Below are 128,443 nucleotides of genomic sequence, written 5' to 3'. Positions count from 1 at the left end.
TGTTCACACTAGAAGAAATCCAGATTTACTCCGGGTGCCGGTGGGTTCCATTTGTTAGCCTCTCCCTATCACTTGTGGGAGAGAGTCTAAGGACTAATGGTCTAAAGCGCATGGTGCAGGTGCATTTAGGGCGTGTCTAACTCCCTTGCATTGATATGAGACAGTGGTACTCCTCATCGCTGTGCTACAAGGATGTGGTGCTTGGCTGCTATCAAAAAATGCACTGATATTCAACTGAGAAAAAGTCACTTTACAAAACCAACCAGATCACATGTTATTTACCAGGAAGAAAAGGAGTCTAACTTCACAGTAGGTCTCTGATGGTAACTCAAACAACAGAGGCCATTAAATTTAAAACATAGTTTCTTTGAGAGTCCACATTTGTTGGGTCTCCTTTCATCAGAGATATACTTATGTTTAATTCTGATATTCATCGCATTACCAGGCATAGAATACCCCATCTTTTACTGATAAAATTACAGACATCAAATAGCAATGGTTATGAATTATTGCTACTTGCCAAACCTTGAAGCTAGTTACAACACTGTGTCCTCACACTGTGGGTTTTTCAGACTGATTAAATATTTATCTTTTGTTCCAAAAATAAAGCTGAAAATCCATCTCTGAACTGGGAGGAACAGACACCAGGGCTTTTGTATCATTATTAGCTCCGAAACACATTCTCATCTTGCCTTTGTTTCATGTCCGTATGACATTACATTCCACTAGAACACAGTCTCCAGGCTTTCCTTACAGATTTTGTCAATAACTATATTCAAGTTTGATATGGGCTTCATATGAGCTGTTTCTGTTTTTCACTTCACACATGGTCTTCAAGAACTACAACCACTTTTAAGAATCTTGCTGTAAAATTGGCATAGTGAGCAATAGACTGACTTTCAATCTGTGTAAAATCCTCTCTTGTGCCCCCATTGACCAACCTCAGATCTTACTTTCTTTGAGAAGAGCCTTTTGAATTTAAGATTAACATCCTGACTTTCTCTATTGCATTATGTGCAGCTGGGTTGCTGTGTGCCCACAGTTAGTAATGGAGCGGTCATTAAATTGCACTTTAGTATAGCACTTCCATAAAGTTGTGGGACTCAAGAGAGAAAAGTTAAAAGTAAAAGTTAATTCATAGTCATTTTACAACACTGGGGTTGTAAAGTGAAACTAAGTTTAGTCTTCATACTGCATAACAGGAAAAAATAAAAACAAATGATTTTATACAGTGGGGTGTGGAGGATGAGTTGAGGAGTCTCACAGCCAGAGGAAAGAAACTGCAGTGGCAACGGATACTTCTGTATCTTTTTTGCGTATCTTTTGGTGGGTTATGCAAGAACCATGTCAGTTTGTGATGTTTCCAGTCCATAGCTCCTCTTCAAACGTTGTCAAGAATCTGGCTCTGGAATTGAGCCTTCTTAAGTTTCCTTAGGAAGTAGAGCCTTTTCTGTGCCTTTTTAACCAGGGTGGTGATGTGCAGCGATCATGATAGGTTCATGCCTGTAGCATCTTTTCCTTTCCCCATCTCTTCTCTACTCTCATTGAATAGCTAAAGTAATGAGATATTTCCTCACCATTCAGCAGTCAATTAAGTGGGTAACTGTACATTAAAGTGTATTTCGGCACCTCTGTGGCTCATTACGGCAGGCGAGAGTGAAGATACTATATATCCATTTTTTAATCCCAAAAGTTTAAACAGATGGTCACCACGTCCAGACAAGCAATCAAGGTGGCATAAATTGTTGCCGTGTCTTGGTCAGAAATTGGCAACGCTACAAGTATGACCCCGACCAATCATCTGTCTTTTCGGACAAGCAAGTTACTCACCGGGGTGCTGAAGTGCCTCCGCTATTTCCCACCAACATTTTTCTTTTTTGACTCCGTCAAGGTAGTCCCTCGAGAAAACACCAAAAAGGTAGGGTATTGTTGCCACAGCTCAATAAACCGTTCCTCTACTTTACTATTCCACCTGACAGCAGCGTCCCATCTTCCTCTTTGCCATGTTTACATATACACGTCAGAGCACTCTGTCTATTGGTCAACATCAAGGAACACGTCGTAGGAGATGTCAAACTAGGCAGGAAGATACAAACATTTCTGACATGCTAGACTTTTCGTCGGGGTGTCGTGGATCATCACTGTCCTTCAATTATGTTACACTACACATCTGTTCGTCGTTCCCGACATTCATAATCGGACCCGACACTGGAAAATTTGTCGGCCACGATCCAAATGTGTGGAAATCGGCCTAAATTTGTGTTGTCTGATCCTGGCGTTAGTCCAATTAACCACACAGAAAGTCATATTATTTGTCTGATATCTGCATTAAAAACACTATGAATGCAGCCAAGAGATCAAGTTCACTGACTGAAATTACCTGAGCTGAAGCCGAGCAGCCAGCTCGTGGGTACCTCTCACTTAAAGGAGCAACGCCCCTAATTATGTTCAACTAATATAGTTCTAATGAGTTAAATAAAGATTCATCCCCCTACAGTTGTCATGACGGGATACATTTTTTATACCAGGCTGCAAACATGTTTATTTCTGCTGCAAAGTTGGGCATTTTAACTGGCTCTTATGGGGATTGACTCACTTTTGGAAGCAGCCTCAAGTGGCCATTCAAGTAACGGTTTTTGTTACTCCTGCATTGGCTTCAATTCTCAGAATGGGAGAGTGAGAGTCTTACCTCAGCCGAGTGTTTTCGCTGATAAAAGGCTTTTCAACTCCAGCAGTGCAAAAAAAAGCTTAATTCGGAGCAAACGTTGACCATAGTTTCGCCTCTTCCTCTGTTGATTTCAACATCAAAGGCTCTTTAGAGTATTCCTCAGCTTCAACAGTACCGGGGAGCAATACCTTGAGGAATAGTTCAACTGCTCATAAACTGAAAACCTGTGCAATATCCTGTGTTTCAACCTCAATGAAAATCAAGAAATCAACTACCAGCACCTGACCACAGTTGTATCCACCCTTCAAATGGAAGGTGCTCTGGACATGGATGAGCTCTAGAATGAGACCTGTGTTCTGAAAGAGGTCTGCCTCACCTTGAGACACACAGGAGGTGAGCGTTGGGCCCAAGCTTTAAAGAACAGGTCTGCTTTCCCCCAGTACAGTATGCCAAGCTCCTGTCCTTTGTGCCAAGTATCCCTGTTAGCAGTGCTTACTCTAAGTGGGTGTTTTCCACCATGAAAGGTGCCTGGAGTGATGTGAGAAACGGGCTCATTTAACTTGGTCGAAATCAAAGTTGAGATGAATTTACGGATGAGCTGTGAGGACCATTAATTCATCCTTGGAAAGAAGAACATCTGGGTGTGCCAGCCCTCCGCAGTCTAGTCTTCCTACAAGGTAGGCTAAGTGGATCTAAATTATTGATGTTGTAATGTTATATGCCCAATATAAATAACACGAATAGATGTTGAACATAGTGGAAGTTGCAGTTATGAGGACAGGGAAAGTGCAGGCAGCGTAGAGAAGGAGTGGTAGGGGACTGCACTGATGATATGAATGAAAACATACTCATTTAATTAATTTTTGTTATGGAAGTTAACTAGACCTCGGTATCAACAAAAAGGGCTTTGTATACACCACTCTGTTCATACTGTATGAAGTTTGTATATGTGCGTCCTAGACAGCCCATTCTTATCAGAAAACAATCACATAGCTTGACTGTCAAGGCAGCTTATTATCATCCATATTGATGTTTGTTGTTAGGTGGCAACCTCTAGTGGCTGTAGTAATTATGACAGCAGCAAAGGAGGAATTCAGGTGAAGTAGTATGAAGTCAGCAAAGGGAGGAGGATGGAGTGGATGGTCCAGTTAAACTGTCACTGGGATTTTATCCTGGAGACCACTGTTTGTTTTCAGTATGACGCCAAAAGTCAACAGTTAGTTGTTTTAACATACTATGTAGTGTAGTTAAGTGTACTGTAGTTAAGTTACGTCACGTACATAACTTGAAGAAAAGTATAATTGGAGCTTTGCTTGATTTACAGAAATAAACTCATCACCTCATTCCTTCTACAAACTGCTCCTAGCAGCGCTACGTTGGTTTCTGTATCGACTGAAAGTGAAAACAGTGGGGACAGATACATCCGTTTCTGCTTGGTGAGAGCAAATTGACCCTTCTTTAACAGAAAGACACTGTCACACTTTACTTTAAAGGGATGTGTTGCTTTAGCCACAAGCAACCTGCCAGGATCATTTGAGACCATCATATCATCATGTCCACTATTGTTTTTGTATTCATTGTCATGTTTACATGATTCAGAATTTGCCCTACAAATATGCCCCTACGCTGATTCAAACAAACATGTTGATCCCTGAAAGCCAATAGTCATTTCAGGGATGAGAGGTTTATCTTTAAAAACTCACAGGCTTGTCATTTTGAAGATTGCCTTGCTACAGGTGAGATTTTTAACAATTGCAGCGGCATTATTTGTTTTCTGTCAGTAAGAAGCTGCTGTCTGGGCAAGCTAAATCTTATTTTAAATAAACCAGGGAATTCACACATGTTTTGTTTCCAATCTGCTGCCGTCACATTTCTCTGGTGCGTAGATTTTCATTGGGGATCCTTTTCACACATAACACATGGAACAACATTTCATGCTTGTATGCTGCAGGGCAGGCAAGGCTCTAAGGAGACAGATGTCATGTCCTGACTAATTTGTACAACATACAAACTGATTATAAACAGTCGGCCGCAAGGCATTCTCTCTCCCTCTCTGTTTTCAATTTCCAATGCTCAATCACAGCATGAGAGCACGTAGCAAGTCCCCTCAGAGCGCAAAGAGTGATCAATACCAAGAAAGACATCCACAGACTGACATTAGCCATTCCAGTGTTTTGTTTAGGCCCCTAGTCAAAGTGGGCTGTTCTCCTGATTTTATTGATCGCAGTCGGCTTGAAAATGCTGAGCAGGGATGCCTGTATAATTAACCACAACAGTGAAGTGGCCTTAAACAAAAAAAGAGCATATAACTTACCTTAGAGGTCATAGAACATATTAAAATACAGTGAACAGTTTAAGATCAGTACTCATTAGCGATATTCAGACTAGATGTCTCTTCCATCATGTTTACATTTTGCCCATTTGATTCCTTCTGAAGTACTGAGGTAGTTCAGAATGATTTCATTAAGTCACTCTGGATTTAGTTATAGCATACACACATTCCAGTTATCCTCAATGTAAAACATCAGAAAGAGGATCGTAATTAAGAGCGGTCATATGACCAAGTTGACACCAATGGCATCCATTTGAAAGGCCTGGAAAAGGCTAATAAGCAGATCTTGATGAGTTTCTTGTTAAATATACAGCTGCAGTCAAATGTTTACATACACAAAGAACATGTATATCATGGCAGGCAGGAACAGGCAACGCTAAACCAAGAACAAAAAAACTATAAAAATACAAATGTTATGCTCGGTTGGTGGAGTGTAGACCCAAAAGCGGACAATGAGGCTGGAAGTAGATTATAAAAAGGTAATTTATTGATTTCACAACGGTTTAGTAAGTGAAGGTGTTGAGCGTCCCAGGCGGAGTCCCCACTCACGATGGCGCTGGTGGTAGCGTGGCGAGTTGAGACTCAGGTGAGCACAGAGTCAGGCCGCTGGTGGAGTGCGGAGAGCTAGCGCCAGAAACACGAAGTCGGCGTGCTGGTGAACACTGGTCATAGAGAGAACATGTGAAAGTGTTAGATTTCTAAGAGAGCAAAACGAAACAACTAGAAGTCATAGAAAACGACGATCTAACTGGAGCCATGTACCACATCGAATTGATGAAATTATCTGGCAGCAGGCTGCGTGGAGAGCAGGGCTTTATCAGCAGGCGCTGACTGCCAACCTGCTGCAGGTGAGCGTGTGACAGCAGCTCTGTATTGGGAAGCTCCGCCCGGCCTCTCAATGCACCTCTGCAAGCACAACAGAAAAAGAACCCACACCAAGCACCAAAATATCCACCACAGAATATGACAGAACATAAAATAAAAGTACAAACCAAAGCTCTTGAAATGCAGGCAGGAATAGAAGGACACAGGACTAAACAGGATTGAGACGCATGACAACAGATCAATCAAACTGACAGGGAGAGGGGAAGTAAAGGACCTAAATACACAGGGGGTGATTAACTGATGAGACACAGGTGAACAGAAAGAGGGTGAGAAGACAAAGGGAGGTAATGAAAATGAAAAGCAAAACATGACACATGACAGAACTGAACCACCAACTCGAATCATGACAAGATGACAACTGAGAATTTCTTATCTCAGTTCTTATTATCAGCTGATGTGACTGAGCTGAACATCAGCCTTCCAAAATACCAGATCTTTCACTTGGTGGAGTAACTTACAGCCCTCTTTACCACTTTGGTACTGGTAGGCTTCAGTGCTCTTGTAATGTTTCATATTGGCACCATCTACTCTAAGGGGCAGCACAGAATAAATGGATATTCCTGTCAGTTGTTTCTGGCCCCTTTCTCATGTCATCCTCCCAGTCGCTAGTAGCAACCATTAAAGGTTGCACTACATTTACACCATTGGACCATTAGGAGAAGTATTGGTTTTATCTGTTCCTTGCTCCCATAACAAATAAAATTTGTGCTACATACCCATCTGCTTAAGCTTGAAATACATGAAAACCATGCAACATAAAAGCAGGGCTGCCAAGTTTCACCAAAGGTTTGGAGTGAGACTTTGAAGCAAGGGAATTTCAGTCGCTGGCAAAAGAAATGGGGCCGTTTGAAGCCAGATTTACAGGAATATCTCATCTTAAATTAACATTAGGATTAGACTTTTATCAATATTTGCTCAGTTTCTCACTCACCTCCATGCCAGCTGCTGCCTCTGTAACAATCAGGCAAGGAGTGAGTGAACTGGAGGAGCTCTGGCTTGATTGCAGATGAGCTGCAGCTGAGAGTCCAGGTGAGGTGAGTCAGGTGACGAGGTGGGTGTGGCTGGCTGGCAGGTAGGAGCAGCCTCTCTGTCTTTACTCTGAGTATACCAGTGAACATGCAAGAAATATTGTCAGTAAATTAGTGACTAGAAAGATGTTCATACACAGTCTACATTAAGAACACTCACACAAAATGCATTAAAGCTATTTACCACATTGTCCATATTATAATTTTCATTATCATTATCAATAAAATATTGAGGATAACTTATTTGTCCTGAACCATTTCTTAATATATTCCATATTCCTTTAACATTATTTTTAATATCATCTAATGTTGATGAATTCTTCAGTATTTTTTTGGTTATTTGGATTCAACAGATCAACATTGAAATCCCTACAGATGAAAAAGTACAAGTAAAAACATTTCCTCCACCCAGTCCCTGAAAGATTCAATACTAGACCCTGGTGCCCTATATGTACACAACTAATTATTATATTTCTGTTTTTCTCTATGCAGATTTCAGTTGTTATACTCTCTAATAAGTTGTACACCACAGTTGTCGTACATTCTAACACTATATAATTCAGGTTTTTGTCTACATCCATAGCCACTCCTCCTCCACTCTTTCTTTTTCTATTTATATAACTGAATTCATATCCGTCTAATCAAAAGTTTCTTCCTTTATCAGAGTTGATCCAAGCTTCAGATATGATATGATATGACAGTCCTTGATGTTGTTGAAGTTTGCATACAGGCTTCTGCAGTTGAAGTTGATTACTGATAATCTGTTAACTGTCTTAATGATTTGATTATACTGTTCCTCTGTGTAGTAGCAGCTATTATTATTTATGTTACAGAAGAAATTATTTTCCGGATCGATATTATTTCCCATGGACTGTAAATTGTGGTGACTATTTACAATGCATTTTATTAATCCAGAAAAATAACATAATTCATATCAAAATTAGATGGTTACCTACTGTTTGACCTTCCACTTCAGCTGAAAGGCGGTCATTACCCGCCCTACTCTGCCTCTGATTGGTTGGTACTTGTTGCCTTTCATTGGGTTGGTTAGAGTTGGGCATGAGGAGTGATGATTGGTTAGGGTTAATATCTGGGTAAGCCAATCAGAGGCAGAATAGGGCCCTAAGTACAGCAAGCAGCAAGTGAGGAAATATATTAGAGGGGAAAGAAATAAAAAGGGGCAATTTATGATTCTCAATGTGTGACATAGGAGGATTAGCATGTGACTGTGTGAAGAAGCTCAATTGCATCTTGAGTCACATGGTCAATGTGTGAGACTTGGCAGCTCTGATAAAAGCCTGATAACGACCCATTCATTTGAATCAGGTGTGTTGGGGCAAGGAAACATCTGAAACATGCAGGGCATGAAACAGATAAACATACCGAACATACATACAAAAGATTACAGCATTTGTCATCTGAAAGAGGGAGAGAGTGGGATAACACAAGTTACATTACGACTGTCATGAGCCTAAATTAAGAATACAATATTCCATCGTCATAAACCACGTTGTCACAAAAATGCACCTGAATATTCCCGGCCGACTATGCACGTTCCTGTTTTGCACAGCAAATTTCATTGTACAACTGTGTGCAACAACAATAAAGGCATTCTATGCCTTCACTTCTATTCTTCTATTCTCTAGTTTGACGTCAACCTGAATTTCAAAATGCAACATGTTTGTGTTTGGACAATGTACCGGCATACAGTGTTAGAACTGAAGAAGCCTCTTGGGTGAAGTCTGAAACATGTCCAGTTGGCTATGATACAGCACTTAGAAACCTGAATTTATGTTACTTTTGTCAGCCTAGTGTTTATAAGAGAGGAGAAAGTCAGCAAGGCTTGGTAGTGTGACAATAACTATGTTTGTACCAAAAGCCAAATTCTAGTAGACGTCTCTTGTATTTATTCCTCAGCTAAAGTCTAATCTAATGAGTATATTTTTAGATGCGGTTCAAGAGTCATCACATAGCTTTGACATTGCTCTGTCAGAGCAGAACAGCCTCTCTCGGGCGCACTGAGCAGAATGCAGATGCCCTTTCTCTCACTTATTTCTATTCCCCTGTGAATCTGACCTGAAAAGGTTAGGCCACTATTCCGTAAAAGTCAAGCCGCCGCTCAGCGTTGTAGTTTTCTTTAAAAAATGACATTTGGCTTGACATGTTTTTTTCTTTACTCTCGCAGTTTATATACAGTACTAGCATTTCTATACTGTTTCTGTGTGTCAGTGGGGTTGATACAAATATAAAACTGAGTTTTTCCTTCACTCTGATCGAGAAACCTTGTTGTTAACCGCAGAACGGTTTGTGACATATTCTGTGTGTGGGAGATTTTCTCTTTAATTAGCTGTCACATCATCGTGTTTAAAGTAAAGTTATAACAGCAACAACTGTTCAGTGTAATATGGACTGCATGGCTTATAATAATTCATAGAGGCAAAAAAAGGCCACAGAGTTAGGTATAATTGGTTTCACTTTTGTCTGTTTACTAGATGTGAAAGCTTATTTTGTGTTTGTTATTTGTGTTTGTTTTGTGAGGGCCTTATTCAGGATTAAATTGCTCTCTATAAAGTACTGCAAATGAAAACTGTTAACAACAGTTCTGTAGATCTAAGTATCCAAGTAAAAACTAATGTTTAATACAACTTGGGTTGATATTATTTCTGTTAGTTCTGAACATTGCACTCACCAAAGTAAATGCTCAAATCAAAGATGGCCAAAGCTTTTAAAATGATACACAAATTATGAATGCAAAGCAAACTTTAGTGACTAAATAAACTCAAGACACAAGTAGGTGCAAATAGATGCTAATGAGCCCTAAAATTCACAGTTATGCTGAGGCTTTATTATTCTACTTCTTTTTATACCAAGATGATTTGAGAGAGAAAGATGTGAGGAAACTAATTGGAGTTTCTGATGACTTCCATCAGAATAGGGTGACCAGATGTCCCCGTTTTCCAGAGACAATCTTCATTTTTTGGTGGCCTGTACCCAGCTTGAGCTGTCCCCATTTCTAACTATGTGTCAAAAACAGACTGCAAAGTGAAATAATTTTTAAAACACTGAAAGGGGCTTTCAACTGGTTATTAAACCAGTTAAAGTCTCAATCTAATACTGGTGCCTCTATTTGACCTTAAGCAAACAAGACCATCAGTGAGAAGACTGACTTTTACCTATATACAGTACATAGTACAGGACAGTAGTATATGTGCATTTTAAATTCCTGGCACTGGGTTGGATTCTTTCTTATCTGGGTAGGATGAGTGAAAATTAAAACTTTTTTGTGACGGTAAAGGAAATAAGAACCTTTTTTGTCGTATAGGTTGGAGATGTTGTGAATTTTTCAATGCTGCTAGCACCACAAACACAATCCCATTGACCTCTACTGTAACAGCAGCAGCAGCAGAAGACATTTTGACTCTTCATAGAAAGCATGGGTGTTACCAATGACATCAACAATGGCTCTGTTCTATTCTATTGTCCCAGTAAGGTCTGACAGTGTGACAGGTACCAGAGCTCTGAAACTGAATTAGCTAAAAAGGAATTCAGCCCTCATTGACTTTATTAATTACACTCGTGCTTTACTACTGTCACATGTCAAAATGTCTGCAGGTGAAGAGGCCTATTTGGTGGCCACAGATCTTTGAAGACGCATGTCTCAAAACCTCTGCAAATGAAACCAAAACTGTGAGAGAAAAATACCTTAAGGGATACAAGTAAATATATTTCTTTATGATTTAGGGTGAACTGACTCTTTAAATGCAGTGTTGGTTAAGTTACTTCCTAAATGTACTTATTACTATCATTAGAAAGTAATGTACTATCATTCAAGACAAAAAAATCATTTGTCTTCTGTTCTGCTTCCAGCTGCATTTAGAAAACAACTGGAAAAGTGGCCTCTCACTGCAGAACTGCGCTCTGTCTGACTGGGCCCTAAAACCGCCTGTGAGGTGGGAGGTGGGACCACAACGCATGGAAATAGCTTGGCTCCCCTGCAACCCAACTTCCCATCAATACACCACTGGAAAGGGAAAATCATTTGCTACCATCGTGATTGATATGTTGATAGCCATTAACAGCTGCTTCTGTCATGGCGGTGAAGATACATGAAAGAGCCAGTTGGCCTTCCAAACTGGGAGTGCTTGCTATACTCCAGTGGCTGCCCTGTTGTGCAATTAAATAAAAAACGGTGGGGACACTGTCATGTTGTAGCAACATAATGAAAACAGTCATACCCAACTACATTGAGCAGGAATAATAGAAAATATATCTTCTGTCAAAAGAAATTGTGTTTTTGATTGACAAATGAAGTTGGCAGTGAGCGATGGACTTCATTGGACAATATTCAACTTGGTTTAAAAATATATAACTTGGTTTAATTTGATGAAAGAAAGAAGAGGTTTTTGTGGTGATATTCACTGTAGAAGTGCAGCTAACTGGGAGCTAAAAGCACTGGCATCGCTGACTGGAGACACAAAGAGTGTTGCTGGCTTTGACCTGTGTGAGCTGAACAGTCAGACTGATGGCCTTAAAGAGGACGGGGCTACAGCGAAGCGTTTCAGACAGAGGGTTGATACAATCTTGCAACATTGGACAGTATAATGGAAATGTCGTCTTGTTTCTCAGACAGTAAAGCATGTTAACCTATTCTAGTAGATAGTTGTAAAAATATTAACCTGAAAATGAGCATATCTCCCCTTTTAGTTTCCTTAAGAAAAACACCTGTGTCTGAGATTTGTTTACCAAAGTGTGGATATGTGATGTCAGGTTCCCTGTTTCCCCTTTCCACCTATATGGAACAGGTGTTATTCCAGTAATTTTTGTTTTGTTTTTTACAGTTTTGGGCATTTCAACCGAGGATTCACAGAGTGCAGCTTTTGCACACCTTAAGATCGACAGGTGCGTAGGAGAAGACTGAAGGGGGACAAAATCAGGAAAAAGACTCCCGCACACTGTCCACTTCACTTGCAATTAAGTTTAATGACAACGACGTTTCGGTACTTAGACCTTCATCAGGTTATCTTACAAGACAATGGGGGAGGCAGCTCTAAGTAGGGTTGTGGACTCACGTGGACCAATCAGGCTACACTGCAGACAGACATCCCTCAAAATCCCATCAAACACACCTGGGCCAATAAATCTATGCCACTGAATGGAAATCATTTTTTTTTAAAAAAACATCATAACAGGAAAAGTTCATATATCAATCAATGCGTGTATGTTCACAATAGAAATAGTATAACAGTATAAATGTGATACAAAAGCAGGTTAGAGCTTAATGTGTCTTCAAGAGCCTGTCCTTGAACAAAAAGGACACACAATTAGACTAATATATATATATATATATATATATATATATATATATATATATATATATATATATATATATATATATATATATATATATATATTTATATATATATACAACCATATGATGAAGAATTACTTATGGGGAAAAAAATGAAAGAAATAAATCTCATCAAAGATTACAGAACAGGCCACCTCATGATGTCACATTGAGGATTTAGTCATCCAGACCACTAGGAAGCATGGTCTAATATTTCAAAGGGTACATCTTAACAATAAATTTCACAAACAACAGGACTTTCCTCATACAGATGGGATTTTGAAGGATGTCTGTCTACAGTCCACAACCCTACTTAAGACAGCCTCCCCCATTGTATTGTAAGATAACCTGATGAAGGTCTAAGTACCGAAACGTCATTGTCATTAAACTTCATTGCAAGTGAAGTGGACAGTGTGCGGGAGTCTTTTTCCTGAGCATTTCAAACAAAAGTAAATTGATTCAGAAGTCGAGCCGAGAGGAAGCTGAAAGGCTGGTTCCCAGCTGGAACCAAAAAATAGAAAATTTTCCTTGGACTGAATTGCAAACAGAAGTAGGAGTGTCACATTCTACAGGCCGTTGTGCATTGTGCAGCACAGATGGGATCACACCAACTGCATGTCAGGTAGTGTGTGTATGGTGCAAAGGAAGAGCTGACATGAGAGGAGTGAGTTTGGTGAAACAGGTGAACTGCAGGCTTACCAAGTTTAATATGTACAACCCTTCTAGCAAACAAGCCCTTCTGGCACATTATCGGTGTATTGTTGTATAGGTAGCACTTCATTATTAGACCTTGTGTTATAAAATACTTCATAAATTAACTTTGTACTGTGAACATTTTGTCTGTCAGAACAATTATTATATCTACAGAGATTTTTAGACATACAATTGAAGGACTTTAATTGTCATTGGTCCAGAAAGTGATTTGATTCTATGAAATCTCTCCCTCACATCGGCTGATTCTAAGAAGCTTTTTGAACACAGGCCATGGTAGCAACATCTATTCAGCCAGCCAGTTTGCTGACAATGGCTGGTACTTCATCCTTAAAAGGGGCCACAAAAGGCAGTCATTAGAAACTGGAGGATGGGGAGAAGAAAGGCTGCTTTTTTTAAGTTGTGGTGTCTTTTTTTTAAACATTGCTGTGGACATGAATAAGGTGCATACATTTGTCTGTGTGGGGGAGTGTTTGTGTTTGTGCAGGTTAGCTGTTTCTCTCAGTGTGTGTCTGTGGGGGTACATGGTGCAGTGTGTGTGTGAGCGCGCTGAATTACATCTGATGCGTAGGTGTGTCCTCTGAGACAACAAGCAGTTCTTCAGGGGGAGCTTGAAGGCAGGAGACTTGTAGTACCACCTGCTGTCATTTGGGGGAGCAGTTGCTCTACAGCTGCTGGATCTGCTGCTCCTGGATCTGCTTGTTATTCAGCTCTCTAACACAATCCAAAGAACCTTGCTCTGAAATAGATGTGCTTTAGTTCCGTCAACCGCTGTAATACAATCACTTACCTAAGAGATGTTACCGATATCCATCTATGCAGTGGATAGGGGGCTGATTTTGCAGCCAACATAAAACATCCCATAGTCGCTGTTGCTATAGTGATCCTCCACAACTCGAGTCGGACCCCTGCATGCTCGCAGAGCACACTTTATCAAGGTGGATGGATTTGCAAACAACAAAACGGATGATGTGGATGTAAAAGGGCGAGTATGTCACAGCTGGTAGAGGGAAGGTTGGGGGTTATCGGGGGGGAAGGCTGCTGCTGCATCGTTCTCATGATCGTGTAAAAGAGGTCATCCGTCTTTTTTTGTTTTCTGCCTCTATTTTCAGCCTTTCCCTCCATGCCGATCATGGTAGTTATCACACAGGGATTATACAGCAGCTTGATCCATTATTCATGACTCAGCAAAAGTAATAACACTTCCTCCTAGGGCAAAGCAACCAGTTCCTCTTTTTAGGGTGTTTATATTCCCAGAGGTCTCCATTAGGAGTTATGAACCATAATGTACTGTTAAGTGTAAAGGTGGGAGCTCTGTATGCCTTGATAAAGCGTTCACCGCTGGTCTGGAGTGGTGAGCATTCTGGTTAGCAATCAGTTCAGGCACAACTCACCACTGCCAGAGTGCCTATTTGTTGTGCACTGTGGTGTGAAACAAGCTTTTACACCTTCAGCAGTGATGCCCTTCTCCATTTTAAATGTCCCCCAGGAATTTTATTAGGGAAAGAAGGAATCTCAGGACACTCAGTTTGACCCTCAAAAAGGTTTCTTATCAGATAAGACTGATTTGTCGGGGTGCTGCAGTGTTTTTGACTGCATATTTATTGAAAGAGATATTAACTCTTTCTACCCTGGTAATGTTACAGGGATCTGACTTCAGCTCTGGTTTGGAAACTGTGTAACCATCTGGAGGTTAAGAGGCTTATCAACATGGGCAGGGATGGTCTAATTAATTAATAGTAATTATAACTGCTATTGGTTCCCTTTACTTGATTGTTCATTTATTTAATTCTTTGTAAGTACATCAAGTTTATCGAAGCGTAATACTAATAGCTGTATTGTCTCTTTAACCTGCATTGATGAGTATGGAATTATGCTATCAACATTATTAAAATTCTGGGGTCAATTCTCCTTTAAAGGTGCAATGCAGGGGGCGGGTTCATATATAGTGATGTGGGGATCGCAGTTTTCTGCAGGATGATCTGAGGATCAGGACGCCTGGTCATAAAAATCAACATTGTGATTAATGACGGATGGGGTGCAGGTTGGTTAAATAATAATACAGAGACAAATATTGATGACATTACATGTAGCGATCCCCCAGCAGCAGAAACATTAAATGCGTCCTCTGTGTGCATTTAAGCACGAGGCACAGCGGCTTAACTCCATTGATTATTTAAATCTATCGACAAGGAATGGTCAGAATCTAACATTAATTATTGTTCTTCTGCACATCAAAAAGGTTCAGGTTCATGAAGTAGTCATCCTCCTGATGATTCCTGAGCTCCATCAGAGCTACAGTATCTACAAATATTTATTTGAGAAACTGAATTCTGTGTCCTCTGGAGAGTTTCCTCTGTCCTCTATCTATAAGTACAGCTTTAACTTTTACTGTTTAAATATGCCACAATATCTGTTGCAGTGACATAACTGCATGCTCGGAAACATTTAAAATAGAAATGGAGCAGAGGACTTGGTTAGCCTGCTTGCTTTTCGTAGTTGTAAATAGGCCTTTTGGGTATGGTAGTAATCCACAGAAAGAAGGGGCACAACAGCAAAGTGAGAGAGAGAGGAGATGGAGAACGCTGTAAACCTCAGCTGTTTCTATGTGACTGCCCTGTTGATTTTGATGGTTGTTGTGAATTGTCTGATTAAACTTTGACTGATTTAAATGATCTTTGGTTAGTTTGTGGTTAAGGTTAAAATTAAGTTCTTAAGGTTGGGGGACCTTCAATATCATGGTTGCTATAATAACCACATGATTAAACTTTGTCAATGTTAAAGAAACCAAGTTGGAAATGGTAAAGGAACTAGTTCTCTGTCACTTCTGTGTCAATTTACAGTAAAAACATCACTCGACTTTCTTCTTTGCTGCCATCATAATTAGTACGGCTGCTGGAGGGCTTTGACAATGAACGTAAACTGTTTTAGGGCATGTGCTTAAATGACTTGGGAGAACAGTCTAGAACACGCATATGAGTGACGCTGCAGACAATGGGTGAAGAGGTACAGTCAAGCTTACATGTGTTGCAGCTAAGGCCTGCATCTGGTCATGTGAAAATGACACCTAAGGCATTCAGGTTATGGCCTGTTAGCTGGTACGGCCATAAGGCTTAGTAACCAGGTCCCTGAGACCTAACACAAATCATTTTATCGATACTGCCTGTGCCATGACGATACCAGAAGGGCACTTGGAGAGCACAGACCTCCGCCAAGGCCAATAGTCCACTCCAATATGCAAATCTGCAAGTGCAACCACTATATATGCCTTGGCACTATATATGATGTATGGCATTTAATCCACCAAGGCCAGAAGCGCTATCTCGCATGGTTAGTAAAAGTTATGTATCCCCTGTGTCATTCGGATCTGCTCCAAACTTCAACTGGTTCTTCCTTGAAAAAGAAACAAACAAATTAAATGGAAAACATAACCTCCTTGGCAGAGGCAATAATTAATGTATAGGCCAATAAACAACAGATGAAGAGCACTATTTGTGAAGAAAGTTACATAAAGCCATTTGTGTCTCCAGAGGGAGCTGTGTGAATGTGTGATAAATGTCCTCAGGTGGTCACTTACTTTCCAGACCTCCATAGCTCGCTCCTCATCTCTGCTTCAGGCTAGAAGCTTGAGTTACATTACCCTCTGCTAGCATAACACCCCAGAATCTCTGAACTGCCAGTTGGCAGTCAAGTTGCATTGTGGGTGAAGAACTAAAGGAGATTGTGGAAAAAAAAACAACTTTTTTTCCTTCATTTTCATCATCGATTTTTTACTCTGTAAACTCATGTAGATTTTATTTTTTTATAGCATTCTATTTTATGGACTTTATGGACAATAAATAAATTAATAAGTAAAAACTTTGTTGGTTTGCAAGCCGTGTTGTTAACCTACATTAACCTGTTACGACCGAGCGGAGCCCAGTTGGGCTATTTTTTGAGCATCTATGGTAACATATAGGTGAAATATATAGTTTGGTACCTGAGAAATTTTAAATGGCACAAATGGTGCCAAAATGTGCCAAAATCAGCCAAAAGGGCACATTTGTAGATTCTGCCTCAGTATTCTGTACTAAAACCTCTCTAATATTGTTCTGATTCACTTTATCAGCATACAAGTTGGCAGAGGAAATGTTCAGATGTATTGCTATGGTTTGTTCGAGATTTGGAGCTGCAACTGCATCATTCCTCAGGAAGATTCATTCTAACATTGTATTTCAAAAGAAAAATCTTCAATATATGTTGTGTGCCAACTTAATTCACTCGGACCCAGTGACAATTATACTTACACTTACACATCTGAACAAATATTTCAAGTGTTTACGATACCTTTATTATGATTATTCAAATAGACCTTGTAGTTGCAGTGATACACTCTGTTAATTATTGAGCAGAGAACCTGCGTCTTCATGCAGGCCAACCACAGGACCAATTAGAAACAGGAGATGTTATGCATCACAGCAGCGGCTGGAGAAATGTGGGTGAAGGTGATGAGTAATACTACTGCTTCTGTCAGCAGCTCCCATCCCCGAGCTCTTGAGTGATGCTTTTAAAGACAGCTCCCAGGTGTTGATGCGCAGGACAGGGAGAGAGCAGGATATAGCTGGAAAACAGCAGCGAGCTCAGCAGCTCTCTCTGGATAAACATGGCTCTGAAAACACACACCTCTGCTGATGTTCTTGGAACGAGAAAGCGGAGGTATGAGCTGCATCCTGGTGTGAGGTGTGGAGAGACTGAAGGTGGCCTCCATCTTTCTACCTCCGGCTAAAAGCCAGTCTACGGGCATAATGAGCCACATTAACAGCGACTGCAGATAAAACAGACAGCAGAGGAGAATTTAAGATTCTTATCTCTTTGAGACGGTCCGGTTGAAGTGTTGAGCTGCCGATCTGTGGCGATACAAAATAAAGCCCCAGGCTTTTGTGAGAGGTGTGTGTCTATGTGTGCGTGTGTGTGAGGGCAGTCTCTTATCATTTCTAATGAAGTTAGATCATCTCTGCAGACAGTGCTGATCATGAGAGCCTTGATCCAACAGCTCTGATTATCACTGAAATAAAGATGGCATACCAAAGTGGACTTCCTTCCATATGGGCCAAGCGCCTAAAATAGTTAATACTGTACATTTTATTTAAAGGTACCCTGAGGTGTTTTTGACCACTTGTACTGGTATGAAGCAATGTCTGAACATTAGAAAGCACATGCACATGGATGTCTTGATACGTATTCTTACCAGTCGTTTCACACTATTCCACTGATTTACGCCAAGCAGTAATGCCAAGTTCAGACCAAATGTGATGAGAGTTATTTGTATGACTAGATTACATACAAAGTCAAGCGTGCAGTTGCGTGAGTTGAAAATATTGAACTCAAGCGGAATTTTCACGTGACGCTGCCTATCGCCGTTGATGTTCACAGTGACGTCGTGACGTTCACGCCGCTTATGTCGGGACATTGAACATGAACAACAACGGAGGAGAGGATAATCATCACTAATCATGACCGTTTGCGGACAGCTAGAGCTGTATGATAACACATCTACTTGTACCGAGACAGGACAAATAAGAAGCTGCCGTGGCGGGAAGTGAGCGAGAAAGTCAGACTACCTGGTAAGTTTTGGAAATATATCTCAGCACAGCATAGCTCTTATCGATCCAAACTCCATTCAGGGAACAAGCATTTTAAAAGTTGTTTGCTAGTCGTCTAGCTGACAGACCTGACGAAGCATGAGTTCAGGCTTTTTACGAGACGGCATTATGATGTTGTTATTTTGGAATCCTTACCAATTACCAAGTTTTGAGCTCATACCAATGTGGTACGATGGATTAATTCAGTCTACTTGCTGGTCACATTTACTATTTATTGATTTTAAAACACCAATTAAGAAGCTGCCACTCACAGATGGACAGGCGGTCAGCCTCAGGTAGTGCTGGAAGCTGCAGTCATCCAGACGCTTATGTAATACTCTGATAAATATCAGTGGTATTTATTTCATTATTTCCATGGGAATAAGTTAAGTATAAAATGCCAGTTCATGGTGAAGTTAAAATCTACATAAATAACTATTTCTATAAACGAGGTATTAAAATGTATAAATAATTAATGTTTAAAATGAGTAACTTTAAAAACATCATTTCATGAGATGTGTGTGCCTTTAAAAGAAGTTAAAAGTGATTCTATTACGTTACATTATGTGCGTGAGTTCATGCGTGAGGTCATGACCTGAATGTTTACACTTCCGGGAAGAGACTCGAGCGAGGAAGAAGAAGGAGCAACGTGTTAATGGCGTAGAGCGGAGACTTCGGGACTGTGTGTGTCGCCAGTGTGGAGTTTTATGAGTGAGTGACTGTGAACTTTAGTTGAGCGACGTGTTTGGAGTGTGTTCAGTCCGACTCTCCACCACTGCTTGTGTTTTGTGAACACGAAGACGAGTTCGGTTCTGTTAGCTAGCGGGAGCTAGGCTAACACCACGGGCCTCGCTGAGGGGAAACGCCGTCTGCACGGACGGGAGGAGCTTCGGTGAGTCGTCTCGGGAGAGAGTCGTCGACGGAGGTCGCTTCGCTGCTGCCGAGGGACACAGAGGACGTTTCGCTGCTGCCGTGGGAGACGGAGGTTCGCCGCTGCGAGCTGCTGCGAGCGGAGACGGTCGTTACCGCAACGAGCGAGCGATTCATCAGCTGCGGCCTGGTCTGGCTGACTTCACAGACACACGGGAGTACAGGTATCAAAAGGTTTCCATCATGAGCTCCAACTAAGCGCGCCAACGAAAGTAGAAAAGAGTGCACTCAAAATAAAATTAGACAGTTTGAGAAAAGATAAAAACTCTAAAACCCCGGGGTTCTATTTTTTTATTTTCTATATCTCTCTTCCAAAGAGAAATGTTTGGATGTGTGTTTTCCCTGCATCATTAATACATTTCCTGAAACTGAGATTATTGTGTTTGGTTTTATTAAATTGTGTTTCATTATTGAAGTATTAAGATACATACAGGTCAAGTGTATTCCCTACAGTCTCCAACGTTATTTAAGAGTGAGAATCATACATTACCCTAGACTGTATACTATTTGAGATGTGACTTTTACCATAATACATTTGATAAGCGTTAAAGCTTCACCTTCATAACATAAGGTGGGTTTTAATACACGAGCCGGTGGTAAAAGGGTTACACTTAAATTCACCAAGCTGGGTGCCGCACGTTCGTGGTTAGCGCGTGAGTAGATGCGATTAAAAATTAACCCCATGATCAAACTCGAGTAATGTGATTCGAATATTCGCTGTGTTACAGTCGACATTGCGGAGTTCTTGTGCTACCTGAGAACTGAACACAAACTTCTTCACCAAGATGGCACAGCAGAGGATACACGTTCTGTGACAGCGTAAGTTCAACCTACAAAAGTCAGTGATGGTGCACTTCTACACAGCCAGCACTGAGTCGTCCTCATCTGCTCCATCAATCCTTCAGTAGTCTGAAGCAGCAGGAAAGATTCTAGCTGACCCCTTCCACTGCTGGATAAACTTTTTTGAAACACTGCCCACAGCTGTGGACCTAAACCTTATTGAAACGGATAGATTTTAGATAGATAAAGTTTGATTTTTTCCCCTATTTTGTAGTAATGCATCTTTACTATTTTAGTTATTGTTATTTTTATTTTTTTCCCTTTGTATCTACCATGTTTATTGTCTTGCACTAAAATAACAAGGCAAATTCCTTCTATTTGAAAAAACCCTCTTGGCACCAGGTTCTGATAATACAGGCACCAATTATGTTGCCAAACAAATTTGTAGTATACAAATATATTTTCTATCAGACATGGTTAGCTGTGATTGTCTTAAAAAACAAATCAATATAAATTACTTGGTCAAGAATATTAACTAATGAAAGTTGGACAATTGCTACAACTAGTTTCGATGTTTGATCCGGTTTTGGAGAAACGTTTATCTTTTCAGTGAGCATGGAATGCAAAAAAAAAGCTCAACATTTCCATGAGTTTCTTGTCTGAAGTTGAGTGAGGAATTCCTCCCTTTTCTGCTCTACATGTGTGTGACAGAGGACAGACACCATGGCAGTCTGCGGGAATAAAATGTCTCCAAGCTCTGGTCAAGTGCCTGAATATACATTACCCATTAACCTTATTAATTTATCTCCACACTAACTTCATATACTGCCTGACTGGTCAACAAGGTCACAGTCAGCAGCATATGGTTCAACTGTGCGCTCCATAATGACACATTAACTACTGTGGTCACAGTTTTAATCAGCTGTGGGCTGTGAAGATATTATACAATTATGTATGGATTGGGCTTCTGACCAGATCTGGAGTTAATAATTGCGATGCCTAATGCTGTCATTAGCAGAGCGCTTCACACCCACACATGATCTGTATGCACACAGTCACGTTATTGAGTTGGAGAAAAGGTGACACCGCATGCTAATTAGCAAGGGGAATGTGCTCTTTAACTATTATTGATGTTTTAGTAATCGTTAGTGTGCTTTGATTTTGGCCCTTGTCAAAAAATGCTGCCGAGGAAGTTTTGCCTTCCCTCCCGTTGAACACGGACAAATCCTGTTGAGCGATGAGGGAAACTCTAATTTATGCAAACTACACAAATGGCCTCCTCTAATTACCGTAATTTCAACAGTCAACGGACTTCTATTTGCCATCACATCATTTTTTGCTCATTGTTACACTAACAAGTCTGTGAACAGAGAGACAGAGTGTGATATTCCAGCAGCAGAAGACAAGTGCGACGCTCGTGTTTTCCCCTTCAGGGATTGTATCCCTGGTGTATCATGCAAATAGCAGACATAAAGAAAAACTGACAGTGAGGAATCACAGGGCGGTGTGAATAGAAGGCCTACAGGGCCTTCTACATATCAATAATGAGGGATGAGCTGCAACTCTCACATGTTCAGGCTCCATCTCAGGGGGATTCATTCAGAGGGTGGATGCCGATGCCCTCAGCAGGCCTCGCACAAAGCCTCAGGTTTCATATGTGATACCAGGGCTTAGAATCCACTATGTTTCTCTCCCCTCCTGACATCTGACAGAAGCTGACACACAGTACAGACCGATAAAATGAACAAAAATGTATGGGCCAAGGATTTTCCTTGTATGTTAAGGATTACAGAGTGCATATGAAGGAGGTAAGAGCATATGAATTGAACTTTTTTCTGCCTTTGTTATGGGTGATATGATTCTCTATTTGTGTATGTATTTTTGTTTCCCATGCACTGGTGAGCTGTCCAAGGTGTACACAGCTTCTCATCCAATCCCAGTGAGCAAAAACAAGTCAACGTCTTCGTCAATGTTGAAAAGATGTTCAGACTGAATGCTTTTGTGATATCTTTTTTAGATGTCTTTCAGCTTTCATTATTGAAGTGACATCCTTACAGGGCTCAAAATTAAAGTTTTTAAAATGTAATTGTAGACATCTTTTCAACCTCACTTACAGACGTCTAAAGAACTTATTTTTATTCAAAATTAAAGTTTTCATGATGGCCAAATTTTACCTCATGCTGCAATAGCTACAGGGTGGATTCAAAGCCCGGCTTCCAGGATAAATGGCTGGGTGGATTGACAGTATTATGTCTCCGGAATATGACTGATTACAGGTGCCGGCTGAGGTTGTTGGATGGTCATACAGTGGACTTTTCCTCAGGAGGATGGGGTTTGCCTCCTGTTTGTGACCAAGAGTCAAGAGGGATTTGTCTTGAATTTATGTTATGTATGTAGTTAACGTACGTAACTGATGTCACTTACGCGAGTAATGTTACATTCCTTACGTTTCCTTGTCCCCCTTTCTCCGCTCTACTAGCCCACACGTACAAACACCTACGCTCATCCACACACACCTCTGGTGAACAGATCACATGGCGTTAACTCTGTCTCCAAGCCATTGTTCACCCAGACCTGTGTATTAGTATCACACACACCAGAGTTCAGCTCTGTCAAAAACCAATGTGTTAGGTCGGCAGGCGCCATTTCGCCATTATTTTGTTCACAGTCACCTCCACTGACAAGCCCTGGCGTGACATATCCAGGTCCGGCACATGGCGTTAGCTCCCATTAGATCATGTCCGCCATCTTGAGCTCTCGCGTGACATGATCTTCTCAAGATCATCACTCTGCCACACGCACGCACGCACATACGCGCGCGCGCACACACACACACACACACACACACACACCACATGCTTGTTTGCTTGTTGCTTGAGTTGCTTTAGTGTTTAGTTTCATAGTCACTGTAGTTTCAGTTGGCTACTTATTAATAGAAGTATTATTATTTATTCATCAATTTTGCTTGTGATAAATAAGTTATATTATCATGTGTATTGTGGTAACAGCAGTCACGGTCAGTGCTCAGATCAATTCCCTTCACTGTTCCTTTCATTTTAAATATTTTACAAATATTTGGTTGGTTTGGTTTGGTTTGGTTATTGGTCCCTGATTCCAGGGTGGTGCCCCGTGATTATTCATTTATATTTACAATTGTATTATTATTATTATTAATAATAATTACTGTGGGTATTATTAATTGCTAATAACCAAACCTGTTCTACCATTGTAACCAACAGGAGTGAGAATGTGTTTCACATACTATATTATAAAAGATTCATTTTATGTTCTACATTATATTTATATTAAATCTCTGTATTAACACGGACATACACTAAGTGCTATTACTTATTCCTATATGTTAGTCTGGTGCTATAAATGGGTTCCTGTTATAAAGAAGTGTGAACAAAGTTAATCCACTTTTGATTTTGTGGGACTGAGCAGTCAGACACTACCATCATACCCTGAACCTCCCCTGTAGCATGTGACAGAGGGATGGCACATCTATGGTCAGCTCTTCAGTTCCATTGTGCGGGACCATTAGTTTAGTCAACATAAGGTCAGTATGCTACAACAACAGCATTTGCCATTATAAGCCACAGCAAAAAACCTAAGCTCATTAATGTTTCACAGAGATAATACACAAATTGTGGCTTGTATGCACAAATTGGCTTTGAATTGGGCTTATTTCTCCCATCCAGAACCTTTGCTGTCTCAACCCCAATGGGAAATTCTGTAACCACTGGCAGTCTCTCCCTCCATGTCGCTCTACTGACACTGAAAGCCAGACCTGACATATGACATGCTGTGCTGAAATAGAAAAACAGGGATTGTTTGTGTAAGTATGATGGCATCAGTGTCTGGGCTTGACAGACATAATGCTTTTTTTCTGCAGGAAACAGAGCAGGCAGAGTGAACTTGTCACAGGGATCAGATGCTGCTGTGATGGCAGCACAGGTCCGTAGACATGGAGCACATAGACATGGAGCCCATTCTGTTTTTGCAACACACTGCTGACTTCATCACTTCTGTCTCGCCAGAGCATTTTCTTCATCCAGCCTATCTGCACCTGTGGTTTTGTGAACTTCGACTGCTCAATAACAAAAACTCAACAAACATGAGAAAAACTCAGCTGCTGGTTGTGTCTTTGTCTGACGAGGTGTATGCCCTGTTCTTCTTTGCAAACAGGAGCGAAGCAACAAAGTAAATATACACAAGCTCTGTATTTTGAGCATTTTCAAAAATGTGAACAAAAGGAAATGGCTTCAGGAAGAGTTGGTAAAAGTAGAAATGTAAAAAACATTTACCTGAGTCGAGAAAAACTTTCATACCTTAAAATTGTTGGTTGTGTTCCGAAGTCGCATCACATTTCTTGTTAGCAAGCAGCAATTTAGCTTTTTATCTTGAATTCTTAGAGCAAAAATAGAGTAGTGCCACTGTCCTCCAAACATTTGACATTGCCTTCCAAAAGAACTGATATAAGTGATGTCTGGCCTGTTGTTCCTGTCAGCAGGACAACAGCGCCTTCTAAAACCATTACAAATGATCCTGTGAGTGCCAGTGATGATTTAGTTCCTGTAAGTAGATAGTGTATTGGCTGTATGTGTTACAATATGTGAAAGCTTTGAAATTGTGTTCCGATTTTTCCACTGTAACACAATCCTGTTTGTACTGCCCTGCTGACAGCTTTTAGGAGATTTAGAAAGTAAAAACTGGGTCGGTGCCTGTTTTCTTTTTCTGTTGAAAGTCTTTCTGAATAGTATAAAGTGAATAGTGTAGAGTTTCCCAAACTTTTCAGACCATGTACTATTTACGAAACTACATTTCCCAAGTATCACCAACTGCAAATACCAACATAAACAATAAAAGAGCCACCTCGCGAATGACAACACACAAAATATACACATATAATAGACAAACCATTTCAGTGAGGCGGATGAGCCTGTTTGCTTTGGCATTAGTCCTGACAGTAAATCCCAGATTGGGATGGCTAGCCTGGTAACATCTTGAGGCTTTCTACCAAGAAGAGGCGGTGCCTGGCTTCGGGCTGGCGGCTAGGCAGCTGACTCAGAATCCTCTTTGGCAGCAAGTTCATCTGACCTGTCAGGTCCAGTGTTCTCACTTGCCTCTCTACAGTTTTGACTTTGTGGCCATTTCAATATTCCACTCAGCTGCTTTTTAATCAGAGACCAAGGAGTCCAAATCTCACTGTGATGGCTTACTAGGTCATGTAGGCCGCCAGGTCACGCCACGTCACATTCACCCATACGGTTGATGGTTTGACGGTTTATAGTCTTTGGGCCAGTTTAGAGTGCAATTTTAGACAGGCAAGTGCCACTGGTCCAGTTAGCAATAATATGTAAAATACAAATTTATATGCACCTTCTGGTTACACTTTACAAAAAAAGGCTCCACAGTCAAGTTAGCAACAACACATAATATACAATGTCTGGTTAGACTGTCAAACTAAAGTGTGCTGAGAAACAGCTCACATATCTGATATTTTGTGGGAATCAATAAAGCCTCCGGTTCAAATCGATTAGAAACCAACTTTAACTGAGCCCAAATTTAACTTTCATTTGACACTACCACCATTGTCAATGTAATTCTTGAATTCAAATTTGAATTATTTCTGGATTAGCCCCCTCAATACCTGCCTAGGTCATTGGCCTCTGCTGGTCTCTCAATCTTTCGAAAAATGCAAATATTTAATTTTCAAAAGTCCTTTTGAATGATCTGTTTTAAGTCTAAGTCAAGTTTCAAGTCAAAGTCACGCTGAGTCTTTCATGGATGTTAGTCAAGCAAACCCAAAATCCTGAAATTTGCGACTCAAGTCATATGACTCGAGTCCCCTGCCTTTGATGTCAGTGACTGTAATACCAGTAAATGCAGATTTAACAACCACGAGCCCGTGGAGGTCTTGACCCATTGTTACACTTTACAGACACTTAGTCAATGTGTTATAAATGAGATCCATGAGTCCAATAAACAACACGATGAACAGCTCATCAGTCTTAGCCCACTGCTACTTTAGATAACAGCAGTGAGGGGAAGTGATGTGCGGTGACTCACTGTTATATTAGACAGTGTCTTTGATGATGACGGCTGTCTAATGCCGCATTAGACAGACTGGCAGCTCAGGGTTAAATGTTGGAAACGGAAAATGAGGGCAGAATCTTGCTGTTCCTCTGAAAACTCTGGATATACAAGCCAGTCAGTCCTTATCATGAGCTCTCATTAAATATTTCTGCAGGCTCTCTTAGAAAACACTGTTGCTACGCTTTCTGCCCTGTCGCTGGCTCTGTTTTTTTTTTCGTTCTTTTTTTTTAATCAGAAATCCACTTTCTTTTATGTAATATATGTAAATTGTAGGCCATGCAGAAGAAACTTGTTAAACTGCTGAATTCTTGTAATAAATGTCATATCTGTTTGGACCTGAAGTTAAATGTCTGGGGTGAGGGAAAGTATTTCTTTTAAAGCACTATAGTGGCCAAATTCATTTAGAATTTTTATATTAAAGAGCCCATATTTCACTGTAAGCCATTGTGTTTCCTAATTCATTAATAAATAGACTTCCTGTGTTCCTGGCACAGCTAATATGGAATATTTCTCCTGCCTTCCATATCTAAACTCTCCATGAAAATGAGAATTCTGGAGATATGGACTCAGTAATTCAGCTCCAGCTGTTAATTACAATGTGTGTAATGACTTCCTCTAGCTTCCTTCACTTCAGTGCTGCCATTTCCACAGAGCTGCAGTGTCCAAGGAGGCTTTGTCCTAGATTTTTCCAAATCAAACTAAACCGCCACAGGACCACAATGTAATGACAGTGAGAACACTGTGGGGGAGGGCTCATAGCCATTAGACGGGCCAGTCTAAACACTGGTAATGACTGTTAATATAAAGGCAGGTGAATTATGACCTGTAACTGCTGACTAGAATCTTCACAGGGATCCTCATCACAAATGTTTCTTCATTATATACAGTGATGTCATGACAGTATATTTTAGTGTGCAAATAAACTCCAGCGATTTTCACACGCCAAAGTCTGTTTCAAGGGGCCAAATGTATAAACCATGTGTACACACGAAAAATGTACTTGCGCCACTTTCCACGCAGGTTTCCCGATGTATAAAAATCCACAGGCAGTGAGACTGGGTACTGGTACACATCTTTAACACCATGCACACAGTCTTTTCAGTCAGATTAGGGTGATGTTGCGAGTTGGCAAAAAAGTGAAGAAAAGTGAATTTCTGTAACATTTTATTGAGAGCAGTTCTTTTCACTCAATTGTGTGAGGATTACACCTATAGTTTTAAAAAACCTTCACTATGATCACAGTGATGCTCCAGTTGTTAACCTTGTTTTACTGTCTTTTGTTAATACGTTCATCAGTATGCGTTAATAATGATGATACTGTATTACTGGGGAGTATTATCTATTATCAGCACCATATAAGGGCTGTAGCCATGTGTAATGGCTGTGCCACATGATACAATGGCTGCTTTGGAGTTGCTAGAGCATATTGCCAATGCACAATTTAGGCCAGAGTGTGTTTTTCAGGGACTGAACTGATTTTCTGGCCCATGGTGATGACCGCTCATCAAGCCGAGGGAGCACAGGGATCCCCTCTTTTCCTCCAGCAGCTCACACATGATCACTGTGCGCAGAGATGCGCGTCATGGTCTCTCTCTTGAAATCAGACCACTTTTTTCCTCCAAAGTCTGCAGATCTGCACTCACTGTGTTCACCATTTCTGTCACTTTCTGCCATTTCGCTTGCTTCATTTTGTCGCTGATGCCAGAACTTAGGCCTCCAAATAATACTTGTTTTCATCTGTCAGTTTGATGAATCGTTACTTCAAGTTCACAGTCCATAAAATTACGCATCTTCTTCTTCAACTGCTCTTTGCTTCGAGCATTTCTCCTCAAAATGTAACTATATTCTGGCCCTTTATAGCTGTAGCTGTATGGGGGAAAGACGCATGTGAACAGACGTACCTGTTTTTTTTTATAAATCTGACAGCATATGTATGTTACCTGTTTTGTGTGTACTGATCGGACCTATCTATTGTTTCTGCTGTGCATATTTTATGTAGCTACTGTGTTGCTTTGCTTGCATCTTTGATATCTAACCAACAGTTACATTTCGGAACAACTGCTAGATTAAACTCAAGCTGTCATTTTCTTTAGTCTGTGAATCAACAAAGAAATTCTCCCAAACCAACTAACGTTAGTAAAGGGGTTGTTATTAATGAGATATGAAAACATCAAACACCCATTTCAGAGGAATGAGATGAATACACTTTGAAATAATATTATGACAGAAGACATAGAAATTGTATGTAAGGTTATGTGTGATGTAGGAGTTTTCTACCCATAAGTTATTTCAAACATTGTGATTCGGTCTATTATTCCAATTTTCAGCGGTTGTTGATTATTGGAATCAGTGTTTATTTTCACTGATTGCCAATAAAAATAAAAATAAAAAGTGCTACAATGGTTCTGATGTTGCATGCAAATCTGCAAAAGTAACCAGTAACTGAAGTTATGAAAAAAAACTAAGTGAGTGAAAAGTACAATAGTACACTCCAAAATGTAGTGGAGAGGAAGTATAAAGTAGCGGAAAAAGGAAATACTCAAGTAAAGTACAAGTACGTCAAAATTATTAAGGTCCTACGTGTAAGAAAAGTTGATTTTTGAGTCGTTACTCAAAAATCAACTTTTCTTACAAAAAGGACCTTTAAGTACATTTCTTGAGTGAATGTTACATTTCAGCACTGCAATATTTTGCCTTCAAAACTCAATCCAAATGAGTGAAGCTTTGCATGTCACGGCTGAAGTGCGCAGTACTGTGCTAACGGTGAAGCACCACTTACCTCTGGTATACACATCGCTCGCTGCTGCCCTGAAAGAGTCTGGAACGTGTTTAACATCACAAAGCTGCGGCAGCTAATTTTCAGAGCTGCAGCAGAAATTGCTGTGGTGGAGACGGGTCATTCTATCTGCAGTGCTCTATCACTCAAATTGGTTCAGTGGAGGTAGAGGCATTTTAGAAAAAGACCCGGGCCTCTCAAATGAAACGAGAACCCTGTGTCAAGTTTAAGTGGGCCGGTTTAAAGTTAAGGTCGATGCAGCACATTGCAAAATTACCTCCCCTCTCTACAGACAGCGCACACTGCTATGTCACTTACAAGTTAGCAGGAGGAGAAGCTGCTAGAAGATCTCCCCGGTCCAGGTAATGAAGGGTTGTGACATTCAGCACTTCCAAGGCCAGGAGCACATGAGAGCTCTTTCACTAAAGTGGAAGATAGATTGAATGCCTGGACAGTCGCAGAGAGAAAGGGCCGAGTCAGTCATGGAGGACTGCTGGGAGGGAAGATGTATTGATTTCGCCTGCCCTCCCACACGACTGGAATGAACCGCAAAGAATTCGTTTGTATGTCAGTGATATGTCCAGGACTTAAAGAACTATAAATATTGTGACTGGAGGGAGGAAGAGCTACCCTTTTAACATGGTAACATTTGGACATTAATCCCCCTCTGCATTTTCTCAAACACACTGGTACATGAACATGACATTTTCTGAAATCATCAGTGTTCAAGGTTTTACAGCTTGTCTCAATCTGATTCAACAAAGAGAAAACATTCATCAACCCAGAGGGATGTTTCTGTTTGACACAAACCCTGATTTGTGCTGGAAATGTAGACATAAGAGATTCAAAAGAAAATGGAAAGCTATCAAACTGCAAAAATGAATTTGTCTCTGTCGTCAAATGAAATGTTGAAGTCTGAATATAACAGCTGGGTCACGATTAATTATTATTTATCATCATATCTCTAAATTATGGAACAGCCATCTTTCTCAGAAATTAGATTTACAGGAGACTCTACTAATTATCGTCAGCAAATATATACAGCACCCGCAAAGCCATAAAAAGTTCAATAATAAAAAATGTCATTTGTTTTCCTACAATATACTGTTCGTGCACTCATGGCAACTAAAACATGATTGCCATTTTTATAAATCTGCCTTGGAAACTAAAGCACCAGGTTAATGTTAGACAAAGATACTGGCCTTGGTGTAATACAGAAAAAGTCAACAGTGACTTGAAGATTGCAACCATCGTCTTTCACTACTTAGAAACATGCTTTTGCTGCCTAAACACAGGACTGAGGTTGTGAACCATGGTCTCTGGTGTCCCTACAACTCACATACAGTACCAAAACATAGCACCTCCATCACTAGAGAAATGGTCGACACTGAATGGAATTCAGGCTGCAAGTTCAGCAGTTCACCATGTCACAATGTAATGGGGATAACAAATTAGTATTAGATGAACATCATGTCATGGTATTATATCAGTAAAACAGTTAAGGTTTAGGGAGAAATCTGGTAACTGACCCACTGCATTCATCAGCTCATTTTCCTCTTCAGCACGTCAAATACAGCAGCCTGGTCAGTGGCCATATATGCTTAGGTTTGACGCTGTAGTTACGCCTCTAGCATCACCACATTTTTGTTTTTTTGACCATCATTTTTTCCGCTTCATTGCTGAACCACATACTGCCCATGGCAGAGGTACTGTCATCATCAGTGGAGAAGAAAGCAGGTGTTTTGGATGAAGAGCAGCAGACTTTGAGACCATCACAGCCCATGGCGTCTTACGACCATCCAACTGACTGTTTGGACCACCCCAGGGAGGAAGACAGTCAGAAAGAGCCATGCTAATCCTGCCTGGTTTAAGGCTGCTCCTGGCTAATGTCTGGTCACAGGAAAGGAAATGGACAAAATGGGCAAAATGATGTGAAATCAAAGACTGTTGTGCCCACAGAGACCTGTCTCCACCACAACATCTCGGATCAAGCTGTTGCACTCGACGGGCGGACCGTGTTCTGAGCCGACAGAGCGCAGGACTACAGCTGGATGAGGAGAGGCTGACTGTGTGTTTATAACATCAATGCTTGGTGCTCACACAGTCAGAGCTGATGGACAGCGTTTCCCAGATGTCAAACTTTTGATATGAAGATGCCGACCACATTATCATCACCATCTTGTTGCTGCTGTTTCCATACACCCTGATGCACATTCAAAAGATGCACCATGTGTTTATGTGTTTATATTTGTATATAAATAACTCTATGCATGTTCTGTAATTTGTGTAGCATGAAGGAGTTTACAAACTTTCATTATGCAACCCTGTGTTTTGTAATGACGAATAAATTCAGATTAGGAATGGTTGGACGGGTCATACAATGGACTTTCCCTCTGGAGACTGTTCGTGTCCTGTTTGTGACCAAGAGTGATGTGACGTTTGGCAAAAATATAGAGGACCCAAAAGCAAAACACTCAGGACAAGGAACAAAAAACAAGCTTTTTAATAACGAGCCGAAAAGTAATAGTAACCAAAAAACCAAGATGTGCAAATTATAAAATATAAAGTAGCAACACAAAAGCTAAAACAAAGTACCACCCAAGAAGAGCAAAGTACAAATCAGGGAAAACATGAGGAATAAATACGGAAACAAAAATCAGACACAAACCACAGGGAGACACAGGAAGACACAGGAACAGGCTCAGGGGAACAGAACAGATGAACTGACAAAGACAGCAGGGAGCACACAGAATACATACACCGGGGCTAATCAACTAACAGGACACAGGTGAACACAGAAAAAGGGTGGGAAATCACAGTGGGAAAAGGAGGAAATGAAAAGCAAAACATGACACATGAGGGCAAAACTTCAAAATAAAACAGGAATAAGAAAACCACAAACTGAAACATGACAGAGTTGTTTTTAAGTAATGTTACCTAAGTAAGTTAAAACATGTAAGTGACGTATGTAGGTCATGAGAATGAACATAGTCATTTCAAGCCAAAGTAGGATCTTACATAAACCTTACCAAACTGCAACCTCTCACAATGTGAATAACAAACCAAAAGTCATAATATGTGATGTTTTTTGTCACCAAGCTTTATTTAACTTGACTGTGGAGCCCTTCACAAGCAAAACTGATGCAAGAGGGGTAGATGGAGCATCATAGTGAGAAGGTGAAGGTCAATGACTAAGCTGCCATATTTGATGATTTGGAAATGAGAAAGTGTTGAATATGTTTGTGCATCAACATGATGAAACTGACTGTCTTCAATAGCACATTTATTGATGGCAGACGGCAGATATGTGCTTTAAAGTTTGTAGGCATGAGATATTCAAGAGACAATGGAACAATATTGATGGAAGGAAAACCTTCAGCAAGTTAATTCATCTTTCTTGATAAATTACTTTTAAAAAACAATTTAGTTGAGGATGAAACAAGCTGTGTAATTACTGATATTTGTCAGGTCCAAACAAAAAGGGACCCAAACAAAAGACACACAGGCAGGCAACTGAAGAAAAAGCAAGCTTTATAACATGAAGCTGAAGTCCAGACTCAAACAATACAAAATACAAAAGTCATAACGCAAGAAACAAAGAGCGGAGAACTAAAGAACTACAAAAACTAGAAGAGAAAAGGTGCAAACCAAAGAAACACTGGGAACACCAGGAACACAGGAGACACAGGACTGATGTATGGATACAGAACAGGAGTGCAGGAGACGCATGACAACAATGAACAAACTGACAGAGTTAAAAGGAAACACAGGCTTAAATAGACAGGGAATCATTAACAAATGCAACACAGTGGAACAGGAAAAAAGGCGGGAAAAGGAAAAAGGGAGGAAGTGAAAAGCAAACATGACAAATGAGAAGAGAACTTCAAAATAAAACAGGAAATAACAAAACCAAAAACTCAAACCATGGTAATATTCTGTTCTCTCAACCCTTTCACCGATAACAATGACAATATTTTGTAACTTTTAACAATGTTTTAATTTTTTGTTGTTTTCATTTCTACAGTACAGTATTTGACACTTTACTTCCTGCATGAGCACTGAACACTGCAAATCTCCATTTCCAGCCCAGTCGCCAGGATAGAATGTTGGCAGTAAACGTTCTGCAAACCACTGATACGTTCATGTATGTGTTATAGGTTACATACCATAGTGATATTTACACAAAACATGTTATATTATGTTCACATTACATGATTATGACCTGACGATCATATATGGAGGTGTGATGGAGGGTGGTGGAGTTGCAGGCCAAGCCGGTGACTGCTGTTTGCATCTGTGTGAAACCACCATTTGACAGAGGGACCACAGCATTCAAAGATTTGTAAATGTGACTCTGACATTTACAGGAAGTCCTTGACAATTTCCAGCTGTGTTTGTGGCAACATAAATGGGGTGTTTTTAATGTGACCCTGGGACATTTGTGGCAGTGTTTGTGGTGACAAAAGCTGAATGTTTTTGAAGGGAAGTCAGGCCATCTGTAGCCATGTTTGTGCCGACCAAAGCACGTATTTTTAAGCCGAAACAGGATTCTTTCCTGTGTCTTGAACAGTTTTAAGCATAGACTCATTAGATTATGATTTACCTCATCAGAGGTCATATACCATATCATTTGTGACATTAGTCCTTGTTTGTTCTTATTGTGGTTACACCTTTAGTCAGGGAGGCAGTGGTACATTTCTCCTCCCCAGACAGGAGCTTAGGGCCACTTCCCCAAAAACCTCTTCATTCCATGTGTGGATCTTGAAAACCTAGGGGAGTTTTGTCGATTATCCAAATAAAAAAACAAAAAACAAATTAATTGATAAATGATGCAATGAGAGAAGAGAAAGCTTTGCAAATAAAATAAAAAGCTGTAGAAATTTGTGGGCAATACACTTTTCAGAAAATATAATTTAACAGTTAATTGAAAAAAAAAAAGACTTCAAAAAATAAAACATGTTTACAGTTTTTAATGTTTTTATAACCCTTACTATGGCTCTGGCCTTATGTTTTAAGGTCTTTTTTTCATGCTACTGAAGTTTTAATTTTTAATTTTTTCTTTGATGTTAATGCAAACTAAGCAGCGTCTTCCACTGGTGGACCTCTTCGAGGTGCAGCTGCAGGAAACGTTGAGAGATTAATGATTCATTCATTGCTTGAAAGAAAGTGGAATACATCTAGATGTGAATTTAGGCACATTTGTGACAGCTGATTGATTTTAAATATTGCAATAGAGAAAAAGAAAAATGGCACCACATGTAAGCAAAAGCTGCCTTCTGCAGTTCGTGCAGAGTCTTTTCAAACTTTAGTGCCTTGCGAGAATCACACATTGGGATTTTTTCGGATTTTGGTGACATTGCTTTGTCTGATTTAAATGCACCATTATTTACCCAGACAGCTGTTCTGTATGCACTGTTCCCTGTAGTCTGTCCAGTCTTCTATGTTTTAATTGATATATAAAGGACCATGCAGCATGTTCAAAATATAATTTATCAGAAGTAAATGCAGCACTGAAAGCTTGTATTGTGCTGAATTATTCCTGAAGGGATAAGCACTGTAATCACAGTGCTTGTGGTACTTGTTCTAGTGGGCAAGACTCCGAACACTTAATGCATTCCAATTTCTCCAGAATACATGAATATTGTCCTCTAGTTCTCCCATGGTGACAGTGGAAATTATACATTTTTATGAGGAGATCACAGGAGAAGCAGAGCATGGAACATGCAGTATTACAGTGCGATGAATTTTCACACCACTCCAGATTAAAAGTTAATGGGAAGAGCTGAAGATGGGATGTGATGCAGCCGTGCTTGCCCCCAGTCCTCTCCACCATAGAGGCTATTCTGACTCCACTCTTCAAATCTATGATTCACAGATTATGACTGCAGCCTCCAGTACCTCTTTGATCATCCAGCAGCAGAATCAGGCCCTGACAGAGCTAATCAGAGATATTTTCCTGGGAAGAACTGTCCACAAGCAGCTGCGCTAATAACCGCTTTGCACACACACTGTGTTTTATTGCCTTGGTAAAATACCTAGGCAATAAAACAGGTGAACGCTTTCACAGGCCACATTTGAATTTTCTTTAAGGCAGTCCTGGCATTAATGTTCAGAAACAAGTAGGGCTGCAGCTAAAGATGATTATTAATCGATTTATCTATCTATCGATTATTTTTTCGGTTAATATAATTTTTTCATTTTTTATTACTCGATGAATATAACAATGAAAAAATGGCAGAAAAGTTGAAGCCGACTCAACTTTTGGAGAAATGCAGCCCAACGTCACGTTGCGGTGGCCAATCAAATAAACTGGCAACCAGGAGGGCATGTTATTTAGCATGGATAAATACTACAGAGGAAACACCACAGACATTTCTCTGTGTAGCGTTAAGTTTCACTTTCACTTCGGTTTGGTCTTGTCCCCCAGTTTAAAACACAACAATGATCTGCCTCATCCTGGTTGTTTACTGTTATTTTTACCCCGGCGATGAGAATGAACGATCACTAGCAGGACCAGCATGCCAGTAGCATAACAACATAGCAGCTTCAACTTGTGGTAAAATGATCAGCAGGGGGATCCCAACAAGTCACACCCACGGACCATGGAGTGACCACCACACCAACCTGCTGTGTTTCGCTGCACCGCCGGATCCAATGTGAATCCAGCTTCAGTTTCAAGTGCTCGAGCATGCCGGTTGTACTGCTTACATCCTCCTTGTGGACGCACGTTACGTGAATCAACGTATTTACATAATTGATTACGTTGGCGTGTCGCACCAGCCCTAGAAACAAGGCTATCACTTAATGTTACTGGCCAGAACACTTAATTTTACAGGTCTGCACATTTCATGGTGACTAGGTGGTAATAACCAAGCAACATATTTGCAATTTCCTTGAAATTACCTTCCAAATTACTAAAATAAATACCTCAAAATTAATTGTTAATTACCCCAATATTAATTAATAATATTCTGCTATTTTTCAATGAGCAGTGAATTAGAAGTTGGTAATATCTTTAATACATTACCAAGAAGCGTCCAACTACTTTCTACCCAACTTCTGCAGGTCAGGAAATTTTAGTACATTTTTAACTTCATATTTAACTAATTAACTTATTTCACCTTAGACCTTTTTGATATATTTTTGCTGAGTTGTGTACTTATGTTATCCCAAAGAACACCACTTTTTTACTCAAGGTAATGGTGATGGTATGGAGGAAGGAAGTCAGCGAATAAGAATAAACTTAACATGAAAAATCAAACATTACCTCATCCATGAACATTTGTGCCTGAGTCACGTCAGATAGTTTTCATCAGCAATGGTGGTTGTTTAATGGTGAGGTAACCAGCAGCGAATTACACCTTGCATTACCCGTGTGAGGTAAGTTTAAACTTGTGTTTAGTTTTGATGGAGAAACCCCTAGCGGCTGAAACTGCATATTGTGTGTTCAGTTGTTTTGCCTAAAAATGGTCACATTCACAGATATTGACTCCAGCAGTATCAGTAGCAGGTCAGTTTTCAAATTTAAAACTTAAAACGAAAGTAAATTCCTATTCAGATCATGAAAAACTTCAAATTCCCAGAACAGTTACAGAGGACATGACCTCAGTGTGCTCAAGGTGCTGCCCTGTTCAGAATAACTTTTTATAATAATTCTCAGAGCTCATTTTTGGGGTCCTTGTCTTCTTCCTGGAATTTGAGTCTCAAACTAAAACCATTTTTATCTTTTAAGTGTATGGTCAGCAGTTAGTGAGTTTGTCGTCATTCAGTTTATCGATGTCAGACAGTAAATGGCTGCAGGAAGCTGAAAGAAATGGAGGAATAAAGCCTCTCTAATGGCCCTAACACTAACACAGTGCACACAGCTTTATTTATAACTGACTGGCTGCAATCAGCTGCCTCCTCAAAACCTGCAGTGGCTTTCACCTCCAACACAGGCTGTTAGACAGCTCATCAACATGACTGACAGCTGCTGGGGCGGAAGCCAGACCAACTGAGGGGGAGGAGGGCGGGACAAACAATGCACTGCTTTAATGCTACGAGCTGTACATTAACAGCTTCAAATGAAAGTGTTTTTTTTTTTTATTATTATATCATAATGGAAAGTAGCGAAGGGTAAGTTAAGGAGCCTTTAAGTATAAGTGTTAAATACACACTGTATATTTCACACTCAGAGTGTGAAGTATAATGTTGATTTATCTTTCAGTCTGTTCAGTGTAATTGGATCTATTAGTGAGAAGCAAGATATTGCATTCATAGCTGTGGTGTAAGAACAAAAAATAATTATTCAAATAATCAAAACATGATCATAAGCAAATAATGGGAGATTTAGCAATTCAATTACAGATACTCACTTTTTCTCCCTGACATTTTTTACAAAAACATCCACTAAAACATTTTTGCTCCCCTCTGAAGAAACATGTATGCTTCAGTTTTGGCTGTTTTGCCTCAGGTGTGAAATCTGGTCTGCTCTGCTGATCTCAAATTCTGTGTGAGCTCCACAAACAGAGAGATGACACTGTGCAGGATATTTCCTTCTCTCCCCATTTTAATGTAACGGCTTGAGTAATTTATGAGCTCTGAAAATAAAAAAAAACCCTTTTTGTTAGCATCATTCAGCAAAGTCACGATCTAGCTGATCCAAATCAGCCATGTGTCTCGAGGGATAGCAATGTTGGTCATTCCACATCTTTGGTGTAGATAGTTTGCCATAACATTTGACATGGACATTCATATTCCCCATTGGCTGGATTAATATTGTAAATATTAAAATTCTGAGTTTGAATTTCTTCTTCAAACTACATAGTGCCCCTTTAACAATGGTTAGCATGTTAACTTAAGATTGTGAACATGGCATGCTAACTGGCATGTAAACAGTTTCAATGTGATTATGTTAATGTTAGCACTGAGCTCAAAGCACTGCTATGCTGTTGTATGTTATTGCCAGACATGATTGAATACAATTGTTTTTTAAAGTTGGGTTCTATACTACAAACATAAAATAAAGATATACAGTTTGTATACCTTAATGAGGTTGGCAGGTGCACTAATAGTCTGTGCTCAGACAACTTATGAACACATCCACCACAGAACAGTTCGTAACTACTGTACAGTCAACAGTGTATAATAAAGGCAGCATTGATGCTTTACATTTAATGACCTGAGATTATGTTGAACTGTCCAGGGTCACATTTAGAATGAAGCATCAAGGATTCACTGAATAAACATTTTATATCGATGAGTGTGTTACAAAGGAAGAAAGAGCTCCTTAAAGTCTGTACACTCTCTGAAGCACATTATCTTCATACACTATAGTGCTACACTGCTTCGAGAGCAGAATACTTATGGAATAAACCTATTCAAATGTGTTTTTATGATACATTGTGCTAAATATAAAGCACATACACTCTGTAATTCCAAACTACAGGTGGAGTGTACCTCACCACACTGGAGCAATGTTGTGTTTTGAAGTTCACACTTTGCAAGTTCAGTTTATACAGATTTAAATGAGCTAGTTCATGTTCATATTTCACAATTTTACATTTTCAACCCACATTCCAAAAAAGGGAACAAGTTCACATTGATTTCTTTTTTTAATGAGCTGCTCTGAGCTATAGAACCTCCTACTACCCATCAATTTTTTTCTTCATAACCACAGGCACACTCAGCTCACCATGCACCGAACCATGGGCACGTTAATGAACATGCATGCACTTCACTGTGTGGAATCTGGCTGCATATTGTGCTTCAACCATTTCTGATGTGTGTTCAGGCTCCAGAGTGAACATTGGTGCCTGGTAAGAAAACTTAGTTAATGTTCAGGTTTATTCTCACACATACAAGTACAGTGGAACGCCTTTGGCCTGGCTCTTATATTATTTGTGTACATGAATAAATCCATGCCATCTCACAGACCACCAATACAATACGTTTTTGTACTGCGTTGGGTGTTATGATGCACAGAATGGGACCCAAATGCAAGACACGGCCAGACAAGAACTGAACAAAAAGCAAGCTTTTAATAGCGAAAGCTGTAAACCAAGAACTGAAATAATACAAAATACAAAAATACTAAGCCGAAACACAAAAGCTAAACAAAGTACTAACCAAAAAAAGCAAAGTACAAATCAAAAGGCAAAGTACAAACCAGGAAAAAAATGAGGCATAAAAGCCAAAAAACAAACCATGGGACACGAAGACACAGGGACAGGCTCAGGGGAACAAAACAGACGAACTGACTAAGACAGCAAGGAACACACAGACATACACAAGGGCTGATTGACTAATAACACAGGTGAACACAGAAAAAGGGTGTGAATTTACACAAAGGAAGAAAATGAAAAGCAAAACATGACACATGAGGGCAGAACAGGAAACAACAGAACCACAAACTCAAAACATGACATTGGGGGACTGTTATGTCTGACTGTAATTTGTGTTGAGACATGAGAATGTGATAATTTGCTAAGCCTTTTGACATTTACTGTGTTGAAAACAGTACAAAGACAATATATTTTGATAATAATAATAATAATAATAATAATAATTTGATGGCAGCAACACTTGTCACAGCTGCAGGACTTTTAGACAGAGCACAAATTTATCTGTGAGAGATACTGAGTTAAGCTAATGTTAAAAACACAAACTGTACTTTTAACCCCTGAAGAAGCACAACCTCTTTGTGCAGAAGCCCAAAAACAAAAGAGGTATTCATAACAGTTTTATATAGAGCATGGTGTCAAGAGTGTCCCAGTTATATATACCTTTCCCATCACACTTGTCGTGGGTTCACAACCAGGCACTGAGCTTGTGTAAAAACTGGCTTTTCTTGCTTGCAAGTCAATGAAACAGCTACAAAAAATACAAAATGACTATAAAGGTATACAACATACCACAAAGTGATGCAAAACGACCACAGAAATACGCATTTGAAAAGAAATAGCATTAAAATTATATAAAGATACACTAAATGATCTGTAAAGTGTAACAATCTGCATCAAGTGAAGAAAAAACAACTGAGATTGCTGAAGCTACTAAAATTGGGTTAAGAACTGTCCAATGCATTAATACCTTGCATTAAACCTGGAATGATAGTGGTGAATCATCACCTTCGTGGAAGAAATGTGTTCAGAAAAAAATCCTGAATGATTGTGATCGGAGATTAGTTAAAGGTTTGGTGAAATCAGCTCGTGAAAAATCAACAGTAGAACAGTAGAAAGAGCATTTCTACATGCACAATGTGAAGAGAACTCCAGGGATTGGGACTGTGTAGCCTTAAGAAAAACACTTATCAGTGCCTATAAAAAGTATTAATCCCCTTAATTGTTTTGGCTGGACCTTAGGTCAGTCACTTTATAGGGGATGAGTATTTATGCAATCACTTATATATTTTTAATTAATTGACTTTGTAGAAATCTGTTTTCACTTTGACATTAAAGAGGTTTTGTTTGTAAATTATTGTTTTGTATATTTTTTGTATATTGACCATGATTGCATTTATAGACCGATAAAAGGGTAAAACAATTGATGGGGTGAATACTTTTTATAGGCACTTTATCAGTGAGGCTAATCAGAAAAAAGGCTTCAGTTTGCTAAGGAGCATAAAGATTGGACTCTGGAGCAATGGAAAAAGGTCATGTGGTCTGATGAGTCCAGATTCACCCTGTTCCAGAATGATGGGCGCATCAGGGTAAGAAGAGAAGTGTGCCTACCGTACAAGCCTGTGGGGGCAGTGTTATGATCTGGGGTTGATTCAGTTGGTCAGGTCTAGGTTCAGCAACGTTATGTGCCCAAAAAATGAGGTCAGCTGAATATACTGAATGACCAGGTTTTTCCATTAGAGTCCAGACCTGAACCCCATTAAGAATCTTTGGGATGTGCTGGAGAAGACTTTACGCAGCGGCCCGACTCTCCCATCATCAGTACAAGATCTTGGCAAAAAATGAATGCAACTCTGGATGGAGTGTTGTGACATTGCATAAGCTAATCAAAATGATACCTTGGTGAATTCATGCCATAATCAAAGCTAAAGGACGTCCAACTTAATATTACAGTGTGTGACTTTTTTTTTGGGCCAGGCAGTGTATAATCATATGCTGGCTTGCCATGGCTATGCATGCTGAACTTGACGTGTCCCGTTTAAAAAAATCTTACCATTAGATAATTGAGTCAAATGAATACAATGGTTTAATTGAATTGCTTTACTCACCTCTTTTATTTTCCATCCTCATGGTCCTACCCACTTAGCCAATAAAATTATGCACTTGTGACAAGACAATTAATCTCACTGATATAAGATGCAGCGATGAGGATCTGACTTTGTAATTTCTAATTACTGGTGTGTAAATATGTGAAGTAATGTTACAAGACTGATCCATTTCTCTCTGGGAAGCCTAATGAGGCAGATGTACATCAGGCAGACTTTGACTGTTAATCACTACAGTATCCTGGTAAGCGGTGGGAATCAAAGACAACGAGCCCCTCATCAACATGCCTGCAGATAAACAGTATCCTTTTCTGATCAGCAAACTGGCATCCAGAGAATAGTCAACCCAAAATGTTCTCTTTGTCTGGCAATGTGTGAATAGATTGCTTTACATAACACTCTGTTATCACTAAAATGGAATTCACACGCAGCAAAATGTAATTTGCGAATATCAACAAGTCTCCTCCAAGGCAAAAAATAAGAGAGCCAAGACTGAGCGCTGCCACCAAGCAACACTTTTGGAGCTGTTCCACTGCCAGTGAATGAGTTGGCACTCACAGTATCCAAGGTGATTTTCTGGGATATGTGCACATTTTCTGCTTCACAACTACCAACAACAATGAAATGAAGCTCATTTGGATGTGATAACTCAGACAAATATCCACAGTTTACACAATTAGTCCCCCATTTGTTTCAGTGGATCAGCTCCAGGCAGGGGGCTTGGTTGCAACATGGATTGAAGAAATAGTTTACCATTCCTGGAAATATGGTGACTCACATGCTTTCCCTGTGAGATTTTCGATGAATATTAATATGTCTGCGTTTTAAAGATGGGGTGAGCCATTCTGGAGAAAGATGGTTGATCTTTGGGTCTTGTTCCCAGGTTGTTTGTATTTGACTACCTGGAAATGAGACTCAACCATTGTGATCCACCCAGAGAGGGAAGAGAGTCATGGATAAAAGTTAAGCTAACACAGCTTGGAGCTCAGGGTACAACCTCCCATATTAAGCTATTGCACTCGATGGGCTGACTGTTTCAAACTGACAGAACACAAGACTCTGGTACAACGAGAGGAGACAGACTCTGATGCTTGGTGTACAAATGTGGTTAGGGTTGTGGTTTGGTGTGGATGGACAGTGTTTCCAAACTGTCACATTTTTAATTGTAGCCTTGGTGATGTAGGTTTCCCTGATCGGTCAATGCTGCAGAATGTGATGGTGTTCACAATGGAGCCACTGAATGTCCAAACACGATATGTGCTAGCACTGAAAAGCTGAGGAAATCCACTCTACATGAGTTTGAAAGCAAATGGCTAGGATTAGCCGTTTAAAGGTTACTAAACAGTTTAGAACAATAGCTATTTTTGGCCACAGTTAGCTGTCTAGGTGTCGAAGGGTTACATAGATAAACCAAAATACTGCATAACATGAAACTGATTGAATTTGTTATCCATCTGACTGTCTCTCTCTTTAAAGACAGCAGATATATCCCAAAAAACATTGAAATATTCTCGGTTGACTGTAGACCTCTGGTTTATGGTGGAGTATCCCTTTAAAAGTATAACAGTAACATCTATTTTTTCTACTTCCCTCGTGGACTCTCTTGACTTTTAAAGGGGTTCCTCTGTTTTTTTTCTTTCTGTACACACAATGCACACTTGCCTTGAGGCCTTGTTAGTCGCACCCAATTAGGCACACATTATTTCCAGCTCTCACCAGGGTTCAATTTACACAACTGATTATAGTTTGTCCAAAACCCAGAGGTTGTAGTGATTTCCAACCACACAACTCTCTGGCACTTTATAGGACGCCGCTTATATTTACTTTGAAGCAGTGGAGAAGGTAAATAGCACGGAGGATGTGGAGGGCTGCAGCGTGTCCCGCATAGATATGAATATTTTATTGGGCTGCTCAGGGGTCACTGCACGTCAGCCATGACAGCCACATAAATCAAGAGCCATATCAAGCAGGAAGATGTTCCTGAGGTGCAGCAGACTGTTAATGCGGGGCAACTGTGACCCTTTCTTCTGGTGACAAACAAACACGCAACAGGAATGCAGATAATGGGCCTCATTTATCAACAGATTTGTGTGTTTATTTCTACATAAAATAAATGAAATAAAACACTGAACACATCTCCAACTGGGAGCCAGGATGCGTGACTCAGTTTGAACTATAAAGGTGAATTCTTATACAGCACTAACAACCGTCAAGAAACATATATATACACAGTACGTTGGTCTCATTTAAACCCACACTGTTTTGTTTTTTTTACAAGCTGGTTTCTCGTTTTTACAGGTCAGAGGCAGAGTTCATCAGACAGTTTAATCATTTTATAAATATCTAAACAACTGAAGCCGACTGTCCTGTTTGTTAGAACTACACCACAATACTATGCACAGCAAAAGATTATTGAAAGGGCTCATGGGATGTGATCACTTTTGTTTTTACTTCCAAATAAGGGGTTGAGACAACTAACTGTGGACTTCATTAAAATATATTAAAATCGTTCTATTAATTTGTGTTGCAGATGTATCTTGTTGTACAATGCGTTCCCAGATGGAAGATGAAATAAACTGGCTTGTGAACTGTATTCAAAACAAAATAATGATGGTCATTATGATCTATTTTCCTGCAAGCCATTTGGATTTTCCGAATCTTCTATCTATAATTCAGTCTTCACATTCTTCACAAGCTACTCAAAGATGATCCATGCAGTTATTGATTTCCTTTATTTATGTCAGCTTAACAATATTCAGAAACCTCAATGCCAGTCAGTGTTGACAGATGCGGACAGATTAGAGCTTTTGAAAAAACACATTAACAACATGACAACAAGACTGCATTTCTCCTCTGCATATCGCCAAGATCTGTTCAATCCTTTTCATGGCTGATATTGAAACACTTGCTTATGCATTTGTCTCATCAATTGTAACACCCTTTTCACTGGCTTACCGAAATCAGCTGTTAGCAAATTACAACCTGTTCAAAATACTGCTGTTAGGATATTAACCAAGCCTCAAAATGTGATCTCCTTTATGTTGGCTCCCGTAGCATGCTAGATCTGACTTCAAGATTAACTCATTCAAAATTAGGCAAACTTACACCATCTTACTTATCACTTCTAGTCCCTCCTCATATATTTGCTAGGGCTCAACGATCACAAAATGCTGTTCACAAAACATGATAGGTGGCAGGGCTTTGTCTTACCAAGTCGCCCATCTTTGCAATCGTCGGCCTATCCACATGCCAAACACATTGCACCAACCTTCAACATCGTTTAGTCTGCCCTTAGTACTAAACTACATTCTTTTGTTTCAGATTTGCAATTCAAGTCATCTACTTTGAGAATTTCAGCGTATTTCCCTGTTCCTTTTGTTGCAACAAATAACAAAAAGTCCCTGACCTCGATGCTCTTGCACTGTTTCTGTTTCTCTCCTGCTTCTTGGCAGGCAGTACGCAGCCACTTGAGGATGTGTAAGTATGGTTGTGTTGTTTCCATGAGCAGGTGTAACATAGAAAGGAATGTGGTCAGAGCAGAGAGGTCAGCTTCTGTTTCATTAGTCACATGTTGAAACATGATGCACTGGAGGCTATATGAGCCTGCACCTTCTTGTTTTCATAGAAGCAGCTGTTAAAACTGTCTTGGCTGGATTTGCTGTGTGATCATTAGCAGGTACCTTTGGTTTCTCTTTACTTTCGTGTACTTATATAAAATTAATTCAACCTGTTTCAATGCAGTTGAATTGCAAAAACATGACATGTTGTATGAACTTCTTAGGCTTTATGAGCCTGTACTGACTGGATCTCATGTTTTGTAATGAAATATTTAATTCAAGGTTAATTGAGAGCCGTGAAGGGAATATTGCATCTGTCATTCCTGTTATTATTAGTCTGCAGAGTTAAGGATTATGGGTCGTAGAATATGCTGTTTGCACATCATTATGTATATGTTCTGAATGTAAATGTATGTATATATAGTGTATGTTACACATTTTTGTATGTGTGTTTTTAGCTGTATCAAGGTACAGCAGTGTGCATATTGTATATTGTTGTATTTTACCTCACTTTTTATATATTTGTTAATATTGCAAATATTTTGTTGTACGTGTATATTGTATATGTAGTTTTCTCACTTTTATATATTTTCATATATTTTGCTAATGTTGCTCATTATGTTTTTAATTTATGTTCAGCCCTTTAAGACATTCTTTGTAATATGAAGCCGCAATAAACTTTTGCTTCACCTCACTTGACCTGAACACTGAGCTTGATATTGTAGAAGTGAGAGAAACAGTTCAGCTGATTAGAGTTCAGAGCATCTCAGATTGAGCTGATTTGTGAGTCCCACAGAGGGTAACCTCAGCTGCTTTATGCTCCTTTTGATTCTCTATTTCCTGCAGTGCAGCTCCTGACTCCAGTCGACACCAGCAGACTTAAAATGTGTCTCGCTGCTCAGAAGGGTTATCCTTCTGTTGTAAGAAGAGCTGCACTGAAAATTTTAAAATGCAAGTTTACTTCAGTTTATTTATTTACTAAAAAAAAAATCACATCATCCAATGTTGTTGGACAGTTTTGATGTCATCCTGCATCATTAGTGCTACATGTGCCTGCAGGGGGACTCTCAGATTCTGGTGATCGACAGCAGGTCATGCAGCACTGTATTAAGCCTGATGTGTTTGTTTATATTCTTTGCTGTCACTAATTGCTCACCAAGAAATAACTGATTTAGATTTCTATTAACCCATAATGCAACTGTCATATGTCATATGTAATGAAGTTAGAAAGAGAAAAAGAAGCACATACAGTATGATTAAGAGAGGATAGTTATTGTGTGGTTGCTATGACTCACTGACTATTTAATGACGTACAGTTAAAAGGATGCATACAGAATGTGTTCCTATGGTTACCAAGAGGTCAATAGGACACTGCATCCTTGTCAATTCCCAGGACCAGCAGATAGATTTAATAGTAAAGTATGTTTTGAATTCATGATCAAACCATATAATAAAATCTTGTCTGCTTTGCGCTGTAGGGGTCAAAGTAATTCATTTGTCATTATACAACACAACCACTTTAACTGTGTTTGAGCACCTAGCATCAATGATGTAAACAAAGAGTCTACCTCTCCTTGTCCCTCAAACAGTCCTGCGCTCTTTCAGCTCAGTACACAGTCTGCCTGATGAATTCACCAGTTTGATCAAGGATGTTCTGTGTTATTGTGAGTCCCATTTGTCCATTTAATCTGCCTGTGACAAGACATTAGCCGGGAGCTGTTAAATTCAAGCCGTATCAGCATGGCTCCAATCCTGGCTGGTCAGGTTGGATGGTCAAAAGACATTGTGGGCAGTGATCATCTCAAAGTCTGCTGCTCTTAATCAAAAACCCACGTTGTCTTCTCCATTGCTGATGAATGTGTTTCCGTCACTTTATATGTGTTTCAGCAGAAAGGCTAACAGTTAAAAACCAGAAATCTACGGACATTTGAAGGAGCTACTGCATCTCGATGCACTGCCGTTGCCATTTGACACCACAAATAAACTGAACCAGATCAGAGTTGTGTAGGAGCCATATCTACAATTGTGGTTATTTCATAATCTGAATCCAATATTTTTAGACACAAGATGTTTAGGCCAGCAAAAAAATAAATAAATAAATGCTTCAGCATTTCCCCATACAAGTGTATTCCAACAGACAGCATCTTCCACTGTGTAGCCTGACGTCAGTTTGGAGATTGGGGAACCTACAGCCAACTTTAGAGTGCTTCTCACTGTCTTCATGACCTGGTCTCTTAAAATAATAATGATGAGCTTTGTGTAGCCGTAGCATACTGAACATGGGGCTGATAGTTGACTGCTACCTTTTAGAAGTCTGTCCTACGGAGACCTGTTGTTGCGCTCTGACTGACACTTGCACAAAATTGTTCCTACAAGCATGACAGACCGTACTACACATCTGAAGAATAGAACATTTTAACTAAATTAGAAGACAAGGTTTTTTTTTTTAATTTGGCTTTGTGGTAAAAAAAATATTTCTGACATTTCACCTGAATCTAACTTTACAGCTGAGATGTGGAAGCACCTTTCGGCATACCAGCATGGATATTAAAATATTAAAATGTTTGCTGTTCATGAATGTTGTTGTCCTACAACAACATGTAAACAAAAACTGGTGGCTTTCAAGACCAATATGTTACTAACACTTTTGAAACTGAGACGACCAGCACAGAAAACAAACATATGAGACATTCACTGCAAGTTATGTACACTTAAAAAAAACATCCCAACATCACTGAAAAGTAATTTCAGGAAGAATGAGGAGTAAAGTGAGAACACACGCACATCATAGAAGAGGCAGGCTGGGTACTAAGAGGTAACTGTGTTCATTTCTTGCCATTTTAATGTGGAAAAATGTAGATGTAGAATTTAAAGCATGAATATTGCAGCTTTGAACCAGGGCATCGACAAAAAAAGACACAAGTCAAGTTGTTGGGAGATGAAGTGAAGCAAAAGCACTGATATATTTTTCCTTTTAACTGCTCAACGGTGGAACAACAAACCTGTCAAAGCACAGCTTCAAAGTGCCTTCAGTAAACACGCCAAGCCTTTGTGCATACTGTATGTCTCTAAATGGATCTCTGCATCCAAACTTGAAGCTCAGAACTGGGTCTACTCAGGTTACGTTTCTTAAGGACTTGAACAAAATCAAAATATCATTTAGTTCACCTCAACTCAATTTCATAGATGCTCTAAGTGTAATCATGTACAGCCCACTGCAAATAACAGCAGAGGAGAAAAAAGTTAATGAAGGTTAGGACTTAAAATGATGAGTTTCACAGCATATCTAAGAGATAAGAGAGATATTATTATCATGCATATATATACAGTGCAGTCCAGCACATAGAAAAAAACAGCACTATTTTTCCTGGTCCCAGAGGCAAACAGAAAGAATAAATGATACAGCATTTAGTGGGAGTGAAGCCAAACATTCAGAGTACAAAAAGATAAAAATGCAATATAAGGAACAACCTGTATACGAGTACAAAAATAGAAAAATGAAAAAGTGAGTGTAAAGCGTAAGATGGAAAGAAGTGCAGTAGCAGCAATGCAAACAGTTTGTGGTGAGGATGAGGATATTTCTGTATGTATGTAACAAGGCAAAAAGGTAAATTATTTGACAACACAGGGTTGCATAATGAAATGTTGTAGCTCCTTCATGCTACACAAATTATTTATATACATATATACATAAACATGTACGCCCCAAGAAATAATTCTGCAGTGCATTTCGTGAATTTACATCTGGGTGAATGTGAACAGCAGCAACAACACAGTGATGATAATAGTTTCGCCATCTTCACATTAAAAGTTCGACGCCAGGTCAACAGTGTTCAACAATTTTGAGCGCCAAGCATCAGTGGCGTCAAAATCACCATACATATAAGGTCCCTAATGGGGCCCTTTTTAACGTCTTTACACCAATTACCCATGCTGTGTCACTGTCAGCAGGCAGCTATGGACACAACTTGGGTAAGGCAGTAATGGCAGCGATGCAAGATGGTGGAACACACAAATCGTCGTCCACTATCTACAGAGTGGACTTCAAAACATTCACCCACTGTGAATGAAGCAATTCAGCTGCTTCATTCATGCTTTACAATCACCGGCTTGTTTGCAGTTGCTTGGAAACGCTACACTGTAAAAAGGGACCAGCCCAATAAGTTATCCTGCCTTGTTTCTATAATTTAAATCAAATCAATATAATGAGTTGAGGAATTTAAACTTAATTTAATGAGTTATTGGTATCCCAACTTAAGGGCTTAAGCTAGTTCAATGAAATGGAAATTTCAATGTGTCAACCTAACTTGACAACATGAGTTTTACCAACAGTAACTGAATCTCTCATGAACTGAGCGTGACCCTTAATGAGTTAGCAATATTAATGCGCCGTAAAAAACAGTGCTTGAAATTTCGTCTTGATCTGATAAAGATTAATAATTATCATGTAAGATCTTTTAAAATACTTCGGGAGTTCCTGCCAATTGCAGCTGCCAATTAACAGAAGAAGAGGAACACTTGTTGTCGAGCAGATAGAGGATGGTTAAAGAGAAGTGGCGGAGGACTACTTTTTATCAGCAAGATCAGGGCGCGACCGGCTGCTTGGATCTCGTTTCTCAACGAGCTGCAGGTGGCAGAAATCGGCGGGGAGCAGGCGAGCGTCGAACCCTAACCCTAAGCCTAACCCTTGTTCAATAAATGTATTTGAACTGTAAGTCTATTCAGTGTGATCTTTAGTAAACTGTTTAACTTGCCATTATGAGTCAAGACAAAATTAGTTATTTAAAAACATTAGTTTGCTCAATTTGCAACTTTAAGTTCAAAAGCTGCCTTAAAAACATGAGTTAAAGTAACTTGAAATGCAATATAGTAAGTAGTTTGAACTCAAATTATCAAGTTTAAATGGTACAAAATCACGAGTTAAATAACTAGTATTACTGAACTTTATGAGTTGAAACAACATATAATCATAAGTTAAGTTAACAAGAGAAAGTAAGTTTTATTTAATGCACAATGTAATATTGTAAGTAATTTCAACTCAGAGTATCAAGTTCAAACAATAAATGGTCATTAATTAAGCAATTTATATAACTTACCTTCCTTAGTTGAAATAAAGCTTTTCTCTAAGTTGAGTTAACTCATGTTTTTAAGGCAGCTTTTGAACTTAAGTTTATAAGTTAAACCAGCCTGAAATTTATTACAGTGTATGTTTGTGGTATTATTGATTTAAAAATAGAATGTTCCTGTAAGTGTTTATTATGTGGCATTTCCTATACATTTGCTAGAAATGCTAAGTGCCCTAGCCACTGTAAGTGATTCTGCGTTAAAGCTCCAAAGAAATGTTTTACATCAGCAGCAGTCAAATATTAGTCAAGTTGAGTCACCAACAACTGATTTGGAAAGATATGAAGTATGAAATTTGCTATCCTCAGTTGCCAGTTTATTAGGTACATCTTGGTAAAACTAAAGGACAAACAAATCAATCCCACCTTCAATTTTGCATTGCGTGGGGTTAAAGATTAAGCTGTCAGTCAGGAAATATTCAGAGCAGAACTTTGCCTCTCTGAGTTCAAATCATGTCCTGCCAGAGCTCAGAATCAACTCTGGGTTTAATAGCTAGTTAGCATGAGATGGTTACTCAGACAGCAGATGTCCAATAAAAGATTCAAAGTTTTCCTCAGTTTTTTTTAGGATGGTGCGCCCCTGACTCGTTCAACACACGGAGGCACACACACAAACCTGCAGTGCTTCAGAGTAACTTGGCTCTGTAACGTTCACTGGCAGAATAGAACCCAAAAGCATGGCAACAAGACAATCAAAGTTGGAGGGAAAGTTTAGTTTACTTAACAACAATCAGGGAGGGTCACAACCAGGAGATCAGTCACTCAGGCAAACAAATCTGAAGAGGGGCAAACAGGATATCTGAGGTCAAAAAGACGGTGAGCAGGGTCGGAACAGATCAGGCAAATACAGAACTTGGAATGCAGACGAGCTTGGTGAAAAGGCGGCGTCAAATTTACACTGTGAGCTTTTTAGCCTCTTTTAGCTCATTGTTTTGGTTAACCTTACAAAAACTCGACTTTCATCAACTTGATTTTCAACAACAGACAGCTGAAAGTTATGTTACATCGCAGAGCACTTAACTGTGAGAGCCAGCCCCCCTCATACCCATTTTTTATGTTATTTTCTCAAATCAAATATTCTGAAATTGACCTCTGTATTTCTTAATATTTCACAAAGTCATCCATCACTGTGTTACTTTCCCTCGTGTCTTACCTGTTATGTCTTGTTTCAAAATAAAATACTGATATGATAAGAAATGTTGGGCTACTTGATGAATAACCACCTCAGCACTCTAGGCCCATTATTTGATTTCACAGGACAGCTCTGTCCTCCACAAGTCCAGAACAATGAAGGAGCATCTTGTACAGGACAGTCGGGGTGCTATGAGAGTTAAAATCAGCAGTGAGAATAATAATGACCAGGCGGTACTTTGGACTCCTCACATCATATTTTTTCAGATTCCACTCAGTTACACAAGTATATTATACTGCGAGCACGATGACTCAGCTAATCATTAAAATCATTGTTAAGATAAACCACCACTGACTGTTCGTACAGCATGCAAGCAAGCAACGCTCTGCAGTGTCAAAGTCACGCACTTTGTGATAACAATGTCACACTCCATACACCTCTGCTTCTCAGAGACAGGACTCATTATTCACAAGGTCACAAGAGGTTGCCTGTCAGGAAAATGTAAACAGCTTGTTTCAAGAGTTTGAACAAAGAGATGACCTGTCATCTTGACGGTGAGAACAGTCCTGATTAGCATAAAAACAACAAGAAAATCGTATAGAAGTGTAGTGTATAATCATAAAAAGACAGATACAGAACCATGGAGTGAAGGTTTTCATTTCACCATGACCTTGCAGGTCACTTCTTGTACCATATGTGAGACTTTCTTATTCACCAGCCCAGTAGCAGACTTCTGCTGTAGATTTTAATGAGTTGTTGTATGGAAAATAAAAAGCTTTTATTTTTCACTATTTCACAAGTGATAATACACAACCACAGAAAAGTTCTGGATCACTTAATGTCCTTATTATTGAAACAAAGGCACAATTTTATTCAATTAAAAAAACATTAAATTGATCCCAGATACAGTCTTAACATTATTAATGTGGTAAATGACTATGTTAGCTGGAAACAGCTGACTTCAATAGAATATCTCCACAGGCGTACAGAGGACTGTGTTCAGCAGCCATCACTCCTGTGGTGGAGTGCATTGTGTTAGCTAATCCAAGTTTGTCATGTTAAAAGGCTAATTGATCATTAGAAAACCCTTGTGCAACCATGTCAGCACAGCTGAAAACTATTGTGCTGATTAAAGAAGCAATAAAATTGGCCTTCCTTTGGCTAGTGGAGTGTCTGGAGCATCAGCATTTGTGGGTTTGACTTTAGTCTCAAAATGGCCAGAAAAAAACAACATTTTTCTGAAACTCATCATTAAAAAGTGTTGTGGACAAACCAACCGAGAAGAACATTTGTGAGACACAGGGCAAATGAAGCCAAGCCAACCTGTGGGCGGTGCTTCAGGAAGAATGAAGTGAAATTTCTTCAGATTTCCTCAACAAATTCACAGCTAGAATGCCAAAGATCTGCCAAAGGCTGCAGCTGCTGCAAATTGAGGCTTCATTGATGAAAGTTTCAAGATATTTTTTTCAAGTAAAAGTCATTATTTCTAGCCTTGGATGCCTTGACTGTACTGTTTATTCATTTTGCAACTCAGTTGATGAATTAAAGTGTAAGTTTTCATAAAAACATTACCTTTTTTAGGCAATTTTGAGGATGGCTGACCACAATGACAAGAAATCACACAGCTGAATATGACGTCTCTTCTGTTTCTGTAGTTCAACAAACTTGTAGTAGTCAGGAAAATGGTTTTTGAGGAACATGAAATTGGCAAAAGAAAATAAATAAAAGGTGAAAATTTAAGAAAATGATTTTTTAACCCAAACCATTGGATTTATTCTCTTTTTAACCTAACTTGTGTATTTTAAATGTGATCCAATTTCTAGTCCTGTACACAAAATGCTAAATGGACTTAACAATTCATGCCATACTCACCCATTCATACACAGAGTCATGCAAGGTGCTGATCAGCTAGTATATAAAATACAAAACTGTCTACCCAATATTTGTTCCCCACAGTATTTCTACGCTCACCCATTCACACCTGGCCCGTCCAGACCTAAAGACAAGTCACCTCCAGTGCCACAACACGCCTTACTTACTTATAAAGATCAAAATACTCAACTCCCTCATATTAACGCACTCTTTCTGTAATCAACCTTATAATTGAAAGTGGAGATGCCTCTAAATGAGCACTGCAATTACCGTTATCATCAGTGAGGGGAAGCTGCTTCATAAACACTTCAATCTCAAGAGCTTACAGCCTCCCCCTGGGTAATTTGGTTCGACGCAATAAAAGGAGGGTGGTGGGATTTTAGAACTATATACGGTATAATGCAGCCCAGTCGCACACCAAAGTGTGTAATAGACCCGTCGATCCAGTAGAGGACAGCGTGTGAGTGTGACGGTTGCCTCACCTAGGCGCCAAAAGTACACACATGTAAGAGGGCGCAGTACCAGCAGGGGCAGTAATGACGGAACCAAAGGACAAATATAGGAGGAAGAGCCAAAAAGGAGGTGTGGATGGGTGGGTAAGTCACAGGACTTTCAACCAAGACACCACGGTTGGAATCCAATGTGGAGCCAATGTTAATTATTTTAAGGATGTGGTTATTTTTAGCCTAACCGTGATCTTTTCCTAAACCCAACCAAGTACTTCTGTTTGAAAGTGTAACTGTTGCAACATTACGTGTCTGTCACCAACAGCTTGATGACGGGATGAGACGATGTTGCGAGAGCAAGCGCAAAAGTGATACAGTTGTCTGTTACATGTATTGAGGGTCTGTTCTTTTCGATTTTTTCTGAAAGCTTACAGGCCCAAGCAAAAAAAAGCAACACCACCAGAAATGGTGGGGGCAGTGTGGCCAGTAGTTAAACTGAGAATGCAATGTACCTGTTTTAGCCGGGGCTCTTTGTTGCATGTCGTGCCCTCTCACTTTCCACTTGTTTCCTGTCTATCTCTTACACTGTATCCATCCAGTTAAGGTGCAGTTCTTGTCTCATGGCCTTTTGGTGGTTTAAGTGCTCTTGAGTGGGAGCAGTTCGTTGAAGCACCATTTGAGCACAGAAGGATGGTCTGGTGCATGAAACAGATGTAGCAGCTCTGGCCATCTAAAAAGGGTTTTGTCCTTCAGTTGGAGCTCTATAAAATCTGTAAAGTTCCACCACATCCCAAACTCGAGGTTTGCTGAGTCATTGGACACCTGCCAGCCAATCAGAAAAGCTCTGTTCAGTCACATGTAATGGAAGTTTCTTTCTGAAATTTGTAGTGAAATGTCATGTCTTTCATTGTGGGCTCAAGGACAGCTGTGTATACCAGGTACTCCGCTTTACTTTATCCCCTTCAGTGAACAGTATTGATCTTTGTTGCTGAATTTGCATTTCATATCACCTTTCCTCATTTAAAATGGTGATTGCTGATATCTCACCCAGGACAAATGGTTGGCTGGGGAATTGCAGCTGAGGGCGATACCGATCAGCCACTGAGAGTTAACGAGCTTATCATCACAATGTAAATAGCGGTGTGTGTGCGTGTGTGTGTGTGTGTGGGTGTGTGGGTGTGTTGATTGCTTTAGGGCCCGTCCCTCCAGTGGAAGTGTCATGGTTAGTAATCAAAGGATAAACTGGAGGAGAATTACAAATGACTGTATCATCTGTGGATGTGACAGTGTCGGCTTTAAAGGATGATCATCATTGGCTGTCTGTCATACTGTAAGAAGACTGGATTTATCAACTGGGCCCCTGCTAGTGTTTTAATAACATAGAATGCAGTTATTGATCCCCCCACCAAATCAGGCTGAAATAATTTACCAAGCAGATCTTCTGGTCGATGAGTCTATGTACATCCTGACGGAGACTGGAGCTTCATAAATAACTACAATTAATAGCGTTTCCAAAATTAAGGTTTTTGTTAGGCTTATACTTTTATAAAAAATATTTAAAAAAACATATACTTATATCCAATTGTTATTAACAATAATTAACAACAATTTGAGAGTGTTTTCACAACAGCAGACATTAAACTTGAATACCAACACACTGTGAGTCAAAGCAGCCTCTTCAGCTGCAGTCAACAGCAGGTGGATGAAGAGGGAGAGAAATTCCCCAGACTAAAAGTCATCATGTCCGTTTGTCCGTACGTGTTTCTTTGCATATAGAGCAGGGGAAGTGAGATCCGATCAAAATGCATATCGAGACGCCTAATACTAGGTGTGAACTGACGAACTGTCCCCTTGTGATTGGACCACCAACGACTCTGCCATGTTGTAGAGTGAGAAAGGGCCCAGCCAGTCCTTTTTGCTGTGAGTCTCCATACTGTAATGTTGTGTGCAACCCAAGTAACCAAAAAGTTGGGAGGTTGTGCAAAACGTAAATAAAAGCAGAATGCAAACATTTGCAAGTGATCTATGAGGTGATATGCTTTATATAGTCATGTGATTGACAAATTGATGTTCTCCGCCCCCTCCTTGCTTCTGCTATGATACGAGCGTGTTACTGGCATCAATCAGAACAAGCATATATTTATAAAAATCTCTGAAGTTGAGGTAAAACTTTAAATATATTCTCTAATGTTTACTGTTTTCAAATGAATATACTGTATGTCAAAAAGGATTAGCAAAATATCACATTCTGTCTGATTAATAATGAAGTAAGACATACATTGAGTTTTTTACTTAAATCAGTGTCTGTATCGTTTCCACATTAAATCAAGTAAAATGTATCTTAACCATCACACAAAAGCTGCACCACCCCAACTGTTAGAAACGTGTTTATATGTGGATCTCAGTGTAACAATTAGGCAGCAAACATGAAGCATCTCCCGGTCTAATGGCAGCAGTGTCTCTGCAGCAGTCCCGTTCCAGAGGGAGATATGAAAACTAACTAACTGTGTTTCTGGCTGTGATTTTACCACTCCACTATTTATATCTACAGACAGACTGTTTCAGTCAGACAGCAAAGTGTCGCTCCGGGCTAGCTTCATAGCAATCTCCTGCTACTTCTTCCAGACTGTCATCTTTTTTCTGTTGCATTGATTTGTGGGATTGGAAGCATCATCAGGCTGATACTCTTTTTTTTCTTTTTTTTTTACTGCTGTTTCCTCTGCACTCAACATACTGCTGGAACAGAATTAAAATACTCAACTATTTCATCTTGTCTGAGTTGCTGTTTGCACAAAACAAACGTGTCACCAGGAAATTGCACTTTTCCGTAGTATTCCTCCAGAAAGTCACAGGGTGGCTGCTCCTTCTCAGTGTTCCGGGCGCTCAGTCACTCTGAGCAAGTCCCTAAACTATGCAATTTGACACAAAGCACACTCGACGGGACTCAAAGCCTCCATTTCACTCTCACCGTCCCCCAATTAAACCTGAAATCCATAGGCTCATTAGATCGTCCAGGTTACGGGGTTCTCTCATTCCCCTGACGTCTCTTTCACACTAACAAGACAAACTCTTTTAACACGGAGCTTCCAATTATTCAGAAAAATGTGGCAGCGCTGGTTGCGATGCAGTGAACAGCCGTTTGTCAGTAATTTGCTGTGGCCCGTCTCCGTGACACACTGAACAATGGAGATGTAAGACACTGAATTTCAACTAAACTGTCTTGTGATCTTGTGATGGGATCAGACCAGCCGCGTCAGCATGTTCACGTTGCGACCCACGACTACTCAGTAGTCATTACTACATTATTACTTGACACCACACCAATCTTTAAACTATTCCTTCCATTTGATCTCAGCTCCACACCTGTAAAGTTTGTTAATGAATCTTGCACTGTTGTGCCGCAATGGTGTGAACAAAATCTGTTCATAGACGGACAGTCTTGTGACAATGTTTCACCATGACAATGACACATACAAGACTCACAATTTGAAAATGTTACCAACCGACACTGTCGGGGCCATTCACAAATGTAAATATGTTGCTGAGACTTGGGAGAGCAATTTTCAAAAGGCCACTAACCTTGTTCACTATTGAATTCTGTGAAATTCAGTCATATAATTATTTACACATTCCCGTGACAACACTGCAGCTTATACTGTATACAGCATATCCAACACTCTACACACATCATACCTTTCTGAAATCCCTGAGAAGAAAGAATGTAGATATCATACCCAGAGGAGACATGTCATACATATTATTGTTCTTTGTGCAAAAAATACAATTCTGCCAAAATGTGACAATCTGAGACAGGTCCCTTTGTGATCTGGGACACTTGTATTAGGCTTGAAAAAAGCCTTAATCACCTTACTTTATGCATGCTGAGCTCATTGTCACCGTTTGTTTAAAAGCATTAAATGACAAGGACAGAAAGCTGAATTAGAAAAATGTATAATTCAACTTAATGAATTCACATAAACATATACATTTAAAACAGTATTTTTTTCATTAAGGACAAGATAGAGTACATATAACAATCATCAAGCGTACTTTATTTAAATTCATTTAGAACATGAATTTAACATTTCACAACATTTCAAAATATATCTATCAACCAATAGCAAGCAACAGTTAGAAGAACTGATTATTAATTAAATTATTCATTAAATTCTCCATTCTGTTGAAGTTGTACACCCTTTTGAAAGAATAAAACAGCATGATTAATTAGTTTTTTTCATTTAAACTCTCTCATTATGTATTTTCTTTTACACAATAAGACAATCAACTGTAATTTTCCTCAAATAATAACTCTCAGTTTGATTTGATGACAATAATTACACTGCTAATAATGTTTGGAGAGGAAATAAGAGTTTGGCTCTTTTGGGCTCCAAAGTAGTCCATGTATGTGATATGTGTGTAGAATGAGGGCTGAATGAACCATGCTGTCCCACATTGTTAGACTAAAACACATTTTCAACATTTCAATGAATATTTTTTCACAAACATAATTTGATGAAAAAAAAGGAAACATTTTCTTATTTAATACAGATGTATTTTCTTAACATTAATCTTACCCTTGTAATGTTTGAGAAGAGAATATAAATGCTACAGGAACAAGCGCGGACTTCATTTCCCAGCAGCCATTGCGCTTGGACGACTAAAATGCATCCCTGAACAGGGTGAAGCTCCATTTCCGACTAAAACATGTAACTTATCCTGTGGGTGGCTTTTAACCGAGCCAGTTGGAGAGAATTCTGTGTGAACGCGTGTTGTCGGAGGTTGTCGCAGCGCTACGTGTTGTCTTCAGCGTCGTGTTTTAAGCTAGCTCAGCTCAGTGCTAGGTCCTGACCGGCCCCTGCCTCCATCCTCCCGCTGGACGCGGAACTGAACCTCTGAGTGAAACATGTCTGTGTCGAGCGGCTCCTACAAACCTGTGAGCCATGTCATTTTCGACATGGATGGATTGCTTTTAGGTCTTGACATTACTTTTGTGTGTTCTGCCTGTTTTCTTTCATTGTCTCATACGAGGTTGCACCCATGCTAAAGCTACGTTGATACAGAATCTCATTCATTCACTCCGTGGGCTAGTCGTGCACAGTTAGAAGGTGGCATGACGAACTCCATGGGAAAAAATAAATAAATTATGATTTCTTTGCACACAACTACAATTTCGAATCACGTCGAGCATCAACTAATATAGTTCTTATAACGGTATCATCTGGAGGTGAATTCGGCTTATATTTAAAATGGCTATCGGTGCATTTAATGTCAGAAATCAGATGTTTAGTGTGTTAAGTTACTTTACGAATTTTCAAGCCAAAAGTTTCACTGACAACTTATTTATTAATCAGGTGTGCACAATTAAAGGGTTGAACAGCATAAAAATGAATTATATTTTACTGATGATAAGCTTGATACTAATGCACCATTAGGACTGACTTGTCTGTGAAATGATACAACTTGGCTATCATTTAATGTATAAATGAATTTTGAATACTGCTGTCTATATATGAAGATGCTGCACTTTTGACATCTGACTTTTACAGTTTGAGGTCAAACTCAGCTGTTATCTGTCTCGTCTGCTCATTTACAATTCATATTAGATCCCACATTAATGAATGAATCTGCGTTTAATTGAACGCTATTCAATTCCTTTTTGTATTCTCACTTTAGACACAGAGCGACTCTACACTGTGTCCTTCCAGGAAGTTTGTGACCGCTTTGGAAAGCGGTACACGTGGGACGTGAAGTCGTCAGTGATGGGTAAAAGTGCTGTGGCTGCTTGCCAGATTATTCGGGACTCTCTGCAGCTTCCCATGACAGCTGAGGAACTACTGGCTGAAACCAGACAAATACAAGAAAAGATCTTTCCCTCTGCCAAACTCATGCCAGGTACGCCACTCCTCCTGACATGACATTCAGCACCACATTTAGGCCACTCACAAAAGAATTAGACTAAAAGATGAAGAATCAGTGAAATGCAGCTCAAGAGCAGCCTAACATTAGCTCTTATATGGGCTGTTGTCTTTATTCTACAGGTAGGAGCGATGCTTCTTCTGCCTGTGTGCCTGTGTATGCAGCCATGCAACTTTTGGGACGTGTGCATACACATTTTGCTCTGATATTCGGTGCTACAGTTGCGCTTTACAGTTTCTTTCTGATGATTAATTTTTACTGGAAAAAGTAAAAAAAAAAAAACAAAAAAAAAAAACAATAACCAAGTCGAATAGGTCTCCGCTGTGACAAATTGTTTCTGACAGTTAAGGTTTCGGTTTTATATGTGGTGAGTCATGGCCTAATGTCTGAGCAAGGTTATTTTAATCCTGTGTGCTACTTTATCTCAAGGTGTAATTAGTCTAATTATTTTAAAGACCTGCTGTTGCTGTAATGAAGAAACACTGGAAATTGGCTCTTAAAGTGAAGTACTCAATAATGTGTCCATTGTGTTACATAAGGATGGTGATTCAGTAGGTGCAGCAGTCACGCATAACCTCATTAATCAATTAATGCCTGGATTTCATCCTTTAAATATCATGTCGTACTTGAATTGTAACGGAAAGCATTGAGCAAAGAGCAAGTGTTCACTGTTGAGAATGTCACATGCAGTGCATGCTGGTACATCCAGGCTAGGGTTGAGCTGATAGACCAGACATATTCAGGCGGTGGCCAGTGGGCCAAATGCGCCCCTTAAGAATTTTGCTATTTGTGCCAGTCCCAGCTGACCTTGGATAAGTCACCAGTTCATCACAGGGCTGACATATATGTACAAACCACCATTCACGCTCACATTCACACCTACGGACAATTTAGATCAACTCATAATGCCGTTTTTGCATGATTGTGGGAGCAACCCACGCAGACACAGGGAGAACATGCAAACTCCGCACAAGAAGGCTCTGCCAGGTCTGGAACCCAGGAACTTCTTGCTGTGGGGCAACAGTATAAATAAAAATACTTTGCATATATGTTCTGTGTGTGTAGCGTGAAGCAGCTCCCACTTACATTTCATTGTGAAACCCTGTGTTGCAAAATGACCAACGGATAAGCTTAATTCCTTCATGTAGACTGGTGGCTGTGACACAAGCAGCATTGTTTAAACATGTGTGTGGAAAAAATATATATATCTATATATATATATATATATGTATATATATATATATATATATATATATATATATATATATATATATATATATATATATATATATATATATGTATATATATATATATTATAGGATTCAGAAATGTAATGAAGTGGTAGCATGGAGGAGCGATATCTACAAAGAGATCTGTTCAGTGACCATGTTCTCTTCAGGTTAAAGGAGTGTGTTCATTGAGGGAGTTTTTATTGCAGGTTTTATGGACTGACATCCTTGACTCTGTAGATTAAAATCCTCCCACAGCTCTGCTCGGCCATCTGGTCACCATTGAAATTAAAAGTAAGAATGAAAATATAAAACATATGTAATGTCTGGGAAGGAGCTCCATATCTACAGGGGGTTTATTTCAAACATCAGCCTTGCATTGTGAAAAAACTGATACTTAATATAGTCTTAATATAAACTCAGTATAAACCTTAAGTCTCATTTTAGTATGGTCATGTGTACCACTAGGTGTGGAGAAACTGGTCCACCATCTGAAGAAGCACAATATCCCCATTGCTGTGGCAACCAGTTCTGCCGGTGTGACGTTCAAGCTGAAGACGAGCCAACACGAAGACTTCTTCAGTCTTTTTGACCACATCGTTCTGGGTGATGATCCCGATGTGAAGAACAGCAAACCTCAACCTGACTCCTTCCTGGTTTGTGCCAGCAGATTCAGCCCTCCAGTCTCTCCAGAGAAGGTAAGCACTAAGATTACAGATGTACCATCGATGAAGTCATGCTTGTTCACATAAATATAGGCTCTGATTGGTCAACCCACTTTGCTAGGTTTATTTCAAATGCTGTATAAATGCGTTTAATCTCAATGGAAAGCTGTGAGCGGAGGTGACTACAGGCAGATTTGGTTGAAGCAGTTCAAACAGGAATGGCACTCAGGAGAGCGAATACCTCCCCTTTAATTCAATCAATCTAATCCTATTTAGAACCTCCCATAACCGCTTAACCATAATTTCAGTTCACCAGATCTAGCATCCACATCAAGTTGTACTCAAATATATGAAAAATATCTATTTCGTAGTGTTTGATTATTAGAAGTGCTGTAGTGAGAGAGAACAAGAACGTAGTTACAGAGGTAGCTTTGTATTTAAACAAAGGAAAATAATATTATGTAGTATAACCATAACCCATGCACTCTGCTGTACAAAGCATTGTAGATTTAAGAGCTTGTGATGTGCACCTGAATGCACCATGAGTGTCAAACTCACTCACAGTGTCAATGAAAACTGAACATTGTTATCGCTGTAAAGGCTGAATATGTGGCTGAGCTGCTGTATGGGGTTACATTTGATTTTACAAATGTACCTAAGTGGCCACTCAGTATCTGCTTTTTTTTATTTACATCTATAATTTATTTATTAGATAAATGCCCTGCCATTGCAAGCTTTTGCCTGGCAGCAGCTCTGAGCCTATATGTAATAATGGGTGGAGTTGTGGGTCAGTGATTGATTTAGAGAAAACTAGGAATACATGATATGGGTTTCTATCAGCTGATACTGATAAGGTAACCTATAATTTCACAGTTATGTAATTTAAAAAAAGTTCAGAACAGTCATTGCACACCTGAAGGTCGGAAGGTGGGTAAGATGTAGTGAGCAGTTGGGTAATTAAATTTCAGTATATTATATTATTAAGATATTAAGACTTTTTCCCTCCTCTCTGAACCTTTGAAGAACATGTCCTACAAATTTCTATCATGTTGTCCTCCTTTGAAACTGTAAAAAAACATCTCGTCTCTGTGTTCTCTGGCCGAGTGAAGGCCGACTTTCAAGCTACAAACAGCCACCTGCTGTGTCCATTAAAGCAATTTGGTAAAATATTATCGTCTGTATTTATCGTCTACAGTTTAACTGATACTGATAAATAGCTGATAATATAAATTTCCCAATATCAGGCTGATAATTAAGCTGTCTGGTCGTGCATCCCGAGATAACAGTGGGTAACAGATTTCTCGACTGGACCTATTCAGTAGTCCGGTCCAGAGAGCCCTTACATTTTTGGTCTTAACTGAATTTTTTATTTATTTTTATTTTTTTTGCCGCATAGAAGATCGCAAGAAAAAATGTGTGGTGATAGCTAAATGAAATGATTTTTTTCAGACCGGGTATAGATCATGCGTTGATAATATGATCAGAGCTTAGATGTGACACAAAATGTGTTTCAGCACACGGAGCAGATGTAGAACTATATGACAGCAGCATGTCAGGCAGTTCGTCTTCCGTCGATCTAGTCGTATTTAGCTGCCTGTATGTCAGCCAATAGCTTTTTATTTGCAGCTAATGTGTTCCATTTGCAATAATGCAGACAGGGCCTGATGTCAGCCGCTCTCTGCACTGACAGACACACACTTCTACTCTGGCACTTTGATCAAAAGTGGTGTGCTTTCAGGGTTCACGGGCTGTTTAAGATATATATTTTCAGACTCTCTGGAAGCCGTTTGCTGTGTTGAGTCAGTCTAAAATAGCTGCCAAATATCTCACTAAAAGACACCAAATAACTGTGTGAGGTCTGACCTACTTTCATGAAAACACTCGCACTGTAAAGCATATGTTAAAAATGGTGGTATTTTGCAAATTTGAACAAATCTACTGTTGATCATTGTTCAGTGCATGAACTAATAATTCAGTATGTAATTTATGTCACGCTTGGATTTACATTAAATTCTGTTTAAAACTCTTAATTGTGTACAGTCATTCTTGAAATATACTGTATGTGATACGCATTGTCACCTATAAATCATAATCTTTTTCCGTTAATGATTTATTGTTTGATTGATAATAGTGAAAGTGATCAGGGTTCATAGGGATCATGTTCCAGGAGTTATAGAAGCTGTTGACAAAGCTGTTGTAAGAGCAGGACAATGAGGACTGCTGTGGACTGGTGTCCATTTCTTTTAGAAGTTGGAGATCACAGTTAAAATGTTCCAAAAAGGACTTTAAATCAGCAGTAGAAAAAACTCTGAATTAAATACTGATTGCACATTGTAATGGCTGCAGAAAAATGACACCATCTGCGTACATACAGCATTAGTTCCCATTACACAACCAAACAGGAAGAGGAGCCAGTGGAGCCAGTTTGTGCCACTCATTCAGAGCAACTAAAAACTTAAGATAGCACTTAACACAAAACATTATTCCTCTTCTGTGGCAGTAAACACAACACATCAGCAACAAGAATATGGACTAGCCAGCCAGTGGGAGAAAATATGGCTAGCTAGCGTCGGTCACGCATCCCCCCAGAGAAAAATAATGTCCGTAAAAAATTTGTTGGTCCATTTTAATGCCAGTATTCCATCATATACACTAAAATGTACAGGCATCGCAACTCGTTTATTGAAACTATTTTATTGGAATGAAAAGTTAATATAATAAAGTAGCCATGGTAATAGTCTTTTTTTATTGAAGTGACAATATTCTATCACGGTATTACAAAAAAAAAGGGATACTCAAATATGAGTCTTTTTCACTCTATTTGCAATGTTAGGCAACGTTTCTTAAGAGAGAAAAAATATTTTTAAAATCTGTGTTTATTGGCTTCAAATAGCAATAAAAATGAGGTAAAGGCCTTCATGTGATATGAGGGGCGCAGGCTGCCCGATAATGTCGGTTAATAAGTAAATGAAATGTGATTCATTCTCAGAGTTAGTAAAGGGGTAGGATTAGGCATTTCAACAGATATTATTTATGGAACACCCAAAGTATATTTATGTATTTTATGTACAATACTCAGTGTACCACGGGGCTTGTTGATCAAGTACATTTACATATGGCACCAACAGACACACATACTGGCGAGGATCATGTTCGAGAGGAAAACAGTAGTTATTGGATGTAACTATAGTTCTATGATTACATGTTAAGCCTTTTACCTAACTGTTTAGTTATCAGCCACATTATTTTTATTATGCTAAACCAATTATGATGTATTGCATAATGCCATGTCGTAGCAGAATGTGACACTGGTGACGATGATGAAACCAGTATACCGCCCCCCCATAGCCTGTCATTATAATAAGGTTATCAAGTTATTGTGTGGCATATAGACAAGCTATCAAAAAGGTGTAGTTATCATGACAGGCATACATCTCATACAGATATACTGAGGAGGGAGTGTTCCAGCTGAATTGGAGGGTGAACTTTAAAGAGCAACATAAAAGCAGCTAATAATTATATATTTGCTGACCGCTAGTGAGGTCTTACCTTGCTGAAGTGATGCAGAAGTGTACTCACATCACTGCAGGGTGTGCAACAAAACACACTCCTGATTAAAACCCACCAGTGATGCTGGGTGTGGGCAGGGGTAAAACTGTAACCATCACTGTTCAGTCTGGTGTTAGGTTACACTATAAGGGCTTGACCCAATCTATACTTGAATGAATGTATTCAGATTTTGTTCTGTCAGTCAGTGTGCTTGGAACCCGAGACTTGAAGGTTTCGTGCCCTTGTTGAAGCATTACCTTTAACTAGCACATGCTCTATTCACTTTTGTTCAGGACGGCCATTCACAAAGATTGAATTGGCAGCATGCCCTTGGAACTTGAAACTTGTTAAAAGAGAGAAATAACTGGATTTTTTAAAACATGAAAAGGATCTCTTATATGGTGTTCTTCTTATTAACAGCTACCCACTCCCAATAGTCATTGCATTCAATATGAATGCAAATTAACTGAATGTATAAAAGGTATTGCTTTGTGTCTATAAGCCCTTGACATTCTGTTATTTACAACATCTTATCTGAACTTGCATGAAGCAGTGTCAGCTAACAAAGCATTTTAGCTAACAGAACAAATATATAAAGACTAGGCATCATGTCATGATTATCCGGTCCAAAATAATTGCAATTCACGATATGATCCTAATATTTATCAATATATGGTTAAAACTCTTAAATGACATCATCTCATCAGCTTTTTTTATGAAAAACAAATTAAATTGAATAGGGAAATGAAAAATCATTCGATTGCATGGAACTTTTAACTATTTATGTGACTGCAAGTTTGACAAAAGTATGATTGCTTGTGCATCCTCCAGGGTTGCAAGACCCACGGATCAGACCTATTTTGGCATGTCCCACGTATTCAGGCGTAAACAGCCAGTTCAGAGTCACTTTTCAAGTACCCTGGCATAAGCATTCCCTCAACAGTTGGAGCACACTTTCTTGTCCCCTTTTTAAAAAAAGGGAACCATCACCACCTCAGCCAGTCCACAGGAACTGTCAGTACAGAGGTGTGTCTACCAGGATAGCCACACCATGTCCAGACTCCTCAGCATCTCAGGGCATATTTAACCTTTTTGACAACCGGAATGACCTCCACTGGAAAATTTATAAGGCCCTCTCCGAGCCTTCCAATGGGGGATTTGTCAGTCAGTCTAGAGTGTATGGTCTCTATCATAATTCCAATTTCCTAATATACACCATAGAGCCTAATTAGAGTGCAATTTGTTTTACCAAAAAAAGTGCCAAATAGATGAGTCCACAGTTAGTAAGTGAATATTACATGTTCTTCTACACAGCATGTACTGCAAGCTAAGTTTGCACTACATGCCAAGTTTGGTGAGGTAGTAGCAGTAGTGGTGGTAGTAAGTCCAGGGCTTTCTCAAGGATGTAACGAGGCACTAGAGAAAGATGGGCAGGATTAACTTGGCAATGCACTGTGCAAACGCTAGCCTCAATATCATCCAAAGTACCGTTAAAAGCAGGAGTCTCCCCATCACACGATATATCCTCAAAACCCACATCCACATCAGGGTCGCCGACAGTTGCCAGTGTCCTTTCTCCCGTTACTTTGTCCATGCTTTCCTAAAGTGGGAAGTTGGTGGGGTTGGATCCACTTTTGTTTTCTCAAGACATCTTGCATGGTGTGCCTTGCTATTTCTTATTTTCCTACCTTCCATCTGTCCAAAAGGATTGGTTCTTCAAGAGTTTGTATCAAAAACAAAACTCTGCCTGGAAGCCAACACATTTTGGAAGTGGAAAGTGTACGTCCCCATGCATTTAAGTCAAGTTCAAGGGTATGAACAAAAAGAACACAGCCAGGTTAAAATGTTTTTATGGTACGGTTTTTCTTTTGATCGGTTTATGAAAAGGTTTAAACTACTCCTCTGCAGTTTGGGCCTGTTTATTCTGACCGAGGTGTTTATATTAAGCATTTTTTATTCTGTTTGGGCTTTAAACTATTTATATTCTAAATATTAGGCTCCACAGAAAGGCAGCCAATGTTTATTAATCTCTTGCCACAAATAACATGGCTATAAGAAATAGTGTCAAATCCATAAAGTTATTACTTAAATTTTGATATCTGATCAAAAAATTATCTAATCAGCCACATGTTGCCAACCCTTAATACATGATATATATTTTGATTGTGCTGCTACCTAAGTAAGAGCATAGTTTTATGTGGTAAACTGGTCGTTTTTCCCCAAGATACAGTTACATCGGGTGTTCATCCTTCAGCAAATCCGCCATCACTGATATCATAAACCTTAACCTTATTAAAAAAAGAAATAGGGACCATATATTACATCTAACTATGAACACCCTGCACTTGCAAATGGCCTCTGTATAATACAAAAACCAAGGTGCAGTCTAAAAGAAATCATTCAAAAAATGAGCAATGATTGCATCTTCCTCATACTGCATTTGGATATTTACAGCCTAATTTAACAGGGAAATTTGAGGCATCCAATAGATATTTTCTCGCTATCTCCTCTCCGCTCACTTAAAAGGCTTTTTTTTTGCTGCAAATAGGTCTGCCTGTGGCACTGCACACCTGATTTTTTAATCTGGAGCCAGCCACAGTTAGGGCTGGCATTTTTCTTGATGAGATATGAAACTGAGGCTCAGAGGGGGAATCGACAGAGTGTTCAGTGGAATAACGAATGATGATGCGTCACTCCCTGGCTCCCACTCCGTGACAGAGGAGAGAAGGAGGGGTGAGCGGCAGAGACACAAGACAGAGGGAGCGAGAAGGAGAGCAGACAGAGGCAAAGCTTGAGGGAGGAGGGTGGAGAGGACGGGGTAAACAGGAGAAGCAGCCTTATGGTAATAACACACATCCAATTGTCAGTTCTTCCTGCCCTAATCTTAACTCTGAGGAAAAAACTACAGCGGCTTGTTTTTAGTCATGAAGAGACACGACAAACAGGCAGAAAGACAGATGGAAGTCCACACAGACTTTTCCGTACATTTCCAGAAATATGGCAACACATAAATGTTAGTAAAACATCGTATTGGCAGTAATGCAAGAATAACAAAAGGCCTTAAACCACATTAAAGCTTGCAATCATTATGCATTTTAAAAAAATACAGGTTATATATGTGTGGGAGTATCCCATACAGCCATCAACTGTCAGTGCCAGATGCTACAATAGCGTGTACCACACACACTTTAATAATTGTTAGCAAAGCCAAAGTCTGCATACTAATTACTCTGTTTCTGCTGTTTGTCTTTCTTGAGGGGGACAGCTGGCTAGCGTCAGAGACAGACTAAACAAGCAGATTCTGAACTACTGTTTGGTCAACATGCGTCGCTTCACCTGCTGCTACCGGATAGTACAGTGGAAACTGCTTATAGTGTACATGTCTCTCTGGTTTTCCCTTTTCTTTATTTATGAAGCAGTGTACCATTGAATTAACATTTATATATTTATTGTATGAGTACATAGACATTAAATGAACAGCTTTGCGATTTACAGAGTTTGATACTGTTTCAAAATACAGTATGCTTCCCCTAACAGAGGGCCTTCTGGAGAGGGCATTACATTTCTAAGCATCCTCAGTCCACTAGATGAGGGCGGCTTCAATCACAGATTCCTTCCCAGTGCATTTGAATTTCTGAGTACAATATAAACACAAGGTAGCCTTAGGAACACAAAGTCTCGCCACTCGATCTCCTGAGCTTGTTTTTCACAAGCTTTGTTTTAGACTGGGAGAAAATGACTTTCCTTTTTCCTTCATAATGTCAAAGTGCACGCAGCACCAGACTCAGGTAGCCAGCTGGAAGCAGACAAGTTACTGCAGGTAATGTTAAAAAAGAAAAAAAAAATGTTGTACGTGTGAAAGGACCCAAAGTGTACACTGTAGCGAATAATTTAAAAAGCAGCAGATTTTGTCTCAAGCTTTTTGATCCATATAAGTCATTGATCCACTGTATCCGTTTCCACTACACTACTACTCATTGATGAGTAGTGTAAGGTTTTTGTTAAGTGTGTCCCTGTTGGAGATGGTTATATTTTTGCCATTATACCTAAAGTCAGAACTGAAGAAGCCTCTTGGATTAGAGGTGAAACGTCTTCAAGAAACTCCAGTCCAGTTGCCTACGATACAGCACTTAGACTTACCCTGACCTGGATGACTGAGAACCTTCATCAACACTACGAACTGAATTTCACTAAAACCTGAATGAATTATATATTATGAGTGCCATTTGCTACATTCAAAAGAAAGATAAAGACAGCAGAAGGTTAATTGTATAACTGAGGAAACTACCATGACAATTCAATCAACATCTCCTTGTAATACGCAAAAATGGTGCAGCTTGGCTTAGGAGGTAGAGTGGGTCATTCACTAACCGGAGTGTCGTTGGCTCAATCCCAGAAGTACCCTTGGGCAAGAAACTGAACCCTAAGTTGCTCCCAGTGGCTGTTCCATAGTTGTGTGATTGGATGTGTGAATGGCTTAGCAGAGAAATATTGTGGGGCACTTTGGTTAGGAAGCGCTGTATCGCTCCTGATTAGCAGGTTGGCATCTTGCATGGCAGCCTCTGCCATCTGCGTCTGAATGTGTGTGTAAATGGGTGAATGTGATGAGTCTTGTAAAGTGCTTTGATTGATCAATGGACTGGAAAAGCACAGTATAAATGGGTCATTCCATATCAACTCACCTTGGATATACATTGTGAATGTATATTTACATGATTTTTTTTATCATAATTTCTTAATTATGGGTGAGTTGGCGTCTGATGACCCAAATGCAAGTCCATTTACCATTTACACATAAGCATTGTAATAAGTAAAGTGTTTTGTGTGGTAGAAATTCCGAGTATATTTTCAATGTAACCTTGACAGGCGAGCATCAAAGGCTTTTAACACATGACTGTTAAAGTGATACAACACGGGAAGGCTGTAGTGTTTCCTTTTCAGAATGATTCTATGAAAATGTCCCCTGCAGCAAAGCAGATATATTACATGATGTGATTTAATGTGATATTCAGAATGCCAGGGGCAGAGCAGAGAAAACCTCATGTCCCTCACAGTGAACACTGCAGTTCAGTGGCCTCACAGGTGAGTAATGTGGTGTCGGCGTTGCTGTCTGAGCTGACCAAAAGCGAAAGAAAAAGCGCTGCTCTCTTTTCCATGGAGAGCAGAGACATTTTTCACAACTCCAAAGTAACACTGTTGATGAGACAGGAGATTTTACCAAAGGTGTGCTCAGCAGCCTGAATAAGATTAATGAAACATGAAAGTGAGCTAGTTCATGCTCACACTGATAGGGAGGGAGAGGGGCAGACAGAACTAGTTCTTCCCCCGCCATTAATCATACAAGACATTACACCTGGGGAAGGCTTTATAATCCAGATATTCAAATCAGGTACAATTAAGACATGAACATTTCTATCTGAACATTAAATTGGCCCATTACTGGTCTGACAAAGCTTACTATATTCACCTCTTGCCTGCCTTCAGCAAATACACACCAGCCTATAGATTTGCAAATGTATATCTCTGAATTAAGTTTTTATGTGAAAATGTTAAATGTACTGTAGGGAAGTGGTTAAGGTCACTTTTTAAATGGTAAGTGCTCAATGTTTCTACACCGCGCTTTCCAAAGATCGTATTTAATCTCTACCTTTGCGGTGTATGTTCGTTGTGTTGCTGAGTCTACTCACACTTTATGTGCCTGCTGTCAGTGTGTCCTATGAACTCGCTCCTGTGGATTTTTTTTGGCTTTGGTTGGGATACAAGTTCCCTTCGGTGTCTGTGGTCCTGGCTCCGGAATAAGGCCAAGCGGGCTGCCATGAATTCTCCTGACTGCGGCCCACCTGTAACAAGCACCAATCTACACCTCAAACAAGTGTGTGTTGCAAATCGATACTCAACTCATGTCTGTGTAGGGAACCTGAGAGAAAGAGTTTCTAAAAGTCAGTGTGTTCAGCTCTCAGAACTTTTGTAACTTCTAACTGAATCTCTTTAGTTTCTCTCGTCCTGTTTGTTCTTTCAAACATCTGCTGTGTTTTACTGTTTCATCGGGTTCACTTTCAGGTGTTTTAGCTGTCATGTTTACTGCAGGTGAAAACACATCATTTCCTGTAATGCTTTCTTCTTCAAAAGCTTTTAAATGATTCAATAACGGGGGGCTCAATTGTGAACAAGTTATAGCAAATTAAATGTGTTTGTAACCAAATTAGCGGAGCCACTTTATTAGGGGTGAATCGAGACAAGCGCATGATTAGTTAAAGACACACTTTCAAGCAGGTAGCAAAGTTGTGGTGGAAATGCAAATGCTGCACTGAGTCAAAAGGAGTAGAGCCAGGCCGGCAGTTGTATGTGGAAAAATGCCATTTGTCAGAACCCTTCAGTGCTCCTCTCTGTCTACACAGGATCCATGCAGACACAGTATTTACCTGTGTTTTGGTAGTGCTCCGAGCCCATCAGACAATAACTGTAGTTGTGTGTAACCCTAACCCTAACCCAGTCTCCTTTAATTTAATTAAGCCTAATCTAATTTCAAACTCAATAGCTTTGTATTACTCTAAATTTCAAACCACCCATAACTGCTAAACCATAATCTAAGCTCACCAGATGTAGGAGCCGCATCAAGTTGTACTACCTTAATTCAGCAGCCACAACCTCAAAAGCACGGACTCTTTTAGTTGTAAGCCTAGATCAAGGAACTACCAGCAAAGCCCTGATTGGACGACCTTAAAAACCTACAGGTGACGCAAGGCTACAGTAGATCTCTGATGTAGTTAGGTGCCCGACCATGCAAAACTTTGTAAGTCATCACAAGAACTTTAAATTTGATTTAACTACATGGCATATTCACCCATGGTAGAAGTACAAAAATCAAGGAAAAATGACAAAATAAACACAATCTGAGGAAGTCAACAGTACCAGGCAGACACAAGGCTCTGCTACTGAAACCACAAAGCTCAGTTCTCCCTTTTCTCATCTTTCTTGATTGGCGTCTTTGTTCTTTGCTCACTGCTCCTTTTAACTATCGATATGTTATTCTGTTTATACAACACAAAAAACATAAACTTCAAATAAATCAGTTCTATGAGAGGATTTTTCCAGAGGAACACCCACTAGATAAACCGGGATTCTTTTCAGATGTTCTGCAGATCTTGTTGGTTGGTCAGGCTCACCCTGCAAGGACCTTCTCTCCTCAGTTCCCAATTTAGGACTTGCTCTTAAGACATGAGACAGACATTCATGGATGTTAGTGAAGTCAAGGCAGCGCTATATTTTCCAATTTTACATTCTTGCTCACTCAGGCGTCATTTTGAATTGACATCCCATGTGTTCCATAGTTTTATTACCTGGGATTAGATGATGTTTAAAACAGATAATTCTCAGAAAATATAATTTACTGTTGTGACAGAGGCTGTGTTTCTTAGTAACACTGTCACTGTTCTCTTATTTTAATTAATGTCCTTCTAAAGGGCATGCCATGTAAAATGGTTATTATTATCTATTCAGTCACTTCAATTCCAGCACAAAATGTCACATGAAGCATATGCTGTAATCTGTCATGAAATAATACATTCCACGATTTAAAATTAGTAGAGAGGAGAGGGAAGTAATTTTATATTACCTGCACCATTGTCAAAAGAAATAACACATACTTAAGTCTAAAATAGCCAACGTAGCATAAACATTACTCCTGAGTTAATTACCATCCAGATATTCAATCTTTATACAAATATGAATAAAAATGAGGTAAAGGCCAACATGTGATTTGTTCCATGGATCAAACTTGATCCAACACGTCCCACAGATGGTCAGTCAGATTGGGATCTTGGGAATTTGGATGCCAGGGCAACACCTTGAGCTCTTTGTCATGTCCATTGAGCAGTTCCTGAGTGTGCATTGTCCTGCTGGGGGAGACACTTCCATTGGGGAGTGCTCTTGCCATGAGGGGGTGTACTTGGTCCACAATGGTATTTGGATGGGTGGTGCATGTCAAGTGGCATCCGCATTGATTCCAGGACCCAAGGATTCTCAGCAGAACGAAGATGCTCAATGTTACTCACATCACCTGTCAGTGGGTTTAATTTTGTGGCTGATCAGTGTATGTGGGTAAGTATTATAGTTAGTGTACCAGGGGGCTTGTCTTTAAAGCACATTTACATATGGCATCAATAGACACACATACTGGTGAGGATCACTGAGCACAAGTAGCTTCGTGTAATATTACCAACAGAGCCTCATCTGGCTTCCCACATCTCACCGACTACTGTGATTATTTAATCAAACGAGGGTTAACATTCATGCAATTTCTCTTAATTGTTCTTTTCTCCAACATTGCTCCATTGTGCTAGAATATTTTGGAAAATGTCAAAACTTACAAGTTCCAAGTTTGACCTCAATAGTACGTTGAAGTCAAATGGCACCCGTTGAAAAAGTAGTCTGAAGAAAAATGGTTTGCGCACACATATAAGAGTTTTCCAGTTGTTGTGGGGACATTTCCATCATAAATGAGACTAATCCACCGGGTGCTCACTTCCTCAGATGGTTGGAGTAGATGGAGACGTTTGTGTCAGTTCTTGCAGATGACTGCAGAGAAGTTGGGGTGCTCTGCTTGTATTGTCATGTTTGTGTTACCAAAGTCGGCATTACCGAGGAATAGAGTAATGACTGGATGTAACTTGGATTCTATGAGTATATGTTAAGCCCTTAAACTGCATGTTATCACAGCCACATTATTTTTATTATTATCTTGTCCAATAAAACTAGACTGTTTTATTACCCATTGAAGGTCTGCCTGAATGCAGATCCCTCAAAATATTATTGAATTCTAGGTGTCAGGTTGTTATATGGTATTACATTTCTGCATTTGCACAGAAAATACACAGAACACTGAATCTGAAAGGGGAGTGTTGAAAACTAAAGAGTAACAAAAACATGTTTTATACAAAATAATGATTTTCTTAATTAACAGATTTTGTTTTACTGGCTTATGTTGTTATGATAACACTTTAATTACAGACAATTTTTAAACCACACAGTTTGATGGAGGAGCAGTAAATTAAGGAAAGCTTACACTGGGAAATGAGAGAGTAAGGGTAGGTTCTCACACAGGGTGAGTAGAGGTGGTGAATTCCCTTTTGGCCACGGGAGCTTTGGATGTGCAGATAATGATACTGCAACAACACGGCAACTATGATTCACGACCTGCCCCATCCCCATACTTTTATTGGCTTTCATCCCTCTGAAACCATCAGGGCTTTACAAGGATTCACATAATAAGAATCAAGTCTCCGATCCAACATGAGGGAAAAAAACTCCAAGCTGCAGACTTTTAACCATTTATTTATCCTTTTAGCAATTTCATTTTTCTATACTTTAATACTTGATTGTGCCACATGCTGGCCTCGGTCATTCATAGAACAGCATCTGTTGTTGTATTGATGCAGGGTTCCTTAAAAGGTTTTCAGTGAATGCTCAAAGACAGTCCAGATAGGTTGCAAACAGTGCTCAGGCTGAGAGGCTTACTTGTGCTTTTTTATCTACTCTCTAAAACATTCAAGATGGTAAGCTTTTGGAATAAACTGACAAAATATTATGGGTCAGTTGATGGTTTAAAGTGTAGTGATGGCCAGGTTGATTTAAAACCACTTAGCCCACACTCTGTAGTGCTTCGCATTCCTCTTACCTAGTGTTGCGTATGACTTGATCAACTTACATGTGGATACACAGCTCTGTCCCTCCTCCCTGTTTGTATTTTCCTAGCTGGATACTTTATCACCAGAGACTTCAAATGTGAGGGTTAAGCCTGCTGCAGGGTCCTCCTCAGATCACAAGCAAAGCAAAGGGAGGCAGGAGATTTGCAGACACTCATTTTGACTCAATGGTACTTTTTTGATTAAGTCCTTGGGCTGTCCATGGGCTTTTCTTTGAGCCAATTGCAATCTCTTTACTCTCAGCAAAGCAGGAAGTTATCTCATAATGAAAAAGTACTCAGTAATAGCTGCCTCCATTGTGAACACATTGTGTCAGTCAGTAAATGTTATTTCTTTCTCACCGGTTTCACTAAAAGCCTTTTAAATACATTTTTAAAATGTGTGTCCTAATTTCACATGTCACTAATCGATTGTCACCCGTATTTAACTACATCACACCACCTTTTTCCACAGTGTGAAAATGCAGAGAAATGTAAATATATGGTAGACCCTCTGGAGTCTCGTGAGGTTTCCAGGTTTGGTACCAACATGCCTGTACATAGACCCATGTCAAAACTGGCACCCACTAATCAGGAAAATGATAATAGTTAAAAGAAATTAGAAGTCAGTGGATAAACTGATTAAACTCCCCCTAAAAGCACAAACTGTCATCTTTATAATTTGGTTTGTGTGTGTATTAAACAAATGAGATGCAACCTGCTAATCAATCCAATCTTTAGAGGTGGCTGTAGCTCAGGATGCAGAGCGGGTCATCCAGTAATCGGAAGGTTCGAATCCCTGACTCCCCTAGCGGCATGTCTAAGTATCCTTGAGCAAGATACTGAACCTGCTTGCTCCTGAGTAGGCACCTTGTATGGCAGCCTCTGCCATCAGTGTATGAATGTGTGTGTGAATGGGTGATGTGACAAGTGTTAAAGCGCTTCGAGCGGTCAGTAGACTGGAAAAGCACTATGTAAATGCAAGTCCATTTGTAGGTGTATGTTTGAACTTTGGACAGAGCCAGGCCAGCTGTTGACAAAGTTAATGTTAAACCAGGTTAACCACATCCTGATACCACCTCCATACTTGACACACAGAATGTAAATGGTATTGATCTTCTCATCTAACTCTTGGGAAGACATTAAAATGTGTACTTGAACTATTCCTTTAAAACATCTATAGAAACTGCTCAAGCACCTCCTGCAGCCCAATCTACTTCTCCACTGTTCATCTAAATGCTCAGGATATTCCGAACCAATATTTTAACCAAATATGGTTAAAGAAATCATATGTGGCAGTTTCTGCCTTGAAATGTCTGAGAAGTTCTAGACCTGTGTTATATTATTTGAGTTGTGTACATTACCCAAAATTTTCCCATGAATTTCAAGGTGCTACATAAATAAAGTTATTAAACGTTCGAACCGGTAATACGTCATTTTAATTTGGTCGCCTGTCGCTATAACCTCCTGGGAAACATATAAAATGCCATATGATTCATAAGAGAGTGAGGAAGAAGGTTGGCCAACATGCCTAAACATTACGTGAATAAAATTACGCAAATTAAATTCAGTACCTTATACGCAAACATTTCTGTTTGATTCCTAGCCAAGGTGTGAGTGTACGTAGCTATGCGCAAGGTGCATAAGAAAGGAACCAAAACTTTATCTTGGCCAAAAAAATACTAATCAAAGTCTCAATATTAATTTCGATGTTGTCTTTTATGCTTGCATCAAAACTTCCACCAAATGTCATACTGTTGGAAACATACTTTGTCGAGTGTTAGTTATATGTCTAGAAAGGAAATCCAAGCAATGCTTTCTTTTTCAGGAACGCCCTGATCACATTCACACATTCACAACTGGAAGTTAAACCAGTCTGATCTGATCTCCTTCGTTCACTTCTCTAACCTTTATGCCACCAATGCCCCATTTACGAAATGCACTCCTGCGCTTATAACCCAGTATGTTTATCCCAAAAAGAAATAAGGAAAAGTCAACATATCCTGAAAAGACCAACAGATGAAATATCTAACAATGGCCTGTAGTTACTATGCCAAGATCTGATGCCAGCAGCGGTGGCAGCATTTCAACACTGTGATGTTTTGCTGTGACAAGAGCCAGCCAGAGCTTGAAATCGCCACCTTCCCATGGAAGACGAGCTGTCTGCTCTGACCGATTGATCACCGCTGTCACAACCCCTCGCTGCCTCCGATGAGATGACATTGGGGGATGACAACATCTCATCGGAAGAAGTGCCTTTCTAGTCGGCCTAGTATTTCCCAAGCCCATAGGCGAGCAGGAAGAGACCCCCCAGTGGGGTCCTTGCACACACTATGTGCAGTTTGGCAGCCTCAAAGGCCCTGTTTAGTTGGATGAGTGTCGAGAACATATTCAAAATAGTCGTGGTCCATGCCCTGTCCATTCATACGATTCTATCTTTGCGACATGATGGGCTCCATTTCAGAGTCTGTGCTGTTTAGTACGACAACTCAGGACTGCAAAGGGAGTGGTAGCTGTGTGCACCTGATCTTTCATCCATTGGGCTCCACCCATAGAGTCCACTAGAGGACGGAGCCTGTGTCAGACAATATTACAACATGGAAACCCTAGTTGTATAAGCATAGACTGAGGCCTCTACCTATTACACCGCTTGCTGAAAGGGTCGTCGGATGGAAGACAGCGGGGATGCTGCCTTATGTACTGTGAGACACATTCTCAGTAGCCAAGCCCTGATTGGCTGACTATGCACATGCACATTTTCATTGTGTGTGTGTGATTGGAGGAGAGCTATACCCAAATAATCCAGTAGTCCAGCACTGCCTGTACTTATAGAACTTAGGTTACCATATCGTAACCTTCGTTCTTTGCCCTGAGGATTTGTGTGTCAGGTGTCAGTGAAAGCTATGAGCAGTGAACATTTCGACTGACTCAGGTTTTTTTTTTTACTTCTGATGTATCTTTCTCTTTGCTCTGGCCTTTGGGTAATGTCTTACTCCTTTATAAAGGTCAGTGGCTACTTGATTTGTCAAGCTAGTTATCAGTGTGGCAATAATATGCTCCATTTATAGCAGTTTCTTTTCATCAATCTGATGCGTTGTGTTGCTACCCAGCAAGACAGAGAAGACTCAGAATCTACCTTGAACAATATAGTCTTATATGTGACCTTTGAGATAAGATGTTAACCCGCACACATACGTGTACATGCACGATTCTTGTCCTCCATTGTAAGGGTCCGTCTGTCATCAACACTGGCTTTATTTCTGCTCTCCACACGGAGATGATGAAATGTTACACATCCCTCGCTCAAGCTGCCCCGGGCTCCAGGATCATTTAAAGGATGCAGTGGGCAATCTGTCACTGTCACTTATTCACTGAGCCACTGCTTGCAGGACACAAATGTATGTATCCACATACATGTACAATTTCCCCTTAATGTCATATATAATTGGAGTGTGTTCATATGTGTGTTTGACACATGGGAGCATCAGCTTGTTAGGGTTTCACATGATGCGTCAGCCATGCATGTCGGCTGTAAGGCTATAACTATATAAGCCTTAGTCTATTGCTACTGTTGTACTCTTTCTTCAATGGCTCTGCTGGGGAAAAAAAAGAGCAACATCTCAGAGTAAAGCACTTGATCCTTTTACACACAGTTAGCTAGTCAATCGTAAGAAACTTAGAAAGTCATGTATTCTATGAAATGTGTTCCACTGAGGCATGTAATATCTCTGTACAGTCTGCAAATACCTCAACCTGTTAGGGAAATGTAGCAGTAGCAGGAGAGAACACTTGTGTTGAAAAAGGTTTCTCCATACCTCTTAACAGCAGTTTGCACTGAAGCAGGTTTCTTAGTTAAAGGACAGCACTCTTCCCTTTTGTTGCCCTTGGGCTTATATCATATATACTGTAAATTGAGTTGTTCCTGCTCAGAAATTAATTTAGCTTGCTAGTTCTTGGGATTGTCAGGGTTCTTGTGCAAACACAAAAGCCGGTCAACCTGCTCTGTGGTGAGGCTGCTCTGATCTGTCACCAATCAGCAGAGGCGCTTGTTCCTGGTACACAAAAGTACTGTTTGGCTAGCTTGTTCACACGACTGTACTCATGATAATGTTCTTTCCACCGCTCCAACAGGCTTTCCGACACTAGCGAAGGAGCAGGTGTACTTTTGCACCTCCTACTTTGTACTGTAAAAGCCAAGGGATGGGAAACCAGAACCAATTATAGTTAAGAACCGGCTCCAAATTGTCTGATCCGTTAGAATCGTATGCCTCCAAGCCTATCAGTTCTTTATGTCAATGCCTGCAAGTTTTTCTGACAATTGCACGTTGCAGAAGAATGATCTCATACTCATGCATCTATGCTGCTGGAGATTTGGGGCTAGAAGGAGTTATCACAGAGAGGAAGGAACAGTACAAAGCATGCCTTAACCTAATGAAGAAAGATGCCAACACTGCTGGTTGTTATGTCTGTAAAATGTTAAAAGGGTTCAATTGAGGATGTAAACACCAACAATATACCTGGATCCACCCCAATCCTGATCCTAGGCATTGGCTTAGGACATCTCTACCATCATTTTCATAATTTTTAGATATGATAATTATGAGTGAAGAAGACTGCTACTTTAGTCAGACAGTTGACTCTGACAGTGTTGTGAGTGCCTTGTGTCAGGCTGTATTCACACTGGATTAGCTCCAATCTTGATCCTTTGAATTGGCTCAGGACATCTATAGAATCATCATCGCCATAATTGACACACACTACTATACAGTATGTGCCAGTGACAAAAATAACTAATGCAGTTAAATCTAACAATGTTGATATTTCCATGTGTAAGAGGGACTGCAGTGTCCCTGTACAGCCATTTTTAACATGTTTGGATTCCAAACCACTTGACCTCTGCTAACTAAGGTGACTAAAATTAACAATTGAAAATTGGATATTCGAGGTCACTGTTGTGCAATTTAATAAAAATCAGTGACTATGTCTTTTAATAATTCAATTCTGCACTGAAGTATTCAATGCTTTATCCTTGTGTTATCTGCAAGCTGCAGTTCTACTCCAGAGTCACCTCCACTGGGCATCCATGTGTAGAAGCATTGTTTCCCACAGAATCAGACTTTAATTGTGGCGGTGGCTGTCCAGCTGGGGTGCCATAGAGCATGTGCACTCGAGACTTCTGCCGACCAAGTCGGCTAACTTCCAGTTTAGCGTCGAGCTAACTTGAATGAGGATAAAATAATTTAATCTGGCGGCTCTTCTACGCTTTCCAAATTGTATTGGACCAAATTGCTCAAATTTTGACAGTGGGTGCGCTGTCTTGAGTGAGTGAGAACGCAACGTGCAGCTCCAAAAATAGAAAATCAATATGTGGCGGCCAATGTTGATATTGTGGCGGACTGCCACAAATAAATTATTGTGTGGGAAACACTGAGATGTGAAAATGAAAATATGGCAGCTACATCAAACAGTCCACCATGTCTTGAACTAAAGCCCAGTCCACCTAAACTGGTTAACAGACCTGAAGCTATGAGCCAAATATATAACCACAAAACTGGTTTAAACTCACATTGATAGCAACTAAAATAGCTTCTTTCTTTCCATGGCACCGTTGGTGAGGAAGTCAAAATGCCACTAAGCATCAATTTGTATTTGCACTCAGCTGACCATTTGAAGACAATAAGACATCATTGACCTTTAATGTACACCAAAGTCCTATTATTTGATTTATCTGCTCAACATTTTCACCATGCCAGATTCAATGCCAGTTGATACGTTTCTCCAGAAGGACATTGCATTGTACCGAGATGATCACTGTTAATCACTTCACCTGTCAGTGGTTTCAGTGTTATGGCTGATCAGTGCAGCTGATCATTGATACTTACAGTACACTAAATGCTGCACCCTAGTGATAGCAGTGCTATACTGTACTGATGACTACTGACAGAGCTTCAACTATAACTATAAACCTGTGTGTCTACTGTCGTTTGAATGTTCACTCATCTCTATAAATCAGCATCAGTGGAGAAAATGTACATAACTTAGCACCATGCAACCTGTCAGGATAAAATCCCATGTCTGATCCTTGCTTATAAAGAGATCATCTTTCTGATTATGAGCACTTGTGAACCCAGCTGAAATGTATCAGGACACCGCTCAATCAGGTTTATCTCATGGGCAGCCACTCATTGTAAAACTGTTCTTATTGAACTGCTGTCCTCAGCCAGCTGCAGTGTCTGCAGCCAAACAAAACCTGGATCTTCTCCAAATCACAGCACGCAGGCATCGGCTGCCGTCATCTGGCCACAACACACTCCTCTGAAGGACTTGACTGTGTATATGTGCGTGTGTGTTAGTGGGCCAATTGTGTTTGAGACAATAGCAAAGGTGTTTGTATGTATGTGCGTACACCAAAAATACACAGTTTACAGCTCTGGCTTCACCCTACATCCCCTTTGTCTTGTCTCATTCAGCAGCGCTGACTCGGGCACACAGTGAATCTAGATTCAGTTGGCTCTGATGAATCTTGCATGTGTTTGGGTGTATGCCTGAGGACAGGTTGTAAATCTTCCATGGCACCTTTTGAAGAGGGCAGTGGATGCTGCGTCTCCTCACAGTTTCACCCAGAGGGAAGTAAAGTCAGGACTGCATCCAGCATCGTTGGGATACTTTGACAGCTTCATGCATCTGACACTTAGTTAATTTACTATTATATAATGTGCACATTTCAACAGTGACAACTGCGAATGACAAAACTTGAATGTTTTTTTTTTTTTTATGCCAAGATACTGTGCCTTTTATCAACAACTGCTTTGATGCATTCATACCAAACAGCCATATTACACATGGCACTCGAGTGTGGCAGCAATGGGGGAATGATACTTTTATAATTTTTGCAAGATCAAGAGAAGCCTATGTTTTGAGCACAGGCACTTGACAGCTCATTTTAGAAAGCATCATACACAGTTCCCAGCGTTGGAAGTAAGAGGACACTTAGCTCACGTCTTAGCCATTGCTCTTAAAGAGGCTCCATGTGACAATTTGTAGTAATTTACAGGTATTAATTACTTTTCTATTGGCCATATGTGAGCGGATTGCGACATGAAAAATGAGACTTTCCCTGTCCCTCCTGGTTGCCTATTCAAGCCTTTGGACAAAATTGTTAGATGCTGCTGGACCGTGGATTTCTTTGTGAAGGACTAGAGGTGGATTTTCATCCCTAGGATGTGACTTTATGCACGCTCTCGAAGGCCTCGTCTCATTGCCTCGCTCTGCTCTGCTAACGGAGCACAACAAAGAAGTTCGACAGAGCCCCTTTAACCTGGTGTTTCACTTGGGGACCATTAATAAATGATTGTTTGAATGACACAAAACCAATGTTGTTTTCAACCTTTGTGCTGGCATTCCCATATTAGTGAAAGTTATAAATAAAAAAATTATAGAAAATTGGTCCCATGTAGCACACCTATTTTAATTGATAGTGTAATCGATTTATTTACATAAATATTTGAATGACACTCGGCAGGTTTTATTAATGTTGTGTTTAGTCACGTTCACCGCCTTCCTCACTCTCTGACATGTCATTTGAGGAGTTCCCGGAAGATATATTGACAAACGCCCAAATGAAACACACCATTACCTTGTGAAAGTGTACTGATTTCTCCAACTTTGAACATTGTTGGACACGTTTCGGATAACATAAGTACACAACAAAATATGTAACCATAATAATATGGTCTAGCCGTTTTTAGACATTTTAATGTGGAAATGTCACATTTCATTATGCTTTTATTGATTCTATTTATTTTTCTATTTTAGCTATTAGTACATCTGTGTAAGCACCATTAAAGCTGAAAGGTTTTGGGGCAACATATGCTGCCATCAAGGTGACTTTTTTTCAGGGATGTCTGCTTATACAAGGAAAACATTGCAAAGCCACATTCTGCACATGGTGCAGAATAAAGAAATAATAAGAAAATGTAAAAAATGTGCAGCATTACATAAGCAAAAACAGTTCGGCTGATGAATATACTGAAAGTGAAAAAAACATCAAGAACACTGCTAATGTTTGACCTCCCAACAGCAATGGCATTTTTTGTTCTGTTTACTTCAGTGAGTGTACCTGCTCTGATGTGCTATGAATTTGGGTTATGAGGATTTATGTTTGCTTGAAAAAGTGGTTAAACTCTTCTCTCCCACCTTGTTGGTAAAGTGAGTTTCAGTGGATTTAGCTTGTTACATTTTTATGAGTCTTTGTTGCTCTGTTTAACAAGCAGAACACCTACTCTTTGTGTGACAGCTACTGTTGGGAAATGGTTTTGGGCCATAGTCAGCAGTTCTCAGCTATTGATGCTGCTGTTGTCTCCTACTGTGGACACTTGAAGTAGAAATGTGTGCGCTTAACAGTACTTTCTGATGATAAGATACATTTGTTTTCCAATTAGACTGGGTATGTTGACCCCATTGACACACATTGTTTCAAGGCACTCACATCTGCATAATATTAGGATGTGATATAGGACACATAACAACGTCTCTGTAAACCAGATCACAAATCAGACCATAATCCATCTAGCCTTTTTCCATACTAGATGATTATCGGGGTAAGCCCTACTACAGTTCAAAGGATGGTTGATAATGCAATGTTTGGCAACTGTTAAGTGATTGCCAAAAAAGTCCAAAAGCAGAATACCTTGTGATTAAAACAGTTGCATGGCATAGCTAGACTGGGATCAAGAATAAATGCCTCAATAAGATTCAAACCAAGTACTTGTCAGATTATTCTGCAGCATCTGAAGCCCCCTTGAGTACCATGGAATCATTAGATCTACATCTGAAAATGTAATTTAAAATCGTACTCTCTGAAACAGGTAATCCAAGAATCACACCCACTTCATGCAGCTATTGACCAGATGTGAAAGTAGACAGGTTTTGAAGTCTTCAAGCTCCCCTTTGTTATATTTCACACAGCTACTTTCATCAGTTTTCGTGTGTACAACTGAGTGTAACACTGAGTCCCCGTTATCCCAATTGTACAATTCATTGCAATCAACACAAAAGACGTAAGTAGCATGGGATCATGGGAGTTGTCTTCATTGTTAAACAACCACCATTGCTGGTGAAAATCTATCTACAAGACTCAAGCAGAAATGTGTACAGACAAGGTCCTGTTTAAAGGAACTTGGGGCAGGATCAAGAAATAAGACTCAATAGTGACACGACGGCCGTTAGGGTAACTGCAGCCATCAGCCGAGCTGGCGCGGGAGCGCGCATGAACTCTTCACAGCAGTGCAGCTGATGTTTTATCCCCTACATGCACGAAGCAGCCGGGAAGCCGGCTCGCTGTGTGTAGCGACACACAAGCGCGGCGATTTACCGTTAAGGTTGATGCAGTCTGAAAGGCACAGGCGAAAGCAAAGACGGCATATTGGGGGACAGAAATATCATCTCTGATACGGGATGGCTGTGTGTAAGTGGCTAATGTTACTACATAGACACAAACAAACCGTTAGCCTGTGGCTACATCCAGCTGCTAACGTCACCTCCCGGATAACAGGTTGGGCTTTCGGTCCCATATATAAAGGGACATATTTCTAACTATTCGGTTTCAGACTAAAGGACCATGGAAAATATGCAGTCTGTAACTATTCAGTGTTACACAGCGGTGGACTAAGTTACATGTTTGCAGCTAACGCTACTTTGGTCACTCCGAGTCCTCGTGATCTCATATGATTTTTAAATCAAGTTCTAAACATGACCTGTACTGTTTTCTTACCTGGTTACTAGGAAATGAGCCATGTCAGCATCTGTTTTCAGTCCCAAATCAAGTTGAAGCTGCCTCCATGAGTCGAACGTGTATCCGATGTTTATTCGGGTGCCAGCCCGGCTTTGGTCGTAATTTTGTTTCGACTCACGACATGCCGCTGATAAAACCTTTGTTTTCTTCTTAGTATGACTTTTTAGTGGACTTTGTGTGGTGGTGGGTCGTTTGCTGGCCGTAGTAGAATCCATTACTACCCAAACACTAGTTTGGGTCCACCGCGCTTGTCTTCTTCGCGTATCCAAGGACGCGCATTCAGTGTCATCCGACGTCACGTCCGCAGGACTGCACGGGAAATTCGGGCCCGAATTGCAGTACATTATGCAGCACACAGCCTGTTCAAGGCAATGGAGGGATACGTGGGTGGGCTCATTCTTTTTGGTTTTGAATGCTTCATCACCCATTAGCATTAAAAAACTTAAAATGCATGTTTATTTTTTCACAAATCCTGCCCCAAGGTCCTTTAAAGTTTTATTCACGTAACATATTTTGTCACCTTCCTTACTCTCTTACATATCATTTGAGGTGTGCCACATTGTAATGCAGACTCTTTACATGTTATATTATTTAATGGGCGCAATTATCTGGCATCAGACAAACGCTTCTTCTGTATGATCACAAGTGGTTCAATTGTTGGAACCACTTTCTTCCTGTTGGTGTAATGTGTGTGTGTGTGTGTGTGTGTGTGTGTGAGAGAGAGAGAGAGAGAGAGAGAGAGAGAGAGAGAGAGAGAGAGAGAGAGAAATCTGTTAAATTTTAGTGTCACTTCAGCTGCCATTATCACAGGAGGAAGAGCCTGCAAATGCCCTTTACCACTGCGTGAACTAACAACGTGACATCACAACAAGGCCGACTACAGCAAACACATCATCTTGCATCAGGCAGAAATGGGGATACAACACACAGTCAAACAATACTGGGTAAAAATGTAAATTACCATACAAGATTAGAAGGATTATAATGCTCAAAGTAGAGTAAACCAAAAACTACACAGTAGATTGATGCATTAGACACTGTTTTAGGCCACAGACCAGCTTTCATTTGTGAATGAATTTTCACAGTGTTCCAATGCCCTGTTAAACTCCTGTTGGGTACAAGTGGCTACTTCAACAGAATGCTTTCAGTCTGAAAGTCCAGTACAATTACATATGTATCTTAGAGAGATAGATGCATTTGCATCTTTTCAACATGTGGCTACACTGTGTCTGAGCTAATGTTTTCCAGTCGACTAATGCTTCTTAAATGCATGTACATTTGGCTTTTCAACTCTCATTTTTTCTGTGGTGGAGTGAGTGGAACACATACTACTTTGTATTCATGAAGTTTGGTTCGATAATGAATTTATTAGGTCTTCTGAAAATGTGACCAAATCTGCTGGGTCAAAAACATGCATATAGTAATTCTAATATTTGGTTAAATGACTTTTGGCCATTTTCATTTATGTTGGCTTCCTGACACAGACTTGTTTCCTCAGGAAAGTCCACATGTGAGATAATCTTCCTTCCTCATTATTCCATTTACTTTCTTTAGAGCACCAGATCCACTGGCAGCAAAACAGCCCCACAGCCTAATACTATCACCACCATGCTTGACAATCAATATGGTGTTCCTGGGGTGATAGGCCTCACCAAGGGCGCAATTTCCACTGGGGACAGGGGGGACATGTCCCCCCCACTTTTCAAAATCATGTTTTTGCCCCCCCCCACTTTTTACAGTTTGAAAACTAACAGTAGGCACAGGCTGTAATTGCAAAACAACAAGAAACCCTGCACGTACTGACCGCGCGGCAGCCCCGCCTCCCCTCTCCCCCCTCACTACGTGCTCAATCAAAGACACAGACAGGACACGGCACAGCAGCAAAAAGATGACAAGGAGCCGACAGCTCAACTTAAAGTCGTTTTTTTGGAACGGACTAAAAAGAAAGAAAGACAATGTGGGTTGATTAGTCATTACTGGTATTTAACGTTACTCCAGACGCTATTGTAGCTAACGTTAGCTAACTAATATGTTATTCCAGGCGCTTAGCCATCTCTGTTTAAAATGTGTGTTCAGCGCACTGATCACACAAGGGAGAGAGGAGGTGAAAAGAGACAACAACACTGTAACCTGTTGTATACTGGCCTCAGGCTGTACGATCGCTAAAACGCTGACGACCAGTGAGTAACGAGTTTGAAAATAGCCTCTAACTTCATGAACGCAGCTCAAACCGAGTTTCCTCTACTACAGCTGAACACCTGACATGTGGTCAAGACGTACAGACCTGTCACAGTCTCACGGTGCATTTCATTATTATAAACTTCAGACTCAGAGCTCTCTCTTTTGTGATTGGTTACTGAGTTGTGTGATTGGTTACTGAGTTTTGTGATTGGTTACTGAGTTGTGTGATTGGTTACTGAGTTGTGTGATTGGTTACCTTGTGTGATTGGTTACTGAGTTTTGTGATTGGTTACTGAGTTGTGTGATTGGTTACTGAGTTGTGTGATTGGTTACTGAGTTGTCTGATTGGTTACTGAGTTTTGTGATTGGTTACTGAGTTGTGTGATTGGTTACCTTGTGTGATTGGTTACTGAGTTGTGTGATTGGTTACTGAGTTTTGTGATTGGTTACTGAGTTGTGTGATTGGTTACCTTGTGTGATTGGTTACTGAGTTGTGTGATTGGTTACTGAGTTTTGTGATTGGTTACTGAGTTGTGTGATTGGTTACTGAGTTGTCTGATTGGTTACTGAGTTTTGTGATTGGTTACTGAGTTGTGTGATTGGTTACCTTGTGTGATTGGTTACTGAGTTGTGTGATTGGTTACTGAGTTTTGTGATTGGTTACTGAGTTTTGTGATTGGTTACTGAGTTGTCTGATTGGTTACTGAGTTGTCTGATTGGTTACCTTGTGTGATTGGTTACTGAGTTGTGTGATTGGTTACCTTGTGTGATTGGTTACTGAGTTGTGTGATTGGTTACTGAGTTTTGTGATTGGTTACTGAGTTGTGTGATTGGTTACTGAGTTTTGTGATTGGTTACTGAGTTGTGTGATTGGTTACTGAGTTTTGTGATTGGTTACTGAGTTGTGTGATTGGTTACTGAGTTGTGTGATTGGTTACTGAGTTTTGTGATTGGTTACTGAGTTGTGTGATTGGTTACCTTGTGTGATTGGTTACTGAGTTGTGTGATTGGTTACTGAGTTGTGTGATTGGTTACTGAGTTGTGTGATTGGTTACTGAGTTGTGTGGTTGGTTCCTGAGTTGTGTGATTGGTTACTGAGTTTTGTGATTGGTTACTGAGTTGTGTGATTGGTTACCTTGTGTGATTGGTTACTGAGTTGTGTGATTGAGAAAAGAGAGAGGTGAGGCCGCCTCACCTTCTCTCCTCCAAACATATTGCTGCTCATTGTGGCCAAACGACTCAGTTTTTGTTTCATGTGACCACAGAGTTTTCCTCCAGAAGGTTTTTTCTTTGGGTACATCTGTTGCAGTATGGAGCAAATCTCTGCATGCATCCTGCCAGTTTCAAATAAGTCTTTATTACATTGCTGTATGGTTCCAGTGCCAACATGGTGTCGATTCATTGACTTACCATCACTGCGTGTTTTTGGTTATTCAGGCTTTCTTTCACACTGAACTGTTGGTGGGTGAATTTGCTGAAAGCTTATCAAGTGCAACACACAACAAAGTCAATAACTTCTGGGTCACACAAATCGGACAAACTAAATATCAAAATCAAAGTTTGAAAAAACAAACCCTTATTTGTTTTTTGGTATCAGATTCATTAACGAATAACGAAATAACAAATCATTTTTTAATTTTCCGATTTGGGTTTCCTAATTGAATATAAAAGAACGAATGATACACAGATTCTCCTTAGACTTCCCCATTGTAATGTTTGTGGCTGAGTCTCATGGATGCCCTATTAAAATGGGCCCAGAAAAGTAATCAGCCGTTATCAATCGTAATCACTCAGTAGAAGTTAAGAGGCCATGCTACAAAGCAGATTTGATTGACACAACTTTCTACATAACCAAAATTGGTCATTCAATTTATTGTATGTATATTTTTGATCCAACAGTAGTAGTATGTGTTCCACTCATTCCATCACATAAACATTACAGTTGTAGAAATCATTGGAACTCAAGACTGCCATGATATACATGTTCTTTACAAGTGTATGTAAACTTTTGACCACTTCTATACTTGGCATAGGCACATAGTGTTGTCTACCTCTAATCCACCAGAGCCATCAATCCTCCATGAACTGGAAAGCATCTGTGTCTGTTTTCTTTCATTTTAATAGAGCACATTGAAACCAGATTTAAGGGTCATTTCACTAGCTCATTGGGCAATTAACAGTTTTAACTGCTCCCAATCAAGGGAATTAGGAAGGGCCCTCTGTTGTGTACTTTCAGTGTTTCCGCAGTCATTGTTCAACATCCTCCAGTTTCAGGCTTAGTGAAATCATAGAAGTCAATTAGGGTTTCAAGAGAGTCGAGGAGACCTCTTTGTTCTACCTGGGTATTAGAGTTGAGACGAACAAAGGTCCTTAAGGCTTTCTCTGAGACTTAGCTTTTGGAAGCTTCTGTAGAGCTTTACACTCATTGTAGAACTGTTTCCTGTATTCACACTGAACTGCTGTTTCCAACCACAAAGTTAAAGCCATGCTTTAACCCAATAATGAATTCACTATCCACAGCTGGTATTAAAAAAAGAAACAAGTAGGTATTTCAAATGAAGGTTAAGAGAGCAATTTGTGGCATATAATAAATCTTATTTGAAATGAAGGCTACATTTTTAATTAGACAGATATAGTATTGGCATCCCAGGTTGTATAAAAGACAGGGCCTATCAACAGTCTTTGATCTCCTGATTTAATGTGCTTCTTACACATGGCATTATATTGCAGAGCAACAGGAAATGTGGAAATACACTGATCTATAAAATTAAGGGAACACTGTAAACACACATCAGATCATGATGAACAAATTATTCAAGTTGAAAATCTTTACTGATGAGCATTGTGTAATTTGTTGAGAACAAAATGACATGACAAAGGCCAATTGAAACCAAAATCATCAACCCACTGAATCCACTGATTTAATATCACACCGGAAATCAAAGTAAAAAATTTAAATCACAGGCTGATCCAACTCACGGCAGCTCATAATGTGACTCAGTAGTGTGTATGGCCCTCGTGTGCCTGTATGCACTGCACTCCTGCATGCATGCTCCTGACGAGTTGGCGGATGGTGTCCTGGGGGATCACTTCCCAGACCTGAATCAGGGCATCAGTGAGCTCCTGGACAGTCTGTGGCAGTACTTAGCAGCGTCGGATGCACCGATAAATAACGTCCCACAGGTGCTCAGTTTGATTTAGGTCAGGTGAACGAGAGGGCCAGTCAATGGCATCAATGCTTTTGTTATCCAGGAACTGCCTACACACTCTGGCCACATGAGTGGCCATTGTCCTGCACCAAGCACCCACTGCACCAGTGTAAGGTCTGACTCTGAGGATTTCATCCAGGCACCTAACAGCAGTCAGGGTACCGTTGGCTATGACGTGGAGGTCTGTGCAACCCTCCAAGGATATGCCTCTCCAGACCATCACTGACCCACCACCAAACCGGTCATGCTGGTAAAGGCAGCTTAACGTTCACCACAGAATCTCCAGTCTCTTTCATGCTTGTCACAAGTGTTCAGTGGGAACCTGCTCTCATCTGTGAAAGGAACAGGGAACCAATAGCAGACCTGCCATTTCTGGTGTTCTCTTGCAAATGCCAATCGAGCTGCACGGTGCTGGGCTGTGAGCACAGGTCCCACTAGAGGACATCGGGCCCTCATGCCACCCTCATGGAGGCTGTTTCTGACAGTTTGGTCAAAAACATGCACACCAGTAGCCTGTCGGAGGTCATTTTGTAGGGCTCTGGCAGTGGTCCTCCTGTTCCTCCTTGCACAAAATAGCAGATACCGTTTGGCCAAAAGTATGTTGTCTGTCCACTTTCTTCAGTGTACTATTTTTCATTGTTTTGTCTAGGTCCCCCCATAGTTCCATTTATACTTTAGACAATCATATGCATCCAACATTGTGGCAACAGTTTGTGGTATTTCATTCTCTAGTTCAACATGACAGTGCCCCCATGCACGAAGACACATCTATAAGTAATGCTTTTACCAGTTTGGTTTATAATAACTCGACTGACCTGCATAGAGGCCTCACGTCAACCCCATCCAAAGGCCCCTATACAGTGTGTGATTCTGGGCTAAAGTAAAGTGTGTTTATAGCTCTCTGGGAGTACTACTGCTTTTGTGAAAAAAGTTGTATAAAGCCTTTCGTGGCTCCAGAGGAAACTGCATGTAATCCGATAAATTGCTACCAGTCATGTCACTCAGTAGCTAAGTTGCATTGTGGGTAATGTAGATACCATTTTTTGAAAAACAGTCCTCTGGCCTATCATTGCACTCCTATTGCACTGTTGGACTCATTATGGACAGTTTATAAACAAATTATCAAAATCACAGCAGAACCAGAGATCACCTTTTTATTCCACGCATTCTTCTTTTTCATATCCTGTTGCCTGCATTACCCACAATAAGTTCTAGCCACTGACATCAGTGACATCCCCGCAGCAATTCCTCAGGTTACATGTAGCTTCCTCTGGACCCACAAAAGGCTTTATGCTACCTTTTTTGACATAATTAAGCAGTAGTACACCCCATGACCTGTAAACACATTTAGTGTTTAAAAAGTTATCCTTTAATTCAAAAATGGTGCTTACAGCAGATAGATACAGGATTAATGTGGTATCTAAATTATATTATAAATAGACAACATCACCCTTCAAGTTAAAACAATCAGTTCCAGGATATGGCTAAAGGTTATGACAAAAACCTTATGTCACAGTATGTTTTTCATAAGAGTTACACAGATTGATAACACCTACCACTTACCACAGAGGTGTGTACTGGTAAGGTGTATGCATGCCTGCATCCAGGGGCGGCCCCCCTGGCCGAAAGTACATTAAGCCACACCTTATCACCCAACATCAGTCACACATCAGTGTCACTATATGTGTTGTGTGTCTGTAATGCATCAGGCACGATATGTTGACCCTCTCAGTCCTGATTTCAACTCCAATTCCAAAACTCCAAAATTTGAACTAAAATTACTATAATAGCCAGTAATGTTCAGCAAACCAACTAAACTTCCTCATAAGAAAAATGTTTCTCCCCAACAGTGAAAGCTAATTTATTTTTATTTCTTATTTCTCTCAAATAGTATTCACAAGAGATTCTTTACACAGCCCTCCTTGTTTTGCCCCAAAGGCCTTTTGGATGAAACAATGAACTCACTCCTCCTCAGTGTGATTCAGAGCCAAGGACACTTCACTTACCTACTTATCAACAAAACAGTGTTTTTGTCCAGGAAATGGGCTTCCTGCTCTCTCAGCCTTGTTGAATGGGTAGTAAGATATTCAGCCTTGACAACCGCTGGAAATACTGGCTGTTTAAGTCCATAACTCTGAGAACTGTGCATGGAAGTTGTGTTTGTGTAGCCTATACTGTAGTGATGCACGGGTTGACCCATAACCTGTGGGACCCATCAACTGACCCAGTGTGTGAAATACCCGTCAATATTTGGGGGGGTCCCCATCTCCCGATTGTTGCGCAACACCGATCTAAATTTTCTCAATATGCAGTAGGCCTATAACATTACAATATTTCATGGATGCAAGCCAAGACAATCAGTCTATAGCCTACATGACAACATACATGCACACACTTAACAATTTTTGATAATCCGATATGCTATAGTATTCGTAAAGCAACACTGACATAGGAGGTTGCATTGGCTAAAGTTGTTTGGATGCACGTTGTTTTATAACAAGGAGAAGCAAAGTTGTGCTTACAATGCAGACACGACAATAATTGGCACCAATCTGGCGCACTTACAAGAGCAATCAACTGAATAAATGCCAGGTATAGCCTGTCGGAGACTGGCACGCACTCAGTGCACTTGCAAATGAGAGCCTGCAGTATGACCGATCGTGTGACATTATTTAACCATCCATCTACAGCAAATACGATCAGACAGATACATCATTGAACACATACACAAAACACATTCGCCTAACTGTGCAAACAGGCCATCTCTCAAACTGAAAAAAGCACCACGGCGGGTGCTGACAGACAGACAGCCTACAACAAGCCAAACATCACCACGGCGGGTGCTCTCTCTAAGACCACAACCAACCACAAGGCCTACACAACTTGCGGTCTTTCCATTCGCCCACCTGCTTCGTTGTCCAACCAGCCGGCAAGTCACTTGTGCTAGCAGCAGTAGCAGCTAACGTTACCTCAGAACCTGTTGCGTCTTCGGAGCACTCGGCCTCAACTTCACGTTGTTCTTCTGGGGAGTCACTGGGTGGGAGAGGATCCTCTGTTCTGGTACCGAGTGGGCCCACTGTGCTAGCTGCACCGGCATCATCTTTCGGTGCCTCTTCATCTCTGAGTGCCACCTTTTTGGATGTGAACCCAAAGTGTGTGACTGATACACTCTGGTTTAGCTTTCGCTTGCTAGCCATTTTTAGTATGACTTCTCAACGTACGTCTTTCTTCTGTTTGGCGCAGATGGCTAATTTGCAAATGTTTTGGATTATGAATACTGGACATGGTGAGCTTAAAAACATTTTAGTGACCATTAGTGACAATAAAATATTTTATTTTTTATTTTTTTGACAACATTTGAGACCCCCTTCAAATTTTGCTTTTGAGGCTTTCAGGGGGTCTCATGGGTTAATTGGGGGGGTCGAGCCCCCCCGGACCCCCCCGTATTTCGCACACTGAACTGACCCCTGGTTGGATGGGTTTGGTCAGTTTACAAGAAAATAATCATGGGTTTGGGGGGCTGGGCAATGAGTGGCAAATTAGCGTTACCTGCAGAGTTACTTCACTGTCAGTGAGTGCCAGAAGGACGTCCTTGTTTTTTGGAGAGATCACCATATCACAGCATCCCAGCAAATCCAATGAAAGTGCTTTCAGCTCAGCTGGTCGTGGACTTGAAGCGCTTCGAAAATGGTTAAACTTTGGAACTGTGGACTAATAGTACAGACACTGCTCAAAAAAATTAAGGGAACACTTTAAACACACATCAGACCTTGATGAACAAATTATTCAAGTAGAAAATATTTACTGATGTACATTGTACAATTTGTTGAGAACATAAGCACCCGTCTATGGAGGTCACCTCCGCGGATCGCTGCTGCAGTCAAGCAGTGATGTGATGATAGATCCATTTTTGAATCGCAAAAGTTAAAAAGTAATCTCTGAGCTCTCCTCCCATTGGTGAACAGCTCCAGAATCCAATGTGACTCTGGGTGTTTATTCCTCCAGAAGGTCTGGTTCTGCACCCGACTCTCTCCTCCAGCCTGGACAGCTGAGCAGTGGGTCTGCCCCCCCTCCAAACTGACCCATATGACTGTTGCAAAAGTGGTTCATTTTCTGATCTGCCACCTCTATGGTTAAGGTTTGGTTGAGTCTAGGCAACTAAATGACCTTCATTATGGTGAGAGGAAAACAGTGGTTATGCTCAAGAATGGCCTGATGGATGGCCATGCGTGTCAAGTGGAATCCACATGAACACCAGGACCCAAGGTTTTCCCAACACATCATTGTATTGTAATGAGATGATCAATGTCATTCACTTCACCTTATAAGTCCTTATAATGTTCTGGCTGATTGGTTTAGATGTACAGTGAGTAGTATTATTGAATTTGTGTTGTTTACTGTACGTTGCTCATAGATTTACTGTGCAGATCCTTGAATGAGAACTTTGACTTGTAACTCCAAAGTCCATGTTTTAAAATTCCTCAGTGGATGTTTAGAATGGCATTTAATATAATGCATACATTTATTTTTTTTCCTTATGTAAAAAAACAACAGTCATTCTCAAACTGCCGTTTTAAAACAGACCTATTTCACCTGTCCTTTTCCTTCTACTCCACATGCACTCCACTTTTCATTGCATCGATTTTCAGTGGGTTGTTGTTCAGCTGCACTTTTTCTTTTCAGTCAAAATTCTGCTGTGAAGTGGGATGTACTGTAGCACAACAACTGCCATTGTACTGCTAAGTGGCATTTTCACTTTTGGCTTCACTTCACTCACATATCCCACCTGATGGCTGCTTGAACACAGATCAACGTGTTATTGTTAGAATTAAAATGCAAATGTACTTAAGTAACCCCCTGCTGGTAAAACGGTGATGATCAAGGATCAAGGTAATTTATTTGTCCTTGTACTCACAGTCTGTAGACCTCAGTAGTGAGTTAATGCTAATGCAAACCGAAACATTTCCTACAGCTGCTGCTTCAAATTAAAAGCATTTAACTGGCAAACGGCAAGTTGACTTTTGCTGAGGTAGTCACAGGAAATTTGTATGTCTGTGTGCTTAGAATTTAGCGCTATTGCTCATCAAGATTGTGCATCAACAACAGTCTTTTTTTGGCGTTTTTTGACAGTGGATCAATCTGAAATATTACAGGGAGTAGTTTTCAACAGTCTGTGGAGTACAAGAAGGAGCAGCCACAGTCTACCGTGACGCGTGTGGTTATTGGCAAAAATCGAGCTGAAAACGACAGTCATATCCACATCATACCAGCATTTCGCTACAGTTTTAACGTCTGTATCTGTAGAATATGTCACAGACATGAAGAGAATATACACAACAGGTGAGGGGCAGTTTCTTTCCTGTGCACTCTCTTTCACTTTCTCTCCTTCGCTCCCTCTCGTTCCCCCTCTGGCTTTCTCAACTCCTCCACGCAGCCTATGTGAAGACAGACACACGAGTGAGCTGCAGCAGCACACAGGCATCCAGTGTGTCCAGCCTGTTAGAAGAGCTGCAGGCTAACCAACTCATTTTCCGTTTTCGGGTTCCCTATTAGTTTAAATCTAAAATATTACCAAATCCTTCGCCATCATCTTGTCCATCAACCTGTCCTAAAATAAATATGATATTATGATAAAGTAACATAATATTTATATGAAGCAGAAAAACAAAACAAATTTAAACATAAATGTAGCAGGTTTGAAGAGCTACCTGCTGCTGCATCTGCATGCCCCCCGTCGCCATTATGAATGAAAAAAATGAAAGACAATTATATAATGATTTTTTAATTGTTGCATTTTCAATTTTAGAACCAACTGTTGAAGCATAGCCATCTCACAGCACCTACTCTGTACATGTGGATTCAGGTTATTTGAGATTGATTCGTACACCTACACAGTTACATCAGGAGCTGTATGAGTACATGTCAAGGTCCCTCTTCTTGTCTGCACACTCATGAATGTGATGATTGGATACTGAAAAATGATTAACCCCCTGGTGAAGGTTCAGCCATATTAATTTACTGTGGCTGTTTGAACGTCCTTCTCAAAATGTGGACAGATAAGCATTTGAAATGCCAATTAGCCTCCATGTTTTTATTTTTTAACTTGTCGCGACATGTCGCAGTGAGTTCTGCCTCATAAATGACACCCATTTACAGGATTCACTTCAGCAGCAACATGTTTAAAAGGAAACCTCACACAGAAAGACTTCTGACCTTTGAATTCTAAGAGAATAAATGTTGCTTCCCTGTGGTGAAGCTTCACAAGTTCTGGTCATAATCTCCTGTCTTTGGTATTTCAGTCACCAAACCTCTGTTGATAGATTAAAAACAATATTCATCCTAACACTAACACCCCACTGTGCAAGTCTTCCCCAGTGTTATATAACATTCCCCTCTATAAATATTCTCATTAGTGGGTAACAGCAGATTGTGAAGCTTCTGTCTAAGTCTGGCTGTACATTTTTCTTCTATTCTAATACTCTTGAAATATGAAGATATGAACTGTTGTAATTGTGGCTTAACAAGTAACAAAAGTGTGGCTACACTGCATATAATTGCATATGTAGCACTGAGCATGCAAGCTGTCAAGTCATGAATATTGACGGTACTTATACTTCTTCTGTAAGTAGACTGACCAATTTAAATGATCAATTCATATTTAATTCAAAATGTACCTATGCTGCCTGCTGTCACAGCAATGTTAAACACTAGAAATTTGAACTGTTTTGTTTGTCTGTTTTTGTAAACCTTAACTGTGATGTTTCAGTTTCATTGAAACACAGTTTAGAAGTGGTCTGACAGACTGCTGTGGAGTATGTCTTGACCTGGACCTGTCACAGATTCACTAACAGTCAGTATCCACATGTAGAACTCTCTGTCATGGTGCTCTGGATGTTAGTTTGTGCAGTACAACATTACCAGGTGTGTTTGTTGTGGATCCACACATGCAGTATAATGCTGCAATCCACTGTACTTGAAATTCGAGAAAAAACTCCCTCTGACACGTGTAATGGAACGGTTATTCAAGTCCAAAACTCAGGCAAGATCCATCTAACCCAAGCTGGCAGACATAAACACACCTGACGTGACAGCAATACACAGCGCACACAGTGAACATTACCTTTTCATGAGACCTGCTGCGACAACTTCGTAGTTGCCATTTCCATTCAGGTGATTTGTGCTTGACAGAAGTCTTTGCAAGCATGTAGCACCAGCCTACTCCTCTCACCTCTTTTAACCCGCGCTAGATGATTGTGAAGTTCAGAGACGTGCAATTAGTTTGCTGTGGGTGTCGGTGAAAGCAGAAAACACACACATTCAATACTAATAATGATATCACCAATGGCATAGCTAACATAGTGTATTAGATTTCTACAGTACACATGCAGTCCTTTGGTCTCAGATCTAGCTTTGAACACTTATTTTTCTTAAAACGAGAAACAAATTGTGCCGATCATCACCACACTAGAATGAACAAAATATCACTTGATTACATGAATAACTTCAGTGAAACAATTTCTTTCTTTCTTTTTGCCTCTAGCTAGATGCAGTGAGTGTACTTGATAACATAACTAACATACCTTCAGCCCGACTGATGCCTGGCTTTTTGAGGAATGTTAAAACATTGAGAACAACATGTCAGCCAATATGATATTATATTTGACAGTTTGATAAGGTCCCTTACATTTGTTTTAAAAAGAGTCTTATCCCTTCAAGTCTTTTCTTATGTAAAAGTGTTTTCGACTGTGCAGTGGGCTCAGCGTTGCTTAGTTTTGTGGCTGTTGGCCACAAGAAACTCCTTTTAAGTAGGACACTTACAGGATGAAGACTGATGCTTTTCATGACTTAGAATATTTAACAAAAATGAGGAGAGTTAGACAGAAAATACCACCCTTTGGGGGTTCAACCATAAACAAAAGATAGAAATTCAGTTTGTGAGAAGTTTCCTCTTGGTTTTCAAATCTGCTTTAATCCTGCTTTTCGATTTCAGTGATCGAATCGATTTTGGATTTAGAATTGAAAACAACAAACAATAACAACACTCTGACCTTTGCTGGTAAAACAAAAGCCATTTTGTAGCAAAATAAAGAAAACATAATAGATCAATACAGATTAATATTTAGATGATAAATAAAACCTAAATAAAAGTATATATCTTTTCCTTTCTTTTCTTATCTGGTAGATAAAAAATACCCAGTGAAAAAAGGAGACAAAATATAATTGTTGCTGGGTTTTACAATGCCTGATGGGTAGGTGGTACTGGAGCACCCTGAGCACTTCCATGGAAAAAAAACAAATATTTGAGTCGTCATCTCTCTGACTCAGTGGCAACAATAATGAGTATTGTTAGAACATTAGCCCTTATTATTTTCCACTGAGGGTGACTTTTATTGCGTCCAGCCTCTTGATATGCACAATGACTCGGATCGGATCATCCAATCATCTTCAATGGACTGTCTGAAAATATTAACAAAGCCAATGAAGTGGAGCTACAGGGGGCACCGTTCTTCAAATTGTAGATTAAATGGATATTTCACCTGGCAGAGGTAAACAGCACTCCTCTGAGGAATATCTAGTCTGTCACATGAAGATGGAAACAGTGCTCCTGTTTCCATTTTCCAGTGTTTGTTTTTGGTTTCAGCTTTGTGGCGTATGCAGGGGTGAAATCCTGTAGACCTAATAGGCTTATAGGATAATATCATTTTGTTTTCCTCTCCTCTGTCCTTGCTCAGTGTTTGGTGTTTGAAGATGCTCCCAACGGCGTGAAGGCGGCGCTGGCTGCAGGGATGCAGGTGGTGATGATTCCTGACGACAACCTGGACCCCAGCCTTACCCAGGAGGCCACACTGCGACTCAGGAGCATGGAGGAGTTTGAGCCCCAGCTCTTTGGCCTGCCGGCGTTCGACTGAGCCAAACCTATAAACCAAATCCAAAACAGTAAAATTCAATTGTTATATCGCTCCATTACTATTCTTCGTACTATTCTTGTAAGTAACAATTATGAAACCAAGCCAAGCTGACTGTTTTCATGGATGCCTTACTATGATGTGGGGGAATAATTATGTTTTGTGTTGGCACCAACGTGCTACTGTAATACAGGGATTGTGAAAAGTTACATTGCTATTGAGGGTTTTATTTTTAGTGCTGTAAACGGCAGAAAAGAAATTGAATTTGCCTTTATCGTACAGGGCTGGAGGCAGAAACAAAAGAACCTGCATGGCTACATACTTCTAGGAGTAGGTGAACTGTTTAATTAAGAACACAAGAGCTGTTTGTAGATCATTTACTTAAAGGTTCCTTGTGGAGTTTTATTTCTCTGGTAGTGCTATGGAGCAATGTTTCTATGAGTGGGTGCCCATTTGATTTACTTTGTGCATGCACGCGCTAGCAGGTGACAAAACACAGCCTACCAGTGGTTTCACACTACTCCACTGATCTACAGGAGGCAGCAACACACCAACTATACAACAATGTGTCAACAAAGTCAGTGAAGATGAAGATCAAGCTATCATGTTATCAGGGATGGACACGGTACCAGATTTAATGCCAATGTGCTTGATACATTTGTGAGAGCTGAAGAATACACACCTTTATCTGGTTGCATAGTCTCAAAAGAGCAAACTTCAAATCTTGTAATGTAGCCGCTTAGATTCTAAAAAGTGCCTGTCTGCCTGGCTATTTTTTTTAAATGTTTCCATTTACTGTACCATGCTCGAGCTGCATATTTTCTCAGATGTTCGAATCTTAATAACAAAACTCAAATTCTAGAACTGTCGGTTACCATGGAAACGCATCAGTAACCATGGAAATGTCTAAAAATGTTAACTATTTGACCAATTTAATAATGAGTTCTGCCTAAAAGTATCATTTGGAAACTATGGGCAGAATTCAAAGATAGCTCCATAAACATAAGGGGCAGTATATCACCCAGGTAACTGACAACTGCTTTTTGATAGCTCTCCTTGGCTGGAGCTAGCTACCATTAGCTAATTATCTCATGGCTCAATTAGCAGTGGAGCCAGAGTTTGTCTGGAAAGGAACATCCAATCACAGGGGGAGTCACAAGACCAAGCAGCCCGAGAGTCAACATGGCTGGAAGAAAACTGGGACTGAACACAGTCTCCAAGACTGACAGAGGCCAGTTTGAAGACGACGGATTCAGTATGGAGGTGGTTTACAGTGGCTCTGACCAAGACTATGACTCAGGGGACAAGAAGAGACAACAGACGGGGACAGGAGAGACATGAAGCTGGAGAGGAGTGAGATAGAGAGAGAGAGTCAGACATCAGCAGCAGTTGTAAACAGCACACAGAGACGGGACATTTTCACATCCTACTCCGTGAATGAAGAGTATATTTAGACCAAACCAGAGGTGACTGTGGAAAGACAAACCAAGACTGTTAGGGTGAGATTTATGTTTTATGATGAGTTACGATAAGAGAGAAATTCAGATGTTGTGCAGTTGTATTTTGCTTATTTTGTTAAATGTTTACTCTAAAAGCTAAGAGAGCTTGTTAAACAAGCCACTGAACGAGCCACTCACCTCCCAGCTGAAATTATGTGAGCTATCGGACTATTGCGCCTTGACGTACAAAGTGGTATTACGGGGCAGGATGGATCATGGCTAGCTGGTTAGCATGCTAACTGCAGTAGACATCTCTGCAGCACATTTCATAGACGTCTTTGACATCATTTCATCACAGTTGTTTTTTCACACTGTTGATAATTCACTTTTTGAACATTTAAAACTAAAATTCTGGCCATATCTTACAGATTGCCCCTTTAAACAAACATTTAGAATACTTTTGAAGTCTGGTATTCTACTAGCAGAAACAGAATTAACCGCTGCATGTCATACTACAGCAACATTTTTTTTTTACTGATCATTTGGATGTCATCCAAAAGACATTTTCTCTCAGAAGCTCTTGAACACACACAGTGGATCAGACCAAATACTGTCTATGCCTCACTGTCCTTGTCCATAGATTGTGCTTAAGCGGTCTTATTGAAATGCCAAAGACACTAGGCCTCTCCTCAGTGTAATCCAGTAAAGAGGCTGCGAGTCGTCCTCACCCTTTCATCTCTACTCATGTCAGCCTCTGCACTTACTACAATTCACATGTCCCTCGTCCTCTCGCCAGGCAGGCTTTAACGGAGGGCCCGCTGGAGGAGCCTGGTGCCATGGCTCCCTCAGGCTGCTCAAATAGGATTTCACTGCACTTCCATCCACTTCTCCTCCAAGCCTTTCTGCCCTTTCATCTTCAAGGAGGGGGTCGCCTCCTCTGCTTTTTTTTCTTTTCCTGCTCGCACACTCATCACTCTATAAATGCACGTTACCCTCTCCGGTTCTGTGTGATTTTCTGTCTTTGTGTGTTTGCCTTTTAACTCTTACTGCAAAGTGGCTGTCGTGCTGAAACAGATGATTGTATTTCAATTAAGATTCAAATCGCGACTGCATGAGAACAATTCTGAAATAACTTCATACACACTGTTCTCTGCTGTGCAAATTTGTTCCCTTTTCTGGATCAAATAAAGTAAACCTTGTACAATCCCAGATTATATCATTATGCAATTTCCACTCATTTTTTTCTTCTTGAATTAGATTTTAGATGTATTTAGGCGATAGGTCGTTTTCAGACATATTGCATATTTTCTCAGATGTTCAAATCTAAATAACAAAAGTCAAATTCTAGACCCGTCAATAACCATGGAAATGCGTCGGTTACCATGGGAACGTGTCGTAACCATGGAAACGTGTCACAACCATGTCGGTAACTTCATCAACACTGTTTAACAACTGTTTTACAACCATGGAAACATTTCGGCTGCCATGGAAACACGTCGGTAACCATGGAAACATGTCCGTAACCATGAAACACGAGGTGTATTTACATGTCAGTAACCATGGAGTAACACATCGGTAACCATGGAAATGTGGCAGTAACCATGGAAACATGTCGGTAATCATGGAAACGCGTCAGTTACCATGGAAACGTGTCGGTAACAAAGGAAAAACGTGACATGGTGTATTTACACATCAGTAACCATGGAGACACATCGTAAGCATGGAAATGCGTCAGTAAACATAGAAACGTGTCGTAACCATGGAAACACATGGTGTGTTTACACGTCAGTAACCATGGAAACGCATTGGTAACCATGGAAATGCTTCAGTTACCATGGGAACACGTCGTAACCATGGAAACGCGTCGCAACCATGGAAACGTCGTCAACACTGTTTTACAACTGATTTACAACCATGGAAACGTGTCGGTAACCATGGAAACACATGGTGTATTTACACGTCAGTAACCATGGAAATGTGACGGTAACCATGGAAACGCATCGGTAACCATGGAACCATGATTTTTCTCCTTCAGATGTAAGTGGACAGCAGAGTCTTGACCTGAGGAGTTGGTCCTCCTGTGTTGTGCCATTCGTTTATGGAGAGGTTGTTTTGTCTCCCCAATGTACAAATCTGTGCAGTCCTGACTGCATTGAACAGCATAAACTACATTACTCTGTTTATGCCTGGGTGTTTTGTCCTTAGGATGGACAAGTTTCTGCCTCAGTGTGTTGGTAGGTTTGAAGTGAACCAGGATATGATGTTTATTGAAGATCCTCCAGTTTCTCAGATGTTCCTGCAGCATAGGGAATAACCATGTTGTTATGTTTGCTCGTCTCCTCCCCTCTGTCTGCTCTGGATCTATTAGCTGTTTTGACAAAGGTCCAGGTTTCCAAGTAACTGAGTTAATCCTGCTAATGATGGGTCTGAGTGGTGCTCCTTCCTTATGTATCTTGGGGAGTCCATAGATACATGGGATGGCTTCCCCAGGGTAAAGTCTGTAATATAATGGCCTGTCAATGGCTTTGTCATTTCCAGTTCAGATGCAGGCTTTCTATAACCTTCTTTTTGTAGCTATTGGTAGGATCTCACCTCAGAGTCTCTAAGGTGTTAGTGTCACTAAGCAGATCAGTGACTTTGGTGTGGTAGTCCGCTGTGTTTAGGACAACAGTGCATCTGCCTTTGTCTGCAGACAAGATGGTGACGTTCCGTCAATGTGTTGAGTGATGCCAGGACCTTCTCAGTAGTGAGGTTGGAGGGGGATGCTTTTGCATTAGCAAGAGCGGCTGATACCTTAAAGCTCAACCGTAGCTGTTCTGCCTCTGTGTCTGCCAACTTGTTGTTTCTGATTGCTGACTCAGTTGCTGTGATGAGATCTACTACTGGTTTCTGTTCCGGAGTTACTGCAAAGTTCAGTCCTTTGGCAAGGACATCCTTCTCCAGTTGGATGAGCTCTCTGTTGGACAAGTTTTTCACCCAGTTCTCTTGTATGACACATTCTAGAAACTTTTTTTTCAGTCAAAACATTTCTTAATAGATGAATGTCAAATATTATTTGATTTAAGTATTTGATCAAAGGGCACGACAGCAGTTTTGTCAATCAGCTGTAAATTTACAAAAGTAAAGAAGACATGAAGTGATTCTTCTCTCTTCCTGAATTTGTGTTAGGGGAACTATTGCATTCCTTTTTTGAGGGTTCGTATAGAAAAGACCAACATTTTTATAGAAGAGTAGGATAAAAAGAGAAATCCCATTAAATCATTATTTGTGTGAGAGTAGTCTCTGACAGACAGGATTGGTGGTCATAAAAGTTGATATGAGAGCTGTAGCCATCCAAAGCTTTTAACCTTAAGTTTTTTACTGCAAGTTCAAAAAAAGGATCCATGGTTGTCGACTTAGGCTGTCGTTCTTGGAAGGAAAGTCATGTCGGGTATGTGCAAAGTGCATCAAATGAAAATCATTCCCTCAAGTTACTTATTTGTTGAGCTGCTTGATGGTAACACGAAGAGGGTGTTTTGTACAAAAACCTTTTTCTTTTGAAGATACTCACTTGACTTTTCTACCTCAGACTGCTAAAGACTCATATTAGCTTTGGCTGAACACTGACATGCATGATGAATTCAATTTAATCCTTGACTCCAGGTGTTTATTCCTCCAGGAGCTCCAGGCTCTGCCCACAGCTGTCTCCTCCAGATCTCACCAGCTCCAGCAGCTGTCTGCTGCATGACATTATTAAATTCTCTAAATGCCACCAACAATGCAAACACAGTGGAGAGGTGGAGATCAGTGATCGTATTTAGCTGAGGTGAAGCCCAGCAGACTGCTGAGTTGTATTAAGGTATCTCCAGTACAGTCACTTTTGGAGCCAGCCTCAAGTGGTCATCAAAGGAACTGCAGCTTTTGGCACTTCCATGTTAGCTTCAGTTTTCAGCCCCAGGTGCTGTTTTGAAGCATCGACATGTTGAGCTGCTACACATGCTACACATGCAGTCAGTGCATATGCTTCTAGCTAGCAACAGCTAACAGCCACACAGTAAATGTATTGTCTGTTAGGGATTACTGCAAAACCATCCAGTCAAATTTGAGCCAGTAACACAAGGCAAAAACTTGATTTGAGGTTGATATAAACAAAGCATACTGAGCATCACCTTTGTTACTATAGGGCAGATGTTTTACTCAAATGGATGCATTCAAGCTTTCTTGTTTTTTTTAAATAGCAGGAGAAGATTCAAAATGCTGCTGTACAGCACGATGATAGCCACTCAAACAAAACAAACAGTACATAATCTTCCTTTAACCTGGTCTTGCTATACTCAAGTACTTTGAGATGCTTTCAGACGCTGTAAAAGACAGAGAGTGATTCCAATGTGCACTGCCATCGTAGTTGTGTTGCCATGGAAAGTGTTTACCAAGTCTGTGTTCCGACTGATTGACATGTGAAAGTGTATGCATGCTATAACAGTTCATTGATGCCTTTCTGCTTGTCGTTTTCTTTGAAATTGAAATGTAGTTTGTGAAGTGTCGTGGAGCGCGGCATCTTTCTTTTTATTTGTGCATGCTTTGACCCGTTTCAAGAAAATGGAAGAAATATTTTTCAGCTTAGCTTTACGTCATTTATCATAATTTAAACAGGTATCTTAACACATCTTGGCTCGGTGAGGCTCAGCCATCCAGATGTCTCCACATTACAGTGTATCTCTGAACATACCTGTTGTAAAGAGTGCTGGAGACTACACCCTAAAAGATGTCCTTCCAAAAAAATAAAAATAAATTAGCATTCATTCCCTTCTCTGTCAATCACCATTCTCTTTTATCCTTGCCGCAAACCTTTTCAACTTTAATTCTGCCTGTGAGTGAAGAGGGCAGGAGAGAGAAGGGGAGCGGCAGCAGAGATAGCTCCCTGACATGTTTCCCAGGCCCCTGTCCTCGTCTGTGCTCACGACTGATAGGCGAGAGTGGCTGTGGGACACATTCATCTTCAACGTCAGGTTTTATACCCGGATTTTATCAGCGCTTAGACAAGAAGCTCCACTACAGGCAAAGTCTAAAAACACTGGACGCCAGGGAGAGACATTGTATGGATGACCTCATTTTAGATATTAAAGGCTTTTTTTTTTTTCGTCTTAAGGGGCTGCCAAACAGTCCCTCTGACTGAATGTGGAAAGAGCGGGATAGGGAAGCTCATCAGATAATAGAGGCAGGCCTCTTTCTGTACATTTTCTTCAATCTTGTCTCAGACGTGCAGTATCAAAAGATACTGACTGAATGCCATATCTTTGAGGAGGCAGAGAAGCACTTCTGTATTTTTCTTCAGTGGATTTGGAAAGAAAAGTCATCACCTTACTGACGGAAATGAGGGATTAAACATACAGGAGCTTTTGTATTATAGTCAGGAAATCCACTTAAAAATAGATTTAAGCCTTTTAATTGATTTGTCTGACAGAAACGGTCATAATCCAAAAGTTTGTATCTAAATACTCCACTATAGTTCTGTGTATGCCGACTTCTTTGTTACTAGTCTTAAGATAATCCTCCTTTTCTTTTAAAGACTTGGCCAAAACAAATAACTCTACCATGTGCAAGGTGGCAGAACTTTAGATAGATTTCTCTATTCTCTACACCAAGCAAAAGAATATCTCAAGTCTGCATATCTCCAAAGCACAGGCTATGGCTGAATTGCCAAGAAGGGTAGAGCACAGAAGAATGCCAAGATCTGATGGAAGTAGTTCTGCTGGATGCCGTTTTATATTCTGCTGCCAAAGTGTGCAACCTCGACTTGAACCAAAAGGGATTTTATGGAGATGAAGATATCGGAGGCCTCTGACCGAGAGAAGCACTTTGTCTGTTATAAGATAGCATGCAGACTCTGTGCTTTCTGCCATTGCTATGAGACTCGATGCTTCCTCAGTGATGCAAATAGACCTCATGTTTTATTCAGCTTCGAGTGATGAGAGAATAAATTTGATTACAGGAGCAGGTGATAGAGAGGACGATGTTGGGAAGCAGATTTGTGAACGCAAAGGGGAGTTTAATGCACAATTAAGGCCAAACAATATCAGATTAACATGTTTGCAATAATGCTTTGTGGAATTAAACAGTAACTTCTTTGTTGTCTCTTACTATATTAGGAGTTTGATATCATGGAAAAATGACGATTCACTGTTTTGTTCTGAGGATTTAAGATTTTGTGTTTTATATTTACATTTTAGATGACTGGATAAAAACAGGAAGAAGAAGAAACATGACTTATATAGGAGTACACAGGGTCAGAATGTATGAAACCACTAGCTAAAATTCTTTGGAATACTAAGACATGTTGAAATTGATGGACGTTTATCAAAGATTCAACTTTTCACTCACTGATATTATCATTTGTTATGAAAAATAAAAGTAGTAATACATTTAAATCAAGTGCAAAGTGAATGTATTTTGACTAGTGGTTGCTGACTTTTGGACTGATACAGTAAAGTCCTTATTATTGTTATTTGTCACCTCTGAAATACATGGAGTGGAAAGCCAATTCTTCTCACCATCCAAGATGCATCCTCACGTTGGGTTCACCCCCTAAAATCCTAGTAGCATCCAACTACTGCTAAGCTAAAGCTTGCCGACTTTAGCTTTAGTCCGGATAAATTATAATTTCAAGCTGTATGTTTTTCTAATACTGTACATGTGAAAGCCCAACTAGAGACAAGAGTTGAAAATTAGCAATATCTATGAACTCTGTGCAGCACATCAGTGGCTTTCTCTGTATTGGAACTATGTTAAACTGCATCATCCCTTTTAAATAAAAGGGATCAGCAGGTCAGTGTTTCTTTCAAGGGTCAATGAATGATGTCATTTCAATTAATTCCCTTTTAAAAGTTGAACCTGACTGACACATACATCAACATAGCTAGCTTGCTAACCCAGTAGCTTCTCAACACAGAAGTCAATGGAGCCAAGTTAGCTTCTGTTAGCATGACCAAAGCTTAAATAGCAATGTAATGCATTCGCTTACAGTATGCGACAATTCAAGTGCTTGCACAACATGTTGGGTTAAAATTCTTACAGTCTTACAAATGCTACATATTAGATATAAGTACGTCCACATTTAGATGTGAAAGCTGTGCTACCACTTTCTCTTTTCATGTAATGGTCTGCCATGTTTTGGGTTTTTTTCTGGTTCTGGGCTGGGACCCAAGATTTGGAAATACCAATCTGGTCATACTGTGATCACCGTCAACCTGCCAATGTTTTGAACGACAACGTCAGAAATCGTTTTAATCCTTGATTGAGGAGAGGGAAACTTCATCATCCAGATCATTCCCATCCAGATACCGGCTCCATATGATATGGGACATCTTTTGACCAACTTCATTTCCATTATTAATAATAAAAAAAAGATTTTAGTATGTGTCTGTGCACACTGCCAGCACTCTCGCCCACAGTTTATGTGATGACTAAGTTGATCATTACTCTGCTGCCAGTGTCAGTGTACTCTCTGTCTCTCCATCATGGTCTGTTTGGGTTGACACAACTGTAACTTAGCTTTAATTACCCTCCCCCCATTTTGACAGCGGTTCTCCATGATCTCATTGTTTCTTTAATGTTTTTTTTTTTATGCTTTTAATCTGAGCCTTGTCTGTTGAATTATTTATAGTAGGAACTGATTCTTGACTTAAATTTTAATCACATTTATATCTATTCCACCTTGCTTTCCACTTGTGTGACACAGCCAGTGCTAAACTGGCCAGGGAATAATCAATTTGATATGCCTCAGTAGATGTACAGCTGCAATATCACACTTTGGCACATCATTGCGGTTTTCTCAAGAGTTCTTTGCTGTGTATTGCGCAGTGGGAGTCAATAGTGATCTAATGCAGAAAGGAAAATGTAAAGTAAAAGGGAGCCCATGAATACTTTACACGGGCTTTCCTCTGAAGGAGAACAGTGACAAACGAGCTAACAGAGCATCAGCATTTCATTTCCACGGTCCACACACTTTCAGAGCCTTCTCTTTTTCTTTTTATCTCTCGCTGTTAATCTTCTCCTCTTTTGAGACACACACTATGTGGCTTAAAGCTTCCATTGAAGCCAGTAGAATGTGTGTGAACAAGTGTTCCACACACAACTCTCATCTGTCCCTGTACCTCAGCAGAGTACCATGAGGATGTAACCGTGAGGTGCCACTTTACAGAAGCGCCTCTCTGTTACAGCTGCAATAAAAGGAAATTAAATATAAATGTATACAGTTGAGAGAATACCGCAGCTTAAAGGAAAGCAAATGATGCGGTAAAAGGTCGCCTGGGTTCAATAAAAATATCCTCGAGCTTCGCGGTGAACACATCAGGAGAGCTGGTCTCCCTTGATTTTCTGAATTATGTATGTGGGCATCAGTTTGAGGTGTTAGGAGAAACATTTTGCAACACACACACACACAAAATGTCAGTGTACCTCAGCTCAGTTTTTATGTCCCCACACAGGGAATTATGGGTGCGCATCTCAAAGCACTGATAATTTCACACAGTATCTGGACTTGGATTTGTAGCCAATATACCTGACACTGCTGGAAATTGTTGTAACTGAGTCTTATATAGGTTTAGTTACTCAGTAGTCTTTAAATTAAGTTTTGCAGTTTTTAGATAGAACAAGCAATCATATTTTTTGACAGCCCTAGTTCTGCACCGTCTATGCAGGCTGCCACTGGCATTAGAGAAAAAGTCGCCAGTGTTTCTCTCAACAGCAAAACTGTCAATCTCATGGACAATCACCAAGGTCATCCACTGGGAACCATGAATTCCTGCACCACATTCTGTGCAAATCCATCAAAGTATACACCAATCAGCCACAACATTAAAACCACTGACGTGAATAACATTGATCATCTCATCACAATGCGATGTTCTGCTGGGAAACCTTGGGTGCTGGCATTCATGTGAATGCCACTTGACACGCACCACCCATCCAAACACTGTTGTGGACCAAGTACACCCACTCATCACAACAACACTACCTGATGGCAGTGGCCCCCCAGCAGGACAATGTGCCCTGACGCACCACAAACACTGCTCAGGAACAGCTCGAGGAACACAATAAAGGGCCCAAGGTGTTGACCGGGCGTCCAAATTCCCCAGATCCCAATCTGATCGAGCATCTGTAAGACATGCTGGAGCAGGTCTGATCCATGGAGGCCCCACCCCCCACCATACAGGACCCAGAGGATCCACTATAAAACGCCCTGGTGCCAGACACCACAGGACACCCTCAGAGGTCTTGAGTCCATGTCTTGACAGGTCAGAGCTGTTTTGGCTGCACAAGGAAAACCTTCACAATATATGGCAGGTGGTCATAATGTTATGCCTGATCAGTGTAGGTTGTGGTATTTCAGTGGATAAGTGAAGTTTATAACACGTTGGCAGTGCTGATGAAAGTCAAATTCTACAGTTTATCCTCTGGGTACTATGAATGTTTATCAAATTTCATGGCAATCTGTCAAAGACCAGAGTGAAATATCCAAGAGATTTCACTTTGGTCTAGTAACATATGGTAAAATCTTCGCCTGGGTGGGCAGTGACCTATCAATGTGGCATATGTCTGCATTCAATTAACCCAGCAATCCAAGTTCTTATTATTCATGGATAGACAAAATGTAGTTTACATTAATTGGGCTATAAATCAGTAAATATGCCTCGGTCCTACTGCAAAGTCATTAGATGTGGCGCTAATGCACAATCAAACCTGATCAATGGACACAATTAGCTTACAATGTCACACGTTGCAGACTTATACACCACAGTTAACGCAATAAAGACAGAGAAGGAGAGGGAATTCAGACCTGGTATTGCCATCCGTTCTGAGTGATCCAATCACAAGTGGACACATGCGTCTCCAGTGACCCTTGTGATCAGATCTCACGTCCTTGCTCTATAAGCAAATATACTGGTACATTACTGGAACAAACAGATACAACGTTTTACACACAAATAAAGAAAATCTTCATGTAAAACATTTGCTGAATTAACAAGAAGGCCCAGATAGTTAAGAATTTATTGTAGACAGCGTTTCACAACGTTTATAAAATAAGTGATAAAAATGGCTCAAGTTTCTTTCATTAGCAGAAACCTAAGAGATCTTCTTTTATAAGGCAGTCTGGGGACTTTGTCCATGGGCGACGAAGAAGTAGCCTTTAGTGGTTCCACCTTCAAATGTGGTTTGAATGATCAGATCATAAATGTTGTGAGAAATTATTCCTGATGCATGTTTTATATAGAACTTTTAGAGGTGGAAGACTTAACCAGATTTTTACTTCAGTGAAAATAGTAACACAACAGTGTAGAAATTCTCAACTGTTACAAGTTCTGGAGTCAAAATGTTTCTTCATCAAAATTACAAAAGCATCAAAATATACTAACAGTATCAAATGTAAAATGACTTATGCGCAGTGGCCAATTTCAGACTATATACAGTATGATACTGCATAATAATTATTGATGCATCGATTGTTTTCATCAATTTCAAGGTAGGGCTAATTTTAGTTCAAGTATCAACAAAGTCTGATCTTCATGTATGCTGTAAACCCCAACAGCAAACTCATAGGCATTATGGGCACAGCAGTTGTTCAGTAAGCCCAACAATTAACTTTTAAGTTGTTGTTACTGTTAAGTTTTCTTAACCAGTAATGTTTTAATTTTAGGTGGATCACTGTTTCTGAGTGAATATCGATGTCTAAATAATAACTTTTGGAACCCAGCGTCTGACGTCATCACCATGTTCAGGTTCGGTCTCTTTCAGAAATTCAAGATGGCTACCCTTTGTGGAGTGAGACAAATTTGCAAGGAATGGAGGAAACGATGTGAAGTTGTCGATTAAGTTACAAAAGTAGATCAATGAAATGTTTCTCGTGTATCAAAAGTCAAAACATTCATGGTGAGGAGAAATAGACCCTACTTTCACTTTCAGGATTTTGAAGCTTGTGGAATAACACAGGGAAAAATATAGATGAAATAAGGTGGGACTGGTGGAGAAATTATGATGTACATTCTGATTATATAAAAGAATCCTGAACATTAAAATGTATTTGTTGATTGGGTTTTATCATCGTATTATTATATGTTTTATACAATATATTTTATTTTATTACGTTATTAATTGTAAACCTCAACATGGCAAGTTTTTCCTCACTCGAATCGAGGGTCTAAGGACAGAGGATGACAATTATCAGGTAGATGTAGTGGAGCAGAAGTATAAAATAGCAGAAATTAGAAATGCTACTTATATTCAACCAATGGGAGCACAAACACATTATACAGACACTGCAGGCCACTAACCTTCACACTGTTGCATCTTGATGAGAAGAGTCAGTCAGTCGAACAGTCTTTAAAATTGTAAAAAGTATCCATGTGGCATCAGTATGTCCTCTGAAAATGCTGACTTTAGGGCAGACAGAGTCAACATTGGAAATAAAATGAATATAATTATGAACTGTGAATATGAAGAAATGATCAAAAGATACAACTATATGGAATCTCAACATTTCTTTTGGGCTTTGGTGAGGTACTGCCTGCTCTGACTGTACACCACTGCTCTGGACCACACATGTCAAATTCATGATGACACAAGGGGAAAAGTCAGAGGATCACCGGAGTCAGCAGGATTCATCTCTACCTTTAGCAGTACTCCCCCAACTTGACATGAAGGTTTCAAGACTTTCAAATTCATTAGAAAGACTGGGGTATTTCACAACAACAACTTGGCTTTATCCTGGTGGCTTTTTCCAGGTTAAGGTTAGGTAAGTTCAAATATTATTCACCAAAAATAAAGATTACACAGTTCAACAAAAAATGCCTCCTCTTGGGGATTCAACAATAAACAATAAAAAGATATAAATTTGGTGTGTTACAACATTCTTTGTTCTCAAATCTGTCCCAAGTAAGCCCTCTTTCCAAACAAATCACACAGGATAAGCCTCTGAAATTGCCTCGACAAGCTACCAGCAAGCCAGCTGTGTAGTCTGGTCAAAACGGAAATTTCCATAGATTTTCAATTAGAATCGAAATCGTGACACTCCTTAAACCCCCTCATAGTTACAGCAGGGAGAATGAAAAAAATATTTCACACATGACTAATTAACCAGCAGGAGCTGTGCTAAGATGTCATTAGCACTTAAACCATGACAACACATAACACGTTAAACCACGCCAGCTGTGTGTCCTATGTGCTGCTTGTGTAGTGGCTTTGAAGCGGCCGCAGCAGTGGCATATTTCTCGGAGACATTTTATTGGACAGTTGGGTCAGGACGGAGAGGCGAGCAAAAGATGACAACACTAGAATTAAAGAGGTGTGTCTACAGTGGAAGTCAGCTTTTCAATTTAGAGTGGCCTCCAGCTGTCCACGTACAGTACATGGGGGAACTGTAAGTGTTTGAATGCAGACCTGCTGCCAGTCCTGGCTGCTGGACTGAGAGATGACTAGAGTTGAAGGGAAAAATAAGTCCTAAAATAACTATGGTGCTCAGAACCTTTTCTGATTGTATAACTGTAGAAATGTTCTTGTACTTAAATAGTCAAAAAAAAGTTTGAAAAAGTAGGAGAGTGGAAGAGTGGATGACCATTTTATTTATTTTTTTACCTTGAAAAGGGCAATTGAAGAAAGACACTCAAAAAAACCATGACAACCAGACAACCAGGCAACAACATCTACTGAGGAAGGACACGAGATGTGGTGTTAATTGATTCTTATAGTTAAACTAAGAATACATTTCCCCCTCCTCTATAAGCTCCAGGCCTTTTACCACAGAGTGCTTGACGCCTGTTATCTTGGAGGTATTGGCAACGTTCCAATATATATTGTGAACAAATAAGGTTTATCTTTACTCCTAGGAACATGGCCTTGTTTGAGGGCAACCGATTATTCACCAAAAGCTACAACATGACGAAATAATCACAGCTCAAGGTCCACCTACTAGCTTTCCAGAGATCCCAACTGCCTCTTAAGGATTTGAATTGAATGGAACCATTCTATTTCCTCATGTTAACAGTGAAATGCTTTTGAAAGATAGAAAAACAGACCTTGAGTTGCATCAAGGCCTTCCAGTTAGAGGACAAAAGACACCATTAGTGGTTACACAACAACACGTAGGGCCCTATTTAGATGGTCTATAGCGCTGGGTTTAAAGCACAGTTTAAAGCAAAGTGAGGCGCACGTCACAAAGAGGCTGTATTTAGACTCTCATTTAGTCAAGGGTGTGTTTTGGGCGGAACGTTAATCAAACCAATCCGAGTGTCGTCTCCCACTCCCTTTAATAGCCAGGTGCACCAGGGCCTGGCACATATTAATTGGCACTCGTCTTTGCTGAGAAAAAGGGATGTGATCCTCAGCTGCTGGACGCTCTGCTCCGCCGTTTCACAATAATAGGTCCCATCAACAACTCTGCTTGACTGCATATGAAAAAATACGCTGACATTTAACTGAGGAGGAGGAGGAGCGCTGCTGCGTCCCTCTGTGTGTGCGAGGATCTCAGTTCATGGATCAGTCAGGACGGGTCTTAAAAAGGGTGTGATGAGAGGTTGAAATACATCCTAAATGAGGAAAATGCACATTTGCGCAGGAGGAACAGCTGATAAACTACATTGATAAAACAACTGACTTTTAGTTTTGTTGATTAAATGTGCCACAACATGTGTTACAGTACATTACTGCCTTTATGGAAATGTTTAAAATAACTGAAAGCAGCCTCTCGGAAACATATGTTAGCGTACTTCTCAGCTGGATTATGACCAAGCTGTAATACCAAGCCATAGGGTTGACAACCATCCTGTCCTCTTCAGTATTAAAAATAAAATGCACTCTACCTTATTGAATTGATACAAGACGCAATTTTTCCCACATTTGTCAAGCTCTCATCTTACTATAATGCACAGCACACATTACGCTGCAATAGGTGATAGGTGATAGCGATGACTCAGATTTCACATACAGCATGATATTGAGAGCCACGTAACGTGTCAAACACACGCACACACACACACACACACACACACACACACACACACACACACACACACACACACACACACACAACACAAAGCCTAATCACCAGAATAAAATGTTGGCATTTAATGTATCTGCAAACCCCAGACACTCTCTTATTTGTACGTCATACGTACCATATTGACACTTGTATAAGACGTGTCATATCCCCTTCACATTACATGCATGTAAGCTGTCATGTAATTGAGGGGGAGCAGAGTTTGAGACGGCCTATCAACCAGTGTTGGCTAGTGACTCAAAGAATTTGGGAGGACAGGAGGGACACCAACCCACTGCGTCATTCTATTTTACAGTTGCCAATTTATATTACTGAGATTTCTCACAACACCATACATCCATTAAGTCCTAATGCAGAAGAAGGATTATTTATCAAAGGTGTAATTACTGTACACGGCCTTATCACAAGAAACTGCAGTCAATAGCTCAGCCATACCTACCAACATTCCTGATATTTTGTGGGACTCTCCCCATTTTCACCCCCTTCTCCTGCTGTAATCACAAAATGGCATGGCTCATGCACAGCCCAGGACAGGAAGGCTCTACAGCGGGTGATTCAAACCGCCCAGAACATTGGTATCCATCCACAGAGCATCGATGATATCAGTGAAGCGAGATGTCTGCACAGAGCCCAAAGGATGCTACAAGACAGCACCCACCCAGCCACAGTCTGTTCACCCTGCTGCCATCTGACAACAGATACAGAAGTGTCCGCTGCTGTACCAACAGACTATGGAGCAGCTTCACTCCCCAGGCTGTGAGACTCATATCTCCACCGTATAAAATAGTTACTTTTTTTGTATGTTTGTTTTTCTTTTCCTGTGATGTAGCTGAAAAGGACTCGGTAAGGAAAATAGAAATTATAAACTTTATAACCTGATCTCCCTATTCCACGGTGATACAAATAAACTGGATGTTTCTTGGTTCCTCTGTAGGATGTGTGTTCTGGTACCTGGCAACCCAGTGAGCATGTAGTTTGGGTCAGACGCTAACCCAAAGCATCAGTATTCGACGACACTGGGATGAGACTCAACAATCTACTATCTTTCTCCTGGGAGTTACACACTGTTGCTTTAAGGGTTGGATTGTGCTGCAGGAAGTGACACTTTGAGGGATTGTTGTCCATAATAGTTTTTGTGAAACAATGGTGTGCTATGACAGATAAGATATATCAGGCTGGGTACACATGCAGTACTTGTTAGTAGGATACACTGCGTCTGCCTTTTCTTCCTTTTTGTATTTGTATTATATTTCATAAGATACAGAGCATCTTTGGCACAATAAAAGCTTCGGAATGAATAAAGTTCTGTCATATTATTCTGCCAACACAATTTTCTTTTGTGTATGAGTATGTTTTTTGGGTGACTGTGACTATGGCTAGTTTGGTGCTGACGAATTATCTCAGGATTACAACAGAAATTTTAGTTTCAGACAGTCTTTAGATTGCCAAACCTAAGAATTACCAACCAAGCTCATGCAGCACACAGAATTGGAGCATAGAATTAGCACATATGGAATCCATGCACTGAGATGGTGCGCTCATTTCTGAGACAGATCATGAACCGTGGATCATTTTTATACCATGCCTCAAAGAATAGATGAGCCCCTTAATCATCTTCAGTAATTACAGAGTAACATATATATTATTTAGTTTTAATATTCTGTTATTTTCAACAAGCATAAATAGCTGGTAAATAGCAATGAATAAATAGCTGGTAATACAGTTCCAAGAAACTTTCAACAGGTCTCTGCTTTAGTTCTGCTGATTATGCCATTTTAATTTCCAACTCTGTCTAACAGGCCAATAAATTGAAGTGAGATTTTGCAGCTTGATTTCCAACTTGTTTCTGCAAAGTAAATTTAAGTTTTTTAACCATTAAAATGGTTAAAATGTCACTTGATTCTTGATTATGAAGTTGTATTTGTTGGTAATTAGCTATTTATGGTGGCTTACCATAGAAAAAACAAAAACTGCCATTTCGGAAAATTGTTCCAAAGTTTAAGTGATCTGCTGAAGTAAAGAAATGCTGAAGCGAAGAAACTAGTGAGAATGCAAATTATTAAAAAATGTACTTCAATTTGCTGACAGAAGCTGGGCAGAAAGTAGAAGAAAAAAAGCTGTAATAACTCATGTCAATTTAGTGGGCTGCTGAGGGAAAGTCAGACAGAAACTAGTTTTCTGGAAATGTATTAAAGAACTAACCAGCTATTGCGACTGCTTATTGGAAAATAGCATAATAATATTATTAAATCATGTTGGGGTAATTTCCAAATGGATTCAAGCTAATTAATGTTGCAACAGGGGGGTAATTTCAAAGAATGTTTAAATAAGTTACTTGGTATTACCACCTACTGCTATGAAATTTGCAGACCTGTAAAATGTGTGTTATCTTCAACTTGTTCTGTGGCTAAAGTATGAGTATCAACAGGCTTCTAACAATTTGAAGCAAGAACTGTTTATGACTGGGTAACTGTCACCCACTTTTATTTTGGGAAATGGAGGTCAGATGTGAGCAGGGGGTTCAGGGTCCCAGCTGAATCCAGCATGTGGGGGTGTGTTGCTAGGTAATGATGACACTTTGCTGGAGAGGTGGATGGAGACAGTAACCTGTGGATGTATGGATGCCAGCAGGTACCGAACAAACCGAGTCACAGATACCAGGCTGCTGGCAGCAGGAGGGTCTGGTCTAAAAACACTTGTTTGTTCATTTATAGATGATCGGATGGTCCCCAGAGGCAGGGGAGAGTTTCAGCACTGATGGCACACACTTTAAATTACACACAGTTTGCTTTTCTTTGTGACAAATAAAACGCAGACAGAAATGGAGGCAAATCTCCAGGGTGTCATAAAAGCCTGAACAATGTTTAAGACTTTATGTTGGACGGCCAAACTTTTAGTCAGCCATTTCCCAGAAGGTTAGAAAATACTGGGTGGCAGGAAAGAATAAAAAACATTTTTCTCTCACACAGCAATCACTCTCCACTCTTCTTTTTGAGCTCTACTTTGGCCTATGGGGAAATTTATTATATGCAAATAAGTGATCTTTCCATGAATAAAATGTTGTTTTATTCATTTATTCAGTGTTTATGTATGTCATGTTGGGAATGAAGAAATTTCTAGCTTTGGTGCTATCAAATACAAAACCTTCCCAGCTCTAGGTTTCTTGTGTTGTGCCGTCATTGGACCCTTCTCTACAAGAAGGAGGTCTTCATTGTGCCTGTGGTAAAATCAACCATGTTTGTGAACTTTCATAGCATCTGAGACATCCCACGATGTCAGCTGTTGTGACCTGCATGAGGCTGGACTTGTCTGGAAGAAGCAGGTCACGGCAAAAGTCATGTAGCCTGCAGCTGTGTAGCCCACAAAACTATTGGGTCATTTAATATCGAGTAGATTTTGCTGTTAGAAAAGTTATTTAAAGTGATAATTTGGGTCTTTTGATGTGAGGTTGTATGAGGTACTTATCCAGGATAAGTGCCTACTGCCTACCGTAACACACTGACTAGGGATAACTTATCCCTAGTCAGTGTGTTACCTGCAGTAGATGACTGTCAGCTCTCCCCCTATGTGGAGAAACAGCACGTAGCAATGACAGGGAAGCAAAGCATTGTACTGCTAGACAGTACTGACAGCAAGACATATTTTAGCCACCTAAAAGAAGGCACATCTAGAAAAATAAATATCTGTTCAAGTGTACGCTGTATTTTGAACACTTTTGGCACTTTACATTGCCATCAGACAGCCGCTGAAAATCCAACCCAAACAGCTGATCTGCAGTGTAATATAGTGCAGGGCAGGCACAGCTGCGCTTGTGCTAAGAATATGGACATTGTATGGTTAAGGAAAGGAAAGGAAAGGAAAGGCTGTCTGGCAGCAATGTAAAGTGCCAAAAGTGCTCAAAATATAGAATATACTTAAACATATATATATATTTTAAGGTGTGCCTTTTTGAGGTGGCTAAAATACTTCTTACTGTTGGTACCGTTTAGCAGTACAATGCTCTGTTTTGCTGTCAGTGCTACCTGCTGCTTCTCCACACAGGGGGAGAGCTGACGATCATCTACTGCAGGTAATACACTGATAAGTACCTCATACAACCCCACGTCAAAAGGCCCCAACTATCACTTTAAATGTTGTTATTGTTTAACTGTTTTTTTTCCATGAAACAAACCGGCATCACTCAAACAAATAATTTCTCCTAATACTGTGTATGTATTGTATATATTATTTCTAAATATGGATTTTTTTGATAGGAACAATGACAAAATAAAATATAAAAGAATTCAAACTGATGGAGGTGTAAGGGATCCCTAGGAGTCATTAGATCTGTAAATGTGGCTTTAATGTGACATATCTTGTCTCAGTTTCCTCCTCCATTACCCAACCTATAATCAATGCATTAGCTCCAAAGCACCAGGAGACATGAGTAATTCATCATTTTTATAATTCATAATTCAAGTGGTGCTGCAGTACCGATGCAAACACAGCTCTCTCTACAGCCGCACACTATCTTCTCTGTCCCTAGTATATAGTGAATTTGTGATGAGTGTTGTGTGCTGAGTCATGCCTTCTCTGACCATCTGTAAACATGCACTGTTCACACCACTCCAGGTATGTGAGTACTCCAAAAAATACATGGGTCAATAGTGAGTCTTTTAGAGTTTTTCAAAAGTTAAATTCACAAAGCTCATAAGGTTACCTGCTCTCCTCTGTTTGCTAGTTTGATTACCATGAACTCACCCATATCACCTGTTTATCAAGCAGCTGCAAGTGTTTACCTCTGCAAAGTACAGTCATTTTCCCAAACTGTAATTATGTAACACTGGCACACACAGTGGGGTCCAAAAGTCTGAGACCACATTGGAAATCGGCAATTTTATCACATAATCCTCAAAATAACCAGAAACTTTGAGGATTCATTAAGTAAATCAAAGTGTCAGAAGTGAAATTGTTATTCTAAACAGAGGAGCTAAGAGGGGCTTTCTCAACACCAAGTTCATGGCTAGACCCAAGGTTTCTAAGCGGGCAGTGAATGTAACTCTAAATGGCATTGAAAAAAATCTGTTTTATCCAAAGCATGATCAGGCACACCTAATGTGACCACACCATCAGAATATCAATACATCAAGCTTTGTTCCCCGAAAGATGTTTTCACATGGGGTCCTTGACAAATTTGTACACCTCAACAGTCTGAAATTTAAAACCTCTTGTAGTCTGCGCTAACTTCGACAGGTCACGTCAAGCCTATATATGCTGTACCGCTGTCTAACTTCCTGTCTGGCTCAATCTACTCTGTGCAGCTGAGTCAAAAATAGACTTGACGCGTAGTCTCCGTGGAGCAGAGCGGAGACCTGCTTCTTAGACGGTTACTGACATGCGCAGTGCCGCAGCTGGTGGAACTCAAACTTTGTCTAAAACAGCTGTGATCGGCTCCAGGCATAACACAGGCAGACATGCCCAGTGGAATCTGCCGGTAAATGACATATTCTCTACTTGTTATTCTCTTAACTTGCTTATTAATCAGATACTGTACCTCAGCAGTTGTAATATAATGGATTATAGTGTAAGCTTCTGTTGTCAAACTTATTATATTGCACATGTTAATGTTGTACTTGTCAATCAGAAGCTCTTCCATTGACCCACCTGGACACTGATGCGGCTCATGGTAACATATTGGCACTATCCCTCTGTCTTCATATGCAGGTGTAACTCCTTTAATCATCATCTGCTATCGCTCTTATTGCCCTTACTAATGTGGCTAATAACAATCATCCGCCTCTTTTATCCAAAGTCTCTGTCTCCAATGGGGGCTGTAGCGACAGGCAACTTGAAATCCTTATTATTGCTAATTTTATTGTTAGATCTGTTGAACTATTGTCTTCCTGGTAGTAAAGTTGCAGACACTAATAAACTGTCGCCAGTGCTCACAGACCTCCATCCCTCAGCTCACATGCAGTGAAGGTACCAGTGAGGTCATGGATAAACAATCAGTTAAACTTTCAATCAACAATTCTCTTGCGTTTACAATCCAGAGCATTTTTTATGTCCTCTACAAATCAGATGGCCAGCTTTTGTTAAGGTCACCAATGATTTACTGCTCGCCGCTGAGTCTGGGGGTTGTTCAATTTAATTCTACTTGATTCCCGCATTTGATACACTTGATCATGATATCCTTAGAAATCACCTTGAAAACTGTGTTGGTATCAGAGACATGATAGGAATTCTGCATTAAAATGTCTGAAAGCAACAAGACATTTGTTATATATTTTGTTTAATTGTGTACTCACATTATCCCAAATATTTCCAACAATGTTCAAACCAGAGAAATCCACAAGTGTACTAAAGATGCCAATGCCTTTCATTCCTTCCTGATTTAGTCCATTGCTACGTCCAGGATAGGTGAGTTGGCCAACAAGACGAAATGAAACTTTAAAACATAACATCGTCTGACAACATTTGTGCCTGCGTCACATCAGATATATTTTCATCAGCAGTGGTGGTTGTTAAATGGTGTGCTCATCACAAGCAAAGTGATCATTCGTGTTTATTGGGGTTGCTCACTCGGTGTTTATCCGCCCCCAGATTTCTTCACTGCACATAAGCTGTAAACTAATGTTAGTGAGCAATGGCACGCACCAATTAAGCTCTCACCAGAGACTCCGGTTCTCTCTCTTCTTTTCCCCTCTACTCTCTGTAACATTACATTCCTGACATAAAGTACATTTCCCCTTGAGCACCGGTGGTCAACATAGGTCACCTCCACAGATCACTGCTGCAGTCAGGTTGATAAACAGGAGTGAAGACAAATCATCTTTTTAATCCCTAATGTTAAAACAGTTAAAACATCTCTGAGCGCTCCACACTTGACTCTCTAGCTGGCTCTGAGCAGCTAATCAACAAGTATTCCCCCCCGTTATGCCACACTTGGCATACAGAGCCCGGTAGCAGCAGAGGTTATTGTTTGTACATTACATTGTACATTAAGGACACTGCTATTACCTGGTTTTGCTCTTTCCTCTCAGAGAGATCTTTCTGTTATAATTGGAGAAATCTTCTCATTCTCAGCCCCGCTCTCATTTGGGTCTGTTCATTGTCCTGTTCATTGTTCTATTTCCTATGAAATGCTTCCCCTGGGTCAGATAGTCCACAGGTATAATGTTAATTTCCACTGTTATGCTGACAACACACTGTTTTATGTGTTTTCTTATGCTGTGGCCTGTCTCTGACATCAAATGCTAAATCTCACGAAACTTCCTCCAGCTCATTGGGTCCAAATCTAAGGTCCTTTCATTCATTCAAGAATTTAGAGAACTGGTAACCCATTCCAAGGTACAAGGTACAAGATTCACTTATTTATTTCTTAATTTTTCTTTTACAACAAAAGGTTGTACAATGAAACATGTCCCTACTTCACATGACAGTCTCAACTGGCAAGCTTTAAACTTTGGCTAAAACCTTTGTCTTTCATGTTATGAATGTGTTCAGGTCATTTAATCTCTGACACTTTGATGGTTATTGAATTAATTCCACATTCATGAATTGAAGTTAAGTGGGAAAATAAACAAAAGGATGTTACACGTATGTTATCATGGGAGGATGTATTCAGGATGCTCTGGCACACATGGTAATATATTGGATTGGGGTTGGTAGTGGAACGATAGCCAACTATGATTCCCCGTGTGTGCATATGTGGTACCCTAATAAAATGGAATTATTACAGGAGCAAATTAAACTCAAGCTCCCAACAGACTGACATTACTTTGCCATTTCATGGCTCCTGCAGGGGATCCACTGTCCCACCCAGACACTGTCCCACCCCATCAGAAACCAAATCTTCTGGGAGTTGGAGCAGAATGGAGAGCTTATGCCCACCCACTCCCCTATAGACCAAGCAGGGGCAGCTATAGGACAGGGCACTTCGAGGCTGGATTTTAATGAGATGTCAGAAGAATTAGGGCTGGTATAAATCCCTGTATCCCCTAATTTCCCCCTCATTAATAACACAGAATCTGTGCTCATCAAAGGGATCCTGCAGTGAAGCCTCTTGGTGGGGAAGTTGGCCAGAGAGGAGAGAGGCTAGTTCCATCGTGTTATAGCCTCTGCACATTATTGACCTGTGAGTGACACGAGGGGTTGGCCCCAATGCACAATCTGGGGTATGGAGAAATGGTGCCATCAAGTTTATTAGGACCAAAAAAGTGTTGGTGATGTGTTTTCAGCAAGAGAGCTGTTCATCACTGATCATCAACTCTGGTTTGGTTGAAATAAACCTTTAATTCACCTTGTTGTGGATGTGAAAATATCAGGAGAGGGAGTAGGGAAGAACAGCATGTAGAGCCACATTTTCACATCTACAAAGTGAATTAAGGATTTATTTCCACTAAACTAAGAGGTGGTGATTACTGGTATAGTTGAAGGACGATCAAAGAAGGTTCTGGTGAGTTTTGTTTTACTGTGAAGTTTTAAGAAAATGTGTTTTACTAAAATAAAAATACAGTTTCGTCAAATGGAGTATGGTGGCTTTGGCGAGTGGTTGCTTCTGGTTAAATAAAAAGGATCTTAGTCTTTAAAAAAAGATCTGTCTCTGTATCTTTCCAGACTGCGGCGGTTTCACTCAATACTGGACCAATTTCAAAAATTGTCATTTCGATGCGAAACATTGACTGTATAAAATGGTGGACAGAACCATAGTGACATCACCCATAGGTTTCAGAAGAGCCTGCATGAAGCTCAATGTGGATGGCATTGGCTATCGCCATCTTGGCAGTGCCTGACTCTGTCTATCTCCCAGCTAATCAAATAAAGGCAAAGAGGTGGCTGGAGCTGAAGCGAGCCTAGTTAGTTAAACAAGCCCACCAAGCTGGAAGCTATGAAGCTAGCTAACACTAACAAGCTATCTGTGTTCACACATAAAGATTAGCACATTTCGCATAGCATAACTTGCGTGAATTTGACTGTGGGTTTATTTGCCACAAAACTACCAGAATACCTTGTACATAAGCAGCAAGATAGCAGGCAACTGGCAAAGAGGGTGTGTGTTTGTGTTCGATCTGACTAATCACCAGACAACCACCACCTCCTGTCCATATGTTTATGAAATGTAGTAACGTTATAGTTCTCCTCCATTCAGCAGGCAATTAACAGAGTTATACTTTAGTACATCACCTTGGATTTTGGCACCTACATGACTCATCGCAGGCGAGAGTGAGGATAAATCCAGTTTTTAACCCCAAAAGATTAAGAAACAAACTCTACTTCCCTCGACTCCTGGTGTTTTCCTCCTGTCACTCAAAGTGGCCACGCCCTAATTATGCATAACTTTAAGCCTTAATATAATTTAAACGACTAAACTATAAATTCACCCTCCGTGCAGCTGTTATGAAGGGATAACACTAGGTGTAGAGACCCAAACCGTTTTTTGTAACAGGCTGCAAACATGTTTATGTCTGATTTTAACATAGGCTTTTTCTGGAGATTTACTCATTTTTGGAGCCAGCCTCAAGTGGTCATTTGAGGAACTATGTTTTTTGGGACTTTCACATAAGCCTCAATTCTAAGAGCCGGAGATTACCACTTGATGTGAAAACATTGGAAGATAGGGTCTAAGTTTAAAAAAACAAACAAACAAGTTACCCTTCAAGTGGCTTTCAGGTGGAGTTTTGCACTGCAGAAACCCATATATTCTGCTTGTACAGATGAGCAGATCCAACCAGACATTGTTTTCTGGCCTGATTCTCAATCAGCTGAATGACATTATTTGTTCATGCCCTCCAAAACTGCTACATGTGGCTGCTACAAAAATCATTCATCAGCATTCAACAGTTTTATGGTCTTTCAGCTCTATGATCAGCCTTTGGTTAGATTAAGGCACAAAAACAACTTGGTTAAAGATCAGGGTTTGTTTAGTTAAAGAAACCAAGGAAACCACAAACCAACATAGACTGTCGGGAGTTGAATGCATTGTCGGTCCATCTTACCATATTGGCTCCCTAAAGGTGTATAATGAGACTTCTGCTGTGATTGCACACAAAGTCAAATCAAAGATGAGTTGACAATGTTTTGATGAGAGAGGATAAAGGGGCCTGCTTGCTTTGCCCCAGGCTGTAGTATGTTAATATGGCCCTGCTGGTTCTGGTATTGGGCGTGTTGTTTTGGGCAGTCGAACAAATGCACACTCCTATTTCTGCTGAGAAAAAAAATCAATGGTCTGTTGTTTTCAAATCTCAAGCTGAGGACCCTGTTATTGTACTGACAGCCCAATAGCAGAATGGACAGTGGAGTGTAAATAGTCAACTTTTCACAACGATAAAATGTGGTAGAAGGATGCTCCTATCTGAGTAAGGGCTTTCCCAACTTATTTACAACACCAGCATTACTCATGGGTAACAGTTTTATTTCCACTCAGATTTCTGCAGTAGAAAAATACCATATATTTGCTGAGGCAGCTGTCATGATAATTGGCCTTTTAGAATCTGTTGGCCCTTTAGTGGAGAGCTATCGATTTCATAATCACTGCTGTACTTCTCTCACTGACCTCTACTGTACATGGCGAAGGCCGAGCCACCATGTTTCCAAGAGCATAATTAGAATGGATCTAATATCTTTTTTATATGCGCCCACGGCTCAGCTGTAGCGCGCTGCAGCCTCCCCCCTGCCAGACCTTTATTTACCCGAGTAGGCCTGCTGCATTTTGATAAGAGCCTCTGTCTGGAAGAATTAATGTAATGCCTACCCAAGGAGAGGGGTTTCAATTAGGGAGCAGGACAAGTTAGAATGGGATAAATTCAGCAAAATGCACCGGCACCTCATCCCATACATGAGAAGAATATAGACTCCTCCACACTTTTGAAGCCTCCTGCTTATTTCTGCCTCAGTGATTAGCTCTGTATGCATCCACGTTCGGAGCATCATTTCCATGCACAGCATCCATCCTCCTTTAGCTTGATGGACTGTCATTGTGTACAGACTGCTGCTCAATTGTGCACATTACCCACTTATTCTTTCTGTGAGAAGCGTTGTTAGATGCAGAAAAGTCCACACGACCAAACAAACTTGTGATGCATCTGGAGGAGTTAGTTCTTTCATTTTTTAGAGAAGTGGAACTTTAGGCTGGCAGAGAGAAGGCTTGTGTTGCTCCTGACGGATGTTGCCAGCCTTTACTCGTGAATTCCAAATCACCTCCCACTAATTATATGGAAAGGCCACACTGCAGCCAGACACTCTCTGCAAGAGCCAGACACCAGGTTAGAGAAGAGGAGCCTGTTAGAAGCTTTCATTTAACAAAATAAGCAAAACAGTGAAACAAGAAATGAAGTATCACTTATGACATGAAGTGGAATGTACCTTTATATCTGGCCTGGCGCCCTCCCCCGCTTTCTTCTTCTCTCTTGTCCTATCCTGCTTTTTTCTTCACCCCTCTCTTCTTTTCTTCTATTTTCTTCTCTGATCCCCTCATTCCCACCAAGAGGAACAGTGTTTCAAACCTACAGTGAAACATGGTGGTGGGAATATTTAAGTCTGGGGCTGTTTTGTTCTGTTTTGCACAGAATTGACTCCACCGTGACTAGTAGCGTCAGAAGTAGCACTCTAATCTTCAGGGACACGCTCCACCCTCTGGTTTGATCTTTATGGATTCATAGATAATGACTTCAAACACACCTCAAAGCTTTGACACAACTACATGGAGACCAAAAAAGACCAAGGAGTCCTGGCTGTCATGGACTTTCCTCCAGTCACTTGACCTCAACCCCATTGAACATTTACTCCCATTTAAGCATTTTTGTGACATTACAGAAACTTCTTTGGAACGCTGTGAAATCATGCTGTGATAACATCATTAGTTAGGTTTCTGCACAAACTTGTGGAGTCCATGCCCGCTTGAGTGCATGCTGTCATTAAAGCAAAAGGGGGACATAATAAATACTCTCTGCACACTGAAGGTAATTAAACCTCATCAAGTTGGAGATGGTCAGTTAATATGTATTATTTTTACTAAATTGTTATCCAGGTTATTTGCCAGTAAGCAACTTTAGTTAGTTGATGTTTATGCAGATACTATCTACCACAAGTGACACTAACATTAGCCCTCAGATAGCTCTTAAAACTTTACCTGTTAAAATTAATGTTTGTGTCCAAAAGATGTGTTGGACTTCATGGTGCAGTGGTTTTATGGGTGGCTCTGATTACTGTGAATTGAGGACATAGTTGACAAGCCCCCAGGAACCAGGCTTTGAAACCAATTTGACAAAGTGTAAAACTCTGGATCAGAATTTGAACCATTCAGTCCAATGCCACATGATTAAATAATTTTATCCCCTTACACGCAGGAATTCATCCAATAGTGGCTGAGATATTTCTGTCTGAGGCTGTTCACATTTGGTTTTACCATCGTTCCTGAGTGATCCAATCACAAGTGGACAACTTTAAGCCTGTCAATTGACACTTGGTGTTAACATGCATCTCGACATATGTCTTCTGTGACCACGTGTGATTGGATCTCACTTACCTGCTCTGTATGCAAATATACACTTAAATCACTATAAACATTTTTTTTTTTTTCAAAAAGAAAGACATATCTACAGTACATGTATAATGTTTGCTTAATTTACAAGTAGGCCCAACTAGTTAAAAATGTGTTGGAGACAGCGTTTCACAGTTTATAAAGTCTTAAATTGGGTGTTTTATTTAGGGCCAGGGGTCGGCAACCTTAGACACGCGTGCCGCCATTGGCACACGGTAGGTTAACCAATGGAATGGTAGCAATAAGTGTGCAATAGAGTTTTTGGAAAAATTGACGTGCCCCCTCATCCGCATTCCAAATCACCTCTTTTACAGACATTGGCAGTTGCGCGGCCTGTTATTTATGTTAGTTTGATTTGATTTCCCCACCTGTATGGAGGCAAAGACCCGCCCTACTCTGCTTGTGATTGGTTAGTGCCCGTTGCCTTCTTGGCAGAATGTGGTTGGGAAAAACAACGCTGCCGCAGCAGCCAGAGCATGCTCGGGAATGTTTGGGTACTCCAGCCCTCGTGGACAGAAGAGTGTTTTTTGTGTTTCTGAAGGACTGTGCTGTGTGTACTTGTCCTGAAAATGCTGTTTGCAGAACGTCGAGTGTTAAATGCCAGTTTGAGATCAAACATGAGAAAGACAAGGCTAAATCCATCAAACATGCCGTGTCTAGGTATGGGAAGCAAGCAAACCCCCTCAAAGTCTTTGCCACTGCAAAAAACAAGCTATTGCAAAGCTCACTGCATTATGAAACGTGGCATTCACTGACGGCGAGTATATTCAGGAGGCTCTCCTCTATAGCTCAGAGGTTTTATTTGATGGCGTACCAAACAAAGAGACAATAAAATCAAGAATAAAAGACATTCCCATGTCAGCCAGAAGTGTTGAACGACCAGCGAAGAAATGGCAGAAAACATGAGAGCACAACAGACAGCTGGTTTGAAAGAAGCCATGGTATTTAGTGTCGCACTTGATGAGAGTGTGGATGTGAGTGACATACCATGTTTGGCAGTCATGGCAAGATACAGTGATTTGACTGTGTGAAGACATAGCCAAAGTTTTTCTGGAGCATTTTGAGCAGCGAGGGATTATCATTAGCAAGATTTTTGCAACAGATGGTGCCCCCGCCGTGGTCGGGAAACAGAGGGGAGCGTTCACATTAATTGAGGAACAAGTTGGTCACCCCATCATGAAACTCCACTGTATAATACACCAAGAAAAACCTCTCTGCAAAGGTGTCAAATTCAGATCTTTATGAGGTCATGGCTACAGTGGTGAGTGTTGTGAACTTAATAGTTAAGCAATCTGTTCTAACACACTAACAGTTCCAGTCCCTGCTCGAAGGAAATGGACTGCTCGTACAAAGATATCCATCTCCACTCAGAGGTAACGTGGCTGAGCTGCGGCAAAGCTATGGAGCGGTTTGTCGGCTGCTTTGATGCCATTAAGGCCTTCCTGGCTGAAAAAGGCAAAGACTATCCAGAACTCGAGGACAAGAAGTGGTTTGTGAAAGTCATGTTTCTCACGGATATTACTGAACACAGTTTCGGGAATTTCAAAAGTATGGACCCATGTTCTCTTTCTTGATCAAACCCAACAGCTTTGATGGACATGAACTGGATTTATCTCTCATGGACTGGCTGGATACATAGGAGGTAATGCAGCTGATTGAGCTGAAGAGTTCAACGCTGTGGGTGACAAAGTTTTCAGAGCTACAGCTGGAAACTACAGCAGGGCCTGATCACGGAACTTGCATCTTCACCTGCTGGATATCTACCGGAGAAGTTAAGCTGTCTCAGGAACGTTGCATTGGCTTTGCTGACTTC

The 128,443-nt window shown here is 40.2% G+C and overlaps 1 protein-coding gene and 1 long non-coding RNA gene across 2 annotated transcripts; one reads left to right on the top strand and one right to left on the bottom strand.

Moving 5' to 3' along the window:
- Positions 1–5,464: 5,464 nt before the first annotated feature.
- Positions 5,465–6,033, bottom strand: LOC141020395 (uncharacterized). Its single transcript, XR_012180836.1, has 2 exons — positions 5,763–6,033; positions 5,465–5,662 (listed from the first exon to the last, which is right to left on the bottom strand). It is a non-coding gene; the product is annotated as an uncharacterized lncRNA (long non-coding RNA).
- Positions 6,034–58,249: 52,216 nt separating this feature from the next.
- On the top strand, positions 58,250–98,851 carry pudp (pseudouridine 5'-phosphatase). The gene is made up of 4 exons (XM_073462416.1): positions 58,250–58,485; positions 59,186–59,404; positions 61,126–61,355; positions 98,469–98,851. The coding sequence occupies exons 1-4, from the start codon at positions 58,416–58,418 to the stop codon at positions 98,643–98,645; spliced, it is 696 nt and encodes a 231-aa protein (XP_073318517.1). The 5' UTR covers positions 58,250–58,415; the 3' UTR covers positions 98,646–98,851.
- Positions 98,852–128,443: the final 29,592 nt, after the last annotated feature.

Source organism: Pagrus major, chromosome 24, assembly GCF_040436345.1.
Source record: "Pagrus major chromosome 24, Pma_NU_1.0".
In the NCBI taxonomy this organism is placed as follows: Eukaryota; Metazoa; Chordata; class Actinopteri; order Spariformes; family Sparidae; genus Pagrus; species Pagrus major.
The sequence above is the reverse complement of the archived record's forward strand: the minus strand, read 5'-3'. Positions and strand labels throughout refer to the sequence as shown.

Excerpts from the sequence above, each read along its gene's own strand:
- pudp (XM_073462416.1), top strand. The coding sequence starts at position 58,416 with ATGTCTGTGTCGAGCGGCTCCTACAAACCTGTGAGCCATGTCATTTTC. Across the intron at positions 58,486-59,185 it reads CATGGATGGATTGCTTTTAG|ACACAGAGCGACTCTACACT; the intron begins GTCTTGACATTA and ends TTCTCACTTTAG. Across the intron at positions 61,356-98,468 it reads CTCCAGTCTCTCCAGAGAAG|TGTTTGGTGTTTGAAGATGC; the intron begins GTAAGCACTAAG and ends GTCCTTGCTCAG.